The following is a 101833-nucleotide window of genomic DNA, read 5'->3' on the forward strand; positions in this document are numbered from 1 at the left end:
TATTTATTATTTAAATAAATAATATATTATTATTTATACAACTTATATATTTAATATACTTATATATATTATATAATATAAATATATATTTTATTATATATAATAAAATATATACATAAACTTATATATTTATGTATATATTGATATTTAAATATGTATTATTAAATATATAAATATTATAACATCACAATAAGATATAGTAATAATTTATTATTATAATAAAATATTATTATATAATTAATATATAAAATATACGTAATAATATATATTATAAATAATACATATATTTTAATATATAAAATATATAATATATAAATACATAATATATATAAAATATATGACATATAATAATAAGTATGTAATATATAAAAATAAATATAAACTATAGAATATAGAATATAGAACATAGAATATAGAAAATAGAAATATATATTTATATATCTAAACATTATATAAATATATATATTTATATATATAAGTTAATATAATATCTATTAGATATTATATTTAAACTATACTAAAAGAATAGAAGAAAGCGTTTCATCAGAAGGCTAACAAGGAGTAGAAAAAGAATGAATAACAAAATCCTTTTATTCAAAATTATTAAACAAAATCTGACCAGAGAGAGCCACATTTGGACTATGATTAGCCATTAATTAAAAACAACCACGTGACACCAATCACAGATCCGCCGACTGTAATTAGCCATTAATTAAAGCAACCACGTGACACCAATCACAGATCCACCTGTTGCAGCAGACAATTATTGTTTATATTTTGTTCTTTCTCGGGAGAAAAAAATCCCCAAAAAAGGGTTTTTCAGAAAATGTCCGAAAGTTTTCAGGAAATAACCCAACATCCGCCCGGGGCACGCCTCGGCCGGGCTGGCGGCAGCGCCGGGAGCCACCACGGGGTGGCACCAGCACCGCGGCCAAACCTGTCCCGGGAGGTCCCTCCGTGTCCCCTCCGTGGGACATCCCCGGGCAGGGACACCCAGGGCTGGCCCCCATCGTTAATGGGATCTCACAGCAAGTAATGGGATCACACAGCTAATTAATGTGATCATACAGATCGTTAATGGGATCTCACAGCTCGTTAATGGGATCACACTGCTCGTTAATGGGATCTCACAGCTCGTTAATGGGATCTCACTGCTCATTAATAGGATCTCACAGCTCGTTAATGGGATAACACTGCTCATTAATGGGATCACACTGCTCGTTAATGGGATCTCACAGCTCGTTAATGGGATCACACTGCTCATTAATGGGATCTCACAGCTCATTACACTGGGATCACAGCTCACTCATTAATGGGATTGCACAGCTCCTTAACGGGATCACAGAGCTCATTCATTAACAGGATCTCATAGCTCATTAACAGGATCACCGAACTCATTAATGGGATCTCACATCTCAATAATTAACGGGATCTCACAGCTCGTTTATGGGATCCCGCAGCTCACTCATTAATGGAATCACAGAGCTCACTCATTAATAGGATCTCACAGTCCATTAATAGGATCTCTCTCACAGTTCGTTAATGGGATCACACAGCTCGTTAATGGGATCCCAGAGCTGTGGAATCTCATTAATTAATGGGATCATTAATTAATGGGATCCCGCACCCCCCGAGCCTCCGCGTTGTCCCGTGCGAGCCCGGCCCGGGCTGTCCCCGTGGGAACGGGCGGGGCCGGGCTGAGTCAGGGCCGAGGAATCCCCGCGGGCGCGGCCGGGCCGTGACTCACCCGGGGCGAGCCGAGCCTGGCCAAGCCGGGCCGTGACTCACCGGGGGTGCGGGGCGAGCCGGGCTCAACCGGGCTGAACCGGGCTCAACCGGGCCGGGCCGGGCGCGGCTCCCCCGGGACCCCGGAGATCCGGGCTCGGCCCCTCCCCTTCAATTTTATTTTATTTTATTTTATTTTATTTTATTTTATTTTATTTTATTTTATTTTATTTTAATCATTCTGGGGACCAATTCCCCAGTTTGCGTCCCTTTCCCAGGCTTGGAGGAGAAGGGGGAACAGGGAAGGTCTCGTTTGTGCCCCAAAGGGGATGCCCCGTGTGGGATCGCAGAGAATTTGGGGGGTTCTGTTCCCCAAATGTGCCCGGGAAAAGGGGCAGCTCGTTAATGGGGTCACAGAGCTCATTAATGGGATCACAAATCTTACTAATTAATGGGATTGCACAGATCGTTAATGGGATCACAGAGCTCATTCATTAACGGGATCTCACAGCTCATTAACGGGATCACAAAGCTCATTAACGGGATCACACAACTCATTAATAGGATCACACAACTCATTAATGGGATCTCACAGTTCCCTCGTTAATGGGATCACAGAGCTCATTAACAGGATCACATAGCTCATTATCAGGATCACATGGCTCATTAACAGGATCACACAGCTCGTTACACAAAAATGAGGCGCGGGTGAAACCCAATGTGAGGATCAGCCGGGCATGTGGGGGCTGCCCTGGGGGCAGTGCCACCCACCCTGTCCCACCCTGTCCCACCCTGTGCCACCCTGTGCCACCTTCCCGGGCTATAAATCCCCTCCGTGCCCCGCTGCCCCATCCCAACCCTTGAGGAACCGATCCACGCTCAGCCGGTGAGTGCCCGCTCCCTTTTCCCCTTCCAGCACCCCAAAACCTGCCCAGAAGCTGATGGCAGCCCCCGATCTGTGTCCCCAGGTGTCCCCATGGCGTGTCCCCTGGAGCAGGCCATGGCCCTCATGGTCACCACCTTCCACAAGTACTCGGGCAAGGAGGGCGACAAGTACAAGCTGAGCAAGGCCGAGCTCAAGGAGCTGCTCAACAAGGAGCTGCCGGTGTTCGGGAGCGTGAGTGGCCTTGGGGACATCCCGGGGGTCCCTCGGGGGTGGAGGGGCAGGAGGGACCAGCCCCGGGTCCTTCTTTGGGTCTTTGTCCTGGGTCTTTGTCCAGGGTCTTTTCTCTTGGGTCTTTGTCCTGGATCTTTCTCTGGGTCTTTGTCTCAGATCTTTGTCTTGGGTCTTTCCTCCTGGGTCTTTCTCTGGGTCTTTTTCTCGGGTCTTTGTCTTGGGTCTTTGTCCTGGGTATTTCCTCCTGGGTCTTTCTTTCTCTGGGTCATTCTCTGGGTCTTTGTCCCGGGTCTTTGTCCTGGATCTTTTCTCTCCTGGGTCTTTTTCTCCCAAGTCTTTCTGTGGGTCTTTTCTCCCAGGTCTTTGTCCCGGGTCTTTTCTCCTGCGTCTTTTCTCTCCCAGGTCTTTCTTTCTCTGGATCTTGGTCTTGGGTCTTTCCTCCTGAGTCTTTTTGCCCAGGTCCTTCTTCCAGGTCTTTCCTCCTGGGTCTTTTTTTCTCCAGGTCTTTCTCTCTGGATCCTTTCTCCCGGGTCGTTCTCCCAGGTCTTTTTTCCTGCGTCTTTCTCCTGGGTCTTTCTTTGGGTCTTTCCTCCCAGGTTTTTTCTCTCCCAGGTCTTTCTTTCTCCTGGGTCTTTTTCCTCCTGGGTTTTTTCTCCCAAGTCTTTGTCCCGGGTCTTTCTCCGGGTCATTTCTCCTGGGTCTTTCTCCCAGGTCTTTCCTCCCAGGTCTTTTCTCCCAAGTCCTTCTTCCAGGTCTTTCCTCTCCTGGCTCTTTTCTCCCAGCTCTTTCTCCTGGGTCTTTTCTCCGAGGTCCTTCTCCCTGGTCTTTGTCTCTGGTCTTTCCTCCCAGGTCTTTGTCCTGGGTGTTTTCTCCTGGGTCTTTTTTCTCCCATGTCTTTCTCTGTGTCTTTCTTCTGGGTCTTTCCTACCGGGTCTTTTTCTCCTGGGTCTTTCTCTGGGTCTTTTCTCTGGGGTCTTTTCTCCCAGCTCTTTTCTCCTGGGTCTCTGAAATTCTGAAATCCCTGGAGAACAGGAGGAACGAGGTCTAGAGAGGCTCAGCCCCAAAGGAAATTTGGCTTTTTTTAAACCCACAGAAATATTTTGTTTGGCAAAGGAAATCACGCTCCCATTTCCCTTTTTTTCATAATTTCTTTTTTTAACCCTCACTTCCCTTTCTCAACTTGTGGTTTCAACTGGGAGGCAAAATTTTTTTTTTTAATTTTTTTTTTTTTTTTTGCCAAATTATTCCACACCCGGGAGGCATTTTGGCAATTTGGGCACTGCCCATCTCACCCGCCAAGGCCAAAACCCGTCCCTGAGGCAGAGGAGGGGAGAAGGGCGGGGAAGGGGCGGCCCCTCCCCTCCAACCCTGCCCCAAACCCTCTCCCCGCACAGAAACAAATGGACGAGGCCGAGTTCAAGCGGCTGATGAACGACCTGGACCACAACAAGGACAGCGAGGTGGATTTCAAGGAGTACGTTTGCTTCCTGGCCTGCATCACCATGGGCTTCAACGAGTTCTTCAAGGACGACCCCAGCAAGCACCGCAGGAAGTGACCCCGGGACGACCTCAGAGTGACCCCGGGATGACCCCCGAGTGACCCCCGGGATGACCCCCGAGTGACCCCTCAAGTGACCCCTCCCCGTGCCCATCCCAGCCCTGAGGGGCTTTCAATAAAAGATCTTCCCTGATCCTGGCTGAGTTTTGGGGTTCTGTTCAGGCCTTACCCCAGTCCTGCTCAATTTTGGGGTTCTCTTCAGGTTCTCCCCCAGTCCTGCTCAGTTTTGGGGTTTTGTTCAGATTTTCTCCCAGTTCTGGGGTTCTGTTCAGGTTCTCCCCAATTCTGGGGGTTCTGTTCAGGTTCTCCCCAATTCTGGGGGTTCTGTTCAGGCTCTCCCCAATCCTGGCTCTGTTCTGGGGTTCTGTTCATTTTTCCCCCAATCTCAGTTCAGTTCTGGGGTTCTCTTCAGGTTTTCCCCCAATCCTGGCTGAGTTTTGGGGTTCTGTTGGGCTCTCCCCCAATCCTGGTTCAGTTTTAGGGTTCTGTTCTTTTTTTCCCGATTCTGGCTCAGTTTTGGGGTTCTGTTCAGGTTGTCCCCAATTCTGGCTCAGTTTTGGGCCTGTTCAGCTTTTCCCTAAATCCCAGCTGAGTTTTGGGGGTTTGTTCTTTCCCCCCACCCCAATTCTGGCTCAGTTCTGGGATTCTGTTCATTCTTCCCCCAATCCTGCTCAGTTTTGGGGTTTTGTTCAGATTTTCTCCCAGTTTTGGGGTTCTGTTCAGGTTCTCTCCAATCCTGACTGAGTTTTGGGGTTCTGTTAATTTTCCCCTTAATCCTAGCTCAGTTCTGGGGGCTCTGCTCAGTTCTGGGGTTCTGTTCAGGTTCTCTTCCAATCCTGGTTCAGTTTTGAGGCTCTGTTCAGGTTCTCCCCAATCCCAGCTGAGTTTTTGGGGTTCTGTTCACTTTTACCCCCCAATCCTGGTTCAGTTTTGGGGTTCTGTTCGTTTTTTTCCCCTCAATCCTGACTGAGTTTTGGGGTTCTGCTCATTTTTCTCCCACTCCTGGCCACGCTCAGCGTCCACCCCCACCGTGCCCGGCCTGACTCACACCCTCCTCCAGCTCTGTGGGATTTTCCACGGCATGGCTCAGCCCTGTGGAGGGTTTATTTTGGGACAAATTTGAGCAAAAACAACCCTTGGATGTCCCTTGGAACCTTCTGGCCGGCTCGGGGAGGGTTCAGAGTTGGTGCCACCAGGGCTGGGGGCACACCAAGCTCCCAGATTCTCCCTAAATCACCGAAGTCCTCCCCAAATCCCCCAGGTTGTCCCCAAAGCCCCCAAATCTTCCACAAAGCCCCCAAATCCTCTCAAATCTCCCAGGTTGTCCCCAAATCCTCCCCAAACCCCCCAGGTCCTCCTCAAAGCCCCCAAATCCTCCTCAAATCCCCTAGATTGTCCCCAAAGCCCCAAGACCCTCCCCAAACGCTCCCCCAAATCCTCCCTAAAGCCCCCCAGGTTGTCCCCAAATCCCCCAGATCCTCCCCAAGACCCCCAAATCCTCCCCAAATTCCCCGGCTCCTCCCCAAACCTCCCAAATCCTTCCCCAGATCCTCAAATCCATCTGGGAAGGGTTGGGGGACACTCAGGGGCTTTGCTTGGGCTGGGGAGACCCTCGGGGGCTTTGTCAGGGTTTGGGCACACTCGGGGGATTTTCTGGGATTTGGGGGGCACTCGGGGGTTTTGCCAGGGCTGGGGGGGGGACCCTCGGGGGCTTTAGGGGACCCTCGGGTTCTTTTCCAGGGCTCGATGTCGTGCAGAGCCCGCTGCGGTGCCCCCCCGGCTCCCCACACGTGCCCGGGCCACGGGAGCGGCTCCGTTACACAACGGAAACGCAAAATCGCTGCCAAGAGGCTGGAAAAGGGCAAAAAAAAAAAAAAAAAAAAAACCCTCGGCACAAAACCCGGCTCGGCACCAACCCCGAGACCCAACCGAACCGAGCTGGGGCCCGGCCGGACCTCGGGGTGGCACCGGGGGGCACCGAGGGGCACCGGGGGGATGCGGTGCCCACCCGCACACCCTGGACCCCGCGGGGCTCTCCCGGCCCTGGCAAAGCCCCCGAGTGTCCCTCAAAGCCCCCAGACCTCCTCAGATGGATTTGGGGGCTTGGGGAGGATTTGGGGGCTTTGGGGAGGACCTGGGGGCTTTGGGGAGGACCTGGGGGCTTTGGGGAGGATTTTGGTGACAAAACCGTGGGAGAAACCGCGGCCGCTCCGACGATCAGGGTGGCAAATTCACCCATTTTTGCTCCTCCTAACCCAAAACCACCGCCCTTGGCAAGCTTGGAGCTCCCGGGGTTTCCTTTCTCCTCCTTTTCTCCTTTTCCAGCCGGCTCCGGGCGGGCTCGGGAGCGCCGCTGCCTCCCCCGGCCGGGAGTGGCTCAGGCGGGGCTATAAATGCTATAAATGCCCGGGCCTGAGCCCGGCTCCCCTTCCGCCCTGCCCGATCTCTCCTGTTCCTCCTGAATTCTCGGTGAGTCGCTTTCCCCCCCTCCAGATGTTCTCCAGATGTTGCCGGGCGCGGCTGGGGGGGGGGGGCCCTGCCGCAGGTGCCCAGCTGGAAATGTGGATTTCACCTGGAGAGGGCTGGAAAAACTCCCGAGCTCCTTCCCTTCCCTTTGGAAAAACTCCCGAGCCCCTTCCCTTCCCTTCCCTTCCCTTCCCTTCCCTTCCCTTCCCTTCCCTTCCCTTCCCTTCCCTTCCCTTCCCTTCCCTTCCCTTCCCTTCCCTTCCCTTCCCTTCCCTTCCCTTCCCTTCCCTTCCCTTCCCTTCCCTTCCCTTCCCTTCCCTTCCCTTCCCTTCCCTTCCCTTCCCTTCCCTTCCCTTCCCTTCCCTTCCCTTCCCTTCCCTTCCCTTCCCTTCCCTTCCCTTCCCTTCCCTTCCCTTCCCTTCCCTTCCCTTCCCTTCCCTTCCCTTCCCTTCCCTTCCCTTCCCTTCCCTTTTTGGGGTTTTTTCCCCCCATTTTGGGGTTCTTCAGCCCAACTAGAGCCAGGGATGGAATGGAACATCCCGGGCCTGGCACGGGAGATTTGTCCCTGGTTCTGGTTCTGGCAGTGCCCAACTCCTCTGTCCCCTTGCCATGTCCCTCCCCAGATGTTCTCCAGATGTTGGGGAGTCCTGCTGCAGGTGCCCAGCTGGAAATGTGGATTTCACACGGACAGGGCTGAAAAAAATCCCGAGCCCCTTCTTTTCCCATTTTTCCTCCCACTTTGGGGTTGTTCAGCCCGACCGGAGCCAGGGAGAGAACGGAGCATCCCGGGACAGACCCGGGCCTGGCACGGGGGTACCTGGGGGTGCCCAACTCTTGTGTCCCCTTGTCCCCAGGCTTGTCGCTGTCCCCATGGCGTGTCCCCTGGAGCAGGCGCTGGCCGTGGTGGTCGCCACCTTCCACAAGTACTCGGGCAACGAGGGCGACAAGTACAAGCTCAACAAAGCCGAGCTCAAGGAGCTGCTCACCAAGGAGCTGCCCAGCTTCAGCGTGAGTGCCGGGGGGACGTGCAAAACCCGCTTTTAGCCCCTCCAAAACCCGCTTTTAGCCCCTCCAAAACCTGGTTTTTACCCCTTCAAAGCCTGGTTTTAACTCCTCCAAAATCCTCTTTTAACCCCTCCAAAAATATATTACTTATATTTTTACCTCAGTTTTTTATTATTTCTATTTTTACATCTATTTTTTATTATTTCTATTTTTACCTCTATTTTTTATTATTTCTATTTTACATCTACTTTTTATTATTTCTATTTTTACCTCTATTTTTTATTACTTATATTTTTACATCTATTTTTTTATTATTTCTATTTTTACCTCTGTATTTTTACCTCTTATATTTTTATCTCCATTTTTTATTATTTCTATTTTTTACCTCTATTTTTATTATCTATATTTTTACCTCGATTTTTTTATTACTTATATTTTTACATCCATTTTGTATTATTTATATTTTTACCTCTATTTTTTATTATTTATATCTTACTATCCCTCAAAAACCCGGATTTAACCCCTCCAAAACCCGGATTTAACCCCTCAAAACCCGGTTTTAACCCTTCCTTTTCCTCCCCCGGGTAGAAACAAACCAGTGAGGCGAACTTACAGAAGCTGATGAGCAACCTGGACTGCAACAGCGACAACGAGGTGGATTTCCAGGAGTACGTGACCTTCCTGGCCTGCATGGCCATGATGTGCAACGAATTCTTCCAGGACCTGCCGGACAAGATGCCCCGCAGGAAGTGAGGGCAGGGCCCGCCACGGCCCCGGGGCCGTCCCGATGTGATCCTGATGTCATTTCAATAAATCTCGATTTAAATGAAGGGGTTTTGCTCCCCCCGGGGGTATCTATGCCTGGGCTGGGGGAAGGTGGGGGTGATGCTGGGTTGATTTTGGTTCTGGTTCTGGCTCTGGTTCTGATTCTGGTTCTGGCTGGGGGAAGCTGGCGGTGATGCCAGGCTCGTTCTGGTTCTGGTTCTGATTTTGGCCCTGGATTTGGTTCAAATTCTGGTTCTGGCTCTGATTCTGGTTCAGCCCGGTGTGGATTCTGCATCCCCAAGGCCTCAGGAATCTCCCTCCACGGGCCGCTCCCAGGCTGGTTCTGGCTCTGATTGTGGCTCTGATTCTGGCTCTGGTTTTAATTCTGACTGGTTCTGGTTCTGGCTGTTTCTGGTTCTGGTCCTGTCTCTGGCCCTGGCTCTGGTTCTGGCTGTTTCTAGCTATGGTTCTGGTTCTGATTCTGGCTCTGGCCCTGGCTCTGGCTCTGGCTGTTTCTAGCTATGGTTCTGGTTCTGGTTCTGATTCTGCCTCTGATTCTGGCTCTGCTTCTGGTTCGGCCCGGAGTTGATGCTGCACCTCCGAGGCCTCGAGAACTCCCCTGGGGCCGTTCCCAGGCTGGTTCTGGTTCTGGTTCTGGTTCTGGTTCTGCCTGAGTTGGGGCAAGCTGGGAGCAATACCAGGTTGGTTCTGACTCTGACTCTGACTCTGGCTCTGGCTCTGGTTCTGGTTATGATTCTGGTTCTGGTTCTGGTTCTGGTTCTGGTTCTGGTTCTGGTTCTGGTTCTGGTTCTGGTTCTGGTTCTGATTCTGGTTCTGGCTCTGCTCGGGTTGGATCCTGCACCCCCGAACCGTCGGGGACCCCCCCGGGGCCGCTCCCCGGCAGCCGCATCGGGGCTGGCTCAGCCCGGCCCGGCCGCTCCTCCCGGAGCCGCTCCCGTCCCGCAGGGCTGCGGGAACAGCTCCGAGCTGGGATTGAGCCGGTTCGGGAACAGCTCCGAGCTGGGATTGAGCCGGTTCGGGCTCTGTCCCTCACCCACCGCCCCGCGGATGTCGCGATTGTCGCCTCCCCATCCGCGGTGCTCCCGGATTTCTGCCGCGTTCCTGCCCGGGGTGCGGCCGTGCGGAGCCGCCGCTTCCCGGTGCTCCGGGCCAAGCCCATCCCGCTTCCTCCCTCGGTGCCCTTTCCCCTCCCTTGGTCGCGCTGCTGCTCTAGATGTGGCCGTGCCCCTTCCAGATGTGCCACAAGCCCCTTCCAGATGTGCCACACGCCCCCTCCACCGCCTTCAGTGATGCCGCAAAGGGACAGGAGGAGAGGAAACAGCCTCGGGCGGGGGTCATGGGCTGGAATTTCCTCCTGGAAAAGGCATTGGAAGGGATGCCCAGGGTGGGTTGGAGTGGCCGCCTCTGAGGAACACCTGGATGTTGGTCTGGGTGGGCGGGTGGGGGGTCGGGCACACCTGGGTGGTGATCTTGGAGCTTTTCCGACCTCTGGGATTCTAAAATTTAGGGGAAAAAATTTTCTCCATCCCGTCAGAGTCGGTGAACCCCCAGAGAATGGGGCTGAACCCCCAGGCAGGTGAGAGGGACCCCAAAATCCCAAACCTCACCTGTGGCCATCCCCCAGAGAATGGAGGTGAACTGCCTCTGCACCCCCGGGCAGGTGAGAGGGAATCCCAAAATCCCAGAGCTCACCCGTGGCTATCTGAAGGTGGAATGATGCTGCCCACAGGGATTCAACCTGGATTCATCCCTCCTGTCGGGGATCAACCCTGAATTCATCTCCTTGATGCGGATCAACCCTAAATTCATCCCTCCTCACAGGATCCACCCTAAATTCATCCCCCTGTCAGGAATCACCCTGAATTCATCTCCCTCACAGGGATCCACCCTGGCTCAATCCCCCCTGTCAGGGATCAATCCTGAATTCATCCCCCTCACAAAGATCCACCCTAAATCCGTCCCCCTGTCAGGGATCCACCCCAAATCCATCACCCTCACGGGAATCCACACTAAATTCACCCCACTATCAGGGATGACCCTGAATTCATCTCTACTGTCAGGGATCGACCCTGAATTCATGCCCCTCATGGGAATCCACCCTAAATCCATCCCCATGTCAAGGATCCACCCTGAATTCATCCCCCTCACTGGGATCCCCCCTAGATCAATCCCCCTCACGGGAATCCACCCTAAATCCATCCCCATGTCAGGGATCCACCCTGAATCACTCACCTGTCCTTGTCCCTTCCTGTCCCCCTGGCACTCACCTGTCCCCATGGCACTCACCTGTCCTCGTCCCTGTCCCCATGGCACTCACCTGTCCCCATGGCACTCACCTGTCCTCGTCCCTGTCCCCATGGCCCAGCCACACCCTCTGCCATCCCCAGGCCTGTCTGAACCCGTGTCTCTGCCGTGTCCCCGTGTCCCTGCTGTGTCACCCATGTGTGTCCCCGTGTCCCTCTGCCCAGCCCACGGGCGTCCCCTTCCCGTAGAGGACGTGCCCGTCCCCATCCCAAACCCCGTCCCTTTGTCTCCCTCTTTTGCAATTTTGGGTTTTTCTGGCAGCAGTTTCTGGGATGAGGAGCCTGGCGGGAGGTGTTTCACCACCGCTGTCATCGTCACTTCCCAAAATCTCCATGACCACATGGGGTGGAGGCTCCTCACCACCCCCCGCCAGACATTTGGGGTTCTGCAGCTCATTCTGGGAATACTGGGAACACTGGGAGTACTGGGAATACTGGCAATACCGGGAATACTCTGGGGGCTTACCTGGGAGGGCCCCAAATCTGGTGGAGAGCTGGGGGTGGATCACTCAACCAATGCCCTGGGTTGTCCTCACGCAGCAATTCCAGCTGCTGGGAAGTGCCACCTCCCAGGACCTGCTGGAAGAGTTCCACCCAGCAGGATTGTCCCCCTGGATCCAGGGAAATGTCCCTGGTAGAGTTCCACCCAGCAGGATTGTCCCCTGGATCCAGAGAAATGTCCTCGTGGAGTGGTGGGATGTGAATTGGGAAGTGGGAAGTGAATTTTCAAAGCCTGACAGAATGAAATTAAAGTTTTTCAAACGCCTCTCAGTTGCCCCATCTGTGAGTCAGAAAAGGGCTTAATCCAACTCCTGTCCAGCAGCCAAATTCACCAAAAACATCGGTGACAAACCACCTGGGTAAAACCAGCATCATCCCACCGGAGACCCCCACCCAGAGAAGTTCCTCCTCCATCAAACACTTGTGGAACGTTCCAGAACACACCATCGCTGACCCCTGTTGCAATTTTTGGCGTTTCCTTGTTTTTGCCTGACGAGTTTGGGGCTTCCCCTCCCTGGATAACAGTTCCTGGATGGGGTGAGGAGCCCGAAATCCTCACCTGGGCGTGCTCCATGCCTTACACAACTCCTGGAGCTCCTGGCAGCTCCGGGAGGGTATAAAAGGTGCCATCCCCAGCTTGGCGCCACCAATTCTCCTTCTCCTCCCTCTGCAGAGCCCAGACCTCCTCCGAGGTGAGCAGATCCTTCCTGGTGAGTCCCCGGGTTTGGATTCCCTTCGATGTTTTGCCGTTTTGTCCCTTTCCCGGCAGGATGAAAACCGACCTGGAGCTGGCGCTGGAATGCGCCGTCAACGTCTACCACCGGTACGCGGCACGGCGCCCCGTGGACGACTACCTGAGCCTGGGGGAGTTCTCCAGGCTGCTCAAGGAGACGGCCGAGCCCTTCCTGAAGAACACGGTGCCGGTGAGAGCCCGGGATGGGATCAGTGGGGTGGGATCGATGGGATGGGATTGATGGCATGGGATTGATGGGATGAGATGGGGTGGGATCAATGGGATAGGGTGGGATGGGATCAGTGGGATGGGATCAATGGGATGGGATGGGATTGCAGAGGACAGGACCCATGGGATGGGATGGAATGAATGGGATCGCATCAATGGGATGGGATCAATGTGATGGGATGGGATCAATGGGATGGGATCAATGTGATGGGATGGGATCAATGGGATGAGATGGGATGGGTGACAACGGGCCTGGGAGGTCCTCTCATTCCGGGGTGCTGGGCAGGAACACCTTCCACTGGATTGGGGCGCTCAGAGCTCATCCTTGGGCACTTCCTTGGGGATGGGGAGGGTTCACAGAATTCCCAGAATCACTGGGTTGGAGGAGACATTCAAGATCATCTAGTCCAACCCACCCCCAACCCCTCAACTCAACCCTGGCACCCAGTGCCACATCCAGGCTTGTTTAGACACATCCAGGGATGGTGATTCCACCATCTCCCCGGGCAGAACATTCCAGAACTTTATCCTGGGACCCTCCCAAAGCAAGGGAGGATTTTTTGGGGTTCAGCCCTTGCTGGGTGAGGGTGAGTGACCCCAAACTGACTCTGCTCCCCCCACAGCCCAAAATGACCACGGACAACTACATCAAGCAGCTCTTCACCAAAGCTGACGCCAACCACGATGGTCGCCTCAAGTTCACCGAGTTCCTGACCACGCTGAGCCTCGTGGCCATCGATGCCCACAACAGGTCCCACCAGGGCCCTGGTGGTGACCATGGGCATGACCACGGGCATGGCCACGACCACGGGCATGACCATGGGCATGGGCACAGCCACCGTCGCTGAAATGGAGCTGTCTGCCATGGTGGCCAAGACACGGGACTCTGCATCCCTCTTGTCTGGAACCAAATCTTTGTCACCTGCTTCTGCTTGGTGGCATTGAAATAAAATCCCTTCCTTTGAGCACCAAACCCATCCGTGTGCTGTGTCCTGGGGTCTGTGGGGAGGGGATGAGGCTCAGCCTGTGATTAAACCCAGATTGAATGGGAAAAGCAATGGGAAAGGGAGAGTGGCATGGGGGGATCCTTGTTCTGGGCAGAAGGGGGGGTCAAGACAAGGTTTTGGGGGGTCCTCATTGAGCAGCACAGGCTGAGTGGGCTCCTGGAGGGTGTCAGATCTGAGGGTGAAGCTCTAGGAAGTGCCAGAGGTGAAATACAATTCAGGGCGTCCTTCCTCAGGTCTCTGCAAAGATCCAGCCCTGGAACTGGGGGTGCCACATCCTGGGGGTGCCACATTGCAAGAGTGTCACATCCCAGGGACACCAGATCCCAAGGGTGCCACCTCCCAGGCATGTGCGAGATGTTTTTGTGACCCCAAAACAGTCCAGCAGCCCCAGCAGAGCAAAGCATGAGACCAAGGGGCTCTGGGGGCTCCATCCTGGGAGCTGCCACTCTGCAGAACCAGTCAAACCTTTCATGCTTTGGGACACATCCCCCAGGTCACCACACACCTAAAAGCCACCGTGGGCACCTGAGGGCTGAAACAGGAGGGGACAAGAGATCCAGGACCTGTCAGTGAGGGGACGCTGAGTGAGGAACCCCTGGGCTGAGGAGGCTCCAACATCAGCCCAAACCAGGGCCTGTCCCTGTGGGGTTTGGGTGGCACCTTGGTGACAGAGGACAGCTCTGAATTTGGGGTGCCACCCTCGTCCCTTGAGGCAAATGTCATTCACTGCCACCCCCGTGTCACTTGGGCACCGCTGTCCTTGCAGGGCTGGGCATCGCCAGCTGCTCCCCCACAGGTTTTAGGGAAAAAGTGGGAAAATTGGGAAAGGGGCCGAGTGTGGGAGGTGCATGAGAGCACCAGAGGATTTCCCTGACAGCTGGGGGACGAGGGTGCAATTTGGGGTGGGTGACACTCCAATTGGGGATCCCAGTTTGGGATGGATGACATTCCAATTAGGGTTGGGTGACTCTCCAATTAGACATCCCAGTTTGGGATGGGTGCCAGCCTGCAAGGAGCGGGATCGGGAAACAAAAAGAACAATGCAGTGAGTCAGGGATACCGGAATAATTCCGTGCAATGCCCCGGGGACACAGGAGCATCCTCAAACAGGAACGGGCACCCCTGGTTCGGCTGGTCCTTCCCTCTTCCTCCTACCCATTGTCTGATTTGAAGACTTCTCATTGTCTAATTTTAAATCTTCTAATTGTCTGATTTGAAACCTTCTCATTGTCTGATTTTAAATCTTCTAATTGTCTGATTTTTAAACCTTCTCATTGTCTAATTTTAAATCTTCTCATTGTCTGATTTGAAACCTTCTCATGGTCCAAATTTAAATCTCATTGTCCGATTTTAAACCTTCTCATGGTCCAATTTTAAACCTTCTCATTGTCTGATTTTAAACCTGCTCATCCTTGTCCCTAACACGGGTGACACGGAGGTGACAATTGCAAAACACTCAGTAGTTCCTGCACCAGCCAGAAAAGACCCTGATCTTGGATTTTCTCCTGGTTTTGTGCCCAGTTTCCTCCAGAAAATCTCTGGAATGAGAGCAGAGTACAAGTAGAAAACAATGGAAAATATTCTGGAAAACAATTTATAAATACCAGATGCTGCTTTGTCCTGGGCAGCGTCCAACCAGTTGGCGTTGCAGAAAACAGAAATCACATTAAAAGCTCACCCAGGGGACAAAGTCATCCCTGTTTCCATGTGCAACAGCCCAGCAGAAGGAAAATGTGCAAATTTTTCGCCGTGTTGCAAAACTCCCCAAGTTTTGGCAACTTCTGCCCGAAAGGCCTTGCCCTTGACATGGAGGTGTGACCAAGCTGGGGTTTTTCCCCTCCCTGAGCCCTGTCAGAGGTGATGGAGGGGCCAAGGACAACATTTCCAAAGCCTGGTGGGTGCAACCAGGAACTTGAAGCGGAGGAATGAGGCCGGGAGGGGCTCAGGGGTTCCCACCTGGCAATTTCCAGGTGCGGGAAATGTGAACTCAAGCTGATGCTTGTGGCAGGTGTGTCACCAGCTCTGATGAAACAGGACTTCAGACAGGTATAAAAAGGCTGCTCCAGTCTCCTGGGTCACACTGACGGATCCAAACCCTCCTTGGAGACCCAGGGTGAGTAGGACAAGGATGGTCCTTGCAGGGAAAAGGATGAGGGAGAAGCAGTTTGGGATCCACCAGCTCAGGGTGATGGGTTCTCCTCGGGGTAGAGCAGGAGGTTGGTTTGGGTTGGAAAATGAGGACAAATGATTGGGATTTTGGTGGTGGCACCACTAATTCTGTGTCCTAAGCGTCCCCACTGGCCTGACGCTGCTTCCCTCACCTGAGAAAGGTCCCCAGGTGTGTTGGAACAAGCTGCTTCCAACACACCTGGAGACAAAGACAAACTGGAGCACCATCCCCAAATCCCCTCATTTTCTCCTCCACACCAAGGACCTTCAGGTGCCCCCAGGCTCAGGTGCAGATCCCGCTGATTTTTGTCCCCAACCCCTGCAGATCCCTCCAGAGCTCAGCCATGTCCACCAGCACCCACAGCCATGCTGGGACCCAGCAGTTCCCAGGGAATTGCACCCTGGAGAAGGCCCTGAAGACCGTGGTGGACCTGTTCCACCAGTACAGCATCCGCCAGGGTGAGATAGACCTCCTGAGCATGAGCGACTTCACCACGCTGCTGAAGGAGCAGGCGCCGTCCTTCCTGCAGACCTGCGTGAGTGCCTGGGGGACAAACCCATGGGGATGGGGTTCAGGAGCTCCTGGGGGATGGAGGGTTTCTGGCACACCCAGTTTGGGGTCACCTCTGCTGTTTGTGGTGGTGGAAAGTGAATCAGACACAATCCCAATTGCAATTTGAAATTCTTCTGGTTTTTGCAATGCCCAATCGAAAGATTCCACATATGTGGTGCTGGAAAGTGAATTAAACTCACACCTGAACAGTCCAGGGATGCAATTTGTAGTTTTTCTGGTTTTCGTAATGCCCAGTCAAAAGATTCTCTTTTCAATGGTAGATAAATTGCGAAATCTTTGCCTTTTTCATCAGTTTTGGGAGAAGTTCTAATGTTGCAGTCTCCTCTCAAGAAGTTGGAAAGTGGTGCAAGTTCATCGTTAGTGATTCCCAAAATTGGCTTGATCCAATGGATTCCTCCCCACATTGGCCTGATCCAATGGATTTCTCCCAAAATCGGCATGATCCAATGGGTTTCTCCTAAAAGCCGCTGTGTCCCCAACCACAGGACTTTGGGACAAAATCCTGTCCCCTCTGGGGTTTAATTTGGGGCTAAGGGTGAGGTAGAGGAGGGTTGGGACATCCTGTAGTTTCCAAACCCTTCCCAGGGCAGGGAAGGATCCTGGAAGTGGAGTTTGGACAGGGACATGACCCCTCCTCGTGTCCCCAAATTTAGGACAGGAACCGAGCTGGCTACTTGGAGAAGCTCTTCCAGGAGACCGACCTGAACAAGGACAAGGAGCTGAGTTTTGAGGAGTTCACCATCGTGCTGAGCAAGCTGGCCGACGACGCCCACCGCATCAGCCACGGCTCTGAGCGCTGCGGGCCCGACAAGGATTGAGCCTGGCACGGAAAAATGGGAGAGGGAAGCTTGGGGAGTTGGGTTCTGGCTGCTCCCTGCCCGTGTGGAGCAGCCCCATGACACAATAAAGTGCAGCACTTGAAGTTCCCTGAGCCTTTTTTGTCTCCTCATCCATGGCAGGGGTGGGAGGAGGGACAGAGAGGGGTGGGTGGGGTCACCTGAAGCGATGGTTTTGCCAAAAAATCCTCATGAAGCAAAATGTTCCCAGTGCCCAAAATCCTGTGGGTTGGGATATTGGGATTTCAGGATGACTTTAAAGTTTTTTAATATTGTGATATTTGGATTAATGATGGTTTTCTGCCATTCTGGGAGAGATGTGGAGTCCAGACACTTCCATATCCCAAAACATCCAAACTCCCAAATCTTGGATCTGAGGCAACACCCAAACACCCCAAATCCCAAATCTTGTATCTGAGGCAACACCCAAACACCCCAAATCCCAAATCCTGCATCTCAGGCATTGGAAATGCTCTGCTTGATGACAATTTGGGATTTGGGAAGTTGGGATATTGGGGTGTTGGGATATGGACCCCGATGGGACAAAGTTGCTGCTCCCTTTCCCCACACCAGCCATTCTCCTGCCACTAAAAGTGAGTTTTGAAAGAATTTTGCAACTTTTTGAAACTCAGGGTGTTCCTGTGGGTCCCTGGGCACCTGCCAGCAGCTCCTGGGCTGTTTCTGCTTCGGTTTGTGGATCTCTGACCAAGCCCGCACCTTGGGGACAGCTGGACAGGGAGGTTCTTCTGCAAGGACACCTCAGAGCCACCAAAGTGGTGCTAGTACCCGTCCCTGTGACCCTCAGCACTGCCCCTTGTCCCTGGGCACTTCAGTGACCACTGACCACTCACATCTGGGGCTCACACCTGGCTCAGGCCACCTTGGAACCCCCTGTCCCCCATCCTTGTCCCCCTGGCACCTCCAGGGTGACCAAAGTGAGTCAAATTGCACCAAATTCCTGAAATTGCACCAAAATTCTGCAACACCGCGGCCACCTCCGGACACCCCTGTTGTGAAATGTCCCTGATGTCCCCAGATGTCCTGTTCTGCAGCAGAACCTGCCTGTTGTGAAAGCAGAGCACCCCAGAAGCCAGGGCTGGGGGCTGGGGATGGGATCCTGGGGTCCTTTCACTTGGGAAAGACCTCCAAGATGGAGTCCAGCCTTTGACCTGTCCCCACCTGGTCACCAATGTGCAGCTTGTGACCTGTCCCCACCTGGTCACCAATGTCTAACCTCTAACCTGTCCCCACCTGGTCACCCAGATCAATGTCCAACCTCTGACTTGTCCCTACCTGGTCACCAACATCCAATGTCCAGCCTGTGGCCTGTCCCCACCTGGTTACCAATGTCCAACCTGTGATCTGTCCCCACCTGGTCACTCAGACCAATGTCCAGTCCTTCCTTGGACACCTCCAGGGATAGCAACTCCAAACCTTCATGATTTGGTCGCCATTTCCAGGAGGAAATTCCTGCTGAAAGGAGCTCCTGAGCTCGGCCTAGGCCTTGTTTTGGCCTCCAAAACCAGGAGACCAAAGACCAGCCTGAGACCAACCATGACGAGACCAACCCGAGCTGGGCAGGTCAAACAAACCCCAGACGAGTGTGCTGAGTCAGCAGTCAGCTCATTTTGATGAGGAAATGCTGGAAAATCTCGTTTTGCTCCCAACTTGGCAGCTCGGATCTGCCAGGCTCGTGCTGGGCCTCTGCCAGGCCGAGAAACAACAACACCACAAAAAAAGCCACAAAATCCGGGACAGAGCCCTGAAAAGCAAAATAAAATTCACCTTTGAGCCACACCTGGGCTCTGCAGCTCAGGGCACACCTGGGGTGGGGACAAACCACGCTTGGCACAGATGGAACGGAGCTCCTGGATCTGGGCCAGGCTGGGAACACGCCCAGATCGTCTTTCATGGACAGATGGTTGCCGCAGGCTGGGGACGGTCCTGGTGCCACCTGTGCCCTGTGTGACACAGCCAGGAGTGGGTGGCACCCCGTGTTCTGCTCTGGTGAAGGGTCAAATGTCGGGCTCGGTGATTTTGGATGTTTTTGGCAAGTCCTGGGACACTGGGATGGACCAAGGGTGGAGATGTTTTGGGGATGAGCAGGGCAAGGGGGCGATCTTCACCCCCTGGCATCAGCCAACAGAGCTGGAAAGGAGGAAAATGTGGGAAAAATCCCAAATGTGGAAAAATCCCAGATGTGGAAAAAACCCCAGTAGTGGAAAAGTCTCAGATGTGGAAGAATCCCAAATGTGGAAGAATCCCAAATGTTGAAGAGTCCCAAATGTGGAAGAATCCCAAAGGTGGAAAAATCCCAAATGTGGAAAAATCCCAATTGTCGAAAAATCCCAAGTGTGGAAAAATCCCAGATGTGGAAGAATCCCAGATGTGGAAGAACCCCAAATGGATAAAAACCCCAAAGGTGGAAGAACCACAAATGTGGAAGAATCCACAAAGGAAGAGACTTTTGCCCAGAGTTGGTGATGAATCCCAGCAGGTGAGGGGACAGTGCCACCCCCACCTGAGCTGGTGACACCCCAAGCTTGCGGGAAAAGCCACAGAGCCCCTTTTGGGGAACTTCCCGAGCCTTGAGCAATCCCCGGGGCCTTGTGGGGCCATCCAGGAACGGGATGGGGACATTTCACAACAGGGACACCTCATGGCTGGGCTATAAGAGACACTGAGGTGACACCGGCCCCGCACCCGCCCCAGGGGACATCGCTGCGGTGACAAGATGAGCAAGGCAAGTGCAGGGGGGCATTTGGGGTGTCCGTGCTCTTTTCCAGGTCATACGAGGTGTGAGGATTCTCAGGGAGCTTCTCATCATCTCCACCCGAGGGTCCTGGCTGGGCAAAACCATCTCCAGAACCCGTGAGGGGAGGTTTGCTCCTGGAAGAGGTTCCTGGCCACCAAAGAGGCTCCTGGATGTCAGATCTCCTGCTCGGTGTCCCCACAGAAGGTTTTGGGGTGTTGTCACCTTCTCTGTGTCCCCACTGAGGGTTTTGAGGTGTTGTCACCTGCTTGGTGTCCCTACAGAAAGTTTTGGGGTGTTGCCACCTTCTCTGTGTCCCCACTGAGGGTTTTTGGGGTTTTGCCACCTTCTCTGTGTCCCTACAGAGGGTTTTGTGGTGTTGTCACCTTCTCTGTGTCCCTTCAGAGGGTTTTGGGTGTGGTCACCTGCTCTGTGTCCCCACAGAGGATTTTCAGGTGTTGTCATCTTCTCTGTGTCCCCACTGAGGGTTTTGGGGTGTTGTCACCTGCTCTGTATTTTTGGGGTGTTATCACCTTCTCTGGTTGGTTTATCAGCAGAACCAACCTCAAACCAGGTCCATTTTGGGGCCAAATCCTCTCTGAGCTCTCATCTGTAGGAGCACAGAGCCTGCCAGGTCCTTCACCCTCCTTGGAGAAAACTCCAACAGCTCCAAAACTGAACAGTTCCTCCCCAGATTTTCTCCTTCAGACTCCTTGGACAAGGAGGTCCTTCAGCCTCCAACAGCTCCATAAAAGGAATGTTCCTCCCCAGATTTTCCTGGTTCTAGCCCAGTTATCCCAAATTTTCCTAGATCCTGCCTGGTTATCCCAGATCCTCCTGGATCCAGCCTGATTATCCCAGATTCTTCTGGATCCAACCCAGTTGTCCCAGATTCTCCTGGACATTCTGAGTGACCATTTCTCCTGCAGGGCCAGCAGAGCCAGGAGCAGCTGTCAGAGCTGGAGAAGGCCATGGACACCATCATCGATGTCTTCCACCAGTACTCGCGCCGCGAGGGCGACAGGGACACCCTGACCAAGAAGGAGCTCAAGATGATGATTGACAAGCAGCTGGCCAATTACCTGAAGGTGAGGTGTTGGATTGTCCCCAGAGTTTGGGTTCACCCCCTTCCTGCTCTGCTCTCCTGTCCAACCACCCCGTCCCAAATGTTCTCCATGAAGGAACCCTCATCCCTTTCTCTGCAAAAATCAGCCCAAAATCTCATTTTCCACCTGGAAGCCGCACCACAAACACCCCCCAAAGCTCCAATTTTTTTGTTTGGAACTTACCTTCCTAAAGCCAAAGGGAAATTCTGTCCACCCAGGGATAAAACAAGGAGACTTTGCCCTCACTTTGTCCCCTCCTTCTCCTTCACAGCACGTGAAGAACAAGGCCACCATTGACCAGATCATGAAGGACCTGGACGTCAACAAGGACGCCCAGATCAACTTCGGGGAGATGATGCTGCTGGTCACCCGTGTCACCTGTGCCACCCACGAGCACCTGCACGAGGTGGAGGACCACCAGCACCAGCACCAGCACCAGCACCAGCACCACCACTGAGGCAGCCCCTCCGAGCAAAATCCTGGAGCTTGGAGAAGCTTCCAGAGCTGAATCCTGCCTTAAAATCCTCCCTCTCCTCCTCCTCTTCCTCCTCCTCTTCCTCCCAGCATCGTGGTTTTGCTGCCAAATAAAGATTTCTGAAGCTCTCCGGTGTCTCTGTAGTTTTTTCTGGTTTTTTTCTCTCCTCTCTCACCTTTGGGACTGGAAATTTGGGATTCACCCCAGCAACTGCTGGCAGCTCACAGAGGTTGGGGTTGCACCCAAGATTTGACAGATTTTTGCATTTCCAACTGGAAAAAACCCACATTTTTTTGGCCTGGAAATTCTGCACAGATGTCCCGAGGCTGAGCTCTGGTGGTGGGCAGGAGCTGGGAGGAAGGATGAGCAATAGTATTTGCAGAAAAAAACCCTTTTTGGGGTATTTTTGCTCCAGAGATGGTGGTGGGCACTTTAAGTTTTGGGCTTAAAAACTTATTTGTGGACAAGAAGGTGAAAGAACCCCAATCCCTCAGCCAGAACACCCCAAAAAGGTTAATTAGTTAATAATTAGCTGCTTTTCAGAGGGAAAAGCTGGCTGGGAGCTTCTCAAACCCTTTTTGGGGCAGAAACCACAAGAGCTGATTTCCCAAGCGTGACTCAAAACCCTGAAACCGCCCAGATCCGGAAAGGAACCTTCCAGAAACTTCCCCAAAGCAGCAAGAGCTGAAGCAAGACACAATTAATTAACACAAGACACAATTAGCACAAGACTTCCCCTGGTTTGCTTCGCCCTCAGGTTGCTTCAGCTTCATCTGGAGGTGGTATTGACATCCAAAATGTCAAATTCCTCCTAACCGGGTCAAAGCTGCTGCAGGAGCAGGCAGTCCTCAGTTCTGTGCCCCTCAAAAATGAGGTGTTTTTAAAATGTTTATTTTAAAAATTTACTTTTAAAATTAATTTTGAAATTTAATAATAATAATAATAATAATAATAATAGATATTATTTATATGATAATATATAATATATAATATTACATTATGTACATTATTATATCTTATATATTTTATATATAATATTATCATATTATGTATAATATGATAGTATATAATAATGTACTGTATTATATTAATATACCGTATTATATTAATATACGATATTAATATATTGTATATTATATAAAATATAATATAATGTAATATTAGATTAATATATTATATATGATATATTAAATTAATTTATAACATATTATATCAATATAATATATGCTCTATACTATGTGCTATGTACTATATAATTTATAATATACTATATACTATATACTATATACTATATACTATATACTATATACTATATTATATTATAGATATAATATTATATGATATTATGATATAATATATTATAATACAATTTATAAATAATATTTATTTATTTATTTATTTGTTTGTTTGTTTATTTTTACTAATAATCCCCTAATAAGATATAATTTTAGTAATCCCCTGAAAGACTGGCGTTCAGAGGTGAGCCCGGGCTCCTGCTGCCACCTGCTGGGATGTGACATCGCCAGGATGTGACACTTGCAGAGGCCACCAGGTCCTACCTGAGCTGCCACCGCCAGGGGAGCACCGACTTTGACCCTCATCCATGGAAAAATTCCCTAAACTTCTAAATAGACTGGAACCCACAAAAGTGTGACATTATAGAGAGTGAGAAATTGAGGTTTTGGGACTTTTAGTATGCAAGATGGAGGGCACAGGGTGTTGTCCTGGATTTCTTCTTCATGCTTCTTCTTCCTTCTTCTTCTTGGGTTTGGGTGGCATTTTGTAATTGGGGAGGGAAAAAATCCTCATTTTGGGGTCTTGGGGATCAGTTATTGGGTTAAAAGGGAAATAATCTCCCAAAAGCTCTGGGAGTTCCCAAAGAGGGAGAGCAGCCAGAGCTGCTGCAGCTGCCCCAAAAGCATCCAGGGACCTGCAGGAACTTGCAGCCTCTTGCCTCATCCTGCTGGGGAAGGAAAATTTGGCTCCAGCCCTTGGCTTGAGCCCATTTCCAACCCACTGAGGGGCGTGGGTGGCTCTGCAGCTCCTCCTGTCCCAACCGTGGGGAGATGGGGAGAGAGATCAGCTTGTATCGGGAGATCTTGGTGCCTGAGAGAGGCACGCCCTGGGCATGGGGAGGGATTTTGGCAGCCCCACGGCTCCTCTGGGAGCAGAAGGAGCTGGGCTGGGAGCGGCTGAGCCCTGGAGCCTTTGCCAGGTCCTGGGGAGGGATCAGAGCCTGGTCCTGGTTCCATCAGGGCAGGATCAGAGCCTGGTCCTGGGCAGGATCAGAACCTGAGCCTCGTCCTGGCTCCATTGGGGCAGGATCAAAGTCTGGTCCTGGGCACGGCTCCATTGGGGCAGGATGGTCCTGGTCTCTGATCCCAGATCCATCAGGGCAGGATCAAAACCTGATCCTGGTCCTGGCTCCATTGGAGCAGGATCAGAACCTGACCACGGTTCCACCAGGGCAGGATGAGAGCCTGGTCCTGGTTCCATCAGGGAAGGATCAGAGCCTGAACCTGGTCCCAGATCCATCAGGACAAGATCACATCCTGACCCTGGATCCATTGGGACAGGATCCCATGGTGATCCCAGATCCATCAGGACAGGATCAGAGCCTGGTCCCAGACCCCATCAGGACAGGATCCCATGGTGACATCAGATCCATCAGGACAGGATCCCATCCTGATCCCAGACCCATCAGGGCAGGACCCCACAGTGGTCCCCAGGTGTCCCCAGGTGTCCACAGGTGTCCCCACCACGCCACCACTGCCGAACCCACAAACCTCTTGTGTTGTAGAGAAAAAACCCCATTTAGGGGATGAGAAATGCAGAATTTTTTGTGAGAAGGGCGTTTTTTGGACACCCAAGGAGGTGCTTTGTCCCTGACCTACATCCACCTCTCCAGGTGTGCCGTAAACATCCTGGGAGCGCAGGAGAATGAGGGAGGCTCCCTGGGAAGAGGCAGCCAGAGAACAGGACTGACCAGAAGGAATCTTCTCCTCCTTCTCCTCCTCCTCCTCCTCCTCCTCCCACCCTGATCCTGCCCGGGGCTTCTCCAAGCCTCTCCCGCCACTCCCGGTGCGGATCCAGGTGAGGCTCCATGGCTTCTTTGTGCCTTTAAAATGAATTTTTGTGTTTGAAATGAGCTTTTGTGTTCGTGGGGCTGCCTTAGAACCGGTTTTAGCCGGCGGCAGGATGGGATCAGCTCCTTTGGGCACCTGCGGGAGCTGATTCATTCACCCCACAAGTGCCTGGGAGCAGCTTCCCTCTAATTGAGGCAGGGAAAGTGGAAAAAATGAGGGGAATCGAGGGGAAAGTCCTAAGAGAAGCTGGGAAAGGAAAGTTTCTTTTCATCTCTGGTGAAATCAATCGCAGGAAGGCTGAGATGGGGTGTTTGGGATTTTTGGAAGGGATATTTGGGATCATTGGAAGGGATATTTGGGATTATTGAAAGGGATATTTGGGATTTTGGAAGGGATGTTTGGGATCATTGGAAGAGGTGTTTGGGATTTTTGGATGTTTGGGATTATTGGAATGGATATTTGGGATTATTGGGTGTTTGGGATCTTTGGAAGGGATATTTGGGATTATTTAAAGGATATTTGGGATTTTTGGGAGGGGTCTTTGGGGGGATTTTTCTGCCACCCTGACAGCGTCTGTGGCCTCAGGTTCTGCTCCTCTCCAGGACCGGAGCCATGTCCAGGCTCATCAAAGCCATCACTGACATGATGCAGAGCTCCCAGGGCAACGCCAGGAAGGGCAGGAAATCGGAGACCTTCAGCAGGAGCGAGTTCAAGAAGCTGATCCAGCAGGAATTCGTTCCTGTCAAGGTGAGAGCAGGGGCTGGAGGGGGGAAAGAGGCTGGGAAAGGGACCTGGGATTGTTGGAGCCAGTCCAGAGGAGACCACAAAGGTGATAAAGGGACTGGAGACCTTTCCTGATGGATCCAGGCTGGGAATGTTGGGAATGTTGGGAATGTTGAGACCCCAGAGCCCCTCCAGGATCTGCAGGGGCTCCAGGGAAGCTGGAGAGAGACTTTTCCTCAGGAACTGCAGGGACAGAGAGGCAGGATGGGCACCCACATCTGGGGCAGTTGGGGCGCCCAAAATTTGGGATTTGAGCCCTGGGGATGCTGCAGCCACGAGGGGAGGTCGTTCCTGCTGTCACCACATCCCCCTCTGCCCTCTGGGGTATTTTGGGGGGTTTGGGGCATCCACTCCACATCCCAGGCTGGGTTGGGGTCTCCCCTCTTTTGGGGTTTTCCCTGCAGAGCTCCCGTGCCCCTTCCCCCTTTCCTACAGGGGCATCTCCAGCTCTGCAGCCCTGTTTGGATGGTTTGGACCCCTCCAGCACCTCGGGCTGAGGGGTCCCGACCCTTCCCCACCTCGGGAAGGGCTGACAGGCTCGTGTGTCCCCTCAGAGGTCCCCGAGCAGCAAGTACAGAGCCATCCCACGGCCCTCGGAGCCCGACACGGAGCCCATGAACAAGGAGAGGGGTCCCACCAAACCCTGCATCTACTGAGGGCTCTCTGCTGCTCCTGGCACGTGGAGAGAGCAGGTGAGGGACACCAGGGTGATGTCACCCGTGGGACACCTCCTAAGGTGGGGACAGGGCCCGGTGTCACCTGCAGGTGACGAGGTGTGGTCATGGTGGTGAGCCCAGCCCAGCGGGGAGGGTGGGATGGAGCAGGAGCTGGGCTCTGCTGGGCGTTTAATCAGCTCTAATTAACCCTGAGCAGTAATTGGGCACCAATCAGAGTGGGCCGGAGGGAGGGATTCGAGTCCTGCCAGGTTTTGTGGGTGAACCCCCCTCCTGTTGGTTTTCCTCCTTTTCCATAGGATTGCTCCGATGCTGGGATCTCCTTCCAGGCTTTTCCTGCTCCTCCTTCCAAGCCAGGAACATCCTGGGATGAGTGAGGACCAAGCCCAGCTCCACCAATTTACCTCCATGAGGCAAAAATATCCCCAGGTCTCCTTTGGTCCCCATACTCCAGTGGTGTCTCCTCGGGGTGCTTTAAAAATGCAGCTTTGAAGGCTTGGAGGGGGTGGTTGGGGCAGATTTTCTCTTTTTTTTTTTTTTTCCTCATAAAAAGCAAAAAATCTCAACCCTGCTGAAATCTCAGCCCCTTCACCCCGGTTATTAACAGGGAAAAAATGAAAAAAATCCCTGCTAATTATTTGATTATTTGATATCAGCCTGTACAGAAATAACGAACCCAGAGTGGCAATTCCTGGGGGAAAATTAAAAGTTCATTTTTGTTGGGAGCTCATCTCCAGCTCATTTGGAGTCAACAGCAGAATTCCCATGTGCTTTTTGGGGGGGTGGACACACCAAAAATGCACCTCAGGGAGGTGGATTTTCAGAGAGATTTTTCTGCACTGTAAATATCCCAAAGGCGTTTTTTTCCCTGCTTACTGTCCCCTTTCTCACATAAACGGTTGTAACACCACAAAAACCCAATAAAAACCATCCAACCTGGTGCCTGCCTGGATTTTAGGAGCCTCCCAGCCCTAAAACCCCATCCTGGACTGTATCCTTGGTTCTGGAGAACATCCCAGCCCTAAAACCCCATCCTGGGCTGACTCTAGAGAAGATCCCAACCCTAAAACCCCATCCTGGACTGGTTCTGGAGTCCATCCCAGCCCTAAAACCCCATCCTGGGCTGTATCCCTGATTCTGGAGAAGATCCCAGCCCCAAACCCCATCCTGGTTCTGGAGAACATCCCAGCCCCAAAACCCCATCCTGGACTGTGTCCTTGGTTCTGGAGAACACCCCAGCCCCAAAAGCCCATCCTGGTTCTGCAGAAGATCCCACCCCTAAAACCCCATCCTGGACTGGCTCTGGAGTCCATCCCAGCCCTAAAACCCCATCCTGGGCTGTGTCCTTGGTTCTGGAGAACATCCCAGCCCCAAAACCCCATCCTGGGCTGTCTTCCTGATTCTGGAGAACATCCCAGCCCCAAAAACCCATCCTGGCTCTGATGAACATCCCAGCCCCAAAACCCATCCTGGGCTGCTTCCCTGGTTCTAGAGAACCTTCCAGCCCTAAAACCCCATCCTGGGTTGTGTCCTTGATTCTGGAGAACATCCCAGCCCCAAATCCCCATCCTGGGCTGATTCTGGAGAACATCCCAGCCCCAAAAGCCCATCCTGGGCTGCCTCCCAGCCTCTGGAGTGCAAGGAGACACCAACACCAGCAGGATTTAGAGAATGTGACTCTTTATTGGGCACAGCCCAGTCCTTGCCAGGCTCTGGAGGGCACCGGGGTGACTTCGGGACCCCCGGGAAGGTGACAGGGATCCGGTCCCCATGTGATCTTTGCTGCCAGAGCTGAGACAAGGCGATGGCCACGCTGTCACTTCATCTTCTGCTGGGGCATCTGCGGCACCTGCTGCTGCTGCTGCTGCTGGACCGGCATCTGGGGCTTCCCGTGGCAGCTGGAGCCACCAGAGCTGTGACAGCCGCCACCGCCTGAGCTGTGACAGCCACCACCACCAGAACTGTGACAGCCACCACCACCGGAGCTGTGACAGCCCCCAGAGCTGCCACCGGAGCTGTGACAGCCGCCACCACCGGAGCTGTGACAGCCACCACCGCCGGAACTGTGACAGCCGCTGCTGCTCTGGCGCTGCTGCCGGTGGCACTGGTCCTTGTCCTGGCGGGAGCACATGGCACTGTGCTGGGTCACCTGTGGGGACACAGTTTGTCCTTCCTGCTCCTGCTCTTCCAGGCAGCAGGAATCTGGGTGTTCCTTTTCCCACTCCAAGCCACATCCCACATTTCTGGAATCCCGGTGTTCCTTGTCCCAGTCCCAGCCAGATCCCACATTTCTGGAATCCAGGTGTTCCGTTTCCCAGTCCCAGCCAGATCCCAAATTTCTGGATTATTTTCCTCCCTGGCATTGTCCCACCGAAGGCGTTGGGGACACCCAGACCCTCCCTGGCTGGGACTGGGAAAAGGAATCCCAGTGTTCCTTGTCCCCGTCCCAGCCACATCCCACATTTTTGGATCACTTTCTTCCCGGGCATTGTCCCACTGAAGGCGTTGGGGACACCCAGACTTCCCAAAATCAGAGCCAAGACCCCAGACCCTCCCTGTCCCAGCCACGTCCCAAATTTCTAGATCCATTTCCCCTCTGGCATTGTCCCACCCAAGGTGATGGGGACACTCAGGCCATGCCTGGCTTTCCAAAATCAGAGCCAGGACCCCAGACCCTCTCTGGCTGGACTGGGAAAAGGAATCCCAGTGTTCCTTTTCCCAGTCCCAGCCAGATCCCACCTTTCTGGATTGTTCTCCTCCCTGGCATTGTCCCACCAAAGGTGGGAAGTTTGGAAGCCATGCCTGGTTTTCCAAAACCAGAGCCAAGGCTCCAGAGCCTCCCTCCACATCCCCACGTCTGCTCCCTCTGAACCCCTGGGCTCCCTCTTCACCCACCCCAGAACAAATCCCAGCCCCGTTCCAGATTTGGGGATCCAAACTCACCCCGCCAATGGCTCTGGAGCCCCCCAGCTCTTACCTGAGGCTGCTCGTGCACGAAGAGATGAAGAAGGATGAGAGGCAATGGAGCTTTTGGGGACAGCAGCACTTTTATACCCTCTCTGCACACCCCACATGGAGAAGCCCCTCCCTGTCCCGTTCATTTAATTCGCCGGTGGCTTTTAAATTTTTTTTTATTTTTTTTTGCCCTCCCCATTTCTGGGGCTCCTGGGGTGACTCACCTGATCCACTCTGGGATTGCCTCTCCTTGTAGGTCGCCTTTCCTGTCCACAGAGCTTTAATTGCTGTGCAGGGCTGGGCTGGGGGAGCCGTGGGTGGCCCCGGTTTCCCCAGGTCAGGTTTGGTGTCGATCACACCCCATGAGTGATTCAGGTTCAGGGGGAGAACGTGTCAGAAGATGTCTCATCCCCAAACCACAACTTCCCTCCAGGATGTCCTGAGGTTCTCTGGGCCTGCAACTCCCCCAAAAACCAAAATGGGCCCTGAAGTGGCAAAAACAGCTTTGGGAAAGGAGAAAACTCTGATTTAGCAGGAATTCCCTGCATGCTGAGGATGGTGAGGGGAATGTCCAGCGCTGTGGGCACACATGGCAAGAGGGTCTGGAGTTGGTCCAGAGAAGGGAATGGAGCTGAAGAATTCCTGAGGGAACTGGGGGAGCCCAGCCTGGAGAAAAGGGGGCTCAGGGGGAATTTCTGACCCTGCACAACTCTGACAGGAGGGTAAGGTTGGAATCAGGAGGAGTTTTTTCCTCAAAAGGGCAGCCAGGCCTTGGAAAAGGGGTTTGGAGTCACCTGGAGGTGTCCAAGGAAGGCCTGGCCATGACCCTCTGGGTTTGGGATAAGATGGGCACAGCTTGGACTGGATGGCCTTTGAGGGCTTTTCCAACCTCAGGGATTTTAGGATTTGCCTGGAATCACCTTTGGCTCATTCCTCTCAAAACTGATCAAAACACGGTGAGGCGATGAGGAAACTCCAAGGTTTCCTGCCATTGCCAAGACCTCAAGCAGCTGGAATTCTTATTTTTGGAAGGAATAAGCCCTGCCCTGGGTAACGATCCAGGATTAGCAAGGTGCTTAATTATGTGGTTGAGCCTCAACCTGGGAATGAATCCATGGTTTTATTCCAGGTGAGCGGCTCTGGTGCTGCTGGAGGAGGAGGAAGAGGAGGAGGGGGAAGAGGAAGAGGAGGAGGAGCCCTCGGCCACACACAGTTGTGGGCAACTGGCAGACCCCTGTGACTTTCTCCAGAGCTGCAGGAACACCCTTTTTGCATTTCCCCTGATCCCCAATTAGCTCCTAATTGGCCAGCAAATCCCGGATGCTCAGCCCCACACGGAGAACTCATGAGAGGCAATAATTTGGGATCCTCCCTGCACCTTTCTGCTGCGTGGGCTGGGAATTCTTTAGGAGCATGGAGCTTGTTTGGCTCTTTTCTGTCACTGATTATGGAAGACGTTGCAATCGTTAAAAAGGAAGCGAAAAAAGGCTGAAATCTGGATTTTCCCATCTGGAAAGTGGTTTTATTAGTGTGGAAAGGCTTGGAAAACACTGGGTGGGAAATATTTTCCTTCCTCCCCAGCTCGCCTGCCTTTGATTTGTCATTGTCCATGTTGATTTTATGGAGATGGAGACTGAGTGGTTCCTTCCATCCAAACCCCATCCACATTTGCTGGTACCGAAAACGAAGGATTTTGGGAAATTTGGGAGGACAGGGCAGGTGAATGAGCCAGGTGAGCAACCTGAAGCTTCTTTTGTGTTGCTAAACTCCTGCCATGATCTAGGACAGTGTCAGGACAAAATGTGCCTGGGTTTGGTCGCTGCTCCTCAATTGAGTTTTGTTCTGGCCTCAGCGGAAATGTGGTCAATGACCTCTGGGAAAAAAACACTCCAAGGAATTTTTGGCTCTTGGCATCTCCCTGTGTTCATTTCCCCGTGTTTTAATTGCTTTGGGTTTGTTAACAATGGGCACTTCTACATTCTGTGGTTGGCCACCTTGATGTGCCTTGAGTTTTGAGATGGGGGGCTCAAAGCAAACCCCAAATTTGGACCAAGAGCCTTCCCGAGCCATCCTTGCTCCAAAAATAGGGAGTGAGCTGCTGCCTGCACCCTCTTCAGCAATGCCAGAAATTTCTGATCCTCCTGACGCACTTGAGAACAATCTTATCACGGTAACATCCATTTCATGAATGGCAATACCGGAGCAATAAATTACCCAATTCATTTTAATTGCAAGCTGAGAAGAAATTTAGCAGCTCGTTGTGTAACCATCGAGCAACGCCCCTGGCACAACCCAGAGCTCGGGCAGGGCTGGGCACAGCGTTTCTAGAAAGGCTGGCTGGAGGTTTGCCACCAGCATATGGAGGTACCTTTCTCAGGGGCGGCGTTTTGGGGCCAAATGGCAAAAAAAAAGGAAATTCTTTGTCTATAGGACTCTTTGGTTCAAAACATCTTGGAAATTATGGATTGTGATGGCTAAAATTAAGTCACAGACTGATCCACACACAACAGTGCCAGCTGAGCAAAGCGTTTATTTCAGCACCCACAGACAAGCTCAGGACAGGTTACAGGACACACCAGGGGAGGGGAAGGACACATTGTCCTTGGGAATTGGAAATTCCTGGGCGCATGCAAAGCTTTCAGAACATGGCACAGGATGCAGGGCACTCCTGTGCATCACCTGCAGCTGGTGGGGCGATCACTTCATGTTTGAGGACACTTGGTAGATTTGCTGCTGGCACTCCTGCGGCTTCCCATGGCAGGATCCCCCACTGCTCCCATGGCAACCAGATCCGCTGCTGCCATGGCAACCAGAACCACTGCTGCCACGGCAACCAGATCCGCTGCTGCTTCCATGGCAACCAGATCCGCTGCTTCCATGGCAACCAGACCCGCCACTGCTTCCACGGCAACCAGATCCGCTGCTTCTGTGGCAACCAGATCCGCCACTGCTACCATGACAACCGGATCCACCACTGCTCCCATGGCAACCAGATCCGCTGCTCCTTTGGCAACTGGATCCACCACTGCTCCCGTGGCAACCGGATCCACTGCTGTGGCAGCAGGAGCGTTCCTGCTGGTGGCACTGGTCCTTGTCCTGGCGGGAGCACATGGCTGGAAACCTGCTGGAGAAAGTCATCCATGAGTGAGGGCAATGAGCAGGGACACTGGAAGTGTGCAAGGCTGTGGGAAAGGTTTTACAGCAATTTCTGTGAGCCAGAGAGAAGTTTGAGAAGAGGATCTGTGTTCAAGCCTGAAAGGATTTTCTATCATGGTTGTTGACACAGAAATCAATAAAGAAAGAAGGAGAAACGAGAGAAACCTGCAACTGCCTGTTCCAATGAGCACTTTGTCTCTCGTGACAAAAAGTGTACTTTATAAGTTTTGTAAAAATGTATAAAAGGCATGCATGGTGTAATCAAAATGGTTTGAGGCTCCCTGAAAATGGAAAGTTGCTTTGTATTCTCTCCGTCTCAACCACGACACAAGGCTGTGTTGGATGAGACTTGGAACACCTGGGGTGAGCTAGTGGGGGGTGTCCCTAAAATCAGTGAGCAGATTTTAAGGTCCCTTCTACCCCAACCCATTCCATGACTCCATAATTCCATGATTCCACGGTTCTAAGCCAGGTTCTTGAGCAGGAGAAGAGTTATCACCGCACACCTGCCCGTGGTGGCCCCTTTGGTCTTGTATATCAGAAAAGAGCGGGACAGACTCCAGAGCAAGACCTGCAGAGCCCTCAACCACCTGAGCCAGGAATTTTTACGTTTTCCCACTCAGCAGAAGGACTGAGATGGAGATAGGACATGAAAGAGAAGTCCCCAAGAGGTCAGGATTGGGGAGAAGCCGGAGAGCATTAGGAGAGTAAAAATCGGATGGGTCTGGACTCACCTGGATCAGAAGGAGCTCGAGAGGCGACGCTGAGGAGCTGAGACGCAGAGGAGCAACGCGAAGCATGGGCTTTTAAATGCTGACTTGGGCCTCTCCTCCGGAAACGAGCTGGGGCCCCACTGGAGGGACCTGATTGCTCAGCACCCCGAGCACTTGGCTAATTGGGAGTTTTTGCTGTGCTGTTTTGACACACGGAGCTGATCGATATCCTGACATCCCTCTCGTTACTCCATAAAAATGTTAATTGCCCACCACGCCTGGCCCGGTGGGGCGCAGGGCTGGGAGAGTTTGGGATGGTTTTTGTCACCTTTGATTGTGGCATTTTCCTGTTCCTTATGCCCAAATCCTGAATTGAGATGGGACAGGTGTTAGAGGGTGGGCAGGTGGGATTATGGGGTCTGATTGTGGGGTTGGAAAGGAAAGGCAAAAATAAAAGAGACAGGGGACAAAAAGGCTGTAGTGGTGGGTAGCAAAAATAACCATAATTGGACAGGGCATCAAAGAAACACCAAAAATTCCGAATAAAGTCAGCAAAGAAACAATAAAAGCAGTGCTGGGATTTTTCAAGCCAGTCATTTCTTTACTTTAGGGCTTTCAACCCAAACAAAAGGAATTCAAAGCCCGTAGGATGCAGAAAACATCTAGGTAGGAGTGGGAGGGCATCGGGATCTGTGTCTTACATGCTGTGCTTTGGGGACAAAAGTGTCTTTGTGCCTGTGGAGAGCTCCAGGTCTCATCTCCTGCAGGACTCTAGAGGCCAGTGTGATATTAAAACCAGCCTGGATTGAATGAAAATAAAACACAGAGTCCAGGAGACCCCCTGGTCCCCAGAGGAGCTGAATCACTGGAATTGATAGATGAGGAAATCTGAATGTGACTCGGGATATTTCACAAACATTGGGAGAATGGAAATCCTTGTGAAACTCATTATTCACGATTAATTACAGCCCTGATTCCGTGGTGGGGATAAACCTGTTCCATGGATGGAGGCAAACACCTGAGCAGGGCCCAGGGGGCACCCAGAGCTCGGGCAGGGCTGGGCACAGCGTTTCTAGAAAGGCTGGCTGGGGGTTTGACACCAGCACGTGGAGGTACCTCCCTCAGGGGCGGCGTTTTGGGGCCAAATGGCAAAAACATGGGTTTTTTTGTCTATAGAGCTTTTTGGCTCAATACTTCTCAGAAATTATGGACTGTGGTGGCTCAAATGAATTCACAGACTGATCCACACACACCAGTGCCAGCTGAGCAAAGTGTTTATTTCAGCACCCACAGACAAGCTCAGGACAGGTTACAGGACACACCAGGGGAGGGGAAGGACACATTGTCCTTGGGAATTGGAAATTCCTGGGCACGTGCGAAGCTTTCAGAACGTGGCACAGGATCCAGGGCACTCCTGTGGATCACCTGCAGCTGGTGGGGTGATCACTTGTTAACTGTGCTTCCTATGTTGATGAGACTGTTGCTATTACCATTGATGTTTCCTGTATTGAGCCCTTGGGTTCCACCTCCACTAGACGTGATCGTGTAATTGGATTGGCCATCGTTCTTTTGGCAATGGGATCCTCCACAGCCTGAGGATTCGTTGCTGAAGGAGGCAGACTGTTCCTTGCCCTGGTGGGAGGACATGGTTTGAGACCTGCTGGGAAAAGAAGGCAATGAGCAGGGACACTGCAAACGTCCAAGGCTGCATTGGATAGGATGTGGAGCACCCTGGGATGTGCTAGTGGGCCGTGTCCCTACAACCAGTGAGCAGATTTGAAGGTCCCTTCTAACCTAAGCCTTTCCTATTGATATTGCCAATATTGCGGACGGGACATGCCTTGGCTTGTCTGGACCCTGCTCTGAACCAAATAGTGGCAGCGGTAGTGTTTCACCCCAGAGACACTTTTGGCCAGCTGGATGTGTGGTGTTTCACCCCAGAGACACTTTTGGCCAGCTAGATCACCCCAAAGACACTTTCGGCCAGCTGTGTGTTGCAGCTGGCACATGGGGAGAAGTCCAGGCATGCAGGAGCTCTGGTGGTGGTGGGATGGAGCTTTCCCCCATGGAGGGGCTGCTCCTCAGGTTTCCCTCTGCCAGAAAAGCTTTAAGGCGATGGTGAAGGAAAGGAGTCGGTTCTGATGGAGGGTTTGGATGCAGAGCTTTATTCTGGCACACAGGCCTCTGAACGCAGCAACTCCTCCAACAGAACTCCCCGACCCCGTGGTTTCTGTTCCTTTTAACCCCGGGGAGAGGGGCAGGGAAGGGATAGGAATCCCACCAACCAGGTAGGGGAGAGGAGATCTCAAGGGACAAAGGTCACCTTCATGCCCGGGGGTAGAGGGCATCTTTTGCATCTGCCCTTCTGGACTTCCCGGATTGACAGGCAGTGCTTGGCAGGGCTCAGCGTGGGGAAAGGAGGGATGACTGACACACCTGGCAGGGAATTTTCAGGGGAGGGGCCCGAGGTTCTGAGGTAAACCACGAAATCACACTGCAACACTTTCCATTATTCCATAATTCCATGATTCCATGGCTCTAAACCAGGTTCTTGAGCAGGAGAAGAGTTATCACTGCCTGTGGTGGCCCCTTTGCATGAGCCTAGGTCTTGTACATCAGAGAGAAGTGAAAAGAGAAGAGAAGAGCTGGACAGACTCCAGAGCAAGACACGAAGAGCCCTCGGCCACCCGAGCCATGAATTTTTACCTTTTCCTACTTGGCAGGAGGAGTGAGATGAAGATAGGACATGGAAGAGAAGTGCCCAAGATCTCAGGACTGAGGGAACCCTGGAGAGCATTAGGAGAATAAAAATTGTATGGATTTGGACTCACCTGGATCAGAAGGATCTTGAGAGGCAAAGCTGAGAAGCTGAGACGCCGAGGAGCTGAGTCTCTTAGGAGCTGAGACGCTGAGGAGAAATGGGGAGCAGGGTCTTTTAAAGTCTGAATTGGATTTCTCTGGAAATGGGAGGGACCTGATGGCTCATTGTCCTGAGCGCTTGATTAAATACGAGTATTTGCACACCCCCCCCTCCTCCCTGCCATTCTTTTATTTGTTTTTGGAGCAGATTAATATCCTGACCTCCCTTTTGTTGCTCCGTAAAAATAATACTGCCTACCACACCTGGCCCTCACATGAGGGCCATGGGGCTGGGAGAGTTTGGGATGGTTTTTGTCACCTTTGATTGTGGCATTTACCTGTTCTTTATGCCCAATTCTGAACTAAGATGTTAGAGGGTGGGAAGGTGGGATTGAGGGGTGGGGTTGTAAAGGAAACCCAGAAATGAACAGGGAAGGGAACAAAAATGGCCGTGGTGGTGGGTAGCAAAAATAACCATAATTGGACAAGGCATCAAAGAAACACCAGAAATTCTGAATAAAGTCAGCAAGGAAGCACTAAAAGCAGAGCTGGGATTTTTCAAGCCTGTCCTTTCTTTATTTTAAGCCTTTCAACCCAAACGGAAGGAATTTAAAGCCCATAGGATTTAGGCAACATCTTGGTAGGAGTGGGAGGACATTGGGATCTGTGTCATGCATGCTCTGCTTTGAGGTCAAAAGTGTCCTTGTGCCCATGGAGAGCTTCAGGTCTCATCTCATGCCCGACTCTAGAGGCCCGTGTGATATTTAAACCAGCTTGGATTGAATGAAAATAAAACACAGAGTTCAGGAGACCCCCTGGTCCCCAAAGGAGCTGAATCACTGGAACTGATAGATGAGGAATTCCGAATTCCTCACTTGGCATATTTCACAAACATTGGCAGAATGGAAATCCTTGTGAAACTCATGATCCATGATTAATTACAGCCCTAATTCTGTAACAAGGATAAACCTGTTCCATCAATGGAGACAAACACGTGAGCAGGGCCCAGGGGGCACCTGGGCCCCCGTATGGGGCAGGATCATGCTGACCCTACAGGTGTCCCCTACAAAGCTCCTGTTCCTTGGAGAGGCATCCCTGGATCCACAGACACCATTCTGAGTGGAAATGGCTTTTTTTGGGGTCATTTGTTGCTTTTATGAAGGAATTGCCCTTGCAGAGTTTGGCAAGGGAGGCTTGAGGTTGTGTCACTGTCAGTGTTCACCCTAAAACCCCCACCCTGCACCTGTGTTTGCTTTTTCCCTTTTCCATCTGGAGAAATCCCCACCCTGGGAGTTGGCTGATGGTGCCGTGTTCCATGACCTGGTGTCAGGAGGGGATGGAGGCGTTCACCTGGGCTGGGGAGGTGCCAGGAGCTCTGAGCACGTGGTGCCGCGACTCACAGCAGCTCCACATCCCTGCTTGGCCCCAGAAATCCTCCCAGGGGGTTCCTCTCCCAGCCCTACCAGAAATTTGGGGGCTTTCAGAGCCATTCCCAAGTCCTCTTCCTGCCTTTTATCCCCAGGGCTTTTTTTGGAGGTTTATGGTGCCAATCCAGCTGCGCCTGTCACCTTGTGGTCCCAAACAGACCCTCTGCTTTTCCCCTCTCCGTTAAAATGTGGATTTTCTTTACGCAACTTCATTAATATTTAATTACCCCCTTGCATAAACACCCCGTGATGAAAACTGTTACTTTACCAACCAGGAAATTGCCTGGAGTGGGGACGAGCAGCCACCAGGTGGAACCACCCGGAGCCTCCTTGTGAGGCCGCTGCAAACCCAGCTCTGGCCACCAGAAGGACCAGGAGCCACTCAGAGGGATGAGGAGATAAAAACACAGACGCGAGGGGGTTTTGAGCCAGCATTTTTTATTTATTGCCTCCACATCTGCTGTGAAACGAGGTGAAAAGCATTTTAAATTTCACAGCATCAGCGGGTCACAACTTCAGAGCGCGTTACAAGCAGGGGGACAGAGCAGAGATGGGTGAAAAGCAGGACAGGGAGGGGGGACAGGGACAATTCCCTTTGTTCCCCCTCACTCCTCACGTCCTTTATTTGATCTTCCGGGCTGGCACTTTGCAGACTTGCTTCTGCTGCTGGCGGGGGATGCCCTTGGCCACGGGGACACAGCCCTGCTGGACTGGAGCGGGACATGGACAAGGACAGGTCTGGACTGGAGGGGGACAGGTCTGGACTGGGGGGGGACAGCTCTTCACTGGGATGCTCTTCACGGGAGGGGGACAGGGACAGGGACACACCTGCACTGGTGGAGGACAGGTCTGGACTGGGATGCTCTTCACGGGAGGGGGACAGGGACGGGGACAGACCTGCACTGATTGGGGACAGCTCTGCACTGGGATGCTCTGCACTGGTTGGGGACAGCTCTGCACCGGGATGCTCTGCACGGGGGTCCCACAGCACGGCTTCCCCCCTTGGACCACTGTCCCGTGGCACCTCTCGGAGCACACAGACCTCCCATAACCCTGGCACCCCCCTGAACCCCCATAGCTGTACGTGGGTCTCCTGACACAGCTGGACCCTCCTCCATGGCATGAACTCGAGGAGCCCTGGCACCTCTCAGCACACACAGACCTCCCATAACCCTGGCACCCCCCTGAGCCCCCATAGCTGTAGGTGGGCCTCCTGACACAGCCGTCCCCCCCTCCATGGCACGAGCTGGAGTAGCCGTGGCAGCGCTCGGCGCAGCGGGGCTGTCGGTAGCCGTAGTGCCGGTAGTCGTGGCCCCTCATGCCCTCGCAACCCTCGCCGTGGCAGCCCGAGGAGCCGCCCGAGGAGCAGCAGGTGGAGTAACCGTAGCGGAAGGGCGTGCGCCGCGTGTCCAGCCAGGAGCCAGAGGGGTCGTACCAGGTGGAGTTCAGGTTGAAGAAGGATTCTCTTCCTGAGGAGTAAATCATGGTGGGGATGTGGGGGAAAACCTGGAAAAGAGATGGGTTGGTGTTAGTGTCTCCTCTGGTTCTGTTTGATTTCCCATGGGGTTTATCCTGAGGGCTTGGATCCAGAGGAAATTCCTGCAGTTGCCCAACGCTGGTGAGATTGCATCCAAATTCCATCCAAACCCTCTTTCGGAACTTGCCTTTTCCGTTTTTCACCTCCAAGAGCAAAACCAACCACAAGGCACCACCACACGTGGTGGCATCGCTGTAAATTCCACCCCAGGTCCCTCAAGAGGCTCTCCCATGTTAGAGAGTGGTCTGAAGGTCCAGGTGTCACCTCCCAAATCCAGACCCCCCATCCAAGAAGAGATGAGCCTCACCAGATGTCAAATGAAGACAGGCACTGCCCAGGGGAGCAGAATGTGAGAGGCCAAGGGGCCAAGGGCTTTTATAGAGCTCCGAGAGTTCCCCTGAACATGAAACACGCAGCAGGAACGAGGATTAAATTATTTATTGGCAAAACATCTCCTCCATTTGGATGCTGTTCCCAGTGCCTGGCATGTTCTGCTTGACTCACCATTTCTGATAAGCATCTTTTAATTATAACATCGCTCCCCAGCGGGGCACATAAAAGACTTGAGACGGTCTAAGCCCCATTTTGGATGTGTGAGGCAGGTAATAAAGGACTTATTCACCCTCTGCAGGGTGACCTGTGAGTCAGGAGCTCTGAGCCTCCCCTCCTGCTGCCCGTGAGGAGCATTTCCAGGTGAAGCACGAGCAGGTGATGGGAAGAGCCAACTCAGAGTCACCAAAAGCAAATTGTGCCCGTCGGTTTCCGTGATGCAGGGGTTGGCTCTGGGCATGAGGCAGCCAGGATGGGCAGGGCCTGACACGGCTTTTCCAGGGAATTTCTGGCTGCCTCATTCCTGGAAGTGTCCAAGACCAGTTTGGACAGGGCTGGGATGGTGGGAGGTGCCTGTGGGAGTTGCAGTGAGATGATCCCTAAGGTCCCCTCTAGCCCAAACCTTTCCATGATTCTTTTTATTCTCCATTCCAGACTCGCCCCTCCTCTCACCCCCAAGTTGGCTTTTTGAGGTCCCTCCCAACCTAATCCTTTCCATGATTCTGTTTTCTCCCCATTTCTTCATTCCAGAATTGCCCCTCATTTCACCCCCAAGCTAATTTTTTGAGATCACTCCCAACCCAAACCATTCCATGATTCTGTTTCCTCTCCATTTCTGCGTTCCAGATTTGCCCCTCCCCTCATCCCCAAGTTGGTTTTTTTGAGGTCCCTCCCAATCCAAACCACTCCACAATTCCATGCTTCTGCCCCAACTTTTGTGAGGTTTTTGTCACAATCTCCCCCAGCAGCCTCGGGGTTAAACTGGGGGAGGTTTGGACTGGGTGGATGAAAAAGGGGCTGATTCTGGAGCTGGTGATCTTTAACAGCTTCATTAAAACCCTGGATTATGGGATGTACTTGGAAAATCCTCAAATTGGGGTGAGGGGCTGGGATGGGGGAACTGGGAGGGGGGAACTGGGATTGGGAACTGGAATGGGGGAACTGGGATGGGGGACTGGGATGGAGGAACTGGGATGGGGAACTGGGATGGGTAGGGGAACTGGGATGGAGGAACTGGGATGGAGGAACTGGGACAGAGGAACTGGGATGGGGGAACTGGGATGGGGGACTGGGATGGGGGAACTGGGATTGGGAACTGGAATGGGGAACTGGGATGGAGGAACTGGGATAGGGGAACTGGGATGGGGGAACTGGGATGGATAGGGGAACTGGGATGGGGGAACTGGGATAGGGGAACTGGGATGGGGGAACTGGGATGGATAGGGGAACTGGGATGGGGGAACTGGGATAGGGGAACTGGGATGGGGGAACTGGGATGGATAGGGGAACTGGGATGGGGGAACTGGGATGGGGGAACTGGGATGGGGGAACTGGGATGGGAGGGCTGTGAGAAGGAGCTTGGGAGACAAACTGGACCAAATCAGATCTGGAAGCGAGGGCTGAGCTGGCCCTTGGTCTGTGGGCCCTGAGTCACCGTTCTGGGAACTGGGAAGAAAATCCCTAATAAAACAAGGCCTCTCCCAAGGTAAATTTCACAGGTAAGTGGTTTTTTATTTGGAAGGAGACACGAGAAAAAGAAATTGCTGTGGTGAAGAAAATGAGGATAAATTTCCTTTTTTGCCCTTCCCAGCTCTCCGTGGTGGTTGTGTGAGGACATGCCCGGGTCATGCCGAGGCAACACAAAGAAATTAGATTATTTATTTTCACGCCCTTTCTGGTAGGCTTTTTTGGCAAAGCGAGGAGAAGCAGCAGGTTACCCTCGTTCCTGCGCCTTCCTGCAGGAGCGAAAAGGCATCCCCGGCATGCACAGCCACCCCTCCCGTGCCGGGCCACGCGCTCATTATCATAATTAACATGTAAATGAGGATGCGCACTGCTCCCATTCGGAGGATGAAGGCGCAGGGCAGATGTTGGTGCCCGGCTCTGCCCATGCCGAACTCCCGGGATGGGTAAACCACGGTGGGGAAGATTTTCCAACCTGGAGAAACCCCTGAGGGCAGAGCTGAAACCTTGATTCCGATTGTACGAGTTCCCTCGGGAGAGTTTGAATGGTTTTCAGCATCTCATTGCAATGTTGGTGGGCAAGAAAGAGAGGAACCGAGAGTTTGCTAAATTATTTTCAACTTTATTCTTGATTTTCCGACCTGGAAAAACCCCTGTGGGCAGAGCTGAAACACTGACTCCGATTTAAATGTGGGAGTTTCCTCGGGAGAGTCTGAATGGCTTTCATCATCTTCTCGTTGTGATGTCGGTGGTCAAAAAAGAGAGGAACTGAGAGTTTGCTAAATAATTTTAAACTTTATTCTTGAATACACGGGGAGGAGATAAAGCTGCAGGAGTCTGCGATGCTCCTGCCATTACAGTGGTTCCTTTTTTCTTGCCAAGTCCTGGAGCTGCCTCCCAACAACCTTGGAGGTGAAGTCCAGGAGAGCAGATCCACGGTGGTTCCTCCGTGTCCGAGCAGCCTCAGGAGGGGGAATCCCCAGGGAAAACCAAAACCCGGCAAGCGGAGGATGCCCAGAATTTAAAAATTTAAAGTGTCAGTGCCGGGGCCAAGCAGGGCATTCCCAAACCTGACGTGCAAAAAAAGCAGCAGCGAGCTCAGAGCATCCCTTGGGCCGGGGGGTGAACCCCCCCAAACCCAACCAGGAGCTGGGGAGGGGTCCCTGGGCTCAGTTCTTCACGCAGAGGGGCACCAGCGTCACCTGCTTCTGCTGCTGGTGGCCGGGGTGAGGCGGCAGGGGGACAACGGGGGGACAGCAGCGCTGGGAGGGCCGGGGGCAGCAGGGCACGGGCCGGGGGCAGCAGGGCACGGGCCGGGGGCACCGCTGGATGCAGGGACAGCGATGATGCAGCGGCTGCAGCACCACCGGGGGCTCCTCATCCTCCTCGGGACGTTGCTCCACTCGCCTGCGGGGCTTGCCCGGGTCGGGCTCCGGGCACGGCGGGCACGGGCGGTGCTGCTCCAGAGGCCGCCGGTGGATCCTCACGGGCGGGGGGCACGCGGGGGGCACCGGGCTCACCTCCACCCGCCGCCGGGGCTTGCAGCTCTGCGGGGCTGGGCAGCAGGAGGGCCGGGGTGGGCACAGATCGCCGGGGTGGCAGCTCTGGGTGGAGCCCTCGGTGTCGTGGCTGAGGGTGCCGGGGTTGGGGCAGATCTCGGGGGGGTTGGGGCAGGTTTTGGGGGGATCGTGGCAGTGCTCGGTGGAGCTGGAAGGTGTTCTGTGCTGGCACAGGTCGTGGTCGGTGCCGCCTTTGTGCTGGAGCATCCTGGGGCAGAGATCACAGAATCGGGGAGTTATTGAGGGTGGGAAAGAATTCCAGGGTCATCCAGTCCAGCCTGAGATGGATCAACATCACCCAGCCAGGAGCACTGAGTGCCACATCCAGGAATTCCTCGGGCATCTCCAAGGACGGGCACTCCAAATCTCCCTGGGCAGCCCCTGCCAAGCCCTGACCCCTTTCCAGGAGGAAATTCCTCCCGAGTCCAACCCGAGCCTGCCCTGGCACAGATTTTCCCCTCCTGTCCCTGTCCCCTGGGAGCAAAGCCAGACTTCCCCGCTGTCCCCTCCTTGTGCAGAGCCCAAAATTCCCCCTGAGCCTCCTTTTCTCCAAGCTGAGCCCCCCCAAAAATCCCCCAGGAGCTGCTTCTCCCATGACTCACAAATCCTTTGAGGGTGACCAAGCCCTTGGGCATAAACAACCTGGGAAAACGCAAACAAAAAACCTACGCGTCTTTTTTGTTTCTTTGTTTTTTTAGTATTTCCAAGGAATCGGAGAGAATCCAACTCACCCTGCGAGCAGAAACGGACGGGCTGAGCAGGGAATCGGAGTCCTGAGCACAGAGAGCCGGGGCTGGAAGCTTTTATATGGGCCGAGCTGTGCAGGGAATGAGGCACGTCCTGGGAATGAATAGCTGAGCACTGAGGCCTCTGCCGTGTGTGTGTGTGTGTGTGTGTTTGTTCCTGGAGCTCTCTGTCGGGTTAATCAGCCCCAATTAACGCCTGGCCTGGTGTGGGCAGTGTTCTGCAGAGGCTGTGGCCATTATCTCATTAGTCCTGGTCGTGCTCGGATGGGCTCCTGCCCCGCGTTAGTCAGACGGGATCCTGGGATGGGATGCGGATACCTGGGATGCCGGGATGCTGAGTGATGTGCCCAGAAGGGGACTCTGGTGGAGGTGGGAAAACCACAAAAAAGCCCAGGAGTCCTTCCAGAGGAACGGGAGGGAATCCAGGCTGGCCCCAGCACCGGGTGTGAGATGGAAAACCGGGATTTCTGGGGGAAACGGGCACAGGGGGACAGTGGCAGCTTGAGGATGGGATGTTTGGAGCTTTATTCCCTGATTTAAATTGATTAAATTAAATTAATTCGTGGAGCACCTTGGCTACGGCAAGGAAAAGCCTTTTATGTGTGGAGGATCTGGAATGGGGTCACCAGAGGAGCGATGACCTCACGCAGAAACAATTCCAGGCTCTGCCAAGCACCATGTCCAGCTTTCTGGCATTTTTGCTTTGTGGAGCTGCTCCAGTTTGCATTTCTGTGGCCGAGACGTTTTTGAAGGACCAGGAAAATTCCTCTCCCAGGAGCCCCGCGGGGCTCCAAAGGCATTTCCATGTGGAGTAAGGGATGCTCGGAGCTCTGTCCGGTGGAATTTGGGTTTGAATCACTGGGAAAAGCATCCGCAGAATTCGGGGGTGTGGCTCCAGGGCTGCGCTGGCACCTGACACGGCTCTGCTGTAATTTATTCATTTATTCCGTAGCTACAGGAGAAGTGGAATTGCCTGGCAGGAGGCCACGGGATTTGTGTGGAAAGATGAAAAAGACCTCGGGATCTGTTAGGGCCCAGCAGGATTTTAGGTTTAGAACTCATTGCCAGAGCCCGAAGTTGATGCTGTGTTTGGATTTTTTTTCACATTAAAGGAATTTTGGAGCCACTTCCCTTCCTGAGGATTTCACAAATCCCCGAGTGTGAATATTGAATTTCTGATCTGGTCTCTTAAAGTTTCCCACATTTTAGTAGAATCCAGAGGAAATGACTCAGTGTTTTTGGATCCTTCAGGCTGGACCTAAATCTGATCAGCCTGGGCTAGTGGGAGGTGTCCCTGTCAATGGCAGGGGTGGGACTGGATGAGATTTAAAGTCCCTTCTAACCTGAACCACCCTGGTCTATTTAATAATTTTAAAACCTCTAAAAGCTCAGCAAGAGCTTTTAAATGTGGGAAGATTCCCATTAGGAATGGAAGACCTCCAGCTCTGGCTTTAGGACCACAGAGATGCTTTGGTCTCAAACTGGATCTCAAATCAGCAGGAGAAAAATTAATTAAACTGATTAAACGAATGAATTAAACTGTCATCCCTTGCTGAGGTGACATTTTTCACTTGCAAGTCCCATTTTCCCCCAGGTGAACCCAAAGAGTTCACCGGGTACACCGGGGCGTTGTCGTCACAGAATGCCAAACATGCAAAATTAATTACATTAATCAATTAGGCAAACGCTAAACACATCCCACACTACTGTTTAAGGGATAAAGAGAAATGAATAAACATAATCCAGGAGTTTGCAGGGTCAGAAGTTACAAATTTTATTGTCTTTCATGGCTAATTGGGGATTAAAGAAAGAGAAGGGAGAAGGAAACTGTCCCATCACCAAGAGGGGAAGGAAGAGCAGCGCCAGAAACTCGCTGGGCAGCAGCTTCAGGGCACAGCCAGGGGACTAAAGGCAGCAAAAAGAAGTTCTAGGTGTCCAAACACAGCAGGAGGAGTGTTTGGGTTGGGATCCATGTCCAAAGCCATGTCCAAATCCGTGTCCAAGCTGGAGATCCACCAGGTGAGCTCAGTTGCCGCCGCAGCAGCCGCCGCAGCAGCCGCTGTTGTTGTTGCTGATGGTGTAGCAGCAGGACATGGGCATGCAGCAGGACTGCACGGGCATGCAGCAGGGGCTGCAGCACTGCATGGGGCTGCAGCACATGGGGGTCTTGCAGCAGCGGGGGCTGCTGTAGCAGCACACGGAGTAGCTATTTCCGCCGCCGCAGCATCCGTTGGGCATCTTGGGTGTGGTGGGAGAGGAGGCGGAGCTGGAAGGAGCAGAGAGAGGCTGTGAGGGGGAGCAGCAGGTTTGGAATTTGGGGTGGATTCAAGGCTCTGGTTATTCATTCAGTTTTGGGCGTTCTAGGAGGGCAAACCCATGGGTGTCCTGTTTGGAAATGGTGGCAGCAGTTCTGGGTTTTTCCCATGGTGCAGGGGCCCAACGACTCATTCTGGTGTCTTAGGAGGAGCAACCCACTCTGGACCCTTCTGGAATGTTCTCCTTGCCCTTCCCCTGCATGGCCCTGTTGATAGCTCCAGAACCTCCCGGAACATTCCCAGCTCATCCCCGAAACTCCTCATGCAGAGTCCATAAAACCCCGACCCAAGTCCCATCCTAGACCCTCAAAAATACTTAGATCTGCTATAAATATCAGATATCCAAATTTCAGATACCCAAAATTCCCTTTTGGGAGGCAAAGGAAGGGTTAGAAGTTCTCACTTACCCTGCTGAAGAGTGAGGAGAGCTGAAGGTAGGAGAAGACGAGCGAATGAAGCGAGCTGGGCTCGGAGCCCTTTTATACTCCCGGCCATCCTTCCTCCTGGAAGTGAGACAGCCATTGACCATTCCAGCTTCCCTGTTTATCCATCCAAACCCATATTTTTTAGCCATAGGTGTCGCCTGGAATTTGCATTTCACCTCATTACTGGTGATCCACCACGCTCCTTCTGCCTCGTCATGGTTTAGCCTGGAGATAATCAAAGGGCTCCCATGAATTTGGATGAATTTGTCCTCATCACAACCTTGTGAGGGAGCTAAAAAATGCGGCCTCGTATCTGCTGGATGGAGATGTTCTGGGACTGACTCAGCAGCAGCTGGTGCTGAATCAGTGCTGGAGCCCAAACCCAGCCCCGGCGTCGTGCCGGTCGTTCCGTGAGGATGGCGTTTGGAGCAAATTGGGGAAAATGTCAGGAAAATTGGGGATGTTTGTTTGTTCCTGGTCACTGGATGTGCACGTGAGGAGGGAGCCAGGAGTGTTTGGGATGTCTGGGGCTCAGTCACCCGCATGTGACTCTGTGAAAATGCGTTGTGGAATGGTTTGGGTTGGAAATGATCTTAAAGATCATCCAATTCCACCCCTCTGCAGGGGACATGGGCAGGGACATGTCCAGGCTGCTCAGAGCTCCATCCCACCCATCCTTGGGCACTTCCAGGTTTGGGAAGTTCTCACTTAATTTATTAATTTTTTATTTTTATTACTATTTTATTAATATTCAATTAAAAGGTTAAAGGGCAGCTCTGCCTGTGCAAGAGGCAACATGAGGGATGGTGGCTCCAAGAATGGATTTGGAACAACCCAAATCAACATTTCCCTCCTGCAGCATCCAGCTGAATTCCAGGAATCCTGGAATCCTGGCCCTGAGCAGGGATGGAGGGCTTTGGACTTGGTGCAGGACCCTCTGAGGGTGCTGGAAATGGAGGGAGCCCAGAATGAACCAAAAGTGAGAAGACTGAGGTGGAAGAGAAGGGCCCAGCACAGAAACTGCTCCTCACTGGGCTGGTGGAGCTGAGTGGGAGGCAGGGACTCAGGAAGAGACTTTGTTGAGGTGAAACTATTTTCTGTGAGGGAAGGGACATCAAGGCAGGGCAGAGCCTTGGGCAGCTGGAGCCTGGCAGGAGCACCAGGCAGGAATTTTGGGAGGAATTTTTTTCACGGTGTGAAATTGCAGCTCTCAGTCGAGGACCACATTATCCTGAGAGCTGCCTAATGAGAGGATGGAGGATCCTGCCTGGCCAGTTCCCTGCTGCTGCCTGACATCCTCAGGGATCCCGGGGCTGCTCAGGAGAGGGGTCAGCCCAGGCGAGCTGGGACCAGCCCCAAGGACAGTGACAAGGACCTTGCTTTGCTCTCCGTGCGGTGCAAGGGGGAACAGATTGAGATTTTAGAGCTGTTTCATCCCTGCAGGAAATGCCAGCAGCTCCTTTCCAGGCTTCCCAGGCATGACAGCAATTCCTGGAGTGAAACAGGGGAGAAGCAAATTGGTAATTGTGACTTCTGCGTGAAGGGCAGGAGAACACGCGCGGCATTTCCTTCCTGGTGGGAGAGACAAACGCACCTGGACAGATCCATTTTTTAATTTACAAGGAATTAATGGGGCAGAAGCAAAGGGATGCACTCCACTTGTGCCTCCTGAGGGAGGTTTTCCATTGGCAGATGTGAGAAGGGAGATGGGCATTTCCCACCCTGGATGGTCATGTCCAGCTCAAGGTTACCAAATAATTTTTGGGGATTGGGGTGTGGATCACAATGTAAACAAGGGACTGAAGCAGTGGGGAAACAGAGTCAGAAAAGGGCATTAAATGCATCCAAAGGATGGCAGTGCAGAATTTTCATGTTTTGGTAGAGCCCCAACTGACCTTTTTGAAGGCAGCAGAGGTTCCTCAGCATTTGTTTTACAAACAAGTGTCTGGTAACTCAGTTTGGCAGAGGCAGAACCTCTATGTCCTGAGTGTCAGACTGTCTGCAGAGACTGGCTGTGGGTCCTGAGGCAGATTTTGGTTGTCTGGGATGTGTTTGTGTCAGATTCTTCCTGAAAACATTCCTGGTTTTTGTGAGTTTATGAATGATTTTCATAGAACCAGAGACCGTTTTGGGTCAGAAGGGACCTTAAAAATCCATTTATTCCACCCCTTGCCATGGGCAGGGACACCTTCCACAATCCAAGGTGGCTCCAAGCCCTGTCCAACCTCGTCTTGGGCACTTCCAGGGATGGCGCAACCAGAAATTGCCTGGAAAACCTGTGCCAGCTCCTCACCACCCTCACAGAGAACAATTTCTTCCCGATATCCAACCTCAATTTTGGACCCCACTCCTCCTTGTCCTGTCACTGCAGTTCCTGATGAAAAGTCCCTCTCCAGCTTCCCTGGAGCTGCTCCATATCCTGTAAAGTGCTGTGAGGTCTCCACACAACCATTTTTTCTCCCATTCTCTTCCTATTTCTCTGCTATTTTATACAGAGAGGGCAAATATCATTCCCAGAGGTGCCAGAAACTCCAGTTTGAATAATTTGCCATCAGGAATACCCTGATTTCATTTGAGTGAATACCTTGGAGACAGGAGAATCCCAACACTGTGAAAAAACACCGGGAAAAGGTGCGGCCAAACCCCCTGGATCCACCAGCGAACAAACAGCTCAACACCAGGAGGTTGCAGGGTCACAAACTACAGATTTTATTGGCTTTTTTTTCCAGAAAGATTGAAATGAAACAGTGATGAAAAGAGTGAAACATCCCACACACCGAGAGGAGAACGAAGATCAGCGCCAGCGCTGGCGGGAGGAACTCGCCGGGCGGCGGCTTCAGGGCACATCACAAGAATGAGGTGAAGGAAGACAGGAGAAGAAGAGGAGTTCTACAGCTTCTAAGCACAGGAGGAGGAGCGTTTGGGGTGTTATCCATATCCAAATCCGTATCCAAGAGGGAACGAACCGCATGGGTTTAGTTGCCACCGCAGCAGCCGCCGCCGCTGCCGCCTCCGCAGCAGCCGCTGTTGTTGTTGCTGGTGATGGTGTAGCAGCAGGGCATGGACATGCAGCAGGACTGCATGGGCATGCAGCAGGGGGAGCAGCAGGGGGTGCAGCAGGGGCTGCAGCACTGCATGGGGCTGCAGCACATGGGCCTCTTGCAGCACTTGGGGCTGCTGTAGCAGCACACGGAGTAGCTACTTCCGCCACCGCAGCATCCGTTGGGCATCTTGGTGATGGGAGTGGAGGCGAAGCTGGAAGGGAAAGAGAGAGTTTGTCTCTGCTTGAATCTCTCAGAGGTTGAGGCAGCTTAAAGCTTTCTTATCCCCAAATCCATCCCAAACTGGGAGGTGCCTGGTGTCCTGAATCCCAGGACAGACCCATGTGCTTCTGGCATTTTGTCCAGCACTGGTTCTGCCAGAGAGAATCCAAAACCAACCCAAAAGGCAGCCCAAAACCAATCTCTGCTCCCCTAAACCAATCTGTGATCCCAAAATCTTCTGCAGCATCCAGTCCCAAACCAGACAGCCCAGAAAACTCTGGAGAAACCCAGAGAAACAGAGAGTCCCAAAGTAAAGACAAGTAGCAAAGTCCAACTTACCCTGCTGAGCAGTGGAGAGAGGAGAGGAGAAGTGGAGATGATCGAATGAAGACCCCTGGGCTGGGGGGAGCCTTTTATACGCTCCAAAGCCTCCTCCCCTGGAAATGAGGCATCCCCTGGCAATTCCGACCCCGTGGATCACCGGGGTACCCCCTCACGTGTCTTCCTCCTCCGGTGTTTAATCTCTGCCTCTTTCTGTTTGCTCACCACCTCAATTGTGCCCCATAATTACTCCTCCAGAGGAAACAACAGATGCAAATTTTCTAATGGATTTGCGTTAATGGCGCCGGAGGGAGGGACAGAGTTCTGAGGTGTTCCCATCCCTTCCCAAGGAATGACCTTGGGACACAGGGACGCTTAACAATGTGCCTAGGGGGAGCCAGGGGCTGAAGCAGTGGGACAACCATGCCTGGAACTTGGAGCTGTCATTGCTCATGTGTCCCCTCTGCCCTTGGCCAGGATCTCTGGGGGCCGGTGGAAATGGTCAGTGGGAATCCTTTTTTTGGGTCAATGGGAATCCTTTTTATTCCTGCCTCTGTGGTCAAAGTTTAGGCTGAAATTTCCCCTTTCTCAGTCATGCTCTTGGGCCTCCCTTCAGGGTGCTAGGTCCTCACAATCCCTGTTTTGCAATTTTTTGTTTTATTATTAAGATTTTTTTCGTTTTCATCCATGGAATGGATGGGTTGAGTCTAAACGAAGATGCTTTCCAAGAACAGTGCATACGTGAGGGTTTTTCCCTGTGTTGGTTCCACACATCCCGTTTTCTGAGATTATTCCAAAGGTTTCTGGGACCGAGGAGACTTGTGGCAATCACGTTTGAGTGTTCACATGAAGAATTGTGGCCACATGCAGAGCAGGGACAGCTCCACATTGGAAGATGTTGATGGTGCCTCCATGTGATGAGAGGGGCCTCCAGTAGAAGATGGGAATTCCAGGATGCTGAGGCAGCACCAATTCATGGCAAAAAGAGGCTGCCATCACATCCAGGAGGCTCTGACTGTGAGGCTGACGTGGTGGCAGGTGATCCCTGGTGACTGGGACAGGATCTGCCTTTCCAGGATGTGAGCACGACCTCTTGTGACGTCGGGTGTCCCCTCTGGAATTGTCCCCAGGGGAGGACATTGTTTTGGTTGCTCAATTACAACCAAGAGTTGCCTGCAGGAAGCAACGTCCTCCTTGTGTAAACCCTCAAACATCTCCCTTGAATCAAGCATTCATAGCATTTTTATCGGGGTTTATTGCTGTCCTCTTGGCCAAGATGATTCTGGTATTGTAGTCATAGAAATATAGAATCATTTGGGTTGGAAGAAACCCCAAAATCATCCAGTCCTGGATGGGCAGGGACAACTTCCACTATCCCAGGTTGCTTCAAGCCCTGTCCAGCCTGGCCTTGGACACATCCAGGAATGGGACACCCATGGAATATCCTGTGCCAGGGCATTGCCACCCTCACAGGGAAGGATTTCTTCCCAATATCCCATCTAAACCTGTCTCTTCTCCAGGCTGAGCCACCCCACCACTGTCAGCATTTAGAGCATTTTCCCTACTGTTCAACACTGTTTAACCTGTGTTTGGATCAGAAATAACATCCTCACAAAGTTCCTTCTATAGGTCACCCCCCATCCTGTGATGTTTTTGGAAACTTCTATGGTGGCTCTGTGAGTTTGAGATTTTTGGGAGATTTTTGGGAATCTGTTCCTGCAGCTTTTCCAGTGTGGGGTAAGACCATTGTTGGATGGAGCTCTGGTCTAACTGCAGGTGTCCCTGTCCATGGCAGGGGTGTTGGAACGAGGTGGTTTTTGACATCCCTTCCAACCAAACCCATCCCATGATTCTGTGATTCAAAGATGGAATAAATATTATGAATATTCATATGATTCCTTAAAGAGAAAGTTCTTTATTGAATGTTCTGATCTGGGATATCCTCCTGCATGATTTACAATACATAAAAACCCTCCTGAAGACCAAAGAATGTTTTCAGAGAGTCAAACACGTAGAGAAGATGATTTGAATGCAGATGTTGCTTGTGAAGGTTGGAGGAAGCAAATCAAGCCAGAGCTCCGGGCATTTTCTCCAGACCTGCAATTCCCAGCTGAGTCCTGCATTTTAATAGCAAAGAAAGTCCCAGCCAGGGAGGGAAGGTATCGTTGACTCATGGGTTTGCTATTTTAGGAATGAGGCTTTTAGCTTGGATGCCAAACCCGGGTTTCATTCCTGGCTCAGAATGCACAGCTGAAATGCTCTGCTCCTGTAAAAATTCAACGATTTCTGGAGGTTTCTAAGCTTTTCTATTTGGAAGATGGTAATGGGAAGAAGATGCTGCCTGATGTCCAGTGAGTAGTGAATTCCTCCTGGTATTCCTGTTGGAATGTCCCTTCCGAGGTCAGGGGCGAGCTCCTGTGCATCTCAGAGCTGTCCACAACTTCCTCCCGAGGGGCAGCTCCCATCTCTGCTCTGGGATCGGGGGCAGGACCTGAGGGAACGGCTGGAGCTGTGTCAGGGAAGGTCTAGGTTGGATATTTCTGGAAAGTTCTTCTCCCAGAGGGTGATGGGGCACTCACCAGGCTCCCCAAGGAATGGGCTTTGCCCCAAGGGTGCCAGAGCTTCAGGAATGTTTGGATAACGCTCTCAGGGACAGGGTGGGATTTTGGGGTGTTTTTGGAGGGGCAGGAGTTGGGCTCCATGATCCTGGTGGATCCTTTCCAGGATGTTGGAGGAGTCTCTGATTTATGGAGTGCTGTGTTTTCTGTCGGTGCAGTTACGGCTCCTCGCTCAGTCCCCACCCTTTGAGTTTTAATTACTTCAGCTTTCTGTTCTGTCGTAAAATCTGAGCTGAGGTGGATGGTCAGTACGGGCAAGAAGGAATCAAGGAATGGTTTGGGATGGAAAGAACTTTAAAGCTCACCACGTTCCTCCCCTTGCCATGAGACACCTCCCACTGTCCCAGGCTGCTCCAAACCCTCCAACCCGGCCTTGGACAATTCCAGGGATCCAGGGGCACCCACAGCTCCTCTGGGCACCCATTCCAGAGGATCAGGAATGCTCTGCTTGCTTCAGACACGACTCAATGTGTGCCAAGAACCTGGACAGCTCTTTGTGTCCCAAATGTGTGTGGACCTTGGCCAAAGGCACAGATGGTGCCGGAATGAGGACAAAATCTTGGGCAAAGTGAAAAAACCTGGGCAAGATGGAAAATTCTGGGCAAATATTCTGGGGAAGGTGGCAAATTCTGGGCAAGATGGAGAATTCTGGGCAAAGTGGAAAATTTTGGGCAAGGTGTCAAGTCCTGGGCAAGGTGGAAAATTCTGGGTAAAGTGACAAATCATGGGCAAGGTGACAAATTAAGGGCAAAGCCATGTAAGAACAACCAAAAGACCAAATGTTGTGTTTTGCTGAATGCCAAGTTTTATTGTCTACAAGTCAAGAGAGGAAATGAGAAGCAGTCACAGTGACACCAAAGGTTTCCCAAACACCAAGAGGAGAACTAACATCCCACTAATATCTAATGCCTTATACAATGGGTGGTAAATTCAGGCCTACTCAAGACAGTCAATAATTAAAGACAGTCGATAATTAAAGACAGTCGATAACTGAAGGACAGAAAGAAGAAGCAGCTTAAGCTTGGAAAGAAGAAGAAAATTGCTATGAATGGTCTCCATCACCATGAGAACCAGGGGCAAATGAGGAGCTTTTCACCTCCCTGTGCCCATTTTCAGAGCCATCTGGGGCAGTTTAGCAGGTCTTCCTGAGGCTGGCACAGCACTGCTGGATGGGGATGCAGGGGGTGCAGCACTTCCTCATGGGGGTGCAGCAAACCACCACGGGCTTCTTCACCACGCAGCAAGGAGAGCAGCAGGGCCGTGGGACACAGCACACGGACTTGTGGCACACCTTGGTGCAGCACACAGACTGGCACGGGTCACAGCAGGACTGGCATGGGTCACAGCAGGACTGGCACGGGTCACAGCAAGGCTTCTGGCAAGGGTCACAACAGGACTGGCATGGGTCACAGCAGGACTGGCATGGGTCACAGCAGGGCTTCTGGCATGGATCACAGCAGGACTGGCACGGGTCACAGCAAGGCTTCTGGCAAGGGTCACAGCAAGACTGGCATGGGTCACAGCAAGGCTTCTGGCATGGATCACAGCAAGACTGGCACGGGTCACAGCAGGGCTTCTGGCATGGGTCACAGCAAGATTGGCACGGGTCACAGCAGGACTGGCATGGGTCACAGCAAGGCTTCTGGCATGGGTCACAGCAGGACTGGCACGGATCACAGCAGACAGTCTTGCATGGCTCACAGCAGGGCTTCTGGCATGGATCACAGCAGGACTGGCACGGGTCACAGCAGGGCTTCTGGCATGGGTCACAGCAAGACTGGCACGGGTCACAGCAAGGCTTCTGGCACGGGTCACAGCAGGACTGACATGGATCACAGCAAGGCTTCTGGCATGGATCACAGCAGGACTGGCACGGGTCACAGCAGACAGTCTTGCATGGCTCACAGCAGGGCTTCTGGCATGGATCACAGCAAGACTGGCACGGGTCACAGCAGGGCTTCTGGCACGGGTCACAGCAAGACTGGCACGGATCACAGCAGGACTTCTGGCAAGGGTCACAGCAAGACTGGCACGGGTCACAGCAAGACTGGCACGGGTCACAGCAAGGCTTCTGGCACGGGTCACAGCAAGACTGGCACGGGTCACAGCAGGACTGGCACGGGTCACAGCAAGGCTTCTGGCACGGGTCACAGCAAGACTGGCACGGGTCACAGCAGGACTGGCACGGGTCACAGCAGGGCTTCTGGCACGGGGAGCAGCACACGGTCTTGCAGGGACTGCAGCACACAGTCTTGCAGGGACTGCAGCACACGGTCTTGCATGGGCTGCAGCACACAGTCTTGCAGGGACTGCAGCACACAGTCTTGCATGGGCTGCAGCACACGGTCTTGCATGGGCTGCAGCACACAGTCTTGCAGGGGGTGCAGCACACGGTCTTGCTCTTCACGACAGAGCAGCATCCGGTGGAACAGCATCCAGTGGAGCACATGGTGTTGGATGAGGAGTGAAGGGTGGCCGGAGCGAGGACCTGGAACACAAAGGACTTTGAGTTTCAACCCATCTTTCCACCCTGCCCAGGCCCTCATCCCACCCCTTTTCCTATTTCTTTGTCATGAGTCGGAAACCCAAGATCCTCACAGGAATCAAACCAACTCTTGCTCTGTCCAAGAGATATTTGAATTCTCCTGGGAGCTGCCTGTTCTGTGCTCCTCCCTGAATTTCCACCCCGAGCAATTCATTTTCCATTGTGCTCTGTCCATCTTTTCTGAGAGGCAACAGATCAACAGTCTTAGAAAATTCTGGATTTCAGGGAGAGCTGTAGCTCATGAAACCCTGTAATGCTAAAACCATGGAATTGTAAAACCCATGGACCCACAAAGCCATGGAACCTTAAACCCATGGAACCATAAATCCATGGAATCACAAACCCATGGAACCTTAAACCCATGGAACCATAAATCCATGGAATCACAAACCCATGGAACCTTAAACCCATGGAACCATAAATCCATGGAGTCACAAAGCCATGGAACCATAAACCCATGGAACAAAAACCCATGGAACCACAAACCCATGGAACCACAAAGCCAAAGAACATTTTGGGTCAGAAGACACCTCTGAAGGTCCATCCATCCCAACGCCCTGCAGAGATCAGACACAACAACCCAGCCTCAATCCACCTCTTGCCCAAAGCCAAAGAACCAAGAGAACCGAGGATCTTTGGTAGGAAGCACTCACCGTTCTTGTTCTTGTTCTTGCTGAGAGCTGAAGCTGTGTGAGGAGCAGAGGCACCTGGAGACCTTTTTATTGAGGTCGGAGTTGTCCTGCCGGACATGAGGTACCCCCCAGCAATCCGTGATTTACGCACTAAGCCTGTACTTATTCACCCAATGGGCCTTCATGTGTTTAGTCTTTGCCTCGTGGCTTTTGACCAACCCCTCAATTTTGGGTTATTATCAATTTGTTGTGTGAATTTTTTACAATTTTTTAATGTCGAGTTAATTCTTGTGGGACGCTTGGAGGCATTGTTTCTGCCCGCTTTGCATATGGTAAGGCTGCTGCGTGGAGATGATTAATTGACATAAAAATCCTAATTAAGATTGAGGTGCAGTGGATTCCAGAGGCGTGCAGAAGCTTCTGGACGTCAGTTGCTCCTTGATATGATTTTTAAAATAGAATTCCAGGAAGTGCAATTCCTTGGTCCCATGCTTTGTGTCTGAATGCAGAAATGGTGGAGCCCAAAGTCCTTCTCTGGGGTCACCAGAAGGGCAAACCCAGAAAGTTCTCAACGTACCATCCCTTGCTGCCTCATCCCATCCGTGCATGGGAAAACATCTGGGAATAGAATCATGGAATATCCCCGGCTGGAAGGGACCCACAGGGACCATCCAGATCAACCTCTGGCCCTGTACAGCCCCAAAACCCCACCCTGTGCCTAAGGTCATTGTCCAAACTCTTCTTGAGATCTCTCAGTCTCAAGGCCTTGCCAATATCAAACATTTTCACTGCAAATTCATAGTAGAAATTCGGAATTGGTTTTGGGTCAAATCGGAGATTGCATTTTTCCAATTCCTCTTTGGCGCATTTAAATAAAAGCAAAATGCAAAATGGCTCTGGAAGTTTTTGCATCCTGTTTATGCTCTGCATGACTTGATCTGCAAAATTCCTATTCAATTCTTTTCAGATTCCAAGATGCCCTGGAGTAATGGAAGAGCCACCCACGGATGCTAATTCTGGAAAAACTCTGTGCTCAGCTCGCAGTCACCCGCTGGCAGCGATTAGCGCTGATGCTAATGATCACGTTGTGATCAGCCATTAATGATGGATGTTAATACCTATTTTGCATAAAAGCTCCGTGTGATGTGTCCTGAGCATCTCGAGGATCTCAAATTAAACCACGACTTTATTAAAAAATGATCTCTCTCCCGTCAAGGGAAATGTTTGGTGTCTGAGGTCACCTCCAGGGGTGGAAAAGGGGGCTGAGCACCGAAGGACGTCCTGCATCCCTGGAGACCCCTCACTCTAGTGAGCTGCATTTGCTCATCCAATTCTGGACCTTGAGGACACTTTGGGCCACCAGAACCTTCCATTTGGCTCCTGGTGTCACAAACCCTCTGTTTCCCCTCAGTTCCACTCTTGATGTTTGGCCACGTCACAATTGGAGGAGCTGCTCCTCCTTCTAGGAATTCACGGGACTGAGCTGCTCCTCCTTCTAGGAATTCACAGGACCATGAAGTCACCACTTCTCCGGGCAAGGCCATCCCAAGGTCAACGTTCCAGTTCCCTCGGAGCTTAATTTGCTATTGGCTTCAGCTGCGTTAATGACCTTGAGCCGGGTGCCGCCCATTATCTCCTAATTAGTGATTGACATTCGCACTGGCCGAGCCCCCACGTGATCTGCAGGAGATTCCAGAGCCTCTAGAGAAATTCCAGCATCAGAAATGTGGGACATCCCGAGCAGGAAGGCGATGGAAGAGAGTTTGGCCAAAACGAGGCCGTTTTATTTTGACTTTGTATGGGTTTGGTGCATGGGTTCATCCAGTGAGCCAAAAAAATCCCATTGTTGCAGTTGGATGTGAACAGCAGAGGAGTTTAAAGCTCTGCAAGGTGCATTCGTAGATCGAACAGCGATTTTACAGAGGAAAATATTCAAATTAAGGCCATAAAAATGTTGCAATCGTATTTTGCTTTGAGTGAAAGGCTCTGAAAGATACCCAGAGGAGCAGAGCTCTGTTTGTTTGGATTGGAGATCCAGGAAAGCAATCCTGAGGCAAATTCCTCCCCATTAATCCCTGGGGGTTTCCTCACAGTTTGTCCAGGTTGTGGAATCCATGTTGTCGTTATTTGAATTTAATTTTTAATTTGTTTAAATTTTTAAATTTGTTTACACCAAAGTGTAAAGAACAGAAATTAATAAGCCTGAAGTTATTTGACGTGTCCTTGGCAGAGCAGAAATGTCCCTTCAGGCCACCTGGAGAAGAGGATTTCTCTTGCCAAACATCTGTGGTTCTTCGAGGCTTTCCCACCCTCACAGGGAACAATTTCTTCATTTTATCCCACCTAAAACTCCTCCCCATCACTCTGAAATAATTCCCTGTGTCCTGTCCTTGCAGTTCCTGAGAAAATGTCCCTCTCCAGCTTCCCTAGAGCCCCTGCAGATCCTGGGAGGGGCTCTGAGATCTCCACAAGCTCAACATTCCCAGCCTGGATCCATGGGGAAAAGGCTCCTTATCAACTTTATGGCCTTTTCTGGATTTGGAAAAGGAAATAAAACATGCCATGGTCAGCAATGGAGGAGGAAATTGGAAGCTGGGGCAGCACAGGGAAGTGAAAGTCTCTCCTTGAAGACCAAACCACAGCTGTGGTGAAACCTCACAAACTCAATTCCCACCTGCAGGGAGGGCAGGAATGAGTAAGAAAATTGCCTTTTTTAGGCTCCTGTGAGGCCGAGACACCTCTTGGCAAGGCCAGGAACCCCCAGGCAAGTGAATCATCCATTGCTCCCTGTCCCGACCTCAACTTTTCCTTTTTAACCCGTTCCTCTCTAATGAGCATTCTCTCCAGAACCTATAAATAACTAATTCCAATTGCTTATTGACCAAGTGGTCATTTAGTGGCTATTGCAGCACCCAGCTCATTCCAGGCTGTTTCCCATGCCAGGGATGGGTGATGAGGGATGAATCACGCTGGGGAAACCTTCACTTATTTTACACTGCAGAAACTGGTTAATTAGGCCTGTTCCATGTTCCAAGCCCTGCAGGATTTGATTTTATTTCGGTTCCAAAAATAGCAGCAGCTCTGAAGGCAGAAACAGGAACACACAGGTCAGGTGGAAACTGAACCCCCAACATCTGCTGAGCCCAGGGCAAGGATTTGTTTCCCCCAGGAATTCACCCCACGTGCTTCTCCCACCCCTGCAGGCGTTTTCTATGGATTTCACGTTTCCTTGGCATTCCTCCAGCTCCAGGGATTGAATCATAATTCCAAACCCACAGGAAAACAGAGATGCCAGCAGACCAGCACAGAATCCCAGACAAAAGAGGTCCCAAGACCACCAAATCCAACCTGTGCATGATCCCCACCTTGTCACCCAGCCCAGGGCACTGAGTGCCACCTCCAGGCCTTCCTTGGACACCTCCAGGGATGGCAGCTCCAAACCTCCCTGGGCAGCCCTTTCCAAGGCCTGACCACCCTTTCCAGGAGGAAATTCCTCCTGATGTCCCACCTGAGCCTCCTTTTCTCCCAGCTGAGCCCACCCAGTTCCCCCAGCCCCTTCCCCAGTTCTGTTCCCTTCTCCTTCATACTCCAAACCCTCAATGCCCCTCTTGCCCACTAATCCAGCACATTTAATGGAGCAGAGACTGAAAACATCCAGGACTGTTCATTTGGCTTGAAACACCATTTTTTATTGTCTTGCTGGAGGACGAAGCAGCAAAGCAAGAAGGGAACCATTCCCAGTGTTGGCAGAGGAAAGATAAACATCTCAGAGCTCCTCAAACTGAGAGGTTTCATCCTAAAACTGCATCATCTCTTGCAGTTTTAGAAGGCTTTTCTTGCAGAGAAGTGGCAAAGCTGCAGAGCCACGAGCACTGGGACAAGCTGGAAGCTGTGGGTGAGGAGTGAGCTGGTGCGTCCTGATGTTGGATCCTGCCCTCAGTACTTGGGGTAGGACGATGGCAGCTTGCAGATGTTCTTGGTGACCTGGGGGCAGACTGGGGGGCAGTAACGCTGCATTGGGGGGCAGCAGGGCTGCACTGGGGGGCAGTAACGCTGCACTGGGGGGCAGTAACGCTGCACAGGGGGGTAGCAGGGCTGCACCGGGGGGCAGCAGGGCGTCACGTAGCTGAACTTCTGCACAGGCTGCCTCTGGATGGTGTAGTGGCAGGAGGGCCCCGAGTGGCAGGAGGAAGAGCGGGACTCATGGCAGGAGGAGCGGGATCCATGGCAGGAGGACTCGTAGTCGTGGCAAGACCCGCGGGAGCACATCGTGATGGAGTTGTGGCAAAGCTGTTTGGAGCAAGGGATCAATGTGGTGAGAGGAGGCTCTGATTCTTTTCGTATATCCCCCCCATTTTCTTTTTAATAATATTTTTTCTTATGTCTCCCATGAACTGTTTCTCTCCTTTTTTCACCTGCCAAATCCAGACCCAACACCCCCTCGATCCTGCTGGGTGTGCTGGGAATGCTCTGGGAATTGGGGTCTGAAATGAGGTCCCTGTGAGGCAATTGGAGCCCCAAGAGTCCACCTGCCAAGCCCCAGCTCCAGCAGAGTTTGTGTCACTCAAGGATCCCCCCCGGGGGTTGCACCTTTCCCGCGATTCCTGGGAATCCTTGTCCTCCATCCACCATTCCCCACCCCTCCTTCCCTCAGCACAAACAGGAGGCACTTCCCTAAATCCCGACTCCCTCAAAACCCATAAAAACCCCTTGTAGAGGTTTTAAGAACAGAAATGGCGAAGTTGATCTTACCTTCTTCAGCTGCAGCGAGAAGATTCTGGAAGCAAAGGCAAGCGACTGCGGAGGACGGGGCTGAGGGACCTTTTATCCTCTCCCGAGGTTATTTGGGGTGTGAGGCACCTCGTCACGATGACACCTTAATTAATTCTGCGCTCAATCCCGCAGATGTTTGCACTTCCCCTGATTTTAGGTGTTCCCTCCTTGACGCACAGGGCCCCGTCCTGCTGGTGATTCCTACAGGAGGGATTTTGGAAGAGCAGCTCTCTCCCATTTCCTGGAGACTGACGGGTGTTAATTAGGGATGAGGGACACCCGGGATTGCATCAGGCACAGAAAGCTCTCAGAAACGCTGACTCCTGGGGTTGGGTCCCCTGTTGGGTGCAGGTGACAGCTCAGGGTTTTAATTCCCCTGTTGTTGAGTGCCAAGAGGAAATGGGATTAGCGCCTGCAATTCCTGGGGATGGCACAACGCCGGAAAATCCAGCGGGATCTCCTTGGCTCCCTGGGCTGGCAAGAAATGAAATGTTCCTGGTTCTTCACGTGTCCCTCAACTTGGCAGATGACTGGGATGATCCCATCGGGTTGTTTCATGTGAATCACAGGTTATTAAAGAGAAAAACACCTGACCCTGAGCTCTGTATGAGGTTTGAGGGTATTAAATTTTCCCGTTCCTTGGTTTCTCTCTCCTTCCGTGATCCCTCAAATTTTTTTCACCTGACCTCACCTAAGGATTCAGAGAAGAAGAGCTGAAGTTTGAGCAAATACTCAATTTTGTCACTCCTGGTGGAAATTTGGGTGCTAAAGCTGGATTTATGGCCCTGTTTGACTCAGAGTTTGAAGTGTAAGAAAATTAAACTCCTCATCCTGGGAAAATGTTGCCCATTAGAGCAATTCACTGACTGGGAAGGGGAGATTTCCCAAACTGGGGGTGTCCCACAGATGTTCCCAAGGGTAAAGGCAGCCGTTTCCTCATGGGGAGTTTTGTGGAGCAAGGGAGGATGGCAGGAATTTCTCAGGGACCTTTGGTGGCTCAGGTGAGGCTCCCTCAGCTGCCACCGAGGTGACAAAGTGGGAGCTTTTTGTGACAGTTCTCCTTTTGCCCACATTGATGCTCTTCAAAATCTTTCTACCTCCTCAAGAGCCTTCCAAAACCACCCCAAAAAACATCTCTGAACCTTTCAAATTCAGGGCCTGCTCAGGAAAATCTCAGAAGAGTTCCCATCATCCTTTGCTCACAGTTCTCTCGCAGGAATTTGGGCCTTCTGTTTTGAGAGTCTCAGGGGCTTTCAGATATTTGAAATTTTATATCCAAGGTCTGAAATAGATCTTGGAGTAAGTTATTGCATATTGAGAAGGAGCAATGTGACCTGCTTATTCCCCTTCAATTTAATTTCCTGGAATCACTGAGGTGGGGAAAGCCCTCTGAGATCATCGAGTCCAATCTTTGACCATCTCCCCCTTTCCTTTACTGACTTCCATCCACTCCCAAGTGAACGTAGGAATTATTTGCCACCAAATATTGGGATACTTGGGAAATACAAAGAAATTTGAATTGAAAATCCCTGAAAAAATTACCAAAAAAATAAAGGAAAACAAGAATAAAAGAATTCAAAGGCAACGAGGGTCTCATGAATCAGATTTATTGTTTCCCACACCCAGATGAGTCTGAATCAGAAGCGCAAGACAGAGAAAGATTACCAACAAATAATTACACCCCAAATAATTAGAAAAGGACATTTCCGGAATAATTAGCAAGAATGACACCATAAATGTTAATTAGGAGAACATTTCATCCCCACATGGCAGAGACCCGGGGGTTTCAGCATGGACGAGCTGAGCCGAGGTCGGGGTGCCCAAGGGAGGAGCCGGCGGCTCTGGCTGCTGGGGCTGGATCCTGTTCAGTACTTGGGGCACGCTGGTGGAAGGTTCCAGATGTTCTTGGTGTACTGGTGGCAGTAGGGCACCTGGGGACAGCAGGGGACGGCAGGGGGGCAGTAGCGCTGCACGGGGGGACAGCAGGGGACAGCGGGGGGACAGTAGCGCTGCACGGGGGGACAGCAGGGCGTCACGTAGGTGCATTTCTGCACCGGCTGCCTCTGGACGTAGCGGCAGGAGGGCTCGGGCTCGTGGCAGGAGGAGCGGGACCTGTGGCAGGAGAACCAGGATCTGAGGCAGGAGGAGCGGGACCCGTGGCAGGAGGACTCGTAGTCGTGGCAGGAGCTGCGGGAGCACATCGTGCTGGAGTTCTGGCAGAGCTGGAGGGAAGAGAGAGATGGTCAGGCTGGGACAGCTGTGCCCTCCTTGGCTCTTCTTTGGGCTGGGATGGGAAATGTCATTTCCCTCTGTTTTGGGATGTACGGGACATGGTGACCCTTCCTTTTGGAGGACACTCCATGATGGTGCAGCTCTGATGGGAATTTCCCTCCCAAGATGCTCCTCTTGACTTTTCAAGGTAGAATTTCCCTCTAAAACTGCCCTGACTTGTCCAAGCTCTGTCTGCCTCCATCACCTGGGTGTGAATTCCTTGCTGGCTCCCAAAGACTCCCAGATCTGCTCCTTCTATTTTTCCTTCTTTTCAGCCATCCCACCCGTGAGCAAACCAAGCACTCCTTGTGCCTGTTCAAACACACAGCCATCAAAACCAAGGGATTGCTAAGACAAAGGCAAAGTCTAAACACAGAACTCTGTGAACTTCTGCTGCTCTAGAGTCGATAAATCAACATAATCCAACTCACCCTTGGCTGGAGAGCAAGAGGAAGAGCTCGTGGAGCTGGTGATGAGTGAAGGATGGACAGGGGATGCCGGACTTTTATATCTCCCAAAAGGTTGTCCTGGGAATTAGACACCTCTTGGCAATGCTGACACAAACCCTCAAATTCATATTTATCTCCTGTGTCTCGTTTTTAGCATTTCCGACCTGACGCAGTCAGGAAAAAAACCCAACGATGACTTTTTCCTCAGCACTTTAATAAGTGAGGAATTTCCCAATCTGCTTAGAAGGGAATTTTGGAGGCAGTTGCATATTCCCGTGGCAAAAATGAACCTATCCCTGGAGTTATTAAGTGATTTGTAGTTGGGCAACTGGGATTGCATCAACTCTGGAGGGTTGACTCCTTCCCCACATGCTGCCCCTGGTTCTCCGTGGCAGAGTCACTTTTTGATTGATAGGTTTTTTTCCCCTGACACAAGGGACTGTAATTAAGAGCCACAACTCCCAGGGACTTCATTAGAGGGAGGTCCTGGTGACTACCTGGGACCCGACGCCTCGACTCCGGAGGTGACGCCAGAACGTCGTCCCCAATCCCAATTTTTTCCGTTCCGTTTGCCAAATGTCAGCTGTTTTTATGTTTGTATCACAATATTTTCCTCCTGGATGGGGGAAGAGGTTCAAATCCTCAGCAGGAAATGTTTGTGTGAGAATTTTGCCTCTTGTCAATCCCTCGTTTCTGTGGGGTCTCATTTAATTTAAGCAGATTTGTACTTTTCATTCTTTCCCGTGTTTCGATCTTTGGCCCCAAGTTTGTCTCAGAGCAGCCCAAGGTTTTAGAACAATACAATGGGTGATTGTTCCTTTCCTGTGACTTTTATCCAGGTGAGAGCCACAGGAACAACTCAGAGGTTCTTAAGGATCCCTCCCCACCCAAAATTATTTCATGATTCTATAAATCTTTGCATTTATTTGTCAGGCCATGGTTCAGAAACCCAACAGCTTTTAGGAAAATCTTTTAGAGCTGAGGAAAATCTGAAGTCTTTTGGAAGCTGCTGTGATGTAGAAATGCTTCATTTGGGTGGATTAAACTCCTTTTCTGGGTAGGCCCTTGAGTCAATTCTTTGTCAGGCAGGAGGAATCCACGGAATCAGGGAATCGTGGAGTGACTTGGGTTGGAAGGGACATTAAAGATCATCTCATTCAACTCCCAGGGTTATTAACTCCAGCTGAGTCTGGCTGCTGAGCTCTTGGGGATGCTGATGCAGCCACAGAGCCTGTTCTGGAACAGGTGGCTCAGCTGGACTAGGAGATAAGGAAAGTCTGAGGTTGTCAAAAGCCCAGAGAGATTTCATACTTATTTTAAGTGCCTGCAATTGTTGCTGCAAACAGTAATTTGGAGCTCAGTGAAAGAAGGAGGGCTAGGAAAAGCCACGAGGTGCTTATTTGCATTTATTGACACCTCAAAATGTTTGTGACTCTGAGTCAGAGGGACGAACGAAGTGTGAGGAGCTGCTGAGGAGGGGACTCAGTTCCCTCCAGTGGAACCCTGGAATGGGCTTGATGGGGAGGGACCTTAAAGGTCTCCAGTGCCACCCCTGCCATGGGACACCTCCCACTGTCCCAGGGTGCTCCAAACCCTGTCCAGCCTGGCCTTGGGAACTTCCAGGCATCCATGGAATCCCCTGTGCCACCCTCCTGTGAGCAATTCCTTTTGGATATAAATGTATAAATACATATTCTGTGGATCAATATGTGAATAAATATGGTGCAGGTGAGCTCCCTGAGCCTTCTGCTGCTCCAGGAATGCCTCTGGAATTCCTGGCTTTTATTATTTTGAAATTTTAGGGACATTTTATGATCAGCTTGAGGAGAAAAGTGGTGACAAAGAAGTCAGAGGTAACAATTATTCTGAAGAAAAAAGGTCAAAGAATAAACAGACCACGAACTTCTTTTACTTTTGGAAATCAATTTTTATTGTTTTGGAGGCTGTCAGAGGGATGAAAAGCAGCAGGAATCATTCCCAGCTTCATGGGAAGCAACCTGAGCTGGGTCTTGCATGCCGAGCAAATTAAACCAAATTAGAGCAAAACCAGGAACCCAATTCTAATCACAGATGAAGAATTCGAGGATCAAATTAAAAATAGGAATAAAGAACCGTTGATTGAAGCTTCAGGCATGGAGAACATCCAAGGCAGGAGCCATCCAGTGTGCCCTCAGTACTTGGGGTAGCACGATGGCAGCTTGCAGATGTTCTTGGTGACCTGGGGGCAGACTGGGGGGCAGTAGCGCTGCATTGGGGGGCAGCAGGGCTGCACTGGGGGGCAGTAACGCTGCACAGGGGGGCAGCAGGGCTGCACCGGGGGGCAGCAGGGCATCACGTAGCTGAACTTCTGCACAGGCTGCCTCTGGATGGTGTAGTGGCACGAGGCCCCCGAGTCGTGGCAGGAGGAGCGGGACTCATGGCAGGAGGTCTCGTGGCTGTGGCAGGAGCCGCGGGAACACATCGTCCTGGAGTTTTGGCAGAGCTGGAGGGGAGAGAGGAACGGTCACAGCCAGCAGGAGCTTATAGATATTTGTTCTGGGATTCCCCATTTTCTTCCTAATTTCCGGTTCTTCAGGGGTGAGAAAGTGGGGGTCAGTGTTGTTGGGAGGTGCTTTAATGCCTCACTAAACCCTCAGAAACTTTTATGGGTGGGACTTGATTTCCAGAGAAAAATTGGTCCAAACATCAATTTCCCGTGAGCAAAATTGGTCCAAACATTAATTTCCCACAAGCAGCTCCAGACCCTCTGGTTCCTCCTGCTTGGAAACCTTCAAGCCCCTTTTCCACAAAACCCTCTGTCTGTATTTTCTGCCCTTTCTGTTATTTTGGTTTGCCTTGAGCCTCTGCTCAAAGCCTTTATTTTAATTGGTTTTAATAATTTGCTCTTGTGGATAACAAGAACTTGGTCTCCAGCAAGATCCAGAAGTGAGGAGGGAGTGTCCCACACTCCAATTCCACCAAAACTCATGGAAAAACTCCAAGTTTCCTTAAAAAAACTCCAGGGGAAGAGAAAATTTGGACTCACCCTTCCAGTAGCAGGGATGGAGCTGTTTTGGAGCAGAGCAGTGAGTGAAGGAAACTGGGATTGGAAACCTTTTATACTTTTCCACGGGTTTATCTGGGACATGAGGCATCCCTAATTACACATCCCAGCCCATTTCTATCCGCTGTGTTCAGCTTCCCGTATTTTCCCTTTGATGCTCTGTGCTTTTAGCATTGTAATTATTAATAGCTCATTAATTCCTTTGCCTCCCTATGAACGAGATTGGAAGGAATTTTCACGGGAAGTGACCAATGGATCTGTTTGTGGACAACGTGGATCAGGCAGTTTGTAATCCCAAATTCCTCAGGGTCACCTGGACCAGGAGCTCCACGTGATCGACCTCCATGTGAAAATATAATTATTGATGTTAATCCCTGAGGATTAGGTTTAGGGCAGGAATTCTGCAGGGGAATTGCACAATGGGGCCGGATATCTCAATGAGAGGTTTGTGTTAGCCCAAATCTGTCCTTCAGTGATCATTCCAACCTGCCTGCCCCGTGTGGACCAGCAAAGATTTCTCCTCCACGTGTCCACCAAAGCCACAGGCGCTGCCACCAAACCAGAGTGGGTTCCTGTCCACGGGGTCACAGGTTCTGCCACCAATCCTGCCCTAGGGAGGGTTCCTGTCCATGGTCCACAGGTTCTGCCACCAAACCTGCCCCAGATGGGGTTCCTGTCCATGGTCCACAGGTTCTGCCACCAAACCTGCCCCAGAATGTGTTCCTGTCCATCGCCCACAGGTTCTGCCACCCTTGTGGATCCCCATCCATCAAAACCTGGTGAGCAAACCCAGCCTGGGGCCTCTGGTGCTGTTTCAGTCTGGTTTTGCACCCCAAGGTGGTGTTGGGGGCAGTGGTATCAAATGCCAGGACAGGATAGTTTGGGGTGGACAGAATCCCAGATTTCCGGAATCTCTGATGTTGGAAAAGATCTCCAAGACCACTGACCCCAGCCTTTGACCAACCCACACCTGGTCAAGCACTGAGAGCACTCAGTGCCAGGTCCAGGTGTTCCTTGGACACCTCCAGGATGCCCCAAACCCTCCCAGGGGTTGGTTATTTAAAATAACCGGGTTTTGGTTATTTTCTCTTCTGATTTTACCCAGAATTTTTTATTTCAGCCGTGACAGAGTGATGCTGTTGCTGCCCTGCTTCCAGAACTTCTGGAATGATCTCAGGGATGATGAGACAGGGATGGAGACACAAACACAACAACGTGATGTAGGAGACACTTCAGAACATGGATTTTCCCGTGAATCACAGGTGAACTTTGGTCTCCTGTGCCTGGGTACAAGTCATGCCCATCCGACCCATCAATTACATCTTCTTGTCCCATAAAAGGCAGGAATGTGTCAACACTGGGATGGCACCAGGGATTAGGAGTGAGGCACGAGGGATTTGGGGTGATGCTCTGCTGACTCACCGGGATCCCTCAGACTGGAGCACTCACAGCTGAGTTGTGTTCCCCTGGTGCACAGAACCAACCCATGACTCCTCCTTGAGAGGTTTGGGTCGGGCTGTGGTCAGGAAGCACTTCTGGGGTTTTTGGGCACGTGTGGGAGGAGATTTGCTGTCACTTGGGAGAGGTGAGGAGGGAAAAATGGAAAAAAAAGAGTGACATATGTAAGTCTCAGGAAGTGGGGCAGGAAACAGAAATGACTGAGGTCATGAGAGGGCAAAGGCCCCATTCTCCAGGGGTGGCTCACTGTGGAAGCTTCCAGGTCCATGAGGTGTGGCATGAGCTCCAGGAGGTATGGGATGAGCAACTGGAGCTCCGGGAAGTGTGGGATGAGCTCCAGGAAGTGTGGGATGAGCTCCATGAGGTCTGGGATGAGTTCCATGAGATCTGGGATGAGTTCCAGATGTGGGATAAGCTCTAGGAGGTGTGGGATGAGCTCCATGAGGTTTGGGATGAGTGCTGCCACTCCCTGTGTTTGACTGAGTGGGTTTCACTAACGCTCTGGAGCATTTACAGAGAATTTTCCATGTTTGCACACCTGACTTGGCTCTGCCTGGACCCACCTATGCTTGCTGTGAACACAGCAAGGTGGAGTGCACTGTTTTATTCCTGTTTTTTCCCTATAAAAATATTTTATATTATTTTATCCCTGGGGAATTTCTCTGCAGGGGTTCAGCACCTTGGCTGCTGTGGGAGGCGAAGGTGGGGACAATCTCCTGCTGGATTCCTGCAGCTTTTCCTGCTTCCCTCTGCAGATGTGTGTGCAGGTAACACCACTCCAGCTCTCCAGGGAGAGATTCCCTGTCTCTGCTCCTCAATCCCTTCCCAAAAATCTTTCCTTCCATGGAGTGGCACAGCCTGGATGGCTCCGGCTCAGCCGGGAGCGGAGGTGAAACCTTGGATTGCTTGGAAAGGATTCAGGGAGATTTTATGTGCCCTTCCCACAAAGGCAGACCCAAACCCAGCCTGGAGCCACTCGTCTGGCTGGGTTGGCACAGACTGGGTGAGGGGGGATAGGGATTGGCAGCCCTGGATGTCCCCAAGCCAGGCTGGAGCCTGTTCCCAACCCCGACGTTCATTCCCTGCCCGTGCAATCACCGACCTCACACCTGGCATTGAGGCTCCTCGTTATTTTAATTAAGAGCAGTAATAAAACCGGTGCTAATAGCACCTTTCTGATTCCTTTCAAAGGTTCATCATGAGCCCTTGGCTAATTAAATGTCTTGTGCATCACACACAGTGCTGCTCTCATCCCACAGAGCCCCAAACCCCACAGAAATCAAGAGCAGTGAGAAATCCAACTGTGGATCTGAAATTCCTTTTTTCCCTTTCACATCTACAAGGAGGGGCTCAGAATGTTAATGGTTTAAGTCAGTTTAAACTTCAGGAGGAGATGGGAATGGTTTTTTCTCACTCAAGAGGGGCATTGAGGGGCTGGAGTGTGGCAGAAAAGGGAACAGAGCTGGGGAAAGGGCTGGAGAATTCCTGGAGGAGCTCAGCTGGGAGAAAAGGATTCTCAGGGGGGACATCAGGAGGAATTTCCTCCTGGAAAGGATGGTCAGGACTCGGAAAGGGAGGTTTGGAGTGCCCATCCCTGGAGGTGTCCAGGGAAAACCTGGAGGTGACCCTCAGTGCCCTGGGCTGGGTGAGAAGGTGAGCATCAGGCACAGGTTGGACTCAAAGGTCTTGGAGAGTTTTTCCACCCTCAGTTCCTCTGGGATTTGCAGATTTCCTCCAGGGAACACAGATTTTCAAAGCAGGGAGAGTTCCCTCACATCAAAGACCAATCTAACCCCAAACTCTCCATTTCAGAGGGGTCAGAAGGGACACTGAGCACCACGTGGTCCTTCCTCTGCTTGTGTCCTCCACTTTATGGAGATCAGGGATTCCCAGACTTCCAGGACAGAGCCTGAACTGTGTTCACCAGCCACAAACAAACTGCAAACCCTTTACAAGGTGGAGGTTTGAGGCTCCGAGCCAAGGGCTAGGGTTGCAGAGAGGCTGAGCTGCACCTTCAGCCCCAGACAGATTTTGAAATCAGCCTGGCAGGTGCCCAAGGTGTGGGGACTCGCAGGGCAGAGCCACCCCAGCCTCTGGAATGCCACGGGAAAGGGGAGGGAGCTGTGGAAAGCAGCTCCCCTCAGCCCAGACAGGCTGGGGAATGATGCCAAAGATAAAGGAAAAGCAGTGGAAAAACACCAGGACGCCAGCAGGTTTTGATGAGCTTTTAGGCTTTAATTCAACATCACACCTTTGCTACTGGAGACAGGAGCAGGGAACGAAGAACAAATCCCAATTCCACCGCACTAATGCCACTCAGAGGTTCTCAGGAGGAGGGAAAAGGGCTGCAGGGATGAGGCAGGGCCTGTCCAAGCTCAGGGACAGGGGAGAAGCTCTGAGCTTCTTCACTTCTGCTGCTGCTGCGGCGGCCACTGCACCGGCTGCTTGATCTGCTGCTGCTGCTGCTGGCATGGAACCTGGGCCAGGGGCACCTGCCCGGTGCCCGCCGGGCACTGAGGGGTCAGCACCACCACGGGGGTGACGTCGGGCACCGCGGTCACCTCGTGGCACACCAGCCCCTCGGAGCCGTGGCAGGAGGAGCGGTCTCTGTCGTGGCAGGAGGAGCTGCCGCCGTGGCAGGAGGAGCTCTCGGAGCTGTGGCAGCCTCTGTTCTCTCGGGAGCACATCTTCGGGATGGCGGAGAGGAGGTTGAAGAGCTGGGAAGGAGAGAAGGTTGGTGTTAGGGGCCAGGAGGGAATGGTTTACATCAATCTCAGATGCCCCAGTAGGATTTGCCTTTCTGCCCACCCAGTTCCCCCAGTTTGGGGGTTCGTTCCCGCAGTGCTGGATCAGACTGGACCATCTGAACACCCCCATGAGACCCCACAGCAGCCCTGGCCTCTTATTCTGCTGGGCCCCAATGAGCCATTTCTCTCTTCTTCCTTGAGCCATTTCCCTGTCATTTTTTCAACCATTTCCCTGATATTTTTTGAGGCATTTTCCTGCTCTCCTTTGAGCCATTTCCCTGATATTTTTTCACCATTTCTCTGCTATTTCTTGTGCCATTTTCCTGTTATTCCTTGAGCCATTTCAATGGCCTCCTTGAGCCATTTCCTCCCTATTTCTTGGGCCATTCCTCTGCTATTCCTTGAACCATTTTCCTGTTCTTCCTTGAGCCACCTCCCTGCTATTTTTGAGCCATTTCCCTGTTCTTCCTTGAGCCATTTCTGTCTTCTTCCTTGAGCCATTTCCCTGCTATTTTTTGAGCCATTTCCCTGCTATTTTTTGAGCCATTTCGTTGCTCTTCCTTGGCTGCATCCTGGGATGCTCCCGGAGGAGCAGATACCCTGTGTGATGCTGGGAGATCCTGCACCAGCAAGAGGCATCTTGGCAAAAATCCCAAAATCTCATAGCCTCGAGAGGCCAGGACTGGTGGCAAAGCCCTGGAAAAATCCACTTCCAAAGGCAGGTGCTCAAAATAAAGACAATTTCCTCAGCTTTCGTCCCTCCTCGTGTCCTCTGCTCTCTCCAGGCCCAATTTCCTGAGCATGAGGAAAATCCTCTGTGCACATCCCAACCCTGCTTAGGATTGCTGGGATTTCAGGGAGGCAAAAATCATCCAGGATGCTGAGCTGGAAGAGGATCCTGCTGCTCCTTCCTCTCACAGTTTAAATCCTCCTTCTCTGTCCTTTCCTAAATTTCTTCAAGGAAGAAATTTCAATACTTCAAGGAAGAAATTTTAATACTTTTATCTCCTGAATGTTTTCCAAAGGAGATTGTTAAAGGAGTCAGGCTTATAAAAGCAATTAAAATTCCCAGTTTAACCCCGAGGTTTCTTATGAAAAATCAGCCTGCTGCCTCCCATTCATACCAAAATCCCCATTCTTTGCTTTAATTAATTTCCAGTTTGTCCTTTGGATGCTGGAAAGCACCAGAGCAATCCAAACATAACTACAGGTAATAAATTTTGCTTCTCAGCACAGGCAGTCCTAATTTTTGGGAGCACAAAGCAGTGCCAGCCCCAGAGCCGAGGATTCGGTTCTCAGTAACCCCAGGAAATGCCCCCAGAGCAAAGCTCATCTCAGCGCAGGGAATTCTCCTTGGAATTAAAGCTCAGCAGGCACTCACCTGGGCTGTGAAGGCTCTGGAAGAGGAGTGGAGCTGAGTGAATGAGTTGCTCTCCCCTCCAAGGACTTTTATACAGTTCCCAAGTCCCTTCCTGAAAATGCAATAACCCCCTGAGGGGAAAAAATGACCAAGGTATTTACAAAACAGCCCCACCCCTAATTACCCATCACCTTCAAAAGCTCCTTCCACCTGATTTCTTTGATTGACTTGTCAGGCTCTGGATTGTCTTCCTCGTCTTACACAGCTTTAATTGCGCCCTGCCCCTGGCGGGCTCGGAGTGAAAACTGTGTGGGCGGCCGGGGCTGGCTCACCCTCACGGCATGATGAATTTTAGGTTGCAAAACGGGTGGCAAAGGTGGTGAGTTTTGGGGTTCTTGTCCTCCCGAAACCTCTCACCTGGAGTCTGGCAGGAAGGAGAGGTCCCGGTGCCCCGTCCTCCCCGACTGGTCTCAGCAGGAGAAAAATCTTGGGGTTCTTGTGGAGAAAAACCACCATTCTCAGGTTGTCGCCATGAAAAATGGTAAATTCTTAGAAAGTCTTGGTTGAACGTGCTTGGAAAACATCTTTGAAGTGATTTTCACCCCGTGAGACACCTGCAGGTACCAGAAGTGAGCTGAGGGTCCCCTTTTTGACAGGGTCAGTTCCCAAAGGAACAAAACCAGGATGGTGAAGTCTGTGGCCACTGTGGGAGGCTCAGGTTGGGAGGTGACCTGGCAAACCCATCTGGTGGCACAGGCTGCTGCTGGAAGTGTTGGCTTCCACCTGTGAATTCCCCAAAAATATAACAAGGTTTCCTCAACATGAGGGAGAACTTCTCCTCTGGAACAGCTGGAGTGTCTGGGGTAATTCCAGACCCTCCTGGACCTGTCCCTGTGTCACCTGCTCCAGGTGACCCTGCTCCCCTGCTGTTCTGGGACTCTGTGATTGTGAGATCAGGGATTCTGAGCTTCTGTGGTTCCATGGTTCTGTGATTTCCCACCTGTGTCCATCTACCTGGACATCTACTCCTGTAGTTTCTATCTCACCTGATTTTACGGCCATTCCACCATCACTGACACAGTCACCACCGATTTTTTTTGCTGATGTTTTTCCTGGTCAGCCCCAAGATGCCCCATGCAGAATTCCTCATTGAAATTTTCCATTTTTTCTCATATTTTACTCCATTTTATTTGCCAAGTTCTGGAGCAATGATGGGAAACCGGTGCCGACGGAAGCCGCTTGTGCAAACCTTGCACCCGTGAGTAAGCTGTGAGTAAAATGCTGGGTCAGAGACCACACATCCCAGCTCCCCACACATCCTGAGCTCCACCAGCTCTTCCCTGGGGCGGGATGGGAGCACCTGGGTGCAGAGCACTGGGGTGGTGCAATCCTGGATGCAACCATGGCTTCGCAACATCCCCGACTTCTCATTTCCCCTCCCCATCATGGAATTCCAGCAGGACTCCTGATGTGTTCTCACTCACTTCCCACCTGAAATCCCTCATGGAGCCATGAGGTTTGGCTGGGCAGAGATGTCCTGAGGCCGAGGGGTGGCAGAGTTTTGTTGGGCAGAGCTGAGGGGTGGCTCTGTTTGCTATCACTGAAACAATTCCTGGAGTTTCTCTCCAGAGGCGCCAGTTGGAGACTTTCATCCAGAAGCCAGAGTTGTGTTTACTGCTCAGCCTGTTTACCAACAGCTGCAGGAGAGGGGCCTTGGTTTGACAAGCACAGACAGGCTTGGGATGAGTCCTGGCTTATCAGAGTTTGAGATGAGTCCTGGTTTATTAGAGTCGGGAATGAGGTGTTATCAGGCTTTGGGATGACTCCTGTGTTATCACAGTTCCTCACAGAATGACTCGTCCCTGCCCTGTTGTGCAAGGAGAGGGGAGGAAACCTGGCTGTGCAAAAGGATAAAACCCAGCCTGGGACTCCTCCCAGCCTCAGGCTGGAGCTGAGCTCTGGGGAGGGCGGATCAGCTCCAGCTCCTCGTGTCCAGCCTTGGGTGTAAACCTGTGCACCCTGGATTTATTAAATATTGAACCATCCAAACTTTGCGAGTGCTCTTTGATAGGAGACTCCAGAACCAGGGAGTAAGAAATGGGATTTTCAAGTGTTTTCTGTTTTCTCTGTTTTGGGAGGGACTGAAATTTTGAGGTGGTTTTCGGTCTCTTGGATAAACTAAAATATCTGAAGGCTCTGGGCTTGGTTTTGTGGAATTCTCTGGAAATTTATTTGAGCTTTCAGAGTTTTTTCGCTTCCCTTAATGAAGGAAGGAAACCCACAGAAATATCAATGATGAAGTGGTAGATTTCAGAAATAGAAATAAAAGCAAATAAATTATAACGCTGCCTAATTTTAGAATGGAATTTAATAGGGCTGGTGACAAAATCTTGCGTAATTGTCCCCACATGATTATCGTGCGACACTTTACATGTGAGGGATCCCGTGGCATCAAACACAGGTTTAGAGCTCAGAGGATTTGGGTCTTTGGTGATTCAGGGCAAAGTTTTCTGGATTTTTATTGAGTTTAAAAAGTCAAAATCCCCCCAGGCGGGTGAAAGCAGAAAGGTAAAAAACCAACAATGTGATTTTATGTCTCACTTTTAAATGGACCCAGATCTACAGGTGGTTTTTTTTTGTCCCTTCCTAACAGGTATTTGGATGAGTCAAACAAGAGAAGATTAAAAGTTGGGCAAACCTCATGTCCCAACCAGCACTGGAACCATCCTCTCCCCGTGCTTAATTTAGGGCCTGATCCTATCAAAAAAATGCCATGAGCAGGTTATGGAGAGGAAGCCAAGGAGCTCCTCAGAGTTGCCTCATGCACGAGGTTCTACGTGCTCGGGGTTTCGCCATCAGGGCAGGAGCCAAGTAAACAACCTTTCACTGCCAGGTCATGCTGTAAATAATAATCAGTCGGAAATCCCCCGGGAAATTGGTAGATCTCCTTAATGAGGCTTGTGGGGGGCTCCGTGGGGTGGGAAGAGCAACTCCAGAAAGAGCCAGGATGCCAGAATTAAGAGCAGAATCCCAATATTCTGAAGTAGTTGGGGTTGGGAGGGAGATCTCCTGAAGCAGGAGATCTCTCCTGAGATCTTCTAGGTGGGGTTGGGATGTCTCTGGAAGGGGAGACCCCACTCCTTCCTCTGCCTTCTCTGTGGAAATAAATCCTCCCTCATACTGAGGTGGAATTGGGGTTTGGTTTATCCTTGTCCTGTCATTGGGCACTACTGGGAAGAGTCTGGCACCACCTGAACTCCCCTGGTTGAAAGTGATGTATTTTTATTGTATTAACATAAAATTTACATTTAAATTGGGTGTAAAATACACATGAAAAATGTCCTTTGTGTTGTGGAGATTCCTTGAGGGACCCACTTGCATTTTGAGTGAAGGAGCCAGAAATGAAAGAAACCATCCCAATAATGAAATTACCCACAGACCGTGAAATTTTATTTTCCAACCCTTGATCTAGAGGAGATGGAGAAAAGAACCTTTTCCCATCACCACAGCACAAACCCCTTTTTCCAGGAACTCCTGGGGAATTTTGTCAGCACAGCCCTACGTGAAGAATGCGGAGCTCTGTGATGTAATGGCACCATTGAGGGGGGCAAAATTCCACTTTGGCACATCCAAGGACACTTTTGGGATGTGGGAGAGGCTGGGCCACTCATTTCTTCTGGATGGGTGGCCAGTGGGTGCTCTGCTTGCACTGCTCGCTCTTGATGGTGGGGATGACCACAGGGCATTTCTGCTGCACCACCTGGGCGCATCCTGCGCCTTCAGGGCTGATCTCTGGCCCGGGCAACATCCCAGTTCCATATGTTCCGTATGTCCCATATGTCCCGTATCCATACCCTCCTCCGTAGTACCCTGATCCCTCAGAGACCCCCCCAGTGCTTAGGGTGCCACTCAGGGGTGCAGAGTATCCATATCCAGCCCCTGCTCCCTCCACCACTCCCGAACTCCCTCCATGGTAGATGGATCCTCCACCTCCCCCTGCACTGCTGATAACAGACCCCACATCCTCACTACCATACTCCATCCCCATTCCAGAGCCATAAACCGGGACTGTCCTCACCACGGGGTCCCAGCTAGACGTGACCCCACAGTCCCCACTGTTGACCACCAGGGACCCGTCGGTGTCACACGAGAACCTCCCTGAGATGCTGTAGGGGGCTGGCGCTGGCAGGGGCGGGCAGGACGAGGGTCTCCGGCTGTAGGTGACGGAACTGTCCCCACCACATGAGAAGGAGGTGCGGCCGTGGCGGTTGGTGAAGGCGCCCGAGCAGAAGCCGTGGTGGCTCAGGGAGATTTCTCGGCTGTAGCCGCGGTTCTGCCGCGACCATTTGCGCCGCAGACAGTGGTAGAGCTGGAAGAGGAAAGGAAAACACCCCAGTGGTGAAGCTGGAAGAGGGAAGGAAAACACTCCCAAACTTGCAGGGTTTTTCCTTTTTGCTGGCGCCAAGGCAGGTGGGGAGCTGCCAGGCAATGTGGCAGTTCCAGGCTTTGAAATCAAGCTCTTAGAGAATCATGGAATTGTGGAGTGGTTTGGGTTGGAAAAGACCTTAAAGCTCATCAAGTTCCACCCCTTGCCATAGGCATGGACACCTTCTGCTAGACCAGGTTGCTGCAAGTCCCAAATCCAAGGATATCTGGGCTCTTCCTGGGATAGCTTTCCTCTTTCTACCTCTGTTTCCAGATAATCCAAAAGCTGAAATATGTTCTGAGTCCAAAAGCTGAAATATAAAATCTGAAATATATTATTTTCCCCTCTAGTAACTGCCATGGTTTCCCCCACTCATTTTCATGCCCACAGAACTGCAAAAACATTGAGGATCATCCTCCTTTCTGTTCCTCAGTTGTTGTTTGATAAATTAAAGTTTCCACCCTGGCTCTGTTACTGCAGCCCCAAAATTCTTTTATAGAAGGTGATTGGCCCAGCCACAGAGGCTTGTGGCCATTCTGAGGTCCAGCTGTTATTAAATAATATAAAAATGTGTCCTGTGCATTCAAACCCACCAAGGTTGTGCTGTCCGCACGTGCCGACCCCACCACAGACACATCTGGGTTTTTACCCTGCTCATCTCTCTGCATCCCACTCTGGTGCCTTGATTTCACCTTTCTCTGCAGGGATTGGACCCAGAATGGAGCTGGACCCCACCCAAATCCCGAGGATTTGGCTCAGGCAGACGGGTCCTGCTTCCAGCACAAGCCAAGGTATCAAATGAGCCGCATCCCATGACTAGGAAAGGATAAAATCCCAGAAAAAAAAGAGACTTACCCTCTTCAGCCATCGGAAACACATTTAGAAGGTAAAGGTAGACTGAATGAGACGCCTTAACAGCCTCGGGAACGTTTATATGGCGTTTAACATGTAAGGGAAGTGAGACACCCTCGGGAATGAGAAGGATTTATTTACCAAACTGCGATTCCAGTGTTTGCTTTGACTCCCGATCCATATCTCTCTTCACACCGCTCATTTCACCGCTGTAATTGTTACTTCTGCTTAATGAGCCCATTCCTGCGCCCCTGCCCTGGGCTATACAGGAATCCTCTGTCCCCCAACCCCGGGAGAGGTGGGTGGGGATGTGGGTGTAGGAAAATGCACATCGAGAGCAGGGACAGTGGGGAGGAACAGCTCCCAAAGCTCTGGTGACAATCTGATCCCTCCCAGGTGGCTCCAGGGGGAACTTTTTTTTCCGAGGAAAACATCTGCATATGAGCCAGAAGTTTGTTCAAAGTGATTGATGCCCGAAGTGGGAATTTTGCAAGAGTGCTCAAAGAGAGCTTAAAAAAGGCAGAATTTGCGGAGGTGTGAATGTACGCATGCTTAAACCCAGCCTGGCTGGATTACACTTTAATGAAGGATTATGCCTGCACATCCCTCCCTTCCTTCTTTTTAGTCTCCTTCCTCTGGTTTGGAACCAGCACTGGGGCCACATAGCAACTCCTGGAGGCTGAACCGGCTTCAGAAAATTCTGCTGCGGTGACAAAAATTCCCAGTTTTGGCCAAAATCCCATCCCCGGGCAGAAATCCATGCATGGGGCTGTGGGGCTGCCAGGACAGGGTGCAAAGCATGGGGAGAGGGGGATTTTTGAGGCCAGGAGGAAGATTTGCAGCAGCCTGAGGGATTTGATGCTGATTTTGCTCCCGCCTGCCTGGCCTGGGGCTGGGTTGGCTGGTTTGAAGGTGAGGCTTCCCTCTGGGTACAGATCGTGGAATTCCAGAATCCTTGAGGTTGGAAAAGTCCTCCCAGACCGCCGAGTCCAGCCTGTCCTGGCTTTGTCAGCCAGCCCAGAGCACTGAGTGCCCTGTCCAGTCCTTTCTTGGGCACCTCCAGGGGTGCAGACTCCAAACCTCCAAGGCTTGGTCCTTCCTTGAACACTTCCAGGGATGGGGACTCCAAACCTCCCTGGGCAGCCCCATCCAAGATCTGACCATCCTTCCATGAGGAAATTCCTCCTGGAGTCCACCCTGAGCCTCCTCTGACACAGCCTGAGGGTGTTTCCTCAGCTTGCTGGAGGAAAAGGGAGGATGGCAAGGCCATGGATGGTGTCATGGATGTTTTATTGCTCACCTGCTGCTGTTGGGTCATCCCTAATCCCTGCTCTTCCCAGGTGAGCCTGGTGGGTCTGGTTACATCTCCCATCAGGTCCACAGAGGTGGTCATTGTGTGCTGGCACCTCAGAGGACACAGAGAACCTGCACCATGCCCAAAAGAATGTTGGTGTTGTTGTTCCTTTGAATTTTGGGGTCTTATGTTCCTCCCTCACAGAGTCCAGGTGGAAAATGAAGGTGCAAAACCTCTGAGACAATAAACCTGGTGGCTTTGGAGTGAAACATCTCATCAGAGACATTTCCACATCCCAAGACCACAAAGTGCGGGTTGGTGGTGCAAGGAAGAAATGAACTCCCAGAAAAAGGGCAGGTTTGAGCAATTGTAACATTTATTGGGTGTAAAAAGTGGCAGAACATTATCAAACCACAACACCAGGAGCAGGGCACAGCAGGGCAATCCTGGAGATCTCACATGAGGGTCCAGGGAACAGGGACAGGAGAGGACATGCTGGGAAGGACCAGGCAGCAGTTCCAGGATTGGAGGCAAGGAGGAGCCATGGCAGAGACTCAGAACTGGAGCTGGCTGAGGCTGTTACTTCTGCTGGCCATAGGGCCAATAGGAGCTCTGCTTGCTCTGGTGGGACACCACGCTGGGGATGACAATGGGACATTTCTGCTGCGAGGAGCCTCCGCCGCCACTTCCAGAGCTGATGATGATGGTCTGGCCTGAGGAGCCACTCCCATATCCTCCTCCCATCCCATAGCTGGATCCTCCGCTGCAGCATCCAGAGGATCCACCATATCCTCCACCTCCAATGATGGTCTGCCCTCCTGAGGAGCCGCCACTGTACCCTCCTCCCATGCCATAGCCTGAAGATCCTCCGCCACAGTATCCAGAGGAACCTCCACCTACAATGATGCTCTTTGATCCTGAAGATCCACCATATCCTCCACCCATTCCATAGCTGGATCCTCCACTGCAGCATCCAGAGGAACTGCTTCCCCCTCCAATGATGGTCTTTGATCCTGAAGATCCACCATATCCTCCACCCATCCCATAGCTGGATCCTCCACTGCAGCATCCAGAGGAACCTCCACTGCTTCCCCCTCCAATGATGGTCTTTGATCCTGAAGATCCACCATATCCTCCACCCATCCCATAGCTGGATCCTCCACTGCAGCATCCAGAGGAACCTCCACTACCTCCACCTACAATGATGGTTTTTGATCCTGAAGATCCACCATATCCTCCACCCATCCCATAGCTGGATCCTCCACTGCAGCATCCAGAGGAACCTCCACTGCTTCCCCCTCCAATGATGGTCTTTGATCCTGAAGATCCACCATATCCTCCACCCATCCCATAGCTGGATCCTCCACTGCAGCATCCAGAGGAACCTCCACTGCTTCCCCCTCCAACGATGGTCTTTGATCCTGAAGATCCACCATATCCTCCACCCATTCCATAGCTGCCCCCACTACAGCATCCAGAGGAACCTCCACTACCTCCACCTACAATGATGCTCTTTGATCCACCACCGTATCCCCCTCCCATCCCATATCCAGAGGATCCCCCGCTGCAGCAGGATCCACCTCCTCCACCACCAGAGCTGATGATGACTTTGCCGGAGCCCCCTCCGCTCCCGCAGCAGGAGGAGCCTTGGGATTGGTAACTGGAGGAGCTGTGGCAACCAGAGCCCTGGCTGTGGCACCCGCTGGACTGGGAGGACATCCCATGGCAGCCTCCGGAGCTTTGTCTGGAGCACATCTTGGAGCAGTGACCCTGCAAGGAACGGAGCTATCAGAAAGGAGAATCTTGGACATGCAGCTGAGCCTTCCCAGTTCAGGAAGGAAGAATTCCCAGGACTTGTCCCATCTTCTGCAGCCCTACTTTAAACTCCCACCCTGAGACCTGCCCTGACATCCCAGGGAGATCTCTGCAGGTCACAACAGTTCCTGAACCCTCTGCGTGCAGGGAGGTTGGGAACACTTCCCGAGGTTTGCACACATGCTCTGACATGCCTCAAAAATGGTGTGGATCCTTCTGGATGTCTCACACTGACTCAGCAGCTCAAAGTTCAGCTTTCAGAGCTCCACCTGCAACGCCCCTGTCTAAGGAAGGGAGCTCTGTTGGCACCTCCTGTTGGTTTTGGAGACACCACGGTTCCAAGAACACCCAAAGACAAGCTGGTGGAGGGATCTCCCTGTGTAGAGGTTCCAGAAGTTTCCGTATCCATGGGCTTACCTTCAGTGCTGGTGGGAATGTGGTGATGCTCGGTGTGGGTTGAATGAGGAGCCCTGGGATGGCTGAGCTTTTATACCAGCTCCACCGTGCTCCGAGGGAAGTGAGACACCCTAAGGAATGCTGAGAGATTTATTGACAGAGCTTGGCCTCAGTTGCCTCCTTCCTTGACTCACCTGCAGCAGAGGAGATATGAAGGAGGCGCATCGGCCCCGTTCTGTATCGCAGCCGATAATTCTGCCTAATGATTCCCTTCCGGGAGCCTCGCTCCGAATTTTTGGGGCAAGCGACATCTCGGGGTCTGTTTTGGGGGGGACCTTATGTGTTTCTGCTGGGATGGAGCTCTCTGGATGCTCAGCAAAGAGTGGGGACTGAGCAGATGTCAAGTGGAGTGAGTTGGAGCCAGTGTGATGGAAGGACAAGGATGAAGGATGTGCTTGAGCAGAGTCACAGAGAATTTTGGAGAATTCCCTCAAAGACTGGCAAGACGGGGAGCAGGAGCACATCCATCCTGCTGGAAAAGGCAAGAGGTGCCACCCCAACAGAATTGCCTTCTTTGGAGCTGCCCAGATCTGTGTCAGAGGATGTGACAGTGACAAAGGGGACATTTTCCTCCAGTCTTTTGTGACCCCAAGGTGGAAGCGGCCATTGGATATCCACGGAGGTCTGTGCTCAGCTCCAGCTTCCAGGTGTCTCAGTCTCCAGGCTGGAGCGGGCAAAACCTTGGAATCCTTCCAAGGTTCTAGCCTCCTCCATCCTTGGAATCCAAAGTTGCACTTGAAGGCCATCAAGACCTGACCCTTGAACTCCAGGACATTAAACACCTCCTCTACCTCAACAGGACCCATTTCTGAGGGTTTTGGTGGCCACCCCACCCACACCTGAGCAGGGGAGTCACCTGGATGTGTTCCCTGCTGGAGGATGACAGTTTGTCAGCACAGCTGTCCCAGCACCAGCTCTGTGTCACGCGTGTTTGGAGCCTGACAGCAGCATCCGCCCTCACGGGACATTGAGTAGAGGAAGGATTAATAGAGCTTCTGGCTGTGGGGACAAGTGACAGCAGCAGCAGGTCCTGGCGGTCATCACCACGAACGTGACTTTGAAGACTCACACATGACACCCTTGGGATGGGGACAGGGCCACCAGCAGCAGGGACACACGTGCAGGGGCTTCCTTCGTTCAGCTTTGGAGTCCCTCCCATGGCCTTATCTCTGTTCTCATCTCCAGATCTGAGGTGTCACCGCTGTTCTGGCTCCCAGCTCTGGCGTGTGGGTGTTGTACTCCTGAGCATCTCAACACCTTGATCCCTTCTGTGCCTTCCAACCTGCAGGGACTTGCCCAGATTAGGATTTGGGATTAGCCAGACTCAGGATTAGCAGCTCATTGGCACAGAGGGACACCCAGCGTGAGCAGCTCATCCTGACCCAGGGATGTGGAAAGGCCGTGGAGGTTTTTGGAGAGGTGGTGAGAGGAGCTCCTGCAGATCACAGAGTGTGGAGAGGCCAGGGTGGGACCCGTGGAAGCACTGGATCTGTAGCACATGGATTCGTTTGCCAGAGCTGTAGGAAAAGCGTGGCTGGAGCACAGGGTTGGCACTGCCACAACCTCTCCAGGTTAGGGAGAAGTTTGTATGCCTGTGTTGGATGAAGGAAATGGGGATGTAAAATGCTTCAAGGCCGTGTTCTCAGTTTTGTGAAGCTCTGCTGGGCCCTTTTTCCTGGAGTCCTGGAACCTTTGAGAAGGGCTGGCAGGTCATGGTGCCTCTTCATCTCCTCACCACAAACACCTCGTTGGTGGTTGATACAAGAGAAGACAAATCCCTGGTCAAATCCTACCCCGGATCCCTTTTCCCACCAGATTCCCTCAGGCACAGTGATGCTGACAATGTGGGGCGTGATCCTGGAGAAGAACTCTCCATTTTTCTCCAAAAGGCAGGAGTCTGCCAGTCGTGATCCCTCAAGAGTTTCAGTATCCCATGGATTTGTTTGCCAAAGGTGTAGGAAAGGCGTGGCTGGAGCACAGGGTCGGCACTGCCACAACCTCTTCAGGTTAGGGAGAAGTTTGGATGCCTGTGTTGCGTGAAGGGAAATGGGGATGTAAAATGCTTCAGGGCCACATTATCAGTCTTGTGATCTCTGCTGGGGCCTTTTCCCTGCAGTTCTGGAGCCCTCAGGAAGGGCTGGCAGGTCATGGTGCCTCTTCATCTCCTCACCACAAACACCTCGGTGGTGGTTGATACGAAGGACAAATCCCTGGCCAGATCCTACCCTGGATCCCTTTTCCCACCAGATTCCCTCAGGCACAGTGATGCTGACAAAGTGGGGCATGATCCTGGAGAAGAACTCTCCATTTTTCTCCAAAAGGCAGGAATCTGTCAGTCGTGATCCCTCAAGAATTTCATGGCCGATGATCCGACTAATTCCTGATTTTGTTTCCTCCCTACCAGGTGTGTTAGTGAGGTGAACAAAAACCCTGTGAACTTAAAATTTGCTGGATTCAAGACTAATCCCACCAGTTCCAAAGAGGACTTTGGGAGTCCTTTTTGAGAGGATTTTCCTGATTTGATAGGAATGCCAAATCTCTGTGGGCTGCATCCAAAGAAGAGCAGTCAGGAGGGTGAGGGAGGGGTTTTTCTGCTCTGGTGAGATCCCACTGGGAATGCTGCGTCCAGTTCTGGTGTCCTCAGCATAAGAAGGACATGGAATTGTTGGAGCAAGTCCAGAGGAGGCCATGAAATTGATAAGAGGACCCTCTCCTCCATGGAGCCAGACTGGGAAGATTGGGAATGTTCAGACTGGAGGAGAGGAGGTTGGGAATAATCAGCCTGAAGACCTCAGAGCCCCTGCAGGATCTGCAGGAGCTCCAGGGAAGCTGGAGAGGGACCTTTCCTCAGGAATGGCAGGGACAGGACACAGGGAATGGGATCAGGATGAAAGAGGGGAAAATTATGTTGGATATAGGAAAGATCTGCTCTAGCACTGGAGGGTGGAGGATATTTCCCAGCAGAATGTCGTGGATGTTTTACTGTTTTTTTTTTTTTTTTGGGAAGAAAACCCACAAAGGAGAATAGAACCTCACAAACCAGTTCTGTCCATGCACAGAAGTCTTTATTTCCCGTCACATTTGTGGCACAGAGGAGCCACCTGGGAGTTCACAGCACAGGGATGCAGCACCAAGGGAACACAAGGGATGTGGACGTGCTGGGAGAAAACCTGGAGGGCAAAGACTTGGCCGTTCCTGATGGGAACAGGAGCTGCCCAGGGCTCTTACTTCTGCTGGCAGGGCCAGCTGGAGCTCTGCTTGGTCTGGTGGGACACCACGCTGGGGATGACAACGGGACATTTCTGCTGTGAGGAGCCTCCGCCGCCACCTCCAGAGCTGATGATGATGGTCTGGCCCGAGGAGCCACCACCGGATCCGCCACCACAGCATCCAGAGGATCCGCCACCGCCTCCCCCTCCCATGATGATCTTCCCTCCTGAAGAGCCACCACCGGATCCTCCTCCGCAGCATCCAGAGGAGCCTCCTCCTCCTCCTCCACCACCAGAGCTGATGATGATCTTCTGGGCTGATCCCCCACTGCCACCGCCGGATCCTCCACCACAGCACCCACCACCTCCACCACCTCCACCGCCCATCATGCTCTTTGAGGAGCCACCACCAGATCCGCCACCACAGCATCCACCACCTCCACCACCTCCACCTCCCATGATGACCTTCATCCCAGAAGAGCCACCACCAGATCCTCCACCACAGCATCCACCACCTCCACCGCCCATCATGCTCTTTGAGGAGCCCCCACTGGATCCTCCACCGCAGCATCCACCACCTCCACCACCTCCACCTCCCATCATGCTCTTTGAGGAACCGCCACTAGATCCACCACCACAGCATCCACCACCTCCACCACCTCCACCTCCCATGATGACCTTCATCCCAGAAGAGCCACCACCAGATCCTCCACCACAGCATCCACCACCTCCACCGCCCATCATGCTCTTTGAAGAGCCACCACCAGATCCGCCACCGCAGCATCCACCACCTCCACCACCTCCACCTCCCATCATGCTCTTTGAAGAGCCACCACCAGATCCGCCACCGCAGCATCCACCACCTCCACCGCCTCCACCTCCCCCACCTCCCATTATGATCTTCATCCCAGAAGATCCACCACTAGATCCACCACCGCAGCATCCTCCGCCTCCTCCTCCTCCTCCCATCATGCTCTTTGAGGAGCCACCACTGGAGCCTCCGCCACAGCATCCTCCTCCTCCTCCTCCTCCCATCATGCTCTTTGAAGAGCTGCCACCGGATCCCCCTCCGCAGCATCCAGAGGAGCCTCCTCCTCCTCCGCCGCCAGAGCTGATAATGATCTTCTGGGCTGATCCTCCGGAGGATCCTCCACCGCAGCAGGATCCGCCTCCTCCCCCGCCGGAGGAGCCCTGGGACTGTTGGCTGCCCCGGCAGCAGCAGCAGCAGCCACAGCCGTGGCACCCGCTTTGTCTGGAGCACATCTTGCAGCAGTGACCCTGCAAGGAAAAGCTTTTTACTCCAGGGCAGCCACCAGTTCTCACTAGGCTTGTGACCCCAGTCCAGCCCAACATCACTTTGTGGTGGCCAGGATCATCTTTTAAGGATTTTTAGCCCAAAGTTGTCCCATCTCCTTATACCAAAGCCATTCCATCTCCATCTCAATGCTGATGAGAGACAACTTTCAGCAGCACGGGCTGATCCTGCTTCTGCTTGATCTGGTGGGACCAAGGCATCCACAAGACATTTAAATTCACCCCAGCAACTTTCCTGCCCTTCCAGATGCTTTTCACCAAAACTTTTGCATTTTGGAAGCAGGAAAGGAAGAGAAGAATCCCTCCCTTGGGCAGGCATGGACTTACCCTTCTCGGCTCTGACCACGGACACTTCAGGGCAAAGCTGAGCGAATGAAGCACCCCGAGATCCACCAACTTTTATACTGCTTTTCCTGAGTGGGATGTGAGGCATCCAAAGGAATGGTGATAGGTTTATTTACCAAACAGACTCTCCTTCCTCCATCCCACTTGTCCTGACTCACTGGGATGCGGACGATGCCTCTCCCGTGCATCACTTCCTCGGCTGCCCTGCATCCACGGCAGGTCCCACATGTGAGCTCGGCTCCTGTGGTTGAATTCCCATGGTTGAATTCCTTCTGGGGCTCCAGAAGGATTCTGGAGGTTGCCACCCTCCACTCCAGCCGGGAGATGCCGCTGGTGACCGACACCAGAAGGGGCTGGGGAGCCTCATTTTATTGGGTGTTACACACTGGAGGAACAGGGCGGGGTTTATAGGGTGTCTGTGCAAGGCTGGGAATTGAATTCTGATGATCCTTTGGGGTCCCTTCTGCCTCAGGATATTCTGTGATTCCACCATGGAGATTCCCAGGGGAACAGGGATGGGACTGGAATTTCTGAGGCACCACAGGAATCCCTCGTGGCTGTGGGAGATTTCCCACCACAGCAGTGAAAGGTTGATGGGGATTTTTTTTTGGTTCCCCCACTCAGGAGAGAACAGAGGTCAGGCATGCCCCACCACTTCAAGTGATGGAGATGGAGGGGTACCAGATCCATCATCCCCCCTGTACAGCAGCATCTCCATGGATATGGACCAAAAGGATGAATTTCTGCTCATTTTGGGCATAACTCTGTCATTTCTGAAGAAGGAACAAGATTTGAGGCTGTGCTGTGCCTCCTGCTGTCACCCTGAGAATTTCTGTAATTTGGATCCTGGTTTTCTTGATCCTGAGCCATTTCTGGGTGCAGAAATTTCTGACAACACCGTTTCCACCCCCCTGAAGTGGGACCCCAAACTCTGGCTTTGCTCTGTGCCAGCAATGTCAGTGTTTGTGCAGGTCCCAGCTGCTGGAATTTTATCACTCCCAACGACTTCCCATAATAAAATCCCAGGAAACTCAACTATTCCAATGGCTGGAGGGGCTCATCTGGATGTGTTTTGAGGTATTTGCCTCACTGAGGTCCCCATGGGGGGTGAGGGCAGAGAGTGGAGGGATAGGAGAAGCCGTTAAGGCCATGGGTTTCTCCTGTTTCTCCTGGGACAATTCCAGGTGTCCATCACCTGCCTCTCATAGAACAAATTCTTGGTTTAATTCCCTTTCTCTGCTAATTACTGGAGTAGACCACATCAAAGAGATTGCTCCCCACAGGGAAACTCCCTCTGGAGACTCACGCCCGGAGCTGTTCTGGCCCTGTGGGAATGAGGAAATACCAAAGTTTTCCAGCCTGAGCATCCCAGCCCTTGGAAGGGCCTTGCTGGAGTCCCTGATTCCACTGGGGGTTCAGAGCTGGAAAAGTGCTGGAGAACTTCATTTCTCTTCCAGTTGTGAGAGCACCAGGAGCTTCTGCACCACCTCAGGAAGGGCCTGAAATCCTCTCACCCCATACTTACACCTTGAAATCCTTCACAGCTGAATTTTGTCATCTTCTCTCTCTGAACCCACTCAGAACTTTCTTGGGCATCACCAGGATTTTGGTGAGATAGAGAAACCCCAGTGATAAATTCTGTGGTACCTTCTCTGACAGGCAAAAGTCAGGATCATCATCATCATCATCAAGATTCATTTAAAAATTACTTGAGAATGTTTAGTGAATCCAAAATCTCTTCTATCACTGGGGTTTCAGTGCAGTTTTGCTCTGGAGCTTTATTGAAACAGCACTGGAATCAAACCAGAAATGGAAATAAAGGGATGATAAATGAAGTTTATTTCCAACCAGGGATGGAAATAAAGGGATGATTAATGAAGTTTATTTCCAACCAGGGATGGAAATAAAGCAACCGGGGCCAGAAAATTCAACCACTCACACACAGAACTTTCTAGCATTGCATTTTTTATTTTCTGGTGCATGCACTTGAAAACTGGGGCGGGAGCAGGGACACGGAACAACCCTGGCTGGAATTACAGATACACAACACCAGAGGTTCCGCTCAGAACATTCCCAGGGGAAGGGAGAAGAGAACAACACAAATAATCTTAAATTGAATAGATGAGGAAATGTCAGGCATCTTCATATCTTGGGCTTCCTTGGTGGCAGAGTCCTTCTGGCAGCCACTACTTGTGCTTGGTCTGCGGTGGCCAGCAGATGGGCTGGGTCTGCTGCTGCATGGACATTCCTCCAGAGCTGGAGGAGCCACCTCCACCACCGCCGCCGATGATGACAACGGGACCTTGGCCCTGGTGGCCTGAGCCTCCTCCACCTCCTCCTCCTCCCCCAATGCACACAGGGCCTTGGCTTTGCTGCCCTGAGCCACCTCCTCCTCCTCCTCCTCCACCACTAATGATGATGGGACCTTGGCCCTGGTGGCCTGAGCCACCACCTCCTCCTCCTCCCATGCCACCTCCAATGCAGATGGGACCTTGACCCTGGTGCCCTGAACCTCCTCCTCCTCCTCCTCCTCCACCACTAATGATGATGGGACCTTGGCCCTGGTGGCCTGAACCACCACCACCTCCTCCTCCTCCCATGCCACCCCCACCAATGCAGACGGGACCTTGGCCTTGGTGGCTTGAGCCACCACCACCACCACCACCACCACCACTAATAACGATGGGACCCTGGCTTTGTTGACCACCACCACCTCCTCCTCCTCCTCCACTGCCACCTCCAATGCAGATGGGACCTTGACCCTGCTGCCCTGAACCTCCTCCACCTCCTCCCTTGCCACCACCACCTCCTCCACTAATGATGATGGGGCCCTGGCCACCACCACCACCACATCCTCCTCCTCCACCTCCTCCCTTGCCACCACCACCTCCTCCACTAATGATGATGGGACCTTGGCCACCACCACCACCACCTCCACATCCACCTCCTCCTCCTCCTCCCTTGCCACCACCACCTCCTCCTCCACTAATGATGATGGGACCTTGGCCACCACCACCACCACCTCCTCCTCCTCCCTTGCCACCACCACCTCCACCACCTCCTCCTCCTCCCTTGCCACCACCACCTCCTCCTCCACTAATGATGATGGGACCTTGGCCACCACCACCACCACCTCCACATCCACCTCCTCCTCCTCCTCCCTTGCCACCACCACCTCCTCCTCCACTAATGATGATGGGACCTTGGCCACCACCACCACCACCTCCTCCTCCTCCTCCCTTGCCACCCCCATCTATGCAGATGGGACCTTGGCTTTGCTGCCCTGAGCCTCCTCCACCACCACCTCCTCCACTAATAATGATGGGACCTTGGCTTTGTTGCCCACCACCACCACCACCTCCTCCATCTATGCAGATGGGACCTTGACTTTGCTGGCCACCACCACCTCCACCTCCTCCTCCCCCTCCAATGCAGATGGGTACATGGCTCTGGTGGTCAGAACTTCCTCCACCACCTCCACCCCCTCCAATAATGATGGGACCTTGGCTTTGTTGCCCACCACCACCACCTCCTCCTCCTCCTCCTCCTCCAATAATGCAGATGGATCCTTGGCTTTGCTGGCCGCCTCCTCCTCCTCCTCCTCCACCTCCTCCTCCTCCACCTCCACAGGAGGTTGATGCCATGTGAGTCTGATAAATGATCCCACCACCGCCACCGCTGCCACCGCCACCGCCGCAGCAGCCTCCTCCTCCTCCGTGGCAGGACGATCCCTGGCTCTGGTATCCTCCTCCACCGTGGCAGCATCCTCCTCCTCCACCTCCTCCATGGTGGCAGCAGCAGCAGCAGCCGCCACTGCCGTGGCACCCTCCGGACTCCTGGGACATCCCTTGGCCATCACCCTTCTGCTGGTGGGATCCCATGGTCTGTGTGATGGGAGTCCTGCAGGAGAGACAAAAAATCCAGGCCTGAGCACTTCCAGAGGGAGGGAAGTTTGTGCTACTGGGCCATCCCATTCCCTTCAAACAGGGAATGGTCTTCTCTTCCCATTTTGCTCCTTCTGCTGCCCCTGACTGATGCAAAACTTGTCAGCTTGAGGAATTATTGAATAAACTGAAAACCTGTGAAGTAAAAACTTATTCCATCTACAGAACCTCCTTATCCAGATATAACTGTTCTTTTTTTATCTAGGACAATGATCACACCTTAATTCCCTCTTGCAGCAGATGTGTCACTGCAAGAGGCACATGAGGCTGTGGTACCCCAGAATTACCCTCATCCAAATGTGGTTTGTGGATTGTGAAAGGGCTGCAGTGCTCAGGGACAGGGATTAATATTCCCTGGCTGCAGGAAAGAACCCGGCTCGTCATTTGCATAACAATAACTCCGTTGTACTTTGAAATTCTTCAATCCCGCTTTCAAAGGAGCTCAGTATTTCATTTCTCCTCCAGAAGGAGAAGGAAGAGGAGCAGCCTGTGAAAAAGTTGTCAGAGATGCTAAAGAAAGGAGGGGGAAAAAAAAAGCCCAAAACTTCAGCAGCTCCAGGGCAGCACTTGCAAGGTTTGATGTGTGTCTGTTCCCGAGGGATGCTCTGAAGATTGAGCTCTTCTTTAACACTTAATCCCCACCCCAGCCATGTCCTCTCTGCTGGCAGCAGGAATTGATGTTCCTGTGAAGGGAAGGGATGGCTCTGAAAGGAAAAGATCAGCAGGATCTGGTGCTCAAACCTCCAAGAAATGAAGTGCTCCTCAGGAAATGCTCCTCAAGAAATGCTCCTCAAGAAATGCTCCTCAGGAAGTGCTCCTCAAGAAATGAAGTGCTTAAAAGAAATCCCTTCCCCCCCAGATAAAAGGCTGGAAAATGAGGATAGAGCCTCATTTTGTGTTTCTGTTCCTCTGTTTCCCACTCTTTGCAGAGTTACTGCCCTTTTCCTCAAGGTTTGTTTTCCAAGAATATTCTGGAGTTGTGTGTGTGAGGTTCTGGGCCCAGAGAAATCCAAGGGGCTCCAAACCCCAGATTTTTCACGTCCCAGCTCTCTCCTTTCTCGATCCCTGAACTGGTAGGAAAAAACCAAAAAAATAACTGCAAATAAAGAGAAATTTTTGAATTGTGAGACCCAAAATCCACATTTAGCCCCACATTTCCACTTCAGCATTCCAAGCCTAATCAGCCAAATTAATTTCCATCTCTTACCGTGTCCCACGGCACGAACCAGTGGAAAGGAGTCAACGGGACTGAGGGAACGTGGTGTGGGAGAACTTTTATATAGGATCTGGTCCTCCTCTTGGAAAGAAGCAATGATTGATTTATTTACGGCCAAGCCCAGCCCCGGCTGCCTACTTACTTCACATAATCTTGGGCTCAGTCACTGCAGAGATTGCTATCGCCCTTCCTTCCACCACCTCTTCTGTTAAAATTATTGGATGGCTCCACCTACTCTGAGCAAAGTGAGGAAACACCAAAAACCAGAAATGTTTTCAGCATAAACAAGTGATTTTTGATTTTACGCCCCTCTCTAGAAAAGTGCACCATGCCAGTGAGGAAATTTGGGAGGGGGAGATTTTGTCTTTATGGATGAAAGGAATTTATTTCTCATTCTAGAAAATATTTCTGAGCTGCCAGAGGTGGCCCTGGCATGTCATTAGGGTGTGATGCAACCCAGGCTGTGGATTATATGTTCCTGATGACGCCCACGTTATTGCCAGGGACATGTTGGGCTCTGGCGAGTCTGAGGACCTGCAGCTCCCCAAAAACACAACAAATGCCTCCGGAGCCAGAGATTGGAGTGATGCAAATCTGGGAGGCTCTGGGTGATTTACAACCCTTGGAGGGTTTGACCTACTGAGAAGTAGAGGGCAGAAGCCCAAAAAAGCCCAAAGAAGCCCAAAAAGGAGTGAAATGGTCCTTGGGGAGATTTGCAGAAAGGTTGAAGGAGTTGGGGCTGCTCAGCCTTGAAGAAGGGAAGTTTTGAGGTGATCTCATTGTGGCCTTCCAGGACCTGAAGGGGCTACAAGGAACGTGGGGAGAGATTTTTACAAGGATTTGGAGCAACTAGAGAAGGGGGAATGGGTTAAAACTGAAAGAGGGGAAATTTTGGGTGGATATGGGGAAGAAATTGTTCCCCGTGAGGGTGGTGAGGCCCTCACCCCTGAACTGCCAGGGAATCCACTCTGGGTAGAGTTTGCTCCCATTTTTCCTGCCTCTCTTCTGCCAAGCTGGAATTGTTCCAGAGAGCAAAACTCTCCAGCTCCAGGCGAGCTCCAAAGTGCCAGAGTTGGGAGGATCTTTCGCTCAGATGGAGCTGATTGAGGCAATGGGAAGTTGATTTATTGTTTCAGAGATGATCTTGGCTCCAGAGCCGCAGGCTGTGTCACCCAGGTGCCAGCTTCCTGCCCAAATCCTGCCCAAATCCTGCCCTGGAGGCTGCTCAGCCTTGTCTCAGTTTTATCTTGTCCTCACCAAATGCCACCACAGGACCTGGATGGAGGTGACACCACCACGGGTGGCAGAGGACAAGGGGCTCCTCCTCAGGGCTGTGTTGGAGGATTTAATCTGAATGGGATTTCATGGGATTTTTTTTAGAAGAAGCCCCCATCAATATACATATTTTAAAATTTAACATATTAACATTTATATATGGAGAATTGCATTTATATATATAAATTAACATTTATATACATAGCATAGATATATATATAAATTATACATTAACTTTTATATATACATATATAATATATAAAAATACATTTAAAATAAAAATAAAAAATAAAAATAAAAATAAAAGTATATTTTTATATATATAAAATTAACATTTTTTATTCAGAAAACTTTTGGAAGTCTCTTCTCCATATCACTCCCAAGAGATGCTCACACACACCTGGCTGTTGGAGGATGAGCAGGAGAGTGGGTAGATTAAAAATACCCACAAAAAAAGTTCAATTAAAAAAAAGAAATTAAATAAATCAACAATAATAATTGCTCTGTTCAATAAATAAACAGAGCAAAAAAATGAAATCATATAAGATTCACCTCCCTTTTCCTGAAATTTGGTGCTTTATTTCCCACAAAACTGGAGGGAAATTTAACTTTACTTGAATTAAAATTTAATTTTAATTGAATTAAAATTGAATTAAAAGTGGGGCAGGGAAGGGAGAGGTGAAGGGACCTGTGCAGCTCTGGCATCAGAGGAAGGGCTGTGGTTGCAGCACATCCTTTGCATATCTGGAGCAGCTTGTTTATCTCTGCTGCCGGGATCCAGGGCACTCAGGATGCACCTGCCAGGGCCCAGTGCATCAAAAATTAATCTGGATTTCTGGGAGCCATTCTCCTGATTTCTGGGTGCAAATTTCCTGATTTCTGGGTGCAATTCTCCAGATTTCTTGGTGCCATTTTCCTGATTTCTAGGAGCGATTCTCCAGATTTCTGGGTGCAATTCTCCTGATTTGTGGGTGCAATTTTTCTGATTTCTGAAAGCATTTTTCCTGATTTCTGGGAGCATTTCTCATTTCTGAAAGGAATTTGCCTGATTTCTGGGTGCATTTATCCTGATTTCTGAAATAAATTTTCCTCATTTGTGGGGAGCCATTCTCCTGATTTCTGGGTGCAATTCTCCTGATTTCTGTGTGCATTTCTCCAGATTTCTGGGTGCAATTCTCCTGATTTCTGGGAGCATTTCTCCTCATTTCTGGGAGCAATTCCCCTGATTTCAACACCTGTGATTTGCATCTCCCTTGCCAAGGAATTTCGACACAACTAACGAGGTTTGTGTACCCCAAGCAGGACAACTTTCCCCAATAATTAATTGCCAGTGGTTTTGGCAGTGGAACTGTCGATTGTCCAGCTGTGCCTCGCTTCCCTAATTTCACTTTTATTTGGTCCCTGCACTTTGCCACCACCATTTAAGCCTCGGCCACACCCTGGCTTCCATTTTCTTCTTTCCCCCATGCCGGTTCCTCATTCTTCAAGGTTGGGAAATCCTTGGAGCTTCACTGGGAATTGGGAATTCTCAGCCTGTGGAGATCTCAGAGACTTTCCCAGGGTCTGCAGGGGCTCCAGGGGAGCTGGAGAAGACCTTTATATATAAAAATTACATATATATATAAAAATATATATATAGTATATTTATAATTTCCTCAGGAACTTCAAGGAATGACTTCACACTGAACGAGGGGAAATTTAAAGGGGGTATTGGGAAGGAATTGTTCCCTGTGAGGAGGGGGAGGCCTTGGCCCAGGTTATTCCATGGATTTCCCATCTCTGGAAGTGTTCCAGGCCAGGCTTGAGGGGGCTTGGTTTGGTGGGATGTATCCCAATGTGGTCAGACAGAAACGATCACTTTTAAATAACTAAAATTTCCCAAGAAGTGGAAGAACATTTCGAAAATTAATTAAACCTGGGACTTTCTGGCAAGCCAGGACCTGGAGCTGAGCCTGAGCGAGGCAGACACTGGTGGCAGATGGAACAAAAAAGAGGAGAAGCCAAAATTGAGCAAGAGCTCCACCCCGCCCCCTCAGAGGTGCAGATCCCTTATCAAACCCACGGCCTCATCACGGGAGGGTTTGGTAATAGCAGCAAAATTGGGGCCACTTCCTTCCTGCACACACCAACCTTGGGCCCATTTGGGTTGTGTCATCCCAGATGCCATCACATCATCCCTGGAGCTGGACTTCCCACCATGGTGGTGACCAGAGAGAGCCCCAGGAGTGTCACCCAACCCCAAATGTCTCAGTTGAGGTGGAGACAACACAAAGCAACGCTCTCCATTTTCAGAAGGCTTCAAACTGTTTTTATTCTATTTATTCTATTATTTCTATTTATTCTATTGTTTCTATTTATGCTATTATTTCTATTTATTCTATTTTAAAAAGCATGAATGCTTTTTATACATTCTTACAAAACTCATAAATTTAGACTTATTGGTCACAAGAGACAAACAAAGAGTTTACTGGAATAGACAGTTGCAGGTTTCTCTTGTTTCTCCTTTTTTTCTTGGCATCTGTGTCAAGGTAGAAAATCCTTTTAGGAGTGAACATGGATCCTCTTCTCAAACTTCTCTCTGGCTCATAGGAGTCTCTGTAAAACCTCTCCCACAGGAAAATAACATTTCTTTCTGCTTCCAGAGGGGGAATGAACCATGGGAGGGTCCCACATCCACCCCGGAGTCCCATGGGGTGACAAATCCATCAGCTCAGACCAAACTTCCTGTGCTGATAAGGGCACACCTGGCTGGCCAGGGCATCACCCGGAGGTGACAAATCCATCAGCTCGGGGACACCTCCATGGCTTTAGGGACAGGACACCTGACAGGATGTCCTGGGAATCATCTGCCACTGCCCAACCCCCTGGCACAGCAGGGAAGGAATATTTTTTGTTTTAATGGTGCTTTTTTTGCAGTTTTTCAGGTTTTAGTTTTAATTTTTCCTGCGTTAGGGCAGGGCGAGGAGAGCCAGAGCTGCCTGGAATTTTATTTGTACAGCAGGATCCCCTCCCAGTGGGAATTCTGCTGTCTCTCAGTATCCTGGGCTAGTAAAAGCTGTCCTTGGGTGGATTGAGGTGATTTTTGGGGTTCTTTCCAACCCAAACCATTCTGAGGCTCTGTAATTTTGACATTTCAAGACATCCCCAGAGGGAAGAGCATCCACCATGAAGGGAGGGAAATAAATCCTTGTGGATTTGTTTTGGGTCACTCCCTGCAGCTCTAAACATCATGAGCGAATTTTTATTTGATCTTTATTTGCTCCAAACCTTTTATCCTCACCCCCAGGACTTTTCCAGAACCCCTCCTGGGCATTTTTCCATTTTCTCTCTCCTCCCCACCAAGGAGCTGAAGCATTTCTGGGATGCCAGAAGGGCTCATTGGCCAAGGCTGTCATTGTCACCCAGACACCAACGTCACTGCCAGCCCCATTCCAGCATCCACCAGGGATCCGTGGGGACAAGGGCAGGACAAACTCCTGGGGAAGAGGGAGCTGCTCGTGCTCTGGCCAGTTCAGCTGCATTGCTTCCTATTTTTGAGGATCCACCCAGCTCTTTACTGGGTCATCTGCCCAGTTTTTCCCTGTGACACTGAGGCAGCTTCCTCCCCTTGTTATTCAGAAAATTACAGTCATCGAATGGAAAGTCTTAATTGCTCCATTCATTATCCTCGGGAGTCATATCCGACTGTTAATTTATTTTGCCTGGGAACTCCCCAAAGGCTTCCCGAGGTTTTTGGCCTAAATCAGGATTAGCTGCTCTGGGGACAGTTGGAGGAAGGAATGTCACCAACACAGGGGATCCTCTCAGTGCCACCAGCTCCTGGGCCACCAAAACCAACCCCAATTTTCTCAGAGTGGGGAGAAACCTCTCTGTGATTTTTGGGGATGCTGGAGCCTTTCCCCCTCACCAACAGTTGATTTTTGGTTACTTCCATGAGGATTTCAGTAAAGGACAGGAAAACCAGGACCTGTTTTGTAGGACACATCTGAAATACGATGTTTTGTGCAGGGTAGAGGCATCTGGAAGTCTTCTTATCCTCTTTCTAAGGGCCTGGAATGACAGGACAAGGAGGAATGGTTTCAGATGGACAGAGAGAAGGTTCAGATAGGATTTTGGGAAGGAATCCTTGTTGTGAGGGAGGGTAGACCCTGGCACAGGTGGAGCAGAGAAGTTCTGGATGCTCCTGGATCCCTGGAAGTGCTAGGAGCAGCCTGGGATGTTGGGAATTGTCGGTGCCCATGGCAGGGGTGGGATGGGATGAACTTCCAGCCCCTTCCAAGCCAAACCATTCCATGATTCCACCATCCTTAAGACTCACATTTAAGAGCCAGGGTTCCCCCAGATCCTCCTGGTGGAACTGCAGGTGCAGCACAGCTGGGCAAGGCCAGCCCTGCTCGCTGCTCATCCCATCAGCACCACCCAGAGAGAGCTCGGGGAAGTTGGGATGGACAGGGAGGGACATCCCAGAAAAACAGCAAATCCCATTATATATTATACTGTATTATATTGTATTATATTATACCGTTATTATATTATACCGTTACTATATTATATTATATTATATTATATTATATTATATTATATTATATTATATTATATTACATTACATTACATTACATTACATTACATTATATTAAAATATATTATATCAATTATATTTTGTAAATCATATATATTATATACTATATATTATATATTTTATTATATATATAATATATACGATATAAATTGATATATAACACAATATATATATAATATATATATTATATATATATAAATGTAATATTTATATTATATATATTATGTTTAATTAAGAAATAGTCAGCTTCTTATTGTGATGGCGTGAATTATAACATCTGCATTGTCTCACCCTTCACATGAGACTGAAAACAAAATAAAATTTTTAAAAGTCTCTCAGTTGCCCCATGTCTGGGTCAGAAAAGGGTTTAATCCGACATCTGTTCTCCCTTCCAGGGCACGAACCACCCAAGAGGAGTCCCGGGGAGCCCGGACCTGCTTTTCCAGCTCTCCATACAGGATGGGCCCTGTTCCATCCCTTTATCACAGCGGCATCACCAGGGCAGCAATTTGGGATTTCCACACCCGCCGTGCTCCACCTTCCCCACCCAGCACCAGCCTGAGCTCCCCAAATCCCTCAGAGAGTCCCCAGTAATATAAGTTGTTTGTGGGGTTTTTTGGTTTTTTTGTTTGTGGAGTGGTTAGTGTTTTTTTGGTGAAGTTACTCTGTCCCTCTGTCTGTCCCTCTGTCTGTCTGGCTCGTCCCAGGATGGAGTCTGGGCTGGAATCAGCAGAGCTCATTATGCAGCAGTTAATTAATGGTGCCCCCAGTAATTATAATTAACATATAACATATAACAAATAACATATAACATATTATAGTACATATAATGCAGTATATAGTATATACTATATACTATATATATAGTATACTTTATATATAATGTATATAATATAATACAATATATTAATATATATTAATATAATAGAGTAGATATATTTTAATATACAATCTAATATAATATGATAGAAAAGAACAGAATATAATAGTAACTAATATAACTAATATAATATATTATAATTAATAATTCGTTCCTAGTGCCTCCGGCCGCCCCGGGAATGAGGGGGATGAGTCAGGAAGGAACATTCCAGAGGCTCTGCGCCCGCACACCCACAGGAGGGTGCTCCGAGACCATCTGTGGAGACACCACCGAGAAGATCCCGTCCCAGCCCTGGACGGGCCGCGACCCCATGGCTGATGTAAAATGCGGATTTTCAGCCCCGAGTCACGTGAAAAGGGATGGACGAAAAACCCAAATTATAAACAAAAAATTCCACGCAGCAGGGGTTTTATTTGGAATGTTGGGGATGTGCTGGAGAATGAAATAATGCAAAACACAAAGCGAATTCTCTGGCTTGCAGCTGATACATCTCAGGTGGGTATTTAATGTATTTATTTTATCCAAGGAGTTTTTATTATTATATTTAAGGTGTAAATGTTTTGAGGGAGAATTGCTTGACACAAGAGACTCCCTTGACTTGAAAGTCAAGTTCTGGTTTTCACCATTTTATTTTTTTTCTGGGTTTTTTGTTTGTTTGTTTGTTTTGTTTATTTGGTTTGGTTTGGTTTTTGTTTTGTATTGGTTTGGTTTGGGTTTTTTTTTTTTTTTTTTTTTTTTTTTTTTTGTTTTGGTTTTTTTGTTTTGTTTTGTTTTTTGTTTGTTTGGGTTTTTTTCTTGTTTGTTTCATATAATTAAAATCCCTGAATCCCTGAGGCTGGAAAAGCCCTCCCAGACCATCAACTCCGACATGAGCCACACCTCCACCTTGGACACCTCCAGGAATGTGACCCCACCACCTCCCAGTTCAATAAAAATGATATTTTTACAAATTTCCCTCCGGAACAAAGTCATAAGCAGAAAAATAAAAGTTTATTTTCAGCAGCATTGGCAGGGGGAGCTGTTTGGTGGCACTGGGGCCACCTGGAGGCCGTGTCATCCATGTGGGTGGCCGAACCCACATCTCCTTCACACGGCCACCGGAATCTCCTTGTGCCACAGAGAGAGTGGAGGAAAGAGGAGAAGAAAAGGAGCTGCGAGACCCCAAAATCTAACACAGGGAATTCATGGAGAGGATGAAACAAGGGCTGGGTCCAGTAGGTGTCAGAAGGTTCCTAAAGGTTCCAGAAAGTTCCTTAAAGAACCAGAAGGTTCCCAAAGGTTCCAAAAGGTTCCTAAAAGAGCCAGGAGGTTCCTAAAAGAACCAGAAGATTCCTAAAAGTATCAGAAGGTTCCTAAAGGTTCCAGAAGGTTCCCAAAGGTTCCAGAAGGTTCCCAATGGTTCCAGAAGGTTCCTAATGATGCCAGAAGGTTCCTAAAAGAGCTGGGAGGTTCCCAAAGGTTCCAAAAGGTTCCTAATGGTGCCAGAAGGTTCCTAAAGGTTCCAGAAGTTTCCTAAAGGTTCCAGAAGGATCCCATTGTTTCCAGAAGGTTCACAAAAGAGCCAGAAGGTTCCCGAAGGTTCCCAATGGTTCCAGAAGGTTCCAGAAGGTTCCCAAAGGTGCTCAGAAGTGGTTTCAGCAGGAGAAGCATGGTGTTCCCAGGAGTTGCCCCTTGGTGCTGGATGTCCTCCTGTTCTTCATGCCCTGGCCATGCCCTGGGTGCCCAGCGAGGTTTTACTGCCCACAGTTGTACTGATAACTGTTGGACCACTGGTAGGAGTAGGGCCCAGAGCGCTCCTGGCACACGGGGCTTGGGGCACACACCTGGGGACACCTGAGCACGCCCTGCCCGCAGCGGGGCACGCCCAGGAGCTGCGGGATGGGCGCAGAGCAGGAATCCAGGCATCGGGAGCTGCTGCACGATGAGGAGGAGGAGGAGGAGTGCCCTTCCACCATGCGCATCTCCACGCAGCTGGGCCAGCAGGGGCTGGGCAGGGTTTTCCTCACGGTGCAGAGTTTGGGTGCCACGGGGGTGCAGGGTGAGCAGGGCAGCACCAGCTCGGAGCTGGGGCACTGCTGGGGGAAGGTGAGTGTGGAGCTCTGCACCCCGCCAGGGATGAAGCACTGCTGCTTGTACTGGTAGTTGTAGTAGGACATGGCTCCGGGGATCCTGGAAAACACAGGAGGGAGTTGAAGGAATTCCCTGCTGAGCTCAGCTCTCAGCTCTCCACCCAAACTTGTTTTTCCCTAAAAAACTCCCCCGCAGCTCCAGCTGTTGAGCTGTAATCCCTTGGAAAAGGCGAATTTTGGGATCTGGGATTTGTGCTGAGGTTCTCAGTTCTTTAGGATAAAGACCCTCATTTATTTCCTTTCCAGGTGCCTCACCTGACACTGGAATTTCTTTCTGCCAGCAGAAGGAAAAGCAAAGGAAGGAATCACCCTTGGACCTCCTGGGATGTTCCAGACCCCTCCTCTCATCCCTGGTTGCTCCAAGCCCTGTCCAACCTGGCCCTGGACACTTCCAGGGATGGGAAATCCATGGAATTACCTGGGACCCTCACAGGGAACAATTCCTTCCCAAAATCCCACCCAAATTCCCCCTCTGTCCCTCTGACCCTATTCCCTGTGTCCTGTTCCTGCAGTTCCTGAGGAAAAGTCCCTCTCCAACTTCCATGGAGCCCCTGGAGATCCTGGAGTGGCTCTGGGGTCTCCACAGGCTCAGCATTCCCAGCCTGGCAAAGACTAATCCAAACCTGGATAATTATCACCTGAACTACTGAAACAAGGGGCCTTTAATTAAGGAGAAATCTAGAACTCAATTTTAACAAAGCAAATGAAAAATTTAGATTTAATAAATAAATAAATATAAAATAAATAAGAAGGTGAAGAAAGCTCACATCCCAAATCGGGTGAGGTTCTGTAAGTCTCAGGCTCAACTTTAAAACCATTTTCCTGTCTCTGCCTTAAAAAAAGTCAGCAACAAACCCAAGAAAGAACCTTTATCTGCCACAACCCTCTTCATTCCCAGTGCCAGGATATTCCAGATTCCAGATCCAAATCCCAGCAGAATTGTATTTTCTGAGGAGTAGAAATAGGGAAACAACTTACCGAGCTCACAGTGGAGAGTAAGGACTGGGTGGAAAGCTTGGAAATGGGGGTTTTTATATGGAGTTTTTATAGTCCTTCAGGCTTCATGGAAAACCTGAGCCACGGAGTGCCAAATCCTAATAAACCACAGCAGGGAATTTGTTCGCATGCAACTTTTCCACTGGCTGTAATTATTTTACTCACTTGGGCTTGTTAAGGCATTGTTATCCCCAAATCCCGCGAAAAATGCCTCACACCCTGCAGGTTCTTCCCATTGGAAAGCTTAACTGGGAGAAGGAAAAGATGCCTTTTATCTGGCTGACCTCATTAGGTACCTGAAGAAATCCAAACCTCCCCTCCTAAAGCTCCTTTTGTGGGAGTGACCATGGGGAAGCAGCGCTGGGGGAGCGGGAATTGATTGGGGTCATCCCAATGGTTCAGGGACCATCCCAATGGCTCTGGGGTCATCCCAACGAGCTCTGGGACCATCTCAACAACTCTGGGACCATCCCAACAGCTTTGGGACCATCCCAATGAGTCTGGAGTCATTCCAACAGCTCTGGAACCATCCCAACAGCTTTGGGACCATCCCAACAGCTCTGGGGTCATTCCAATAGCTCTGGGGTCATTCTAACAGCTCTGGGATCATCCCAAAGGATCTGAGATCATCCCAGCAGCTCTGGGGTCATTCCAATAGCTCTGGGGTCATTCTAACAGCTCTGGGATCATCCCAAAGGATCTGGGATCATCCCAGTGGCTCTGGGGTCATTCCAATAGCTCTGGGGTCATTCAAACAGTTCTGGAACCATCCCAACAGTTCAGCTTTGCACCCAGAGCTTGGCTTTGTCCCCATGCCTTGCGCTGGGCCCTGGGGAACGATCCTGTGATGTCATTAGGGTAATTAGCAGCCTTTGATGTGCCGGGACGCGGCCCTGAAATTGGCTCTGTGCTGGCGTTGCTGAGCCAGGCCGGCTTGACTCGTGTCAGACATTAATGAGCGTTTGTGAGGGGTTTATGAGGTCCTGTTATGAAGGTGTTGTTTAATGTCTGTTCCATGTGCAGGTAAACACTGGGATAAGCCAGCTCAGCACCTCCAAAGTGTCTTCATTAATCAGGAGTGTCTTAATTTATCACCAGAGTATCTTCATTTATCACTAAAATGTCTTCCTGTATCAGCAGGGCAAAGTTGAGTTTTGGGGTGAGAACAGGCTCTGACAAAGGTGTTTTTTCCTTTTTCCAGCTCAGAGTAGCCCTTGGAAAAACAGCCCAGCTGGATGTTGTGGTTTAGCTGTGGTTTTATTTAATTAGTAAATGCACTGCGTGTTTGTGTGTTGGAAAGGGGAGCAAAGTCATTAGGGAATCGTGGGGTGGTCTGGGTGGGAAGGACCTTCAAGAACATCTCATTCCACCCTGCTATGGGCACGTGGGAGATGGGATTGTCTCTCCAAACTCCTGAGAGGACGTTTGGAGCCCCCATCCCCGGAGGTGCCCGAGGAATCCCTGGACATTGGTCTGGATGTCCAGGTGGGGTTGGGCTGAGCTTGGACTCTGTGACTTTGGAGCTCTTTTCCAACCCCAGCGACCCTGAGATTCTTTTTTGGGTGTTCCATTGGTCTCAGGGAGGGTTGGATCCCTGGTCCCTGTTTGAACACTTCACCCACATTGGTGACCTCAGGGCTCTCCCTTCTCTGGGGCTCAGATCTGCCTTGATCCTTTCAGGTTTATCTTTACAAAGTCAGTGATTTTTTGTGTTTTGCATCTTTATCTTTAGAAGAGCTGACATTGGATCCTTCAGCCTGTCTGGGCTGGAAAATCGAGCTGACACTGCTCTGTTGTTCTCCTCACTCAGGTGCTGAGTTTGGGCCACGTGTCGCCTGTTGATTCATCACTTTTATTTCCTGGTTGTGCCTGAACTGTTACAACTCTGTTAACAGCGATACAGTGACAACATCAGGGCACTAATGAGCTTTTATGGTGTGTTTGGAAACACCTGCAGAAAGCCTTGACATGTTTCTTTTCAGGGTTAATGTTTGTGTTCACAGAAATCCACCCTGCGGTGACAGGAGCCCCGAG

At 51.2% G+C, this 101833-nt stretch overlaps 11 protein-coding genes across 11 annotated transcripts; 4 read left to right on the plus strand and 7 right to left on the minus strand.

Annotated features, from left to right (window-relative positions):
• Window positions 1-2692: 2692 nt before the first annotated feature.
• On the plus strand, window positions 2693-4398 carry LOC131095304 (protein S100-A4-like). The gene is made up of 2 exons (XM_058042983.1): window positions 2693-2842; window positions 4237-4398. Exons 1-2 carry the CDS (start codon window positions 2702-2704, stop codon window positions 4396-4398), a joined length of 303 nt encoding a protein of 100 aa, XP_057898966.1. The 5' UTR covers window positions 2693-2701.
• Window positions 4399-6806: 2408 nt separating this feature from the next.
• LOC131095239 (protein S100-A9-like) lies at window positions 6807-13311 on the plus strand. Its single transcript, XM_058042900.1, has 5 exons — window positions 6807-6869; window positions 7721-7874; window positions 8460-8620; window positions 12231-12384; window positions 13046-13311. Exons 2-5 carry the CDS (start codon window positions 7737-7739, stop codon window positions 13268-13270), a joined length of 678 nt encoding a protein of 225 aa, XP_057898883.1. The 5' UTR covers window positions 6807-6869; window positions 7721-7736; the 3' UTR covers window positions 13271-13311.
• Window positions 13312-15501: 2190 nt separating this feature from the next.
• On the plus strand, window positions 15502-17097 carry LOC131095279 (protein S100-A7-like). Its single transcript, XM_058042951.1, has 3 exons — window positions 15502-15542; window positions 15924-16134; window positions 16826-17097. Exons 2-3 carry the CDS (start codon window positions 15943-15945, stop codon window positions 16988-16990), a joined length of 357 nt encoding a protein of 118 aa, XP_057898934.1. The 5' UTR covers window positions 15502-15542; window positions 15924-15942; the 3' UTR covers window positions 16991-17097.
• A 2616-nt stretch (window positions 17098-19713) lies between these two features.
• On the plus strand, window positions 19714-21465 carry LOC131095280 (protein MRP-126-like). The gene is made up of 3 exons (XM_058042952.1): window positions 19714-19751; window positions 20690-20848; window positions 21138-21465. Exons 1-3 carry the CDS (start codon window positions 19743-19745, stop codon window positions 21321-21323), a joined length of 354 nt encoding a protein of 117 aa, XP_057898935.1. The 5' UTR covers window positions 19714-19742; the 3' UTR covers window positions 21324-21465.
• Window positions 21466-27700: 6235 nt separating this feature from the next.
• LOC131095068 (uncharacterized) lies at window positions 27701-38479 on the minus strand. Its single transcript, XM_058042656.1, has 5 exons — window positions 37955-38479; window positions 32730-32766; window positions 31730-31960; window positions 28862-28911; window positions 27701-28033 (listed from the first exon to the last, which is right to left on the minus strand). The coding sequence occupies exons 1-5, from the start codon at window positions 38477-38479 to the stop codon at window positions 27701-27703; spliced, it is 1176 nt and encodes a 391-aa protein (XP_057898639.1).
• A 14094-nt stretch (window positions 38480-52573) lies between these two features.
• On the minus strand, window positions 52574-55086 carry LOC131095178 (keratin-associated protein 10-4-like). The gene is given in 3 exon segments (XM_058042806.1): window positions 52574-54279; window positions 54990-55055; window positions 55057-55086. Coding segments are annotated over 3 exon segments (1452 nt in total). The 3' UTR covers window positions 52574-52923.
• Window positions 55087-58635: 3549 nt separating this feature from the next.
• LOC131095282 (late cornified envelope-like proline-rich protein 1) lies at window positions 58636-59237 on the minus strand. Its single transcript, XM_058042954.1, has one exon. The coding sequence runs from the start codon at window positions 59235-59237 to the stop codon at window positions 58905-58907; it is 333 nt and encodes a 110-aa protein (XP_057898937.1). The 3' UTR covers window positions 58636-58904.
• A 2095-nt stretch (window positions 59238-61332) lies between these two features.
• On the minus strand, window positions 61333-61942 carry LOC131095281 (putative small proline-rich protein 5). The gene is made up of 2 exons (XM_058042953.1): window positions 61896-61942; window positions 61333-61853 (listed from the first exon to the last, which is right to left on the minus strand). Exons 1-2 carry the CDS (start codon window positions 61940-61942, stop codon window positions 61607-61609), a joined length of 294 nt encoding a protein of 97 aa, XP_057898936.1. The 3' UTR covers window positions 61333-61606.
• Window positions 61943-64367: 2425 nt separating this feature from the next.
• On the minus strand, window positions 64368-64922 carry LOC131095287 (putative small proline-rich protein 5). The gene has a single exon (XM_058042961.1). It carries the CDS (start codon window positions 64920-64922, stop codon window positions 64632-64634), a length of 291 nt encoding a protein of 96 aa, XP_057898944.1. The 3' UTR covers window positions 64368-64631.
• Window positions 64923-77999: 13077 nt separating this feature from the next.
• LOC131095195 (uncharacterized) lies at window positions 78000-79396 on the minus strand. Its single transcript, XM_058042834.1, has one exon. It carries the CDS (start codon window positions 79394-79396, stop codon window positions 78221-78223), a length of 1176 nt encoding a protein of 391 aa, XP_057898817.1. The 3' UTR covers window positions 78000-78220.
• A 3564-nt stretch (window positions 79397-82960) lies between these two features.
• Window positions 82961-84384, minus strand: LOC131095187 (loricrin-like). The gene has a single exon (XM_058042819.1). It carries the CDS (start codon window positions 84382-84384, stop codon window positions 83137-83139), a length of 1248 nt encoding a protein of 415 aa, XP_057898802.1. The 3' UTR covers window positions 82961-83136.
• Window positions 84385-101833: the final 17449 nt, after the last annotated feature.

This window comes from Melospiza georgiana, chromosome 33, assembly GCF_028018845.1.
Source record: "Melospiza georgiana isolate bMelGeo1 chromosome 33, bMelGeo1.pri, whole genome shotgun sequence".
NCBI classification, from domain to species: domain Eukaryota; kingdom Metazoa; phylum Chordata; class Aves; order Passeriformes; family Passerellidae; genus Melospiza; species Melospiza georgiana.

What these genes read in the sequence shown, in the direction of transcription:
- LOC131095304 (XM_058042983.1), top strand. Translation starts at nt 2,702, where the DNA reads ATGGCGTGTCCCCTGGAGCAGGCCATGGCCCTCATGGTCACCACCTTC. An exon ending in AGCTGCCGGTGTTCGGGAGC is followed by an intron (nt 2,843 to 4,236) that starts GTGAGTGGCCTT and finishes CTCCCCGCACAG; the next exon opens with AAACAAATGGACGAGGCCGA.
- LOC131095239 (XM_058042900.1), top strand. Translation starts at nt 7,737, where the DNA reads ATGGCGTGTCCCCTGGAGCAGGCGCTGGCCGTGGTGGTCGCCACCTTC. An exon ending in GACAAGATGCCCCGCAGGAA is followed by an intron (nt 8,621 to 12,230) that starts GTGAGGGCAGGG and finishes CTTTCCCGGCAG; the next exon opens with GATGAAAACCGACCTGGAGC. An exon ending in TCCTGAAGAACACGGTGCCG is followed by an intron (nt 12,385 to 13,045) that starts GTGAGAGCCCGG and finishes CTCCCCCCACAG; the next exon opens with CCCAAAATGACCACGGACAA.
- LOC131095279 (XM_058042951.1), top strand. Translation starts at nt 15,943, where the DNA reads ATGTCCACCAGCACCCACAGCCATGCTGGGACCCAGCAGTTCCCAGGG. An exon ending in CGTCCTTCCTGCAGACCTGC is followed by an intron (nt 16,135 to 16,825) that starts GTGAGTGCCTGG and finishes CCCCAAATTTAG; the next exon opens with GACAGGAACCGAGCTGGCTA.
- LOC131095280 (XM_058042952.1), top strand. An exon ending in AGCTGGCCAATTACCTGAAG is followed by an intron (nt 20,849 to 21,137) that starts GTGAGGTGTTGG and finishes TCTCCTTCACAG; the next exon opens with CACGTGAAGAACAAGGCCAC.
- LOC131095068 (XM_058042656.1), bottom strand. Translation starts at nt 38,479, where the DNA reads ATGATTTACTCCTCAGGAAGAGAATCCTTCTTCAACCTGAACTCCACC. An exon ending in TCGAGCTCCTTCTGATCCAG is followed by an intron (nt 31,961 to 32,729) that starts GTGAGTCCAGAC and finishes TTTCTCCAGCAG; the next exon opens with GTTTCCAGCCATGTGCTCCC. An exon ending in TGCCGTGGAAGCAGTGGCGG is followed by an intron (nt 28,912 to 31,729) that starts GTCTGGTTGCCA and finishes TGTCCCCAAAAG; the next exon opens with CTCCATTGCCTCTCATCCTT.
- LOC131095282 (XM_058042954.1), bottom strand. Translation starts at nt 59,237, where the DNA reads ATGTGCTCCCGCGGGTCTTGCCACGACTACGAGTCCTCCTGCCATGGA.
- LOC131095281 (XM_058042953.1), bottom strand. Translation starts at nt 61,942, where the DNA reads ATGTGCTCCCGCAGCTCCTGCCACGACTACGAGTCCTCCTGCCACGG. An exon ending in TACGAGTCCTCCTGCCACGG is followed by an intron (nt 61,854 to 61,895) that starts GTCCCGCTCCTC and finishes CTCCTGCCACAG; the next exon opens with GTCCCGCTCCTCCTGCCACG.
- LOC131095287 (XM_058042961.1), bottom strand. Translation starts at nt 64,922, where the DNA reads ATGTGTTCCCGCGGCTCCTGCCACAGCCACGAGACCTCCTGCCATGAG.
- LOC131095195 (XM_058042834.1), bottom strand. Translation starts at nt 79,396, where the DNA reads ATGTGCTCCAGACAAAGCTCCGGAGGCTGCCATGGGATGTCCTCCCAG.
- LOC131095187 (XM_058042819.1), bottom strand. Translation starts at nt 84,384, where the DNA reads ATGTGCTCCAGACAAAGCGGGTGCCACGGCTGTGGCTGCTGCTGCTGC.